Source organism: Apostichopus japonicus, chromosome 9, assembly GCF_037975245.1.
Source record: "Apostichopus japonicus isolate 1M-3 chromosome 9, ASM3797524v1, whole genome shotgun sequence".
In the NCBI taxonomy this organism is placed as follows: Eukaryota; Metazoa; Echinodermata; class Holothuroidea; order Aspidochirotida; family Stichopodidae; genus Apostichopus; species Apostichopus japonicus.
In genome coordinates, this window is record NC_092569.1 from 16017160 (window position 1) to 16137978 (window position 120819).

Below are 120819 nucleotides of genomic sequence, written 5' to 3' on the forward strand. Positions count from 1 at the left end.
GTACAGATTTGTACTTGTACTGAGTTTGCCTGACCGGTACAGATTTGTACTGAGTTTGCCTGACCGGTACAGATTTGTTTGGAGTTTGCCTGACCAGTATAGATTTGTCCTGAGTTTGCCTGACCGGTACAGATTTGTCTGAGTTTGCCTGACCGGTACAGATTTGTACTTGTACTGAGTTTGCCTGACCGGTACAGAATTGTCCTGAGTTTGCCTGACCGGTACAGATTTGTACTTGTACTGAGTTTGCCTGACCGGTACAGATTTGTACTGAGTTTGCCTGACCGGTACAGATTTGTTCGGAGTTTGCCTGACCGGTACAGATTTGTTCTGAGTTTGCCTGACCGGTACAGATTTGTACTGAGTTTGCCTGACCGGTACAGATTTGTTCTGAGTTTGCCTGACCGGTACAGATTTGTCCTGAGTTTGCCTGACCGGTACAGATTTGTCCTGAGTTTGCCTGACCGGTTCAGATTTTTCCTGAGTTTGCCTGACCGGTCCAGATTTGTCCTGAGTTTGCCTGACCGGTACAGATTTGTGCTGAGTTTGCCTGACCGGTACAGATTTGTTCTGAGTTTGCCTGACCGGTACATATTTGTCCTGAGTTTGCCTGACCGGTACATATTTGTCCTGAGTTTGCCTGACCGGTACAGATTTGTCCTGAGTTTGCCTGACCGGTAAAGATTTGTCCTGAGTTTGCCTGACCGGTACAGATTTGTCCTGAGTTTGCCTGACCGGTAAAGATTTGTCCTGAGTTTGCCTGACCGGTACAGATTTGACAGTTTTTCACTATGTCACACATGTCACAATTTGTATGTTTCCTCACATCTTCCACATAAATTGCTGGCACATGTGAAATATGTCATTTCTATGTGTGAAATAGGTTCCATGCATGTTCATGTGTGTTTCCTGTTTGTGTTTATGTGTGCCCACAGGTACGGGTTACAACGGTGTTCCTCTCTCTTGTCATCTTGATCATAACCTTGGGACATGGAACTAATACAGTCGATGACGTACAGCAAAGCAGGTAATAAGCCATATCGCAGAATCCAATATCTCATGATTCAAATGACCTATTCTTATATTCAGCAAAAAATATAAAATAAAAAAAATTCATATCTTTCATGACTAAATCATGAATGTTTGAAGATTTCAAAAGGAGGGGTTCTTGTTACATAGTTGTCTGTGGGGGCCCAAACTTTGGCTACCTGCACCCCTGATCGTCAGGGTCATAGCCTCACAATTTGCAAACTACTTACTTCTTGTCCTGCTTTCTCCTCTGTTTCTCTAGATGTTCGTGGACCGCTACTCGAGACTCTGGGGTGTACGCAGTCTTTTCTTTCCAAAACCTTTAGAAAAAAACGCAGGGAACTTTGTGTGTTAACTATCGAACGGGGGAATAGAGATGACATCTCATTTTCTACTCTTATTGGTGACAACAGCACTTGAGAAATAAATGGAAAATCATAAAGTGAAATTGTATATAAATACTTCTTTCATCTGAACTATTTCATTGATTCCCGGGATTCTATTACCACTTTCCATCAATTGATACTACACAATATGAAATAATTACCAAAAGGCAATGTAACCTCACTGTATTACATACATTGAAAATTATAAAAAAAACACCTTACTCATCATTATCACCATCCTCATCTTTGATTTCCTCTATCCTCTTTGTATCTACATCGGAGTGACTTTCAGTTTTAGAATCCCTGTCAAGAAAAATATGACTTTATTTTTTATGTTTAAACCAATGGTAATAATACTATTTAATAATTCATTCATAATATCAATAAATGTAATGGTACCGCTGACACAGAAGATCGTAATTAATGCAACCTTAACAGTTGAAAACATTTGAAAACATGCATCATTAAAACAAGATGTTCAACGAATCTCTCCCTTCACACATCAGGAAATTCCAAGTTAAGTTTGCACACCAGTCTGTACACACCGTGCCATTGCTAACTTTAAAACTTGTTACAAATCTGTTTTATTATCTAAGTATTCCAAACTATTCCTGTCTTGTTTTTCTAGTTCACTGAAGCGTGGTCTCGTAGAGATGTGTATACATAGTGGGGGTGGACAGGTGGGGTGGAAGGGGTGAGGTAGACAGGGTGGGGTGCCCTTTGATTTCTTTGTTTGTCAATTCCAAATCCTTCTTTTTGCCTGTTTTTATTGCTCTCTGGGGACTTCTGTACACAAGTTTTCTTGTCAAACTTTCTTTAAATGAAGTCACTTCAACATTCAATTATCTATACAGTCATTTCCCACTTATTAACAAACTAGTATATACACTGTACACTTACCCTGCATTTATATCTGTGTACCATCTTCCATTCTCACCATCTCCATCTTGTCTCTCCTTTCCTTTCTCTGCCTCCAACTTTTCCTTTTCCTGATGAAAATAAAACATAAAAATAAAACAAAATAAAAATAACAATAAAACTGTTAGCAAACTGCTTATCCACTAGAGAGCCTGTGTAGGAGAATGTGTGAAAGTAAGTTGGCCTGACGTTTCCATCCTAGCAGGATCTTCTTCAAAGGCTGAATGACAAGTAACAGTAACAGAAGGGACAAAAACATGCACAGAATACAGACAGGTTAACTTTCCACCCAAATCTTCCTCCTCTTCAGCAAGTCACCTCTAATAACCACAACATTCTCCTCACTTCAGATAGAAACCAACATGCCGTCCCTGAAAAACCGATCATCGCCTACAGGCAACCCTGCAACCTATAAGACCTTCTTGTGCGTGCTGCTGTTCCACCTCTAACTTCTAACCCCACACCCATTCAGCATGGTACTTCCAAATGTGATCGTACTTCGAGATGCATCATCGGCAGCCACCACATTGTTGAATCCAATTCCATCACCAGCCACAGCATGCAACTCACACAAGACTAAGGGTCACATCACATGCACAACCACTAATGTCATATATCTGATCTCTTGTAGAGTTTGCGGCATCCAGTATGTTGGCGAAACCAAAACAACCCTCAAGAAGCGATTCTATGGTCACAGATCCACAGTCAACACCATGAAGACTGAGACCCCAGGTGGAGAACACTTTAACCTTCCCAACCATACCATTAACGACAGCTCCCTTCAGGGGATTGAATCCTTAGGTAGCCGTCCTGACCTAGTACGAATCAGCAGAGAGAGGCTGTGGATGCAACGCCTTCGCACCATCCAACCTCATGGGCTCAACATTCAGGAAGGACATGACTAACTTTTCTTCTGTTCCCCCCTCCTTCTCCCCTTGTTCCCCCCCCCCACCATCACTCCTATTCTGATAGCTTTCTTCCACCTTTTTTTCTCCACACCTTTCTGTCTTTGTCCTTCTCCAGTTTATTCCCCACCCCCTTCCCTTAATCCTCTCTTTGTCCCTCCACTGCTTATCTCCTACCTCTCCTCTTCCCCTGTTGGTTTCTTTCTTTCTTCTCTCCATCCCTTGCCTACTAATCCCCTTACATCCATCTCTTTGTGTTCACCATGCTCATTAACTTGTCTGTATTCTGTGCGTGTTTTTGTCCCTTCTGTTACTGTTAATTGTCATTTAGCCTTCGAAGAAGATCCTGCTAGGATCGAAACGTTAGGCCAACTTACGAAAATAAAACATATCTATATATTTTGGTATATATATACTTTACATTAATTACATGTCTATAAAACTTTGTTATCTACTGCATATTTAAATTACACATATCGATATGACTTTGTTATATACTGCACATGTAAATTACATATATGTCTACATAACTTAGAGAGTAAAATACATAAAAAAATTCATAAGATACATCAAAATACATAAGTTTATCACATCAGACCTGACTAGTATCCAAGACTCTATCATTTCAACATGAAAGGCTTGAGATCTTCACCAATCGGAACTGTTATAAAGGACAACTTTTACAACTACCTTCACTAAATACCAAAGTTTACCAAATTATACTCCAGATTAGAAAGTAGACTGTTACTGAAGTGATATCAAATATCCTTGCTGTTTCTTTTTGGTCCATGGTTCTGAGAGGGTGGTATCAAACTTACTCTTTTCTTTCGATACTGTTCTTGCTGTATTATTATCTGTGGTTTTATCTCATGGAGCTCTTGCAGGGCCTTTATTCTCTCAGATTTGTCTATTTCAGCTCCATCTAGCCTCTGACAAAAAAATTAAAACAGAAAACAAAGTTAACCAATCAGCAATCCACTGCTTTATGAGCTCAAGTATGGATACCGTACATTATAATGTTTGTCCATTATAAAACTGTTAATAAAAATAAATATTTAATATAATAATTTGTTATGTACAGTATATTCCTTGATGATGGAGCATTGTCTACGCAGTGTGTGACTTTAAAGAACCAACTTGAATTTACTTTAAAGTAAACGGAAGATGACTTTGAACTACAGACACTCAATGGGAATTCTTTTATTGATTGATTGGTTCATACACAGCCTACTTGAATATATATATATATATATATATATATATATATATATATATATATATATATATATATATATATATATATATATATATATATATGGACTAGTCAGTATGAAACAATCACAAATCTCCTGCAAGCTCACATTTTCCATCATGCATATAAGCTGTGATTTATGCTTCATCACCTTACAGCATTTGTATAATGCTTTTGGTGCTCTATAACTATCACTGTATCGATTGATTGACAGATTGATTAATTGACAAACTGCCTGAATACATAAGAATATTCAGTTTGAAAGATTTAAGTACCTCCAGAAAGCACACCTGTTTCAGGCCTCCCGAAACCTATAATATATAACAGTACCATCAACACCATAGCTTGTCTGAAATGCGAGCTGGACTCTATTAATATCAATGATTAATTGATTGATCAATGGATCGATTGATTGACAATGACCTTTGTTGCAAACTCCTTAGTTTATTTCCATTCATGTTACATTGTGCAGTATGTATGACAAAAACATGGCAGTACATACAAATAGAAAGTAAACAATCTAATTGTTTGAATACTTTGAAACACTTGGTCACCTGATCCTAAACAAAAACATAGGTCTCTGTCTGAAATGTAATTATTACACATGTGTAAGCAACCAAACTGTTGGGATGTTACCACTGTACCTTCATCCACTTCACACAACATGCTCATAATGTGACCAGTCGACATACAAAGGAATCATATTAAGTCAACAGTGCATGACCATCTGTACTCATTCAAAATGAACATTCCCTCAAAAATGTTTCCTCAAGCAAGTACAAACTACACTTAGCTAAGTGACTACAACCAAAATATATAACACCTTCATGAATCATGTAAGTGAAGAATGTTTATTTCTGTACAGTGATTTTATGGATTAGCAGGGGATCAAGTTAAACTTATAGCAAATAGCTACATTCAACAGAACTGATGGTTACGTCATGCATCGTTCTTACCTTTAATCCAGGTAAAGTGGCAATCACATATTTTCGAAAGCCTTCGTATTCAGTGCAAGGATTCCCTGTCAGAAATCTTCCACAAAAAAAAAAAAAAAAAAAAAAAAAAAGCAAAGATGGAAGAAAATAGCATAAACCGAAAAAAGCTCATTGAAATAAGACTACTTAAGTGTAGAACGAGAAATAATTACTCAAAGTATTGTAAATACTTTCAAATTTCGTGGAACGACCCACAAAACAGTAACTAAGTGATTATCAAACAGAAAACCAAAACTGATAATCCGAGAATAATCTAATGTTCTAATTTTGTGCAGCAGTATTGACGGCTCTGAATTTTGTCTCTTGTAGAATACTATGGTTCAGTCGGCTTCGTGATTCCTTAGCTAAGAGCAGTGGTTCTCAAACTTCGACCATCTTAAACTGTCCCAATGCCCCCCTCCCCTCGACTTTGCGATCAGTGACCAGCTCAGGGAATACCCCAAATGACAGGCTACCGGTGGCGCTATGCGCTTTTAAGTTACAAGAGATGTCTCTGCTACAATATAATCCAAATGCGATAGAAATTGGACCTAGGGGTGGAGTTATTGAATTTCTAATACCATTTTTGGATAATTTTGGGTCACAAAATGTATTTCTTTTTGTTCCCAGACCCCCTTGATGCCTTATTGTGCCCTAATTCGATGCAGTGATATGTTGTAATCGCCAGGGACCCCCAAATCAGTGCCAAGGCCCCCCCTACTCCCCGTATACCCTGTAGCGCCCCCTGAGACTTCCCAATGGACCACAGAGGGTGGCAGGGACCACTTTGAGAACCACTGCCCTAAAGGATTCTACATGGAATCACCTAATTGACAGCGCAACTGAGGAAAAATCTGTCCTAAAGTCAAGTTCCAGAACATCAGAAATGAGTTCCAGATAACTTGACCACTGCAAAGCGAATTAGCTTCATTGTTCGAGGCCATCGTTTTTACAAAGTTTTCAGACTTTGACCTCCACAGAACACAACATGATTCTTCTACTCAATAAGGTGCATCCATGCACTACATACAGAGTTAATCCAACTTCTACTTTGTGACTTAACATATTTGCCAGGTCTTCGGTCTTTGACCTCTGTTGACCTCAAATGATGAACAACCTCTACAGAAAGCAATGAGTTCTCTTACTCAATACGGTGCATCCAAATACAGAATATGAAGTTCATCCACCTTACGAACTCCAATGAACTTTGACCTCCGCAGAAAACAACAGGGTTTCTTTTTCTCAATAACGTGCATCTACGTACGATATATGAAGTTCTACCACCATAAAATGTTTGAGTTACAAGCCAAAGCATCACATACTCACACACCCACCTAGATGAGGTTGACATTCAGACCGAGAACGCCATTGTTTTTTTCTTACATTGTTCGAATCCAAGTTCCCTAACCTTAACAAATACCCCTTAATGATAGAAATCTTCTGAAGTTTGTGATTCTCTTCAAAAGACGTCTGAGGACTTGGAAATGTCTATGTTCTAGTCCTCAGTCAGAATACAAGTGTCACAAGTTCACACACACACACAAGCCATCACCATCGTATAGATTCCCTTTGCTTTTGGCAAGGAATTAAAAACCACTGCTAAAACTTCTTCACACTTGTACATATGCACTTGTATATATGCACTTGTATATATGCACTTGTATATATGCACTTCTATATGCACTTATATGCACTTGTACTTATTATTTTAGAATTGCCTTTGATGTTTGAACTGTACAGTATTTTTGTATCACCATAGCTTTAATGTATTTTTTCTATCCTAGTATAGGCTTTATGGTGTATACCTTTCAGGCGACACTTTTCTACTATTTGCTTTTGATTGTTTCCTGTATTTTCAATGTTTCCTGTATATTAATTGTTTCAATTCCAGTAAAGCGCTTCAAGCAGTGCTGCTGATGAATGCACTATTTAACAACTATTTTATTATTTATTATTATATATCAATTTTACCACTTTGCATAGCAGTTTGCAATGCAATCATAGAGGGATGATTCCCTGACGAGGAATAACTGTACACATGTTCTTCTTATATCAGATGCAATATTTTACACAGAGTAATAATCCCTGTGGACTAGGAAGCCAACAGAAGCTTATTTGAAACCTGATGATGATCAAGGATGTACACCAGCTCATATGAAGCTTTCCCTTTTTAATTAGCATTCTGGGAATGTTGAGGCAGGCATGGAATCTCACAGTCCAAGTCTGTTGATTTCTTGATCTACATGAGACACAGCTTTTGAATATGAATTATTCCTGAATACTGTATCAAAGTGCATATTTGCTTGTAAATTTCTTGAAAACAATATGGAATTCGCTGTCAGTCCATCTGCGGGAAATTGATTCACTTGAACAATTCAAAAGTGTTATTAAAACTAACTTATTTTCTAAATGCTACACACATCTGTAAAGCGCTTTGAGCAACCTTTAGGTTGGATTCTGCGCTATTTAAGGCCAATTATTATTATTATTATTATTATTATTATCTTAAATTTGCTGCTTACACTCATCATTTTGAATTCTGTTTGACATCATTGGATAAATCTATATATGAATATTAAATGTAACACGTATCACGAATATATACACCATCGGTAGGTGACATGACCTTGTGGCTAAATCAAGTTTCCTTAAGTTTGTCGTAGTACAAATATCTCGACCATTCGACAACTTACAACTCTTCAAAGTGCACCAAGTCTCGTAGACACTCTATACTTGTCAATTCTCCAATAAAATTAACAGTCAAATCTAACTTCTGGAGAGATTCACATCCTGATAAAAAAAACAAAAAGACAAGCATTAGATCAAAACTTACATTTTATCAATTAGCATGTGTGTGTAAGAAACCAGAAAAACATAAATTACCAGGACAGGTGTTGATCTGTGGACAATGTTAAACTATCTGGAGAGTTTGACATTGACAGTTGTACACTAAACATGCAATTCAAACATAAGAAAGAAAATAACATATGATACATATAAATAAATATATATGTATCAATTGTTCTACCTCTACACCAATACATTTAAACAAAGGCCTACAGTAGGTTGTATATTAGCTAATCGAAGTTTTAGTATAGAAATAATTAAAAAAAAAAAAACAGTGCAGTAACTGTGGGTTACAAACCTTGGCATGGAAATAGTGTGTAAAGTAGCAACCAGTAATTGTAAACATCTATAGTACTGTATATTTAGTCTATCTATTCCTGTTTTTTCCCCCCTTTTTTTTTATCGCCTTTATTGTTTAAATAGTTTTCTTACCTTCTAAGTTTTCAATCCTCTCAATGTTATTCAGCGCCAGGTTTAAATACTCAAGTTTCTTCAGTCTTCCCACATTCTCTGCAAAAGGTATGTCAATCAAAGGACGAAATTGGGAATAATCAAAGGAATGTAAAATTAACTAAACTGTTTCACTAATTCTTTCGCAACCAAATAATCTTTTCATAGCCTGCATGCCAACAATAACTGTATTATGCCCAGTTCACACTTGTAAAATTTAACATACAATTAAATTTGCAATAAGCAAGAATCAAGACGAAGTTTAAATGTTGCTTTACGGTGTGCATACAGACAATGCATGTGTATTGTATATCACAATATTATATACATGCATTGTGGTTCTGGCACAGCGCCACCACTTGGACTTGATTGACTATGAAGCTCTCTCGTATACTGGCAGCCATCTTGTAAGCACATTCTCATTAAACCCAATTACCAAATAGCCTTTCAAGGTAACTCTTATATTGTATACCACCAATGCACATCATCTCTACGAAAGAATTTATCAAAACGAACAAATCATTTGACTACAGTATGAGTTCATACTTTATCTAAAAATAAGCTGCATTCGTAAAGAACTAGAAATGACAGACATGAATGAGAAACCTTTAGGAAGGGTACAGTGAGGGAACAAACTAAACAAAACTATATATATACAACAAACCAAACAGAAGAATCAAGATATTAATGCAGATTTCTGTACAAACCTACTTGAAACACAGCATTTGAGATCCTCTGTGATTTTCTGTACATGTATACTGCATGTGAATGTGTGCATTGCAGATATATTGCTTGTTCCTTTTTTTTTTCTTTTTTTTTAACTACCTACAGTTGTTGGCCTGTTTTAATATGTAAAGCAGATGCAGAAATTATCCGTCACGAGCATTCTAAGAGGAGGTTCAGAGGGATTCGACTGGATTTCATGCCAACAACCAGCAGAGTTTCAAATCTAGCAGCACATTGTTATTAGTATTGCTGTTCTCTAGACAGCTAGACAGCTAAATAGAAACGACCCATATTAAATGGGGAACGAATGAGGCATGCATGTGCACTGCAATCATTACGGAATAGTTTACGCATTACAATGTCCTGCGCTTACTATGTTTTTCAAGGATCTAATTGGCTGGCAGTGAAAGGTAACTCGTGCTGGGTGTAACTCGATGCAAAGGTTGACAAAGAATTGGGCGTAGCAACAAACCCCCAGGTCATCAATAAAAGTATTCTGTTATATAACCATACCTCAACAGTCCACATTGAACTACTCCAAATATAATACTGTACATAGGGATTATTGTAGCATACATGTTACTTGTGTAATAATACTTTATTGAAAGGATGCCCCCTTGAATGAATACAGAATGTCATGGATTCTTCCCTAACATACAAGAACATCTAGACCTATATATATTACAACAACATCTATCACATTATCATGTACAGTATCAGACTAACATTAAAATGCAAGTTCTTGTCATACTGTACATGATCATGACCTGTTAACATGTTATATTATAAATCAGTCATACATTCATCATTTTAACTATTTATCATCTGGGTAAAGTCTATTAAAGTTTGCACTCACCTATTTTGGGTATTAAGTTGCTCTGTAGATAAAGGATTCGTAAATCTCGGCACCATTTATCGATGTGCTCAATTCTGTGAAGAAGATAAACAGTAACGGTGATCATGTAACACCAAACAGACATAGAGTTCTACTTTCAAGAAAAACAACGGAAAGAATTGAATTTCAAGACAGTGGCAAAAGTACTACATCGTTCTCGGTCAGAAGCAAAGTGGAGAGGGGACCATTGTCCCCCAGCCCCACCCCCCCTACATGGGAATCCCATCAACATCTCATTTGTTAAACATTTGATACACTAACAGCCTGACCATCAAAGTTCTTGTTCCTGACAAAATCAGTCAGGGAAAATCTGGAATTTTGCTCCCTCCCCCACCCCCACCCCCCTCCACCTTTGAAATACATGTGCACTTCTAGTGTCATTTTGTACCACTAAAAAGTGATGAAGGTGAGATCAGGTTGCTTATGTATGTCAGGTACAGTAAAAAGGTCTGAAGATCATAGCCATTCTAGAAAAACCTAAACGAAGTAATCTTCTCAAGTCATTGAAAGACCTAAAAAGATAAATGAGAATCCGCTTCGTCTTTACACAAAAAAAGCAAAAAGGTTTACAAAACGCATTTGAAAAAAAGCACTTTTGAAACATTGGCACTTAATCTCGCAACAAGCGGAATTATCCAAACTGTTTCCAAAAGAACCGATTCTAGCCTACAAAAAGGCCCAAAATCTCAAAGATTTACTTGTTAACTCAAGGTTTCGTACTAACGAAGAATCAGCTAACTCTCAAGGTTCACACGAATCTTTTTTAGATGCTCTTATAGTTGCACCATGAGTCCATAAAAACTCATGCACAGAAAATAGATGCATTTTGTGAACGAGACGCTCATGCCGAATATAAAATATTCAAAGGCTTACTACTGATGAAGCTCCCCCTATAAAAGTTGAGAGCAGAAACCGGTCTAGTTGGTCATAAGAACCTACGCTAGTCTTTCTTACTATTAAAAGTACACTCAATTCACCTAATAGGTGCAATTATGTTTCACCATGAGGAGCATGCTATAAGTTCATGTTCTTCGGGCCCTCCCTTAAAAATACTTCAGGTTCTTGGCTACTACGTTGCGTTAGATAGTGTAAAACCGCCTACACCCCCATTTCATATACTGTATGGAGGGAAAAACAAGCCAGAAAAAGAATCTCTTTTAAAGGGAAACATATAAAGTGACTCTCACAAGTTTTTTTTTAAATAGCAATCAAATATTACTGGCTGTGGCAGTCCAACAAGGAGATTCAGACACAAAAATCCTGCGATCAAAATGCCACTTGACTCGCAGTTTCACACAAGAACAGACACAATGGTAGAAATTATACCATGCTTATATTTTGACACAGTTCTTCACAAGACCTCTTTCCTGCTGGTACTGACATTCCAAATTGTTCTTTAACAATTGTGGAGAGAGAAAAGAAATATCCTCGTGATGGAATATGTTTTTTTTTTGGGGAGTAATATTGATAACCTTAGGATTTAATAACTTTAAACAGGAATCTGAAGTTTGATTTAACTTGAACAAAACAAACCATGTCTAGTTTGCTAAATTACAATTGCTGATTAATCCTGTCATGTACAGTACATTTAGACTTTCAAATCAACACAGTCACTAGAAAAAGGTTAAAAGACTACTAAAAGTTTACCCCCCCCCCCCAAAAAAAAAATAATGTGAAATCAGACCTTCTTTCTCTCTCTGTACACACAATGAACTTGGTGATGACACTTCTTACTGGGAAACAATTATTAATGTAAATTATCACCAATTAGATGAAGTAATTAGGACAGCTATTATGCACAATTAGGACAGTGCAATGGTTATTGTAAAGACAAACAGGGAGGTACTGTGCCCCTTGGGACTATTTAATTTATTCAAAAGAATAAAAATGTGTGACCCTTTCAAAAACTGACCTTTCTATATCTTGTTGATGCAGAGACAATTCTTCTAAGGTTGATATTTCCAGGTTATTGTGCTCTGCCCTCTTTCTGATAAGATTCTCCGTGACTTGAAAAATTTAGAGAGAAGATGAATTAGAAAACAATCACTCTGATTAAATGGTTTAGCTTAATTACTATTAGAAGTCTGCTAAGTATAACTTTTAGTTTTTGTAAAATGACCGTTATATCAGACGGCTCATTTACCTATATGAAAGAAGCTGGATTAATAACACCGACAGCTACAGTACTTATGGTAGTCCTGCACCAAACAACACCCACAACTACAGTACTTACGATAGTCCTGCACCAAACAACACCCACAACTACAGTATTTATGGTAGTCCTGCACCAAACAACACCCACAAGTACACTTACTGCAGTACTTATGCTTGTCCTGCACCAAAAAACACCCACAACTACAGTATTTATGGTAGTCCTGCACCAAACAACACCCACGAGTATACTTACTACAGTACTTACGATAGTCCTGCACCAAACAACACCCACAACTACAGTACTTATGGTAGTCCTGAACCAAACAACACCCACAAGTACACTTACTGCAGTACTTATGCTAGTCCTGCACCAAAAAACACCCACAACTACAGTACTTATGGCAGTCCTGCACCAAACAGCACCCACAAGTACACTTATTGCAGTACTTATGGTAGTCCTGCAACACACAACACCCACAACTACAGTACTTATGGTAGTCCTGCACCAAACAACACCCACAACTACAGTACTTATGGTATTCCTGCACCAAACAACACCCACAACTACAGTACCTATGGTAGTCCTGCACCAAACAACACCCACGATTGCACTTACTACAGTACTTATGGTAGTCCTGCACCAAACAACACCCACAACTACAGTACTTACGATAGTCCTGCACCAAACAACACACACCACTACAGTACTTATGATAGTCCTGCATCACAGAAAACCACACCTACAGTACTTATGGCAGTCCTGCACCAAACAGCCAACTACACAATTGATTTTAGCCTTAAAACTTGTGTTTATTTCAGACAAGATCTGCATATTTTAACAGACCTGTGAATTCAGTATCTTGGATACAGGAGTAGATGCATAGTCCTGCACTAAACAGCCAACCCCACAATTAATAACACCTACAACAACTGTACAGTACTTATGGCAGTCCTGCACCAAACAGCCAACTACACAATTGATGTACTCCTTAAAACTTGTGTTTACTTCATACATCATCTGCCTATTTTAACAGACCTGTGAACCTCAGTATCTTGGATGCAGGAGAGTTTTATTTTTGCTCTGGAGAAGATGGTCAGGTTCATTTACTTTCCAATTCATGAACTAAACACATGAATGATTCTCATTCATCAATGATAAATGTAAATTACACAGCTTTATAGCATCTGTGTTAACTAAATATTGTATTATTAAGATCAATCTGCAGTGCTGAATATTATAATCTGGTTAAAGGTTATAAAGCAATATTATGTTTGTCATTTTGTATTTGAAATATCAGTACTCACTTTTCACCATCATGTATTATTATTCTTTACACTAGTGCGCTGCCACACATCTCAGGGTTGACACAAATACCTAATCCTTTAGGATACCTACAGTAGTTTGAAAGAAACAGATGAGAAGTTAACAATCAATATCATTACAATCTGTGGCTTTATCCACTACACATCATGTTGAAATATACTCAAATACAGTACTCACCCTAACTGAAATGTCTTAGATACTTACCTAAGGAAAGCAGTAATTAGTGTCTGTCTTAGAACAAGTAGGACACAACAGATGATTGACAGTATAACAGAACAGGTGAGCCAAACAAATGTATGAACATGGATTTAGGTATGTGTTTCCTCAAAATGTTACATACTGTATGGATTTAAAAATATATAGTTAAAATCACTAAGTATAGAGTAACATACATGCACTGTGCACACATAAATAATGAAATACGGAAATGGTGTTTGAGACTCTGGAACAGATTGGGACTGCTATACTATATATCCTTCAATGGGGAAAATCTATGGCCAAAATGCATTAACAGAAATTGCTACAAAACAAAGAAAGTCTTAAAACTTAGTCACCATTTTCAAAGGTTGCTTGTGGTCAACCTGCTGTACAATAATGTCAGTAGCAGTCATCAAGTTGCCACCAAACAGTTCAACACATTGCATAGAATAGGCCAGGTAAACCTTAGAAACAATGTGTATGGATAGTATTTATTGCCAGCTGTAGTCATAATGTCAACATCCTTACTGAAAATGTGTGGTATGGCTAGTCAACAAATTGTACTAGATAACATGAGGATTGTTATAGCTTAGATTAGGGTATGTTAATGTAATTTGCAAGAGACAACCACATAAGTCAAAATTATAATCACTTTTTTCAATCACAGCTTAATCTACAATGCGTGGAAAAAGCACAACCAAAATTTTCATAGGGAAACACAGCATTATCACTTTTGTATTTTGAGACACCTTTGTGAATTAATCCACTAATTTAACGTTAATATACATAAACTTCGATGAATGTGCAAAGTTAGGGAGAAGTTTTTGTTGCTTTTAACAGGCAGTTTGACTCCCAACCTTAAGAAATAGAATTCTTCCTATTTGTGGTGAAATCTGGTCAACCTATCTATTAATCATGTAGCTGAAAGATAGAACTAAAAACCTCTGCCAGATCGTCATCACAGTTATCTCTTAAAATAACGTTAATGCCCTTACTATAAGAAATTTCCCATATATCATCATGTCTGTGTGCTTAATGGTGGAACTACTGCATATATGATGTCTACACTAAAGCAATCAGGGATTTAAATAAAATTGTCTTTCTTCGATCTCTTCCTCTATATTTAGATCATAGTCACACACGGTATATAACGGTTGTTTGATGGCAGATCTAGCAGACAAAATATCCTGCTCTGATCTACCTGGCAAGCAACATAGCTGACGCCTAGCCTTAGAGTTCAGTTTTTGTTGTAGGCTAGGCCTATGCTGATTTAGTTTATTGTTATGAATTATTATTAACTATTAAAACAGTATTACTATTATAGCCTACCTCTACATTGAAAAAACATGCTGTCTTTAATTACAACAAATCTGACATCAGTTAGTTCCAGCTAACAACTAGAGTTAGTCACCTATCCAAAATAAACCTTTTGTTTTAGTATGTTGGAACTTTTACAGGTTGTCAGCCACACAGGGCTAGGGCCACATTGGACTGTATGCAGCCAGTGGCTTACCCAAGGCTGGGCCTATTGTATTTATTATACTGTACCGATACGCCGATGGCTGGGCCTAGTAACAGTAAGAGATAGTAGCTGTTCCACGAAATAAAGAAAACATTTAAAACTGTTTAAGGTGCCTAAGACAAGCCAAAATATATTAACTGATTTATTGTAACTTGATATACCAGTGCTAATCATGTTTTCTTATATTTTGGAGTAATTATATACCTTCATTTCCGGACTAAGTATTAACTAAAACAGACTTTTCATCAACGTTTTCAGTGGTCTCCACGGAAGCGACGAAATGTACGTTACCAGTGGTCAGGTCGACTTTCAGGCTAAATTAATAGCTGACAAGAGCAGGGTAACGTTACCTTGGTAATTGCCATCAACGATCTTTCACATTACAAAGACTAATGCAATATTTTCTTGCTTTTGTCTCTCTCCTTCCCCTCTTTTTTTTTTTTTCTTTTCTTTTTTTCCTTTTAGCAAGATCAATGGCACTCTCCCGCCAGCGACGTTCCAAACCATCGAAAAAATACATACATAAATGTATGAATACGTCGGAATACGTCGATGCCCAAGAAGGGCAGAGGGCGTTGTCAAATAAGGTTTCTTTGTGTCTTCATGTTTTTTTATATGGTCTCCTATTGGATCCTTGATTGGGACTTGAGTGTCCCTCCTGATACTTTTTTGTCTACTAAACTTAACTAAATTAAGCTCTATCTGTACACTCAATGGCGTAGAGGTGGGGAAGGTGGGCGCAAACAAGAATACTTGTGGGTTACCCTAACCCCAAGAAAGCAATCAGGGAGCCTTAGCCCCATTGTCAGATAAAACATCACAAAAGATCTAGAGCTGTCCAATACTGTAGGGTACATCACCATTTATCATGTACATGTGTCACAAAACACATCAAATACTGGTACAAAATTGTGCATCTAAGCGCCCTTCGTTTTCTCAAAAAAAATTAAAGGGGGAGGAGCCAACTTCCCCTTAGCCCCCTCTCCTTAGACAACAGACCATCTCACCCTCTTTAGGCTTATAGAAATAAGGTGGTTGGCCCTGGGGTCGACACAGAATCAGAATCTGTAGAATGGGGACAGCAGTGTTTATTTGCCCCTCGCACCACGAAGGCTGCCTGCGCTTGCAGATCCGAATGGTAACGCGAGTTGGATCTGTTTTGTTGTAGCTTGCATATAATTTAGTTGTTGAAGAAGATATCTTTTGGAACCGTAATTGTGAAGCTTCGATCAGTCCAACTAATAATTTGTGAACACTTTAATTGTTTTTGTCTACAGCCATTTTTTTTTCGTTCGGCCAAATTGCAAAAGTGGAACCCGCTATGACATATTCGATCACCCAAAACTCATCGTGTAGTGGAATGGATCAAATTTTGACCATTATGGAAATGAAGGATAAAGGCAAAATGATATATTAATTATAAAAACAAATGAAACTCCTCATTTGAAAATAGTTTTCATATATATAATTTATATTATACACGACGATATACAATAAACGTATTAATATCTGTATATCATGCAGCCTTTCATGAAATTTGTTGCATGGCATAATGCAGATGTAGGCCTCATCAGTACGGTACTGCTAGAAAGGAAAGATAATCATTCGAATGAATTACCCATGTCGTACATTTGACCGCTAATATCGGGCACATGCCTGACAGCTTTACAAAAAGATTGACTACATAGGCTATATCCACATGGGCATTTGCACTTTGATGAACTTCCTTATACATTCAGTCGATGAAATAATCCCTGAAAATTTTGTGTTGACAAATGTATGGATATTATGGATATTATGGGTCGACTTATCTCATGAAGAGGCCGTCCCATTTATTCACTCTGTTAGGTAATTATGAAATGAGAATCCACAATTGTTTATGACATAATTTTTTCCAGAGCCCCTCTATGTTTTCAATGGTCCCATGCATAAGTGATCCCATGTCCGGGGTTACATCCTCTGACCCCCACCCCATCTCCTCATACAGGGAACATACCGCGGGAACAGCGAAATTGATTGGGGATCGAGATAGTAGTAGGGGTGGAGACCAATTTCGAGGATCACTAGTGGGCCATGTAACTTTGCATGTGAGAGGATAAATCATAAAGTTACCGCATGTGTGCATTTGTACGATAGATCAATTATTTGATTTTTTTTAAATTCTCAACAAAGCGTAAATTTTAATACATATCTCTTAATTTTGCAACAATGAATTTGATTAATGTTGTGAGAATATGGCGCATTTTTTTAACATCATAACAACACCTTTAAGTTATATAAATGGTAATGTGTTATTTCATTACCGTATTAACAAGTCATATTTAATATGATAAAATTTACTTGTTATCAATGGGTTCTTTTTTCTTTCTTCTTTTTTACAAATTGACTGAATGCTTGTGCCCCATGTAAACCCCCTCCTCTACCTTCTTTGTTTGCAGTTTGACTTACCACCGTTTTTCTTGAAGAATACTTAAATCGTGTAAGTCTGTGTGACGGTCCTTACATCGTTTCCTCACATCTTGCAACAATTTGGGATACATGCACAACCTCATCCATATATACACCGGGGTGATACTTCAGACACCTAACCATTTGGATATCAACTGAATTCACCATCCCCGGCCATTGTAAGCTCTGAGTAGAACATCCACATGCATCATGCCACCTCGCACTGTGGAACAACTTAGCACAGTTACCCGTGAAATTGTCATTATTTCGGTCAAACGTTGTATGTGCAGGGGGTAGGAGGCGGAGGGGGGGGGGGCACTGTCGACACGTGCCCCCCCCCCCCACTTTTTTTTCAAACTAGCAAATATGCCCTTCTGGCAATTAAATAAAATGTGCTACTTTGATGAAGCACTGTCTTGTGGATATCTTGTTAATTTTAATAATTTATTTTTATTATTCACGTGCACCATAATAGTATTAATAGCATACTAACACATCATAAATGGCCGGGGTGTATCGGTTTAGAGCATAGCGAGTGGTGGTTGTGGAATGAGAAAGTTCCCCTCTGTTGTTGCCCCTCTCCTGTAAAGCAAACAAATAAATAAGGTTTCTTAAACCAGCACGTGGAGGTCATCTGATATACCTCACTGGAGGTAGACTAATGAATGACGTATCTGGATATATGAATGAATAAAGCAGTATATACATATGCCTCGTTGAACTACCCATTTTATATAATTAACTGGCCGCTTCGCCGGTCTAAACCGAACAGCCATGGCTTCAGAGGATGAGTGGTTATTTGTGAAGTAAGTAAGTAAGCTATAGTAGTTTGTTTGTATGTTTTCATGATGCTGATCTCTCGTAAATTAATGTGAGTATCTACATGCATGTTTGCGTTTACTGATCTGTCTTGTATCGTAGTATAGGAAGGAAAGAAATCAACTGGAAATCAAGTAAAGCGGTCAGGTCGAAGTTCACATATGTTTTTGGTAGCCGAAGACCCCCCCCCCCAGAAAAACGGCGTAACTAAGTCAATGCCCGGGGCCCGCTGACAAGTAGCGAAAAATATAACCATGCACCGACGCCCTACCGATACCCACCAAAATGGGGAATTCAAGGGATCTATTATCCTCAACAGAGAAAGCCAGACAGTGCCATATCCGGGCATCTAGTGGTGCCAAATATAAAAATAAATGTCCTCCAAACCAAGGATTCGTGCGGTTATGGACTCTGTTTCGGAAGCCTCATTGAATTGCTACACGGCCTCTCCTTTCCAGACAAATTCCCCGGTACCCGGTAAATTCTTTCTGCATGCGGACGCCCATGTTGGGAGCCTAAAATGGATCACCAACTATTAGTGGCAACTTTATATAGGGAGAGGGGGGGGGGGGGTGGAATAAAGGTCAAGTATATTCATCAGCTTTGAACAAAAACGAAACTGAATGCTTCCTGTGTAACAGCTTGTAAATCAGAATATTATATGAACATGTTAATACATATCTTGGCGAACTGAAAAATTTGTCGAGTTGCTGCGTTACGAGTGATAACACTTCTAAAGTACAATGGGCATGTTTGTCAATGATAGACAAGTTACCGTAACTTGAACCAGTTTCAACAAGATGCATGTAACAAAGCAACTCGATCATTTGACAATTCTATCCAAACTATCATATTATTGTAAACCACACATATTGTATTTTCCACGTGTTTTCGTGTTGCACTGCATGGAACAGGAAGTTTGCGACGTTCCTTCGTTACCCCGCCTGTACCCCAGTAGCAGTATCTGTACCCCAGTAGCAAATAAATGATACTTTGTTTTCTTTTCTCAGCTAGCCTCTGGAAAAGATCCTAATAGAATCGAAAACGTCAGGCCTTCAAACTTTTAAATAAATAATCACGCTACAGACCTGTTTACACCCTATTCGATCACGGGACGGGATCATTCAGTGGTTGACCGATGGTTCCAATGAGGGATCAGAGCTTTATAAATGGCTCTGTGAAGGATATTAAGGGAAGAGGGCGCTAGTCAATTTTATTAATCGTCGAGGAAAGAGCCTAACAGGAAATAACCTACCGACCGTACCTAACCATTCATTGTTGTCGCACCAAGAGAACTGAATCACAAGCGAAAACAAACCCAAAATTATGCTGAGGAGTGGAGACACAACCATACATCTTCTAGTATTTTAGATTTTCTAAGACTGGTAGGAACAGATATTCAATACTTGAACGAAAATGATTCCTGTACGGCGAGAAGAACTACCATCATGCTGTTTGTGTCTTGATGTTCGTACAGGTTCCGTGCTAATAGGTGTTTGGCACTTAGTAAGTGTAAAAATAATATGCTTCACTGTACTGTGGTGTAACGTTAGTCATAGGCCCTTTGGTATCGCTACTGACAGTACTGTAGACTGTTTAGCCTAAGACCAATATCTAACCTAGGCCTAATTACGCAGTTGTCTTATAGGCTAGGTTTAAGTTAAGGTAGTCAAGACCAACTGCCGTTTAAGGTATTTAAAGTACGACATGAACAATGTGCCAAATGTTGAAAACACAAACAATATCCAAGTGACGAGTTGATACTGTTCCAATTCTCATAACCTAGTAGTAGTCCTAAGTTACAAGTAGGGCCACTAGTATAATTGAAAATGTTTTCCCCGACTTTTGATTATGACCTAAATACTGACTTTTTTCAATTCCCAACTTATGTTATGTTTTGTTTTATTCGCACTCAATTTGTTCATAATACAAAATATAACAGAGGTGACATTATAGAACGGAACAGATTGAAAGAACAAAAAGAGTAACAGGAGCTAAACACATAAGGCTGACAGAACGTCGACCCAATTCCGCTGGGGCCCAAGAGACACAAAATTGCACTTTCAATGGTAAATTTCAATAAAAGCAATAAATAAACTCTAAATATGCACATATTGCACACATTTTCTCCTGTCCAACATGGAATCGTGGGCCTTGCATAAGTCTGTAGTGAACCACTTTATTTTTTGTAGTTTGAAGCTTCTTTTTTAAGAGTTTTATTGATGCCTGTGTACCAAGAAGAAGACTTATACTTTTGCTAGGGCATATGGTAGGCCAGACTGCAACTCTGGCATATTTTGTATAACATTTTTTACACAGTGCATGAATGATTTAATTGTGAACGTAATTAAAACAGATTTTTGCTAAATTGCAGCATTACTTATAGGTTTTCCAATTTCAGCAAGAAAACTCTTGAGGTCAAAAGTAAAAAGTCCACCCTCTGAGCTACAAGTAATCAATGTTACACATCTTGAAATTAGTGAACAGCTTCCAGGTTAGCCAAAATATTAATCAAAATCATGTTTCCTGCCTCAGATAATATTGCTAAAAAAATTACAGATTCCATTTTTTTTTGGTTCCTCTCTAAGTTTGGCCAGCTATGTGGAATATTCCTGGTTTCACAGATGATCATCAGAGGTGGTGAAAATGACATCATCGAAAACGGCAAACTTGCTGGTTACGAAAGTCAACACTATAAATGTAAGTTTATACTGAGATTGAAAGTCAGGTATGGTAGGCCTACAGTAGATGCAACTTTTCACAATGATTGGCAGTGGCATGCAGAATGCACAGGATACTGTATATGTGGGTATGGTGTGAGGCAGATGGGATAGGGGGCAGACAACTTGCTGAACTACAGAAGTACACATAAAGGTCATCCAGTTTGCTCTGGACACCAATATGGTAGAGAAACAAGATGGTTTATGTACTCATGGTCAATTGCTACACTAGTCTTACAGTATACTCACAAGCACCTTCCCCTCCCCCTCCCTTCCTCCATCCCTCCATCCCTCCCTCCTCTCCCCTTTTTTTAATGATAACATAGATCTCCAGGAAAAGAGGTACTGAACACTTCTCAAAATTCTGTAACATGCTTTCATATAGCATAAGGAGCAATACACATAAACACTAGGGCAGGGGGGGGGGTTGGTAGGGGGAACCAAATAACTCTACGGTAATAGTTAAATCAGAATTTCTGATTCAGAATTTAACAATTTGGTGAATGGCACAGTGTGCTGTCCTTGGTACAGAAACCCACCTTAGATTAGCCAGTCAAGACGTGAGTCGGTGCTTTTACCTGCAGGTGAGGGATTGTATGGTGACGGATGTATGTTTAAATGGAATCGCATTATTTCAACTAAGTTTGGTTTTGTCTCGTTTTACAGCCGACTTCACCGTGGGACTGGTTTTGATTCTTTGTTACTTCATCATCACTATAATAATGATGAAAGGAGCCTTGGAGGTAAGTACAGTAGTTGATCGAAAAATTAATTTGCATATTAATGAGTGGGCAAGGCTTTTATACAGAATTCTGAAAATGCCAATATCTCTTCAACCATATGTCCGATTTAGTTCATACTGGGTATGGTGATGTATCTACATAGTAAATAAATGTTCTTTGCACCAACAATTTTACCTCATTAATATTCATGAGTGGTAGAGGCTTGATGGGAAATCTTTGAAAACAGTTTGTAAACACAATATCTCACAAACAAATTGCATCAATGTCATACTTGGTATATATGGTGGTCATGGTCAGTTGATGGTCCCTTTTGGTTTTGGTTCGCATCTCTTGAATATCAATGAATGGTCAAGAGCTTACCATAAAATTCTTAAAATGTAAAATTCAATATCTCTGCAACTGTATTTCCAATTTAGCTTCTACTTGTTTTGGTGATGTATCGACATATCAGTCTTTGCAGCTAAATATTTTACCTCATTAATATTCACTATGGGTGGGGTTTTTATGGGAAATTGCCAAAAACAGCTTGCAAACATGATATCTCAACAACCACAAGTTGAATCAATGTCAAGTTTAGTTCAGTAGGTAAATCTGATGAGTAGATTGGTTTTGGTTCCCATTCATGAATATTAATGAATGGGCAGGAGTTAACATAACCTTTGGTTCATGCTGTTATGTCGATGTTGGTACAAAATAAGCACATTTTCATGACATTTCCATTTTTATGTCATTAAAATTCATCAAACTGCAAGAAATGGCTTTTAAATACAAGACAAGAACCAAATGTTTCCATTATTTTCATCCTTGAAATATTAGGTTTGTCACACTACATTAATACAAGCAACCTTGTCGTTAATTATGTGCATGTCATGAATATTAATCAGTGAACTTAAAATTCTTCATCAGAACTAATCTCTGAAATACTGTAGCATGTCTAAAATTATCTGTATATTGTCATGTCATCCCCTTGGGTCTTCAAGGTGTCCTCTATTTTGTTGTTACGTCAGAGGCCACCCTGATACTAGCATGGTGTGAGTGACAAAACATGCGTTCATGGTACATGAGAGCCATACTGTGGATTTGATTAAGGAATTAAAGCTACTCTGAAAGTTAACGGTTACGTTCTTTTCTGTTTTGTGTTTATCGTTGCAGTACCGCTCTGGACTCCTCCTGCCATTCTTTTGCCTGCAGTTGTTTGATTTCTTCATAACTCTGTTAACATCGGTTCATCTGATGTCTTACTACCCGCAGTTGGAGTACGAAGAAGGGGTAAGGACTTGAAATGAATAGGTCTAGGTCCACAGGGAGAGTCTACAGACTTAATGCTGTATTGGTGACTACAGTGTGTCTGCCTTGTAAATACCATCTGAATGAATGGGTTTGATGGTAGGGGGGGGGGGTAAGAAAAGAACTGGAGCTGTGTCCAAAGCAGGAAGTTGGAGGATTGTACAGCATCCTGCAGCTATGTTGCTGAACAGTAGAACACAATCCTTAGTGCTGTGCCGTATCACACAATGTGACCTGCAGAGATAATCTTTTTTAGTATAGACTCAGCCGACAGGCTGTTTTGGGCGTGTGGACATTTTTGGGCTGTGTGAGGAGAAGCGTCAAGTTTTGAAGGAGGAAAATAAGGTTCTGTAAATAGGTAGACAAAAGCAGGTAGATTTCTAGTAGTAGCTGATAGTAAGGTTAGCGTCATGTTGCGGATGAGTGTTAGAATGTGTCGTCACCCTTGTTCATGTACTGTGTACAATGGGCATTATTTGCTGATCACAAACGAGGATGCTAAAAACTCTAGACTTCCTTCCAGGTTGCAGACCCTTAAATAAATATTGAATCAGCTGCTGTCAGCGTTTTACTTACTGTAGCTGTAGTACTGGGATAGATTACGTCTACCCTACACGCAGTGTTTACAACCACAGTCAGAAAGCCATCCTGCTGTAGCTGTAGTACTGTAGTAGGGATTACGTCTACCCTACACGCAGTGTTTACAACCACAGTCAGAAAGCCATCCTGCTGACATTTCAGATTCTATTATTTAAACAAAGCCAAGCACTGAAGAAATAGGTTCTGTTTTGACAGGCTCTGTCTGCACAATTAGAATTCTCCCTTCATATCATGTTGATCATTAATACTTAACTTTCATTTTAATAATAACAATAAAATGTGTCAAATTAGGGGGCTCTCCATCCAGGCCGAAAAGTCAACAAAGGCCACCGTCGTATCGTCCCTATTTAGTCCCGCCAAACTGTCCCCAGATTTATATGTGTACCACTGTACCGTCCCCAGTAAATATCCCTTAATTTTGGCAAAATGGCCCTGAATAACTTTTGTGTCATTTTCTTTTGTTCATGACTCACTGATGCAAGGCAACCCATATCATTGCAAAATGTCATTGCCTCGATTTACATGGACTATATCTATTTGTTCTTTATTCACGATCAAAGAGACTTCCATGTTTTTAAAGATGGATTCTTTTTTTTTGTCCTGGACAAAAATACTTGTTTCTAAAAATGTGGTGTTGTAAATTGGTCATTTGTCCATCGTGGTCATCCTAGAGACAACACTCCTTTTACATACAGTGTAGTTAACTAAACCCTTCAATGTTTTAACATTTGGTCATTAACATCTATACTATATGATGTTTCTGGATAACCTGTAATGATACTGTCCCCTTAAATTATCTTCATGTAATAATTACTGTCCCCTTAGATTATCTTCAAGTTATTATTACTGTCCTTAAATTATATTCCTGTTATAATTTACTGTCCCCTTAAAATATTTTACTGTGATAATTACTGTCCCCTTTATCTTTTCTCCTGTAATAATTACTCGTCCTTAAAATTATTTTCCAGTAACAATGACTGCCCCCTGAAATTATTTTCCGGTAATAAATAACTGTCCCCTTAAATTATTTTCAGGTAAAAAATAACTGCCCCCTTAAATTATTTTCCGGTAATAATAACTGTCCTCTTAAATTCGTCGATAGCATCTACTCAATCTTGTTGTTTTGTTTATTTTTATTTCCTTAGATGACTAGGGATAAATTTCCCAATGACCAGGAGTTCATGCACTGGAAGGAGAACCTTGGGATGGTGGACGAGGGCCGTTGGTTTGTCTTCATTGCTCTGGTTATGTTTCTGTGCATCATGACTGTGAAGGTAAGTCGATCATGAATCCGAGCGCAAATCCATACATCAATATTAAACAAAGTCTCTTAAATGACCTATTCTACTGTTTTGCTTTATAACAATTTAAAAGAAAACAAAAAATTGACCTTAAAGGGTGCCCACCAACTGCCATGGTGTCCCTTCGTTCAAGATGGCGTAGGGTACCACCATAGTGACTCGTGGAGCCGATGTTTTGAGAATGTGCTCAGTCAAACGTGGAGACCAAATATTGTTGGGGGAAAAAATACCTTGTGCCCCCCATTCATATTTGGAAAATTGCTTTGGTGTCCTTTTGAAATCTGAAAAATGGTGCCCTGCCATCTCAATGAAATGCCAAGGAAATCTTGAAAAATTTACTTGTCCCTATCATTTCTTTATTGAAACCGTTTTTAATATTATGTACAACAACTTGCATTTTCCTATGCCATTTCTGGGGGGATGGGGGGGGTGGGACCTATAGTGGGCCTCGATCCCAACTTGTGTGGGTTAAGGTAGCCTATTATGTTGGATTGTACTTGCACAGGTGTCTAAATCAGCCGTAATTCTAAGAGCATTGTCTGACTGATAACTTTTAAATGGAAATAAATTGATAAAATAAGAATGTTGTATGGGTGAGCTACATCAACACCGAAACCAGATAGCATATCTTTCTCTGAGGAGAAGAATTGCTTATTTCATCACAGAGCCACAACTCCTTAAATGAAAGAGTAAGTAACAGTACACTCCCGGAACAAATGTTCTATAATCTCACTCTGAATATCACAAAAAGTACAGAGTCAGACTTTCCCATGGTGTGAAGAAGCTTACTTAACAGTCTGATCTGAAAATATTAGATTATTGATTTGGAAACTGTTGGCCAGGGTATTACGTAAAAACCTATTCCAATCTTCAATTGTCAAGGTTATCAAAAACATTAGCCCATTTACGGATAGTGGTAAGTTTCTGACTTTATCCGAACACAGGAAATAAATACATTGGGAAATAGAGTTAGGATGTATGACCTTATCAAGCCAAGTAACATCATGATTCGGGAAATTACAGATTTGACCAGACTCTCGACGCCTCTCCAAAGGAATCGCATGATTTTAATCCTGTATGGAAATGAAACCTTGGGAGATTAAATTTACTACCAAAAATTGTGCAAGGTTAAAGAATGCCAATTTTTTTGTCAAGAAAGGTCACTCATAAATTTGAGATTAGCCTCATTTAAAAATGGATAGATGATAATATTGTCATCGATGTAAATGTAAGAGTTAATCCAGAAGAATTGATTACCGTGAAGATCCGTTATTGGACCACTAAAACAAATTTCACACCAAGCCTGAAGCCAAAGTCTGAAGTCACTCACACTTTTCCTGTGCAGCCGCAAAAGTGTGGAATAACTTACCTCAATCAGTAAGACTTGTTCCAACTTTCATTTATGTAAACTTTTTTCTGCTGTTTCTGCAAAGCGCCGCCATGAGCACCTTCCGTCGGATACTGGCGCTATACAAAGTGTCCATTATTATTAGTCTTATTCTATTTAATTCCTTCCCTTAATGTCTTTGCTCTTTTCGAATATTTGATAGTTTGCCTGTTAATTTCCAACTGTTCTCAAGTTTTAGAAAGGGGGGGGGGGTGGTGAGGGGGGTATTGTCAAATACTGCAGAAATGAAAAAAAAAATGGTCACCATAATTTTTTGCAAGCTCTGTCCAGAAATAATTCTGGTTTTTGCAGATTCATCAGCAGCTAATTTTCCTACCGTATTTTTCTTTTCATTTCATTTATTTTTCTCTTTTAACATGTATCTAGGTTTACTGCATTGTCTGTGTTTGGGCTTGCTATCAACACATCGTCTCTGTGGAGGCGAGAGAGTACCAGGCTTGTATGACCGAGGACCCAGAGGTTAGTCAGTACCCACGGAGGTCAACGTGATAACAAAAATCACAGATAGATCCGTTCAGTTATTTTCCTCTATTTTACGAGGACTACTTTATTAAGCTACAACTGATGGCTGTTTGATTGGTGTTTAATTTTTGTTTTTGCACAAAAGAAATCTAATATTTAGCACAAAAAAAAAAAAAAACTGGATGAATGTGAAACATGCTGCATCGAAAAGGGATGTATATTACTGTAGTTGGTCTATTCCATATTGGAAACTGATCCAGTAATGAGGCAGCTTATCTCATGCACACTGTACACGTTATTATGCAATTCGTCCAAACAGGCTCTGGTTGTGCTCGTCGGGGCTTCGGTTTTAAACCTGTAGCCTTGTACTGTAACCAAGCTTTGCACACCTGTTACATGGCATACATACAGTATTAATTACGTGGCTCAACCTTCACAAATTTAAATATGTAACAACATACTAGTGATACTATCCAGCATGGTGAAAGCACTATGTGTGTAAAATTCAGTATTCCCCAGTGATAGTCACACAAGGAGGAATGAAGCAAATTTGATTGAATTCTGAACATTTTGTTGCCATGACGAACTCAAGGACAATGCAAGAACGGTGTCTTCAATCCATCATAATATTATTATTATTCCCAATTTTGAATTTTTTTTTTTTAAGGTTCACTCATCACCATAGTTTTGGCAATATTCCAAGAATTTGGTGCAAAAACACAAAAAAAGAGGGCCTTTATCAGAATGCAGAAAGCAAACAAGGCATATTACTTGTGCATAATTATCTGTAATTATCTTCCATTCTAACGATCATTGATTTCTTGTCTTTGTCTCTCAGGTAATGGATCCCCTGAAGCCCCCCTGCTACAACGACGCGCTGAAGGACTCCGTGTTCAAGCCTCCACCGCCCCCGTATCTAGACTTTCATTAGTCAAGTATGATCGTTGCATATTACGTGAATGTTTAGTCGTCGTTAGGTGGGAAAACCCGAAGCAGAAAAACGAGTTTGCAATTTCTCTTATGTGGTTGAAACGGAAATAAACCGAGAGACATTAAAAACAAAGCACAATTTCGAAATAGTGTGAGAAAGGTGTCTATGAGTTATTTCTCTTCAAAGGTAGGGTTCTTTTTTTTTGGAAATAATTATAAAATAAATTCAGAATAGATTGATGGTAGGAAGTTTATGAGACTTTAAGGGGTCAAGGGTCAAGGTCATATTCAGTCTCTAATTCCTTTAGGTTCTTCTTCTTCTCCTTCTCACAGAAGTTATTTCAAAACGTACCTATTGTTCGTTTCGACCGTTTTGGATTTTCTATTCGATCTCGTAATGCAAGTTGCGTTTTCATCTTAGTGTAACAATCGTATGCCTGTGAGTAAATCGCAGTTGTCGAAGTTTACGATGTTGTGGTGGAAGAGGAACTTGCTGTAAATACAAATTAGGTCATTGCTAAAGTTGTCTCTCCTTCTATAAGGGGTAGGGTTCACACACTGAATTGAATTGGATTTGTTTGTTGTTGTAGTGTTATTGTTGCCTTTGAATAGGCTTTCCCTCCACAACTAAAACCCTGATATAATGTCCCTTCCAAACATGTTAGGAAAACTTTTGTCAAAGTCAAAGAGATGTTTTGTAGCAATTTTTGGTTATTTGGGTAACAACATCTGCTTCTCTTCAGTTTAAGGCAGTCTAAAGTATGTTACTGTTGTTTAAATATATAAATGTATTAGTTATGAATGATGCGTGGCCTTGCAAGGGGTAGTTAGTCATCATCAGACAGTTTTGAATTCGAACAAAGAAATAATGCAGTCAGCATTTTTGGTCTGTTGTCCTGTACAGCATAAAATTTCTCATTTATTTCACAAACATGAAATCATTTTTATTTTTTCATGTTTTACAAGACATTAAAATAAAACAATCCTTATCTCTCCTTAAATTTAAAGCACAAAGTTGGTTCATATTTTTCAAGACATTCAAATTAAACAATCCTTATCTATCCTTAAATTTAATTTAAAGCACAAAGTTGGTTCTATACAAATGACAAACGCTCTAGCCTCCAATTTCAATTCGACATTCAAGATTTGCTCGCATGCTCAAAGCTGGTCTGGTTATATTTCTTGCTATTTTCAAGGGCAAATTCTACCGTACCCTTGCTTTACATTGCCTTTTTTGTGTTTGTTTCTGTATGTATATTAAAATGCAGTGTGTTTATACTGTGTTGTTGCTAATGTGAGATGTCTAGATGGTCAGGTTACGAGGACCATAGTGATACTTTAGCTAGGGATGATGTTTCGGGCTACCTTGGAAAGTTACAAAAAGGAAAAGAAAGAACTTTTTACAAAAACATGTTATTTTTCCAAGTATCATGACTTAAAATACAGCCCAATATTTAGCTCATTTTTTGGGTGACTTTTTCCTCCCCTTCTGTATTTATTCATGTTTCAGACATATTTTGGAAACACAGAATAACATCCTTCTCTGAACTCCATCATGTGATGTTGATTATCTAAGACCATTGCTTTTTTTTATCATCAAAGGCTGGTTGGTTTTGTTGCTCTTTATTCTTTGCATTACATAATCTTTTTGTGCTTTTTTATTCGCATTCAAAATTCATTTGATATATGGGTGACATGAGAGGGGGGAGGGAGGGGGGGTGAAGGGATGGTGTGGCTGCTGTATTTAATTTCCTTTGTTGTTTGAAAAAGAAAAAGATGTACCATGATGCTAAAATCCTTCCCAGCAAACACAAATATATTGCTATGGGCATAGGCGTAGGAGCCCGCGCGCGTTTAACATGTTAATGTGCATATCATATAGGCATGCATCGGTTATTACATCACATGCCAATAACATACAATCATTTGCCGTGTTATTACCCTTCCATATTGGTTATAAATTGTTTGGGAAGATGTTACAATAATAATGATAATAATAATATCAGTTTAAAAATTATCATCATATTGGCCGAATTTTCACAAAAAAATTGTGGTTGAGGGGGGGGGGGGGGCTGCAGCCCAGCCCTCCGGCTCCTGTGTATTTTATATCTATAGATGCAGAAAATTGTAAACTCGATTGTTAAGTCATTATCTTTATACACTGGAATATATCTTTAAGTTTGACGGTTTACAATATGCCCTGTTTGTATTAGTATTAGTATCAGGTATTCTGGTAACAGAACATAAGGTTAAGCGTTGAATGAGCCGTATTGGTTGATGGACTATGCATCTAAATATGGGGAGTAAATCTTGCGGTTATCACACTGTGTTCATATTTCATGTCAACTGTTTTTCAAAGTGTAAGCAATGTTCATTGTCAGATATCATCATGTTTAAGAAGCCATGCGGAACCTGTTTTATGGATAGGAGGAGGGGGGAGCGCTAGGGGGCATAAAAAATTATTAAAATAGTTATTCATTCTTAAATGAGACCATTTTTACTTTTTTTTTTGGTATTAATTAACTATGTTAATTAAAATACGCAAATGTTCGCTTATTATTACGTTTAGCAAATAAATATCGTCGTGAATTGTATTTTTCAAAAAAAAAATATGACTTTGCTCACAGATTTAAGTTCAATAAACTGCTTAGTCAATAAATTTCTTTGGTGTCTGGTCTTTATAGTGGAAACAAGTACCGTGTCCCGTGGCAATGTGGATCGTCATCATATCACTACGACCCCAACCTCTCCCCCTCTCTATCTCTTTAACCACCTCACCTATTCCTCATCAATTCCCAATTCTTAGGGATTGAGTACTTCATCTTCAAAATAAATCATCGTCAAGGTTGTAGAATTAACAGGGACAAAATAAGAGGAAGCGAACGTAACAGTGACGTCACCAGAATATTTCCGAACCTCTTGTAGCTGCATAAAATCCTGCTAAGTGCCTTCACATACATAGGAAACCACAGTGATAATTCCTGGCAAGTAATGCCTTAACAATGAAAATAACACGATTTACCCAGTCTATATGCTATCTTAGTTTTAGCCGGGAGAATTATGTCATTTTGCGTCAAAATGGATTCGTAGAACTGCATTCCTCAAACTGATTCAGTGAAAACCAATTTTTGTAGAACACTTCTTAATATCTCTCTCCCCCCTCTAAACCCCTTTCATGTCCAATCGTCTTTCACCCAACCAGCGAAAAATACAAATATTTGGTGTGTCTCATATTACATGAGAGAGATATCGTTTCCTTTTGTTAAGAAAAACAAAAAGAGAAAAATACATCCCACGTTTTGAGTTTTTCATTTAACGTCTAGGCTTAAAGGCATTGAAGACTCGCGCACAAAGAAACGTCTCATGCCGGCAATCTGACCTAGTTTCGAATGAGGTGTAACAGAAGTGTTAGACACCACCAGCTTGCTACCGTCGGTAATTAGACACTAGTGTACAGTCAATATATATAGCTACGGTCAATACCCACAACACAGTGTACATAGCAGCGATGGACAACCCAGGTCTAGATAAAAGATAACAAGGTATCACGTTTCATTACTGTCTGCATTTTGCATTTTGTAGCGACAAGAAAAAAACTGCACTAGCAAGAAACGGAAAGTTACCGTAACTTTTTCAGATGGCGGCACGCGGTTCGGGAGAGTCTTCGGCAATGCCTTTAATAGCATATTTCTAATATCTCGACTTCACGTGTTTACTTCCGAAATTTCTGTAACTGAAGTGCAGAGTTCCTGTGTCACACTGTCGTTACTGCAAAGTACGTACACTTCCGAGAAGTGAGCATCCTTTCAAATGTGTCAGCGTGCAGCCGGTGGCGTCGCCAACTGGGGGGGGGGGTCAGCACGTGCCCTCCCAGGAAAAATTCGTGCCACCCCCCCCCCACAGAAGCGATTTGTAGTGTAACAAAAAAATACTCAAACAAAAATTTTATCTGCCTCTATCAAAAACATAAATATCGGACAGACTAACCCCGAAAATTCTTGAACATAAAGTTACTTCAAGTTGCAAAATATAGCACCAGATGCATCTAAGGACCCTTAATTAATAAAACATTTCTCAAGGGGAGGGGACACCCTCTCCCTTTGGACCTCTTCCCCTGGACTGCATTCACAAATAAACATTGTGCCCCCTAATTAAGTGCTGTGCCCCCCCCCCCCAAGATTGGAATGTCTGGCGACGCCACTGTGTGCATGCAGCTAAGCTATGGCATTACACCAGTTTGCTTCAAGTTCACTTTTGGTACGAAACATGTCAACTTCAATGTTGCTTTCCCGAAAACGGTACATAGGAATTGGATTCACATTTCACCATTATGCAAAGAAATTATTGTTATCTTCATTAGTCAAAATAAGTTTTCCTCTGGTCTATCCTTTTTAAGTAATACAATTCCAAATGATAAATCTCGTATATGACTACATATCAACTACCTTCAAAGATCAGCCACGTATCTTGTCGTATGAAAATCAGTCTTTTTCATTTTAATTAATAGAGACAGTCTAGTATATCCGCTATACGGATACTTACAGATCCATTTACATCAGCACAAAATCAGAATGAAAACAATCTGTTAAGAATGAATAGGTTTAAGTTGATATCTGCAGAGTTTACTCGAATTTGATGCACTTATTGTTATCCGTTGTCTCGTTAACAACAATGGAATTGTTTCTAGCCAGCTCTCCCGGCATGTTTTCTTCGAGATGTTATTACGATTTTTAGATTCTACAAGAATGTATCCGCTAATTTTGACTCTTCGAAAAGCGTTCGTTGTTTTGTGCGCGACGAGTTTCGTTTGCACCTCGTCCGAGGAAACGGTGAGTTGTGAATTTCGTCTTTTTTTCCAGATTTTTTTTGTGCTGTTACAATACTCAAATGAATATCGTTTCTAGATTAATCAAAAGTTATTTTTCGTTCATTTATAACGTATGTCCATGATAATATAGGCCAGCTTGCTGCTGCACAAGTTTAAACTGACGTGGAGTTCCGTACCGAATATATATTTAATGCAGCAGTTGTATTTCTTATTATTTTCAATATTCTTTATCTTGTATATCTCTATGTTATATCGTTATATGATTTCTGAATGAAACTATACATGTTTCAAAATTATCACAATTTGTAGGTCACCCAGTGCCCGTTTAGATATAAAATAACCCTGTGAGAAAAATAAATCGTTGCTTTTTTGTTTTCTTGATGAATTCTGTTTAGTATTGATATATATCTACATATTAATACTTCGATGTCGTATTGGTAGCCAAAAATATTATTATCGTCAGCAAAAAGTACAAATCTAATAATAACTTTGATACATTACACACGTCGTTTATATGCAAGATAAATCATTTGAGGCCAAAGTGTAGACCCTTCGGCACACCGCATATACTACATTCAGGAACCCTTACTTAAAATCGCTGATATTAGACATATTGCTTTCTGTTGGATAAATAATTAACTAGCCAGTTATCCAGCATGATTTTTGATGAAGTCGTGAGTTTTCTTAAGATGTGAACTTTTTTATGGAACATAGTCTGAGGGAGGGGCTTGTTCTTGTATCATTAAGAGCGCCTAAATGCAATGTTGTGCTATAGTTTGCAACCATATGAATTTGTGACATTTGACGCAGTTATATAGTGTTAACTTTCCCACAGCACGACAACCCATACTCTAAAAATGACAATGTGAACCCGCCTGATAATAGGGGAGGGTGGCCTGCATATGCATCCGTCGCTTTCCCCCTTTTGAACGGCACTGCAGCAGAGGGTAAATATTCTTCGAAGATAAATAGAAGTTATCGAAGGGAATTAATGTTAAGTAGATCGGGTGAATTTGTTAAACAGATAGAGTGAAAACTAGAAGTAAATAGTTAAATAAAAATGAAATGCTCCATCAAGTTTTAGAGGCATATCTCGGTGGCATACAAGGTGACATTTGCCGTGAAGAAGAAATGTCCTCTTGTTGTAATTGAAAAATCCCATATCAATATCTTTATCCCTTATTCGAGATATGGTTGTTGATTGAGTGTATAACCTATTTCAACTTGCTAAAAACATCCCCTTATATTGTCGGAATTGGACATACAGGTGGTCACTTATGACAGTATATAGCAAATGTTCTTCAAACGCTTTAATTTCATATTATAATCTTCTTTTATACTTAGAATGTAATATTTTCCAGACTCGCTACTCATCTGTTAATACTCTCTGTATTAAAATTGTTATCATCATCATAATTTTTTGTTGTTGTTGGTATAACTGTAAAGAAAGAAAAAAGAAGTTTCGGGCATTTTTTAGCTCAATTGTCGTAATAATGATGACATCATTCACTATAGTTACCAAATGAATTCACAAAATATCAACACATTTGAAGAAACGATATATCCGCCATCATAGTAGATGCTTTGAGGATCTGTTCTTGAGTTAAATATTCAGAAAAAAATCGTAGCGTTTTTTTTTTTCCTTCTGCTTAGTATGCATAACATTCAGCCACTGGAATCTCCGCTTTATGTGATCTCATGTAATAAACAAGATACGTATATACAAAAATACTTTACTTGCAAGGAAACTCTAATTCATTTGAGTAAGTTTTGTTAAAAGTGTTTGAAGTCAAGTATCTAGTCATAATTTTGATAATAACGAATTAAATAACCTATTTGATAGCTCTTTACTGTATGATTTCAAAATACCCAAGACGCACTTTTTTTTGTTGTCAACTGATGCATTGTGAAATGTATTCCTTATACATTTAGGAAACGACCAGATAAATGTAGCATATAAATTATTAGACATTTAATAAAATTACGACATTTATTGCTGAGAAAGAGAGAGAGAGAGAACTTTAAAAGATTGTTTAGCTAATGCCGAAAAGCTATGTAAGTAAAAGTATATAACTAAGATGGCTTGAAGTTTCAGTCATAGCAAGATCTTCTTCAAACTATGGAAAAATGAAACGAAGATAAATTAAGGACAACATTAGACAGATAACAAAAGGCATTTATAACTAAGATGGCTTGAAGTTTCAGTCATAGCAAGATCTTCTTCAAACTATGGAAAAATGAAACGAAGATAAATTAAGGACAACATTAGACAGATAACAAAAGGCATTTATAACTAAGATGGCTTGAAGTTTCAGTCATAGCAAGATCTTCTTCAAACTATGGAAAAATGAAACGAAGATAAATTAAGGACAACATTAGACAGATAACAAAAGGCATTTATAACTAAGATGGCTTAAAGTTTCAGTCATAGCAAGATCTTCTTCAAACTATGGAAAAATGAAACGAAGATAAATTAAGGACAACATTAGACAGATAACAAAAGGCGTTTATAACTAAGATGGCTTGAAGTTTCAGTCATAGCAAGATCTTCTTCAAACTATAGAAAAATGAAACGAAGATAAATTAAGAACAACATTAGACAGATAACAAAAGGCATTTAAAACTAAGATGGCTTGAAGTTTCAGTCATAGCAAGATCTTCTTCAAACTATAGAAAAATGACACGAAGATAAATTAAGGACAACATTAGACAGATAACAAAAGACATTTAAAACTAAGATGGCTTGAAGTTTCAGTCATAGCAAGATCTTCTTCAAACTATGGAAAAATGAAACGAAGATAAATTAAGGACAACATTAGACAGATAACAAAAGGCATTTATAACTAAGATGGCTTGAAGTTTCAGTCATAGCAAGATCTTCTTCAAACTATGGAAAAATGAAACGAAGATAAATTAAGGACAACATTAGACAGATAACAAAAGGCATTTATAACTAAGATGGCTTGAAGTTTCAGTCATAGCAAGATCTTCTTCAAACTATGGAAAAATGAAACGAAGATAAATTAAGGACAACATTAGACAGATAACAAAAGGCATTTATAACTAAGATGGCTTGAAGTTTCAGTCATAGCAAGATCTTCTTCAAACTATAGAAAAATGAAACGAAGATAAATTAAGAACAACATTAGACAGATAACAAAAGGCATTTAAAACTAAGATGGCTTGAAGTTTCAGTCATAGCAAGATCTTCTTCAAACTATAGAAAAATGACACGAAGATAAATTAAGGACAACATTAGACAGATAACAAAAGACATTTAAAACTAAGATGGCTTGAAGTTTCAGTCATAGCAAGATCTTCTTCAAACTATGGAAAAATGAAACGAAGATAAATTAAGGACAACATTAGACAGATAACAAAAGGCATTTATAACTAAGATGGCTTGAAGTTTCAGTCATAGCAAGATCTTCTTCAAACTATGGAAAAATGAAACGAAGATAAATTAAGGACAACATTAGACAGATAACAAAAGGCATTTATAACTAAGATGGCTTGAAGTTTCAGTCATAGCAAGATCTTCTTCAAACTATGGAAAAATGAAACGAAGATAAATTAAGGACAACATTAGACAGATAACAAAAGGCATTTATAACTAAGATGGCTTGAAGTTTCAGTCATAGCAAGATCTTCTTCAAACTATGGAAAAATGAAACGAAGATAAATTAAGGACAACATTAGACAGATAACAAAAGGCATTTATAACTAAGATGGCTTGAAGTTTCAGTCATAGCAAGATCTTCTTCAAACTATAGAAAAATGAAAGGCATTTATTGCTGGTGAATTATTGTGACATTTTGTATTGGTTCAACAGGTAAATCATGAAGGAAGGTTATCGTCACCCGAGGATGTTTTGCAAAGTAGGAAACTTTGTTCTTTATTCTTTCTTGTTTTTGTTTGAATAAAACCAATGTTCCAATCATTTTATGACCAATTTAATTTCTCTCCCTCAGACGTAAATTTAGGTTTAGCTGCATGCATGACGACATCAATATTTTACTTTTCATTTTGATGCGTGACTTGGCTGACAAGTGTTACGCTATGAATTCATCGACAATTTTTTTTTTAAATTAAAGAAAAGGTCTTCTGGACATTTTGTTTTGGATACTCACATTCTTTGTAAATATTCGATTTTATAGTGTCACTCATCATCGAAATAATTTGCTATAGGCTCCATTTTATGTACAATTCGTTTTTGTTTTTGTGGTCCCTTTAGGCTTTCGTTATACCTTTTATCCACGTTCTGAATATCCCAAGGACTGTCGAGATGTTCAACGTCAGTGTTCTACATCCAGTTTCAGTGGAGTATACCTCATCAAACCAGATGGTTATAAAGAACCATTTGAAGTATTCTGCAACAACGATGTAGATACAGGAGGATGGACGGTAGGTTGAGCAACTTTGATTGTGTTTTATAACTGAAATTCGTCAATTTAGTGACCGAAACGTTACCATCCAGCATATAGTGCAGTGGGATTCGATTAATACTTTTGAATTCTTCTGAAGAGCTATAGGCCTACACCCCAAAGCATGTTGCTATAAATTTACGAAAGCCAATTATATTGCCAGACTGAATGTATTTTTCTACATGCACATCCACACCTCTTCACACACATCAAGAAATAAACAACAACAAAATATTGCAATTTCGACATCACACAACATACAAAGTGTATTGCATGACGTATATTTTTAGCCACATATCGGAGCCATCAGCTTGCATAAATGAGACAACAACATTGGCTCATGCAGACTGCAGGTCGGACGGGAGGCAAGTATTGAGGTCGGGAGGTAATCGCTCAGTGGCCCGTGGTTCAGGAAGAGGCCCATGGAAAATGCTTAAGGAAATATTAAGCTTCAAAATAGGAGGTGACATTCTCCTAGCCGAGGCGCGATCTATCGTTATTGAATTAGGGAGACCTCAACATGTCTGTTGTGAAAGAAAATACTGCATATTCGCTTTGGGGAAACATATTTTAAAGCATTCCTATACTACAAGTTCTCGTCTGATTTCCAAGCTGCTTAATTACAGTCTCAACACATATACTCCAGGTATAAGAAATGCTAAACAATTTCACAAGGAACAATATATATATATATATATATATATATATATATATATATATATATATATATATATATATATATATATATATATATATATATAATATATATATATATATATATATATATATATATATATATATATATATATATATATATATATATATTAAACGTCCTTTAATTGAGGCATCTTATATCACAACAAATTGTGGTTTCTTTTGAGGGATATCTATCATAATTTTTAACGGTTTTCAACGGTTTAATGCCCATTTAAATGATGTATGTGAAACGACGTAATGTTAAACTCTACATTTCACAGGTCATTTTTAGACGTCTTGACGGTTCTGTAAATTTTACCAGATCTTGGTCTGAATACAAAGATGGATTTGGATTTCTTTCAACTGAGTTGTGGCTCGGCAATGAAAAATTTTCTCACTTGACGAACTTAGCAACTTACGAACTTCGTTTAGATGTGGAACTTTCTAATGGAGCTTCATTTTATGTACTTTACAATGGATTTCGTGTCAGTGACGAACGGAACGAATATAAAATTACATTTGCTGGTCACTTTGAGAGTAATGCAGGTAAGCTTGCAACATATAATAGTGGAGGATAGGGGGAAACCACAACGGACTCGATGACAGTGTATATAAAGTGCACAGTTACCAGTTTGTCTTATATGTGATTATTTATACTATTCCTACTGAGTATTCATATCATAACCAAGACCTCAAGTTTTTTCATCTCCCAAGACTAGCTATAATGTGGCAAGTTCCATTGCCTCAAGAAGTAAGGAATTGCATGATACTACATGCCGTGATGCAGTATTTCTCGGGTTAGGGTTAACCCTAGGGCTTAACTAACCCTAACCATAGGTTTTCCCGGTCCACATTCATTGGGCTGTGTCATTCATGATGACATTACTGGACATATTAAACTTTGTACAAAACGGTTTTCTTGAGATAAACTGTCACTTGAGGATTGGCTGGTGACTCAATTTAGTAATATATATTCATTTAGAGTCATTTGCCAGTGATTTTCTAAAGTTCGTTACCATCATTTGAAATGGGCAGGTCTAACGAAATAGAGGGGGGGGGGGGCAGAGGGGACTACAGTCTCGGGCCCGGCGGGAGGTCAATAAGTGGACCCAGAGAAAGATGTATTAGTAGGCCTACAAATTATTCTTATTTTCAAATACATAACAATATCAGAGACATCAATTTGTTTTTGGTATGTTTGTTGATCATTTCAGAGAGTTTGATAACTGCTTGCCCTCCGAACATGGTCTACGAGATGTGCAGCTGTCAAACAACGTGTGAAGACCCTAAAGGAGAATCTGGTTGTCATAGTGACTGCATTGGTAGTGAAAGCTGCGTCTGTCCTACAGGGTTCTTAATGCATGGGAGTGACTGTACCAGTGCCAGTGAATGCGGCTGTTTTGTTCCAGAAGTCAATTTCGTTGTACCAGTGAGTATTTCATGTGACTGCCAAAAGAATCCATATGTGTAGAGAAAGTAGTATACATGAGTATGGGTGAGTGTACATGAGTATTGGTGAGTGTACAAGAGTATGAGTTAGTAAACATGAGTATGGGTGAGTGTACATGAGTATTGGCGAGTTTACAAGAGTATGAGTTAGAAACCATGAGTACGGGTGAGTGTACATAAGTATGGGTGGTATAGGTGTATGGGTGGTGTACATGAGTATGTGTGAGTTTACATGAGTATGGGTGAGTATACATGAGTATGGGTGAGTGTACATGAGTATTGGTGAGTATACATGAGTATGGGTGAGTGTACATGAGTATGCGTGAGGATACATGAGTATACATGAGCTGTTATATCCTTCTTCTTTTTCAATTCTTATTAGAATGGTGAGCTCTACATCAACGATCGGTGCACCCAAAAGTGTTCTTGTAACAATAACCAACTGACCTGTGCAGTCTACAGTTGTAGTACCGATGCTGTGTGTAATGTCAAGAATGGAGTACGAAAGTGTTATTGTAATGCGGGATATGAAGGTAACGGTGAAACGTGTACAACGTCATCGACAGACTGTAAAGATGTTTACGACAGCGGACGCAGGCAAGATGGCGTTTACACCATCCTACCTTCTAGATGGCCGGGTTTACCTTTCAACGTAAAATGTAAAATGGACAACGGTGGAGGATGGACGGTAAAGACATTGTTAATTTGGCCTATTGGCTATTCTCTTTTTTCTTCAACTTCTCATATCCTTTTTCTTAAAAACTTGAAATCGACTGAGTTAGGTAGGGGCACGCTGAACCTTAATTGATGGACTGTTGGCGGATCAAAACATTCAAGGATTGGGGAGCCTATAGTGTAGTTGTCAGTGTTTCGTTTTAAGCAACTCTCTATTGTTTGGACATTTTATGTGTCCTCCCAGTTTGTTCCAAACGCAATTTTTATGCTAATAGTCCGAAATGCTTTTGAAATTTTCCACACTGTTTATAGAGTTGGGGCCAACCCCCCTCCTCCCTCCCCACCCCCACCTACCCTTGCTTGTATTCTTGAGGTCACTGACCCGTAATCCAGTGGCTATACGCAATTTATTTTTTTGCTCTTTCACGTAATTTTGCGAACGTTTAATTTGCACAGAATTCAAATATTCATGGCATAATTTATATAGGTTAGGATATTTATGAACTAACGATAGGGTTATAATTGAAGAAAGGCTGCTATTGATTGTTTTCATGACCGTGTTTTCTAGAAAAACGGCTAAATTGTGTAGTTGAGCCGTCACAAAAACTATTGTTCACTGCCTGTAACTATATTATTTCACATTATCTATCCGACGGCGCTCACTTTTTAAATGTGACTGCATTAAATCAGTTTTTCTGCGTTATAATCATGAGGGTTAGGCTATCAAAAATGAATAAATCTGATTTATGTTATGCATGACGTCATGAAAACTCAAAATGTTAACTTACAGTCCGTCCCATTTTTTTTTTTTTAATTTCATTGCATTAACCAGGTTTTCCAACGTCGTAATCACGGCTCGACTAGCTTTCATCGAAACTGGGCTAGTTACAAAAACGGTTTTGGTAATCACAATGAGGACTTCTGGCTTGGAAATGAAAAGTTACATTATCTGACCACTCAGAAAGATTACAAACTTCGCTTTGACGTTATCACTTCAAGAGGATGGCGTAAATATGCTGAATATGCAGAGTTTGAGGTCAGATCTGAGAACGACAAGTACAGGATGAGCAAACTGGGAGCCCACTCTGGAGACACAGGTATGCTATTATAATCGCTTTCACTGGTATCACTATCCGAAACAGGAAGGCCATCGGAAAAAAATGAATGAAGCATTCAGTATTTCACCAATTTAACAATCTAATAGGAATAACCGCATTAAATGTGAAATTAATGAATAACTGTCATATAACATGCTATACGGTACCGTAACGCAGAGGCGGGGATACTAGATGAATGGGGAGAGCGGATTGGGAGGAGGAGGGTGAGGGGTGGGACTTATAAGGGCAGTGAGACATGTGATCATTTTTATTTGAGAAAGCAAATCGCAAAATCCCCGCAAAACGTCTAGACAAAAGTATCTCTCTGTGCAAGAAGGATTTTATTGATTAATTTTCAGGAACAAAAAGGTACCTTTTAAAAGATTTTTCAAGAAAGGGAACTTTCTCATTTTAATTTTTCTAAATTCTGAATACAAAGGTTCATTGACATAACAAAAGTATACCTTTCCATTAGGATTATGGAAAAAGTGTATTCATTAACGAGAAGGGGCACTTCTAAATTTTGTGAAAGGGTCTGCAATTCGTCCTCATGCATGCACTGGGGAAAATGTGTTCTTGTAACAAGTTTAAATAAATTGTTGTCAGTGCAAGAAATGTAAACATTAATGCCTTCCAAGTTAATCCACAAGGGTCTGGCATATTTTACAAGGAGGAGTAAACTATTATATCAGTTTAGAGCTAATAGGCTGCATTTCCTTTGATATTACTGTGTCAATGGCGGATATGTATAATGTAGCTATAGGCACATTCAAAATGGAAGTCATGAATACAAAACAAGAAAATAAAGAAACTGAGTAATTCACGATGATTGTTTCAAAAAGTCAAGGTGGTCCACAAAGATGACTTTGCTATAACTGATATAACAAGGAACATAAGAGAAAATAAAACAATGTACTTTTCATACAATATGTTTTCATACATGCAGCTAATTGTATTAAAGTACAATGATCAGTAAATAAATTTCTAAAAGATAACAATTGGTATTAATTATCATATTGTTTTCATATGATTCCATTAGGCCTATACCTGAGTGGCCCATTTGACTGTTCTTCACTTGAAAACAAACATAACATGATTATCTTTAAGGTCATCAGTGTTGCCTACAAAATATGCTAGAAAATACAATTAATGGTCACCCATGCTCACAACTCAACACGCATTTTATACCCACTCTATAAAAGTAGTAATCCATAGATGTTGAGATATTTAACTATATTAACAATCACCAAATAAACTGGGAAATCTATGACGTGTTCATCGTTTGGACCAATATTAATCACCATTTAGTTCTCTGTTTCCTCTAATTAATTCCTCTTCTTATTTTCCGTCTAACAGGTGATTACCTGGTAGCGCGTAATAGAGGTAAATATTTTAGTACCTACGACCGAGACAATGATGCCTGTGGTAACTTCAACTGCGCGGAGAAACACAGAAGTGGCTGGTGGCATTCCAATACTTATTGTTCCTATTGTTATGGTAGCTATTGTTCTCGTTTCCAGTACAGAAGCAGCTGTCATACCGAATGTACTGCTGACAACTTGAATGGGGACTACAATGGAGGCAACGGAGAGAACATTATGTCTCATCATTCTGGCGATAATTGCTATGTGGGATCTGTTGAGATGAAAATTCGACCACGCCTGTGAGAATATATATTTATTTATATATATATATATATATATATATATATATATATATATATATATATATATATATATATGTATGTATGTATATATATATATATATATATATATATGTATATATATATATATATATATATATATATATATATATGTATATATATATATATATATATATATATATATATATATATATATATATATATATATATATATATATATATATATATATATATATATATATATATATATATATAGTTTTCCGGTTACATTAATCCATAAACTTTACACGACCGTTAAAGTTCGAGTCATGGGCGTGCGCAGAAGGGGGAAAAGGGAACAAGGCTCATATGCACAACCCTTCCCCACTCTATCAAGGTAATAACGGGCGAAAAAACCAAATAGTGCGCCCTCTCGATAAAAATATGGTTAACCAGCTAAATTTTGACGCTTCGGACGATTCATTGCATTAACATTGATCATTGTTTCCCGAGAATGATTAATTTTATAAAATGATGACTTAATTGCCAGTTTCGAAACCGACAACTGAAAATTATTGATTGCCGGTTGTAGCCTACAGCGATATATCTATTAGCAACCTTGACTGAAAGCCTACATACTAAAAGAAGTTCCATACTGTCATGTTATAATATGGATTATATATAACTTTATAATTCAATTCAATTCATTCGGTAAGCTAAACACTTATAAACCCGTTTTGCTTTCTCCAGATGTCCAGATTTTTAGCATCCCTTCAACGGGAAGAATTTATCCAGTTTATTACTCTCAAATATGTAGAACAGAAGTTAAGAAATTGTTTTTTTATATGAACGTTACCCTTCTCATTGGGGGGGGGGGGCAACCCCCAGACTTGTCAGATCTGTAGTTTGAGCTCGAAGATTTAATAACGAATGATTTATTGAAAAAGCCGGCGTAAAGTATACCATTTTCTTGAGTTTGAACTTAAATATATATATATATATATATATATGTATATATGTTTATTTCATTATTCAGAGAATAAATAAATGAATCGCAATAAATAAATAATTTGAATTTTTAATCGTTGATATGAAGTCATGATTCGAGGCAGTAATTATTCAATTTAGTCTATATTTTTTCCCCCGTCAAACCCCTGCACAGCAAGATCCGTATTCGATTTCCGTATAACCCTCTACCCGACGATAGAGAAAGTCCCATCTTGTAATATGACATTACTTGCTGAAAGTTCCAAAATGATGAAGACAATATTCTGAGAAAACGTCCATAAAGACAAACAAAAAATTATACATTTTCTCTACCATGATTAAAAAAAAAATACGATCATATTAGTATACCTTCCACGAAAAGAAAAGAAAACAATTTCGTCCGTCTGAAAATTATATATTATCAGCCGTCTCCTGCATTTTCAAATGTTTAGGAAAGATAATTATATTGTCTATTATAGTGCAAAAGATATTCTCTGAAGCGAAAGTTTGTTTTGTCTCCATATTGTGCAAACAATTAAGATACGCTATATACAACGAAATATATTATTATTATTATTATTACGCCGTTATTTATATAGCGCATAATCCACATGTTATATGCGCTTTACAAATATATGTACTGTACACTGCAAAATAAGTACTTCTCATGGAACGTTTTGTAACTCAGAAGACATATAGCTGTGTGAAGACTCGCGCACAAAGAAACGTCTCATGCCGGTAATCTGAGCTAGTTTCGAATGAGGTGTAACAGAAGTGTTAGACACCACCATCGATCCAAGAAAATACACACACAGCTTGCTATACCGTCGGTAATTAGACACTAATTAAGTGTACATTCAGTACGTACAACTGCGGTCAATACCCACAGCACAGTATACAAACGATACAGCGATGGACATCTCAGGTCCAGATTAAAGATAACAAGGTATCACGTTTCATTATTGTCTGCATTTTGCAGCGACACGAACAAAACGTCACTTGCAAGCAACGGAAAGTTAACTTTCTTCAGATGGCCGCACGCGGTTTGGGGCGAGTCTTTAATGCCTTTAAGCCTCGAACGATATGCCGTTGCATATACAATGACTATAAACTACACACATGTATGAAGGAGTTAACGCGAGTAGAAAACGCGGGCATGAGTCATGGATTGCCAAAGTATATGGTCATTCTGCCCAAGGAGAAGTGGTGAAAGCAAGTGGAGAATATCGATGTAATCAAACACAGGATCTGGTTTTTGGTGGAATTGTAAATTGAATAATAGGAATGATAGTAGCTCCTACACGTCGTGCAATAATTGGGAAACTTGAAACAATTTCCAAGTTCAGCGAAGGATTGTTTTTTTTTGGGGGGGGGAGGGGCGGGATGGGAGGCTGGAGAGTGACTAAAATGTTGGGTTCTCGTAGCTACAAAATCTACATGGTCATTAATACGGGAATACTTGAAGGTGCCATGAATGGTCAACATGTCGGTTATTCAGCGAGGATGTATCAGGGGGAACTTCTTTCACAATAAGGACTTATAGACACCACATTGCTTTGAAATGCTAGTATGTTGCAGTCAATGAGGATTTCAATGGAGTATAGGCATACCATAAACTATTATTGATAGGCTATATTATTCAACTAATGTTTAACGGTCATGGAAATAACATTCTGGAGCCTGCCTAAAATCTTTAATGATAATATCATGAACGCTGATAATAACATTACATACATGATGAACCTTCAAAGGCGATAAAACAAATTTGGTATTGATACCGCACAATAAACCTACAATAACGATACAGAGAAATCATAGGCTTATGAAGAGATAGAATTAGCAGGGAAGAGTTGGCTACGTACTGACTTTTTACATACCGAGGGCGTACTTTCGTTTTAGATAAGCCAAAGGTTTCGTAGTAAAATCAGTTATTCGATCATTGACTAATTATAGGTGTCGCACCACACAATATTAATTGCTCCTATTGACTTACACACTAAACTCGTCACTTTCCAAGACCGAAAGAGCATAGATATGAGTTATATGATAGCCGATGGCTTGGGTTTTCACAGCAGTTTCAATTTTTGCCATCATGACCGTTTAGATTTTCAGCTAGAATTAAGCGCTCAAAGTTTAGCATAGTGCTCCGCAACCCAGCTGTCGTTGCGGAATCAAGTTTCTTTGTTTCACCCAAGATTTTTTAAAATATCTTAAATCACAGTCCTCCAGTTTTCCAGACCATCAGTAGTTATTTCATCCTCTTCAACATCTAAGCATAAATATAACGATGATAATTCAGAAAATGAAGAGAAAAAATTCAATACGTATACAGGTCACTTATAATTTAAAGCTACTTCCGACAATGGTTAACCACTCATGCGGACGTGCACTTCTCTAAAGTTGTGGTACGTACGATACCAAGATACGCAACATTAAATTCGTCATTGTGCCCCATCCCCATTGCACATAAAGCCTATAGGTATGTTCATGTAAATGAGCGATTAATACGATAGGCGTATTCTTGTGTGGGCGTACATGTATATAGTGTAGCGTTAGGCTATGGTGCGCTTGTATCGATGCATCGCTGTTTAATTGCGTACGGAGGTTTTTAAATGTATCGGGCGCGGCGCGCTGATTGTGTTGCGTGCGTGTAACTTGTGTGAGTGTGTGCAGTGGCGGATCCAGGATTTCGCCGAAGGGGGGGGGGCCCAGATGGGAAATGCCTAATCGTCGTCCTGGGGGAGGGGTCTAAGGGGAGTGGGTGCCCCCTCCCCTTTTGGAAAATTTCACAAAATATGGAGGTCCTCGGTGCAATCTGGTGCTACTTTTCGTGAAAGTTTGGAGTAAAATTTATTTCCAATAAATCATGTATTCATGGTTCGCCGGGCATATATTTGCAATTTCGAGCAATGAGCTGGGATTTACGTCTTTGGGGAGTAGGTGGTGATGCAAACTACTTTTTACAAGGCTACTCCAGGCCATTTCATCTTGGATGCCCCCTTCCAGATGGAGACTATTGATGCAGTCAGAGTGCCCCTCTCGCCTTCACTTTATCAGAATGATGGTGTACTCTTTTTGCAAATTTAATTTACAAAAAATTACACGCACAGTGGCGTAGCTAGGATTTTTTGAGTGGGGGGCCATGGGGGGCTGTTCTTTCTTGTGGGGGGGGGGCGGAGTTTACTATCTAAGCGGAGCGCCACCTTGGTTGGCGCGGAGCGTACAGAGAAAATTTGAGATTTCAGCACCCCCCAGATCGCAGGAGATGGCACCTGTGAGGCAAAATAGCAACCAAAAAGATGTGCAACTTTGGTGACAGAAATGCAAAAAAAGTTTTTTTCTCTTTCATGCTGACTGGCCTTGCCAACTCAGCCAGACTTTTAACTTGAGGGAAGTTGGCATCATTTGTCGTTTCAAGCTGTCAAGGCCGTTCTCCCAACTCAAACCCCTGTGGAATACCGGTAGATTTGCAGGATATGCCCACATGTGGACTTGTATAGCATTAGAGGAAGGGGGTGGAAGACTAACACGCATCGATGTTTCGGTAATGGTCCACATTGGTGGCTCGGTGCTTATTAGGCCATTTATTGGGTTTCTTGAGGCAGCTGTCATCAGAATCTGGCTTTTTGTGCCAATCGATGACCGATAACATGTATTGGTATGTAAATTTCTTCTTCATATATCTAGCAACACTCTAAAAACAAATGAGTGGATTTCTTTCCATTGGAGTGATCACTCGGCGCACTTCAAATTAAGAGTAAAATTTAACTCTATTGGAGTTAACCCTCACTCCTAATATGAGTGAATATAACTCTATTAGGAGTTAAGATTTACTCCAATGGAGTGAAAATTCACTCTTATACCGGAATGTGCTCAGTGATCACTCCCATGGAGTGAAATTCACCTATGTTTTTATCAGTACAGTACAGTGCATATCATTATAGACGTACGTACGTACTACGTACGTTCGTATATCAGACGCACTCGATACCCACGATACGATACGGTCCTGGAGAAACTATTTCCACTCATCATTTTTTAAGGCGATACAGTAGTGAGTATTGAACAGGCACAGCCGCATGTTTGCAGGAAATTCAGAATTCCCAATATTTTATATCTCTACCAGTAGTGAAAATCATGTTTCGACAGTTTCGTGAACATAAAAAGTTGTTTTGTGGAATATTCAATGACATATCAGGGGCGGATGCAGGATTTGTGACAGGGGGGGGGGTGGGGTCTGACTGGTCCAGCCGCGCCTGAACGTAAGACTATCTAAGCGGAGCGCCATCATCGGTTGGCGCGGAGCGTACAAGAAAATTTTTGGCTTTACAAACCCCCCAGATGGCCGGAAACGGCACTTCCCGAGTATTCTAAGCAGCATGTACCTAGCCTGAAAATATGGATCTCATGTCTGCAGTTTCAGGCCCCCCGTAGCTACGCCACTGATCACGCATGGGGCACTTTCCCTCGAACGCGGAAAAAAAAAAAAAATCAGGATTTTCAAAAAGGGGGGGCCCGGGCCCCCCGGGCCCCCCTGGATCCGCCCCTGGTGTGCGTGTGGTGTGAGAGAACTTTCTTGTGTTTGAAAATGTTTGGCAGAGCTTATGAATGAGGGAGTGAATACGGATGGTTGACCGGTCAACACTTGTGAGCGAGTGAGTACGTTTGAGTTATATGTGTGTGTGTGTGAAGTGAGCTTGTTGTAAGTAAATGATATTTTATATTTAGTTTGCTTCAGTTAATTGTTATTAAATTAATTAAGTTTACCGTTAATCTTTTGTTCCTGCGTTATCTTTACAACTTCTCTCCCCTGAGTCATCATACTTTTGGGAGGGCACACCAGTACGGAAAACCCCTAAACTTACATTCAGGTTATCCTTCCAACCTCATAATAGCTGATTGCTTGGGCTAGTCATGACAGTTGCAGATAATTTTCACAACATAACCGTTCAGATTGTCAGCTAGAAGATCGAATGATGAGGCATTTTATAAGGATTGCGAACTCCTATGTCCAGCATGTTGTGCTTTGAGTTTCCAAGACTCGCGCAAAAAGAAACGTCTAATGCCGGTAATCTGACATAGTTTCGAATGAGGTGTAACAGAAGTGTTAAACACCACCATCGACCACAGAAAATACACACACAGCTTGCTACCGTCGGTAATTAGACACTAGTGTACAGTCAGTACATACAGCTGCGGTCAATATACCCATAGCACAGTGTACAAGCGACACAGCGATGGACATCTCAGGTCCAGCTAAAGACAACAAGGTAGGCCTATCACGTACGTTCCATTACTGCAGGGGCGGCGATCTGTTTCAAATATTGGAGGGGGGGGGGGGGCATTTGCTTGGATGCAGGCGAATAACTATCAAAGCGGAGCGCCACCATTAGTTGGCGCGCAGCGTACAAGAAAATTTCTGGTTTTGATAGCCCCCAGATCACCAGAAATGGCACTTCTCATGCTTGAAACTGACCAACCAGATGTACACTTTTGCCTGAGAACAAAGTTTTTCCTAATAGTTTTTTTTTCATTCATAACCTTTGATAAGATTGTCACCAGTCACACATCATGTGCGACCTCATTGCATCTCCTGTGGATCATTGCTTTTGTAGGTAATTCTACGTAACGCCCCACAATACCCATCAACCCCACTTTTCAAGGTTTTAAGCCCATTATTTGTTCAGAATTTGAATAATAAATTCACTTCAAAACATACCCATAATGTTGTACAAAATTTCATCTATGGACAACCAATATAGAAAAACCCCCCTCAACCCCTAACAGACCGGTCAAAATTGCACGAGTAGAGGGAAGTATAATGAAGAATGTTGGTCAAGGAATTTTCGAAATTCAGACACAGTTAAATTATTGGTGTACAAATATTAAAAACTTTTATAACGGCTACTATAAAACTTCGATATCATAAAAAATACCCCAAAAATATGCTCGAGGGGGAGGGCGGTCTCCACCCTTCATCCCCCCCCCCTCCCTTGGCTACGCATCTGCGGTTAGAAATCTTGTAGGAAACAGGCCAAATGGAAACCCGGTGAACCCATATCGATGTGGATCATATACGTACTTACACAAGATGCAAACCAAATTTCATTACGGATGCAGTCCGTCTAGCTATTCATTTCGAAAAAAAAGTAAAAACTACTTTCGGTCATATATAGTAACAAATTGTGACACGGTTAGACAGGCGCCTTGCGAGGAATTTGCCACGGGAGGGGCAAAGCTTGTACCCAGACTTTCTAAGCGTAGCGCCCCCATGCATTAGTTGGCGCGAAGCGCAAAAGCAAATTTTGGCCGAAAATGCCTCCCAAATCGCTGGAAATGGCACTTCCAAGGCCTTGTAAGTTGCATCTGCTGTAAGTATTTTCTATTTTTAAATTACTAGCGATGTCATAAAAAAATACAAAACATATGCTTAAAAAAAACTATGCCACCAAATATTGGGGGGGGGGGGTATTATATATCCCCCACCTAAAATATGGGGGGGGGACATGTCCCTCCTGTCCCCCCCCCATGATCGCCGCCTATGCATTACTGTCTGCATTTTGTAGCGACACGAACAAAACGTCACTTGCAAGCAACAGAAAATTAACTTTTTCAGATGGCCGCACCCGGTTTGGGCGAGTCTTCAATGCTCAGAATACGATACTATAGGCCTATAAAAGATTAGGTACTGCATGTCAATGTTCTTTTCAACTCATACATGAACAGTACATAGTAAGTCGCTCACCAACTCATTGAAAAAGATTAAAATATCATTTCCCTCGCCTCCACTAAAAGTACCCCACCCCGGCGCCACCCCCCATCCCTCGAAAATTCTATTCTATACATCCTTTGTGAATGCTTTGAAATTTGTTTTCAGTACCATGTCAGTGGCGGCGGAACCGGGGGGGGGGGCTTGGGGGGGGGGCTCAGCCCCCAATGAAAAAGTTGAGGGGGAAAATGCATGATAAGCCCCCCCCCCCCCAATATTTACCAAGGCTCCGAAACGTGTATCTGCCCATTTTTCAATGCATACTTGTCGATCTCTCCGATGCACACGTATACTATATAGGTGTAATAATTTTAGTAAATGCTGGGGGACCCTCGGCCCGTCCCCTGGCTATAGACCACATTGATTGTCTGTATCATGCCTCATCGAATATTAGTGTTTTAAATAACAGTGTAATAAGCTAAACGCTACACTCATCAAAATTTGCGTTTACACTACGAGTACACGCAAGGCGTGGAACATGGCTCTATGTTTAAACGCAATCAATTATTAAACGAACAAAAACACAATATTAGCATTGCACCTGTAATTTTTGTTGGCAACTGCACATGGTTTTGGAATTACCCATTTGTTGACATTAAGAAATGCTTTCTGTTTTTTCCTATGACATTTATTTAATTATTGCATTTAATTGCAAGTAGTAATTTATACTACACTCAAAAACGTCGCGAGTACACTACGAGTAATAGCTACTCTCTTAAAACACCATCGAATATACAAATTACAATGTTTTTACAGATTTTTACGTGTAATCTGAGAAATTGCAGGCTTGAGACCCATATTTTAGGGCTAGGTATTCGCAGCATAAAACACTCGGGAAGTGCCGTTTCCGGCCATCTAGGGGTTTGAAAAACCCAAAATTTTCTTGTACGCTCCGCGCCAACCGATGGTGGCGCTCCGCTTAGATAGTCTCCACACATTAGCCCCCCCCCCCTCCCCCAATAATTTTCCCGTTCCGCCGCGCCTGTACCATGCGGTGACTCGAGTCAATGACTTGCAGTGAGTCAAGACAAAATTACCATGGTAACCTTATAGGCTTGTTCAAGTTGACATAGAATTACGCGAACCGTAACTCGAACGATGTGCCGCACTCGGAAAAAAAAAAACAAAAAAAACGCCGACAATCAGTCGTGCGCCTTGTCGGTGCGTTGGCAGGCTAGCTGCCAGTAGTCAAGCAATATTGACATAATATCAATTACTAAATTTAACGCTGTAAAAACGTCAACTTCCAAGGTTGTGACGAATAGTGACGTAAATGTGACGTAGCCTTGTTTGTCTTATATTCACTAAGATGATCCCATCAGACCCCAATCAGCTAGATTTGCAGTGAATCTGCAAATGATTTCCGGAATTATTGGTCCCGAAAAGATTGTTCCGGTGGTCGAAATCGTTACATATGTTCTAGCAAATGTTGTAGTATGCAGGTTGACAACCAAATACTAATGTTGTAAATTATCTTGTTGAACGACTGTACTATCTAAATACACGTAGTCCAGGGGTCTGGTTCAGCACGTATCCTATGCAGTTACACAAATCACGGGCCTAAGCTTAACGATACAGTGCCACTCCGTGCACTGCCTATAAATTATTTGTACACGTACAACATTTCGTTGTGGACTGTACTAGCAAGTAACATACTGTAAACTCAGACTCAAACTCCGAGGTGAGTTCGGCAACCCCTGTTCGTGTTATTAATGACTTCGCGGGCTAGAATTTAAACTGTGACATGTTCTTTGCGATAAAGAGAAGAATTGCGTGAATTTTCATGCGTTACCAATTTGCTTGAAAGCGGAATACTGACCGGGCCTACTGTACTGATCAAAGTGAAGGTGCATATTGTTTGCCCAAGTCGAAGTTATACAGTTAGACAGTGCAGAGATTGATTCGGTTAGGCCTTACTGTAGTTCTGTACCGATACCACTTTACTAGGTCCAGGATGGAGGACGTTTCTTCAACTTTCCCGGTTTTGTCCATGCTGGCGGGTGTCTTTGCTATGGTGTGCGTTGTATTTGTGTATGGTGTCCGTTCAGTAACACCACCTGCTTCCCATTTTCAAGCTTTTGATGACAACACGAGTTCCGAGAAGAAAGCGAAGAAACAGCAAAACAAGAAGAAAGTTAGTAGTACTAGTACTAGTAGCCTAGCCCGTCCTAATTTAACGTTTTAAAAGCAAGGTTTATGCCTAGCCTAACCCTATACTATAGTTTGGCTGTAGTGTAAGGCTAACTTTAGGCCAATGATGCATTTGGCGTAGGCAAAGGCTAGGGGTATAGGCCTAGTATTTCTTCAGGGATTCAAAATTTACATATAACTTGCTTAGGCATTAACTAGGGTTATAATTTGTTTAATTAACATTCTTGCAGATAAAGTGATCACTCTACTGTCTAACATTATGATGTAGCCTATAGATGGTTGGTTGAGTTAAGTAGGAAAAAAGAATCCTGAGGAGGGACACCCAAGTCCTCATCAAACCCTATTACTATCACCTTGTGCCGTCGAGTCGTGTCCGACCCCTGGTGATGACCATGACTTTAATCCTCCAATCCTGCCGGCTCCTGGTTGCCCCTCGAAGTCTATCCAGAGTCAACCCAGTCGTCTGCTTGACACCATCCATCCATCGTGCACGTGGCCTGCCCCTCTTTCGTGATCCATCACCCATTCCCACCATTAATGATTTTTCCAGAGAGTCGTCAGCACGCATGATATGACCGAAAAAATTTAGTTGTTGCCTTAGGATCTGTGCTTCCAGTGGAAGTGAGGGTTTTATTTGTTCCAAAATCGAGATGTTTGTTCTATGTGCAGTCCAAGGGACTCTCAATAGCCTGCGCCAGCACCATAATTCAAAACTGTCTATTCTTTCCCTCATTCCCGTTGTTATTGTCCATGATTCACTCCCATAGAGCACAACTGGGAAAACTAGTACTTTCATCAGTTGACTCTTCGTTAATAATGAGATTGCTTTGTCCCTCCAGATCTTGTTTAACCCCGTCACAGCAGCTCTTCCAAGAGCTAACCGTCTCAAAATCTCCCCCTTACAGGTACCATTGTCATCAATTCTAGAACCGAGAAAGTTAAAGTCGTGTACTATTTCAACTTTGTTTCCACCCAAAATAATTTCGTCCAGCTCCTCTGTGCACATAACCTTGGTCTTCTTTAGGTTCAGGTGTAGCCCAGCCTGAGTGCTATGTGCCTGCACAGGTTCCATCAGATTAAGGAGGTCTTCTTTGCTTTCTGCGAGCAGTGTGGTGTCATCAGCATATCTGAGGTTGTTGACTCTTCTGCCACCTATCTTCACCCCTAGCTCTACATTGTCTAGATTGGCTCCTATTACTATAGAAGTAAAAAAAAAAAAAACAGGACACAAACACTCAGACCCAATTACAAAGGTAGATTAGCCTAGGCCTAGGTCTCATAAATGTAGCTGTTAATGCAGTAGGCCAGGCGGATCTAGTGCCATTCTGCCATAGGTACATACTGCCATGTCTTATCGCCATAGGTTACGATCCTTTCCGCCATGACGGAGGGGCTCAAAACCTATGGCGGAAAGGTACATATTAGAAATGGATTTAACACTGGTGTACAGGAATGTATCGGTGAAACTTCCTTTGAATCGTGTGGAAGGATAGGTACACTGTCTTGAAATGTGGCTGTACCCTGGATAGACTGAACTGTAGTTAAGACAACATTGGGGAATTGAGACAGTCTTTAATGTACAGGTTGATTGAATAGTTTAAGTTGTAAGTTTGTCAGAGTCGATATACTGTCTTCAAAATCAAATATATAAAAGTTGGTTGAATAAATCAACTTAAATTAGGTTGATTGTTAATTAAAATGACCGATTCTGATTGTCGATTTACAAGACAGATTTATGGATTTTGGGGGCCTTGGTAGAGTGGAGCGAAGCAATATATACAGTGCATATGGTTTAACATACGAAAAGTGCTTTACCGCCATGGCGGTAACATGGCAGATTGGCACTTTTTCTACATGCAGAAAGAGCACATTTTGTATTGCGGAATGGACAAAATATCAATTTTGTCAGGGAAATGCTGTGCTTTTCAATTGTGGCTTCTTTTTTCTCTTAAATTGTGAACATCAGCTGAAACTTTGTTTCATGTTTTAGAAACTCTGGAAACTAGCACAAAATAACAGTTTTTGTATCTGAACATAAACCATGTAGCATTTTAAATCTTGAGATAAAACTTGAAGTTTCTCATCAATATTTCCAGCACTAAATTATTCCCTGGCCTTTTAATTGTTTTCTCCATCATTGGGAAAGTGTACTTTGTGCATGATTTTTCTGATGATGAGTCACCTAGACGTAAAACCGATTATGAAAACTTGTTCAACTCGCACAGTTTGTGTTGGAACCAATACCAAATTTATAAGTAGTTAAACATTGTTTATACAGGCTGTAGTAGTGTGGATTGTGGAAGGATATAATTCTGCTCATGAGTGATCTGAAGAACATTCCATGCATTTTTCTCAGCATTGTCAAACAGATACATGCATATCAGTACACTAACAATCATGAACACATACATGTGCATGAGTCATAGGGTACTGTATGTTTGAATGTCTTGTTTTGCATTGCTGTACATCTTCACTTTCACATACAGTACAGTTTACTGTAGTGTATACTGTAAGCTACTTGCTGCCTAGACTGTGCCTGCCTTCAGTGTGTATCTGAAGTGAAGCAAGTACAATATACTATCAGGGAGTTGTTATGGAACTCCCTAATACTATACAGCCCTTGACAACTTACACTACCGCTACAATATAGTGAAGTTTGTCAGAGAGGTCTCGGACTACAGAAAATGTTATCCAATTTAACTTACTGACATACTGTAGTATATGTATTTAGGCTTACTGCATACTGTACACGTAGAAAACTGGTAGATTGGAGATGGTTATTAAAATGCAAACCATATTGTACAGTACAGTAAGTTTTGGAATTTCTACGATATTACACCTGTCCAGCAATCTTGCTTCCAAATACTGAGTTTGTAGATTCTGATAAGCGTTAAAGGAGACACAAAATCCAATAGTCATGTTTGGCTTAAAGGCATTGAAGAATCGCCCCAAACCATGTGCGGCCATCTGTTGCTTGCAAGTGACGTTTTGTTTGTGTCCCTATAAAATGCAAACAGTAATGAAACGTGATACCTTGTTATCTTTAGCTGGACCTGAGATGTCCATCGCTGTATCGTTAGTACACTGAGGACTGTGGGTATTGACCGCAGCTGTACAGTGTGTACTGACTGTATTAGTGTCTAGTTACCGACGGTAGCAAGCTGTGTGTGTATTTTCTGGGATCGATGGTGGTGTCTCACACTTCTGTTACACCTCATTCGAAACTAGGTCAAATTTTACCGGCATTAGATGTTTCTTTTTGCGCGAGTCTTCACACCCTTTAAATACATTATCTGTGTGAAGAACAATACCCCCCAATACACAGCTAAGAATTATCATATTCCATGTGGGACAAACCATGCTACAGTAATTAGTTTAAAACTCATATCTGGCAGCTCTGTCATATATTCTAAATTTGTCATAAGGTGAATTCCATGGAATTTATGCATTTTTCACTAAAAATCAACTTTAGGTTGCAGACACTTGAGGGAGATATTTTATATACATGACAGTTAAACTACCCAAAACAGGTTTGACCTGGCTTATAACGTGTTTCTCCTCACTGCAGCATGCATTTTACCGTCAAGTGCTGCATGGAACGAAAAATTAGCAAAATTTCCTAAAATTCAGAGTGCACCTTTAATAGTTGGCATGATTCCAGAAATGACCAACTTTGTACTGAGTATGAAGTCACCTTGAGACCTTTCACCTTCTGCAAAGTTACAGGTGTCTATATGAATATAAGTCTTTGTGTGATTTCTTAAAATAATGAGTGTGGACATGTCCCATCAGTCACAGTTTTTTAACATTTGTTTTAGTCATAAGCCAACAGAATGATTTCAGCTGTTGTTGGGGGTCTATCTATCTAGTACTACTCAGGGCATAACCTGGCATAAGCAGAGATTCTTCAATTGTGTATAGGGTTATGTGCTAGACAACTTGAAACTTCTGTCCCATCAGTCACAGAATTAGGCTGCATGTGTGGTGCAATGCAAAATGGGTAAATCCAGTGCTGAAAGACAGGGAAACAGGAGGGAACGTTTGAAAGCTGAGGGGAAATATGATGCATACAAAAAAACACAATCAGCGTATCGCAAACAGTGGGCCCACAAGAAGAAGTGGGAGATGTCTTCACAACAGAAACAAGAGCGCCGAGAACGTGAACGAAAACGCAAAACAGAATACAGGTACAGTATATTCTTCAAATTAATTTGTTAGACCATGTTATTGAAAGCAGCTTGTGTCACTGACATGATGGTGACATGATGAAGTGTTCATTGACCTGTGACGGTTATCCTGAATCAAGATTGGTATACATGTCAGATCTTTGGATTTTAATGTCCCATCAGTCACAGTGTATGGTTCAGATAGTATAGCCTATATTGGACAGTTTGCAATGCCAAAAAGTATTAGTACAAGAATAGTGTCGTTCCATTCAAAGTTTCAAACCTAATTTCCTAAAAAGAAATGACATAACAACTTTTATCATCTACAGCAGTGGCATTCACAGAGGTTTGTGGAGAAGGCTGGATCACTGCATACAGGCCCTTCTGTCCAAAATTTGAGGAATGCAATGTTCTTGGATCACAGAACAATGAGGCCGAGTTGAAGGAACTGGTGGGTCTATCAGGGGGAAAAAGAACCTGAAGCACTGTACAACACACTCCTGGTTTGCAGTATCACCACAGGAGTGCCCGTCACACAAGTGAATTAGTAACCACAGAACCACTAGGCTGTAACTTCAATGATGTACTGTAAGGTCCAATCCAATCATTGGTAAGGCCAGGTGGACCCTTTTTATAGTATATGTATGCCCCTTTGCCTATTAGTTTTGGCTCTTTCCTTATGGAATATTGACCACTTTAGTATTTTGGGGAAAATGGAGAATATGGCTGAAAAAAATTGTATTAAGACTTTCACTATATGATGGGCAGATTGGACCCTAATCCACAGTTGAAAGTATCTGGGTACTTTTGCTGCCCAGGGTTAAGCTCAGCATATTGTCAAAAGCTCATGTGACTTAAATGACTTCATCAATGTTGTATAATTAGTACTGTATCCTGTTCATTATCAATGGTTGCATGTTTCAAGGCTCAGCTCGTTCTGTTGTTGTTAATAAATAAAATGCAAGTTTCAAATGCATATGGAGTGTGTTTCATTTTTCCAGTTGTCAGTACTTTATACACAGAAGTGGGATGACATGAGTCCCATACATGGGCAACATACCTCACCAAATATGGGCCCAAACAGCTTTCCCAGTGAGGCCCCAACAAATCACACACCCATGACTCAGTCATATGGGGCTATATGAGACAGCAAGTGTGGAATGGAACAGGTTTTCCCATGGGCCTGTGTCTGTTCTACATATGCCAGTTGCTTCTATGGGATGCTCATATGGCAAACCAATGGGGGACCCACACCCCCATGGGCCAACTCCAGTGGGCCCTACCTGTGATGACTATGGGTGGCTAGAGCCCAGATGACCCAAGTTTAATGCTAGTTGGCACCATATGTGGATGCAAACTGAAGTTAGTGCAAAACAAAATTTGCTATAATTTTGGAGGAGATAGCGTCCCATCAGTCACAGAGCTTCTGTCCCATCAGTCACAAGGGAAATGCCACTGTGTGAAATAGTTAATGCCAATATTCTCTCAATGGTGGTGCTCTGATATAGCTACATTAAGTAGCTACCAGGAGGGGTATATACCCAACTCATTCTTTTCATTCTGAGATAGCGCTTACAAGTTAACTAAAGGTACCTAAAAATGGTGGTCCCAAATGTCCCATCAGTCACAGGGCTACTCTAAGTGCTCCCTACTAAAAAGGAACACACTTATGTGAACAGTTCTTTAATGATGGACCAACTGGGGGTAGCCCAAGTGAATGTTGCAATTTATAGCCTTCTGCCCCCTCCCACTTCTCAACAATATAACTTTCTATGTTGGACTTTTCTATCAAATGTCCCATCAGTCACGCTGGAATTCACCATAAATATATCATAGTTCCACAAGGATGTGAAACTTGCACTTTCTCTTTGGTTAAACTGTAATCTTTCTCACTACTGTATTTTCAATGTGTAGAATGTTAATAACAGTTTTGACCCTGAAACAAAGTCCACTTCATTCTATTGTAGGTCATTATATTTTAAGAGCTTCAATATTTTAGACTCTACATTTGTAAAACACTAATTAACAATTACAGAAAAAATAAAAAGTTAATTTAAATTAAACAAAGAAATTTATATTGCAATTGAAGCACTTGTAGCTCAAATGGTGTCATAGTACTGTAAGACTTGATCAAGTCTTTGACCTTGTATGAAGAAAAACTAAATCTGTGTTATCATATTTCCTATATTTATATATCTGTTTGGGAGAAGTTGTTCATGAGAGTTTATCTCAAATACAAGACTACCACATGTATATATCTAGGTCAATAATAATGATTGGGTTCTTTGTCTCCTGTATTTAACGAAAAACATGTTATTTGAAAGTGGCTGAAAATCTGTCGGCCATTTTGAAGTCTCAATTGTGCCACAATTCTGTCTATAGTACTTAACACCCTTCCTCCAATGCTGCAAATAAGTTTTGATGGCTACTGTACAGAATAGTTAAAATATAGTACTAAGTACTTATTATCACAGTGAAGAATTTAGCTGACTAAGGAAGTACTGTAAGTACAGTACTAGTATGATAATCATTAACTTTAACATCTGTCTGTTTCTCATTGATGTTGGATCTGCTCACACAATACTGTTCATATATTGATCTATATTAAATTTAGACACCTATTGTAGGGTATTGTCCCGCCATTCAACAAGTTGATTGTACAGTACCACCTAGCACATTTTTCGTTTATGCATGCAACAGTTGCTCCTTACTGTAGCTTATCATGTTAATTGTGCTATAACTTTAGGTTTTTGTACATGATGTTGTGTTTTGTGTTATTTGGATTGGAGAACCCACTCTTCAACGTACAGTACAGACACAGTAGATACTACGTAGCTACAACATAACATGTACAGTATCAACTGTACAGTGAACATTGATAAATGGCACCTCTGGATGAACAGTTCAGTAACTACTGTACATGCAAAGTAACATACCTGTGCTTCTGTTGTAAATTACATACAGTGCATTAAACTTACAGTGTGTCTTCAGTTGCATGCAATAGAGGCAGTACACTTAGACCTACCATGCAGTACTGTACGTCCTTAACAGTATGTGTCATACAGTACTGTTATCTGTACTGTTTACTGAGCTACTGTACAGGACAATGTTTACAGTACAGTACGTAACAGTGCACTACATTACAGTACGCACAATACAGTACCTGGTTTACAGTAGAGAACGTAACAGAACGCACAGTACAATTTGCATACATTGCAGTACAGTGTGTACAGTGTTTATAATAGTACATAGTAGTACATAACAGGACAGTACAGTCTGCACAGTACAATATGTACAATGTTTACAGTACAGTACTTAAGAGTACATTACAGTATGCACAGTAAAGTACAGTGTTTACAGTAGAGTATGAAACAGTGCATTACAGTATGCACAGTACAATTTGCACAGTACAGTATGTACAGTACATATAACAGTGTTTACAGTACATTACAGTATGCACAGGACAGTACTGTATACATGAGTACAGTGCAGTGTTTATAGAACTTACAGAACATTTAATGTACAGTGCGCACAGTAAATACAGTACAGTACGTATGGTATAGTACAGTATGCACATTGCACAGTCAGTACAGTACAGTTTGTACAGTACAGTACATTAAAGGAATTTATGGAAACCAGATTGATATGAAACAATATTTTTACATTGACAGTACTGTAGTTTTAAAATGCAATACACATATAGTATCCAGGGGTCAAATAATTGCTACTAGTTACTGTAATTTGACTAGAAATAAACATACTGTAGGTATACATGTGTGTTTAGTATCAGCTTTGTTGTTGACACAAGAGGTACAATTAGGGTCAAACTACAATGAAGTTATGTTAAGTAGTTAAGATGTAGTGTTAGCCTTGGATATATTTACATTCTTATACTGTATAACTCAAACTACTTAGATAAAAGGAATTAACAGACAGTTGCTGATGGAACTACTGTACACAGTTAGGCCAATATGATCCAACAGTAAGCAAGGTTTGTATATAACTTAAATGCAGACTTTGCTCATCCGTGACGATGGGAACACAATATTTCAAGTTTAGCACAGATACTGAACAATAGAATAATAGTGGTTGGTAGCACTTTATACAAGTTTATGTATGACTGTTAACTAAATGAATGAACTACTGTAAGTCAAAATAATAATGTCCTGATACTGTGGTGGTATCGTAAACTGTGTGCACAAATGAGTGAGGCAACAGACTGAGTCAAGTTAATTAAATTACCTTTGTGATATTAATTTGCATCATTCTGTATGTACATATATGTAAACATCAAAGCTGCTTCAAAAGTACACAGTTAGTTACTTTACGACATGTCACAGCAGATGTGTACTGAAAACTAAAACAACACAACTTTGAGCATAAAAATACCGTATTTTATTGCCTCTTCAGTTGGATGCAGTAGTTTCATAATATAGTTTTATCCCTGAACTAGGATACATGTGTTTTGTAGAACGGCACAAGAAATATTGAGCGTATTAAAACCTACAAAACTTTGACTGTATATCGACTGTGATGAATCAGTGTGGAAGTGTATAATACTGTTAAAGTTAATAGCACCTGGTTAAAATATGCATCTGTAGAATTGCCTGCATTTCAGGTGGAATTGAAACAAGATTCTCTTTCTCATTGAATTATCTCGTTCAATAAATCTGTCAGTCTTCCTAATTGTTGCTTTATTGACTTAAGTTCCTATCTACTTCCACTCTTTCTATCCTCCCACCCCCCTCCCCAACCTCCTGTTGCTCATAACGAGCCAGATAAAATCACCTCCTCTAATAACCAGTTTTACGACTATAATACAGTAAATTATACTGTATTTGTGTACAGTCCAGTATCGTACAATAAATTATAGCTATATACTACAGTAGTGTGCACAACAAATAAGTACAAACTAACTGAAAATCTTTTACGCTTGAATGAGACCATGTTGTGGGGTCAGCCAGCCATCTGCTTCCATTCAATAAATTATACAGTATATATTTTTTTCGCTTCCTCACTTTCCCGTCTCCCCGACGACTGCACGCTGTCTCACTACTGTGTCTAGAGTGACCGGGTAACCTTTGACACTGATGTCCCATGGCGACCGTTTAGCCTCCTAAGTCTTCTGAATTACCGACATGCATGTACTGTTCTGTACTGTAAATTGTTGCAGACCACAGAAACTAAACGTCTTTCCTTTTTGATTTTTTCACTTGAACCCTGATTTACAGAAGCCAGCCTCGTCACAGAGTGGATCCAACAAAGTAGCTCGTGAAGAAAAACAAAGCACTCCGAAAGTGTCCAACAGCAACAAGGTCACCGACAACAAGAAGCCTGATCAAAACCAGACCAAGAAGAAGAAGACCCCGAAGCAAGGAGAGGGGACATCCAAGTCAAGCAGCTCTTCCAGATCGACGAAGGTGACTGACGAAGACTATGCAGGTGAATAAACTCTCACTGTCAAAATACTTGCAATTGATAAAGGACGAGCTCACGCAGCCTACTGTACAGTACTGTTGAGGTCTAACAGGAAGTGTCTTTCTTGCTCGATTGGCTTGCCATAGACTTATACAGTATATATCTGTGATGTTCCTCCTTTATTTCAGCTGTTACAGGTAGGGTGCATGGCAACAGTGGTGGTAGTACTGGTATGAACAAGGCAATTTGTATCATATTAATTGTGCAAATCATGACAGATATAGGCCTACAGTATATGTAAGCCAGTTTAGTATGCTGCTACTGGGAGGGGGAGGGGGGGGCTGGAGGGGTGGAAACTCACCTTAATTCCAAGAGTAGTCTGAGTTCTGCATATACATGCACAGTATCTCAATACAGTACAGTACCTCATACTGTTTATACTGTACTTCAACTTCGTGTAGTACCACTAAGAATCAACCAATTTTGTTTGACATTCGGCAGTTACAGTGCTCGACCAATCATGAGAAATCGCAGGGCAACTTTTTAAGGATTTTGTCTGGTCTTCCGTTGGACAATTAGGTCTTATTCGATTGTCCAAACAGGTGGCCATTTGGGCCAGTAAACTCCCCTTTGGGAAATCAGCGTTACTATCAGACCTGTTTTGAGGGGAAATTCATCAAAGTTTTTCCAACCATGCAAGTGCTGATGTTTCTGAGATGGCAAATTGCTGTACTGTGCTGTACCTGCGCAGTATTGTATGTTTCCATTTGAAGATTTGACCAATAATTGAGCAATGTACTGTATTGTGCACATTTGTGATTGTGTGTTTGTGATGATTTTCACATTCCTATTGTCTTTTGCTTTTTTTTTTCAGATGAGGGCTGGACCACATTGGTTTCTAAGAGGGACAGGAAGCAGCAGAAGACCCCTAAGACTCCTCCCCAGGAGGATGATCCCAAGGAATCCTCACCAGCAGCTACTGGTGGAAAGAAGGGTGCACCTGCCAAAGCAGCGAAAAAGAGTGAATCTACATCATCAGTAGCCAAAGATGAGTCTGGCGGTAAAGGTCAAGGGAAGATTGATTCTGCCAACCCAGTGACCAGTGATGCCTCTGCTGTTAGTCCAGGAGATGCGTCTAAGAAGGAGAAGAAGACCAAGGCTAAAGAAGAGACGAAGCAAGAGCAACAGTCGAGAGAGAGCAGTCCACAGAAGAACAAAGCTCCAGGGAAGAAGAAAGAGAGTCCAAAAGTGACAGCATCGGGAGATTCTGAGGAAAAGCAGCCCGGCTCTGCCACAAAGGACGGAAACAAGCCCGTCCCCGGGGGCAAAGATGACAACGACGGCTGGATCGAGGTGAAGGGGTCGTCCAGTCCCGCATCATCAAAGAAGAAGCAAAATAAAGCCAGTAGTGCGAAGAAAGATGATGGGGATGTGTCCTCCTCCAAAGCCAGAGAATCACCCGTGCCTTCCCAGGAGCCTCAGCTGTCTGCGGTTAAAGAGACCACTCTCGAATCTCTCCCATCGCCGGTACAAGGAGAGGAAACCCAGGGTTCTGCTAAGAGCAAATCAAAGAAGAAGAAACAAAAGGTAAGTCTGGAGCCCATTGTTTTATATGAAACTTGGCAGCAGGTACCTTTCGTTATATAAACAGCACTTCAAGAACAGTTACTTGGCATCCACGATCACAAACATGCCAAAATACTAGATCTCTTTGTTTTAACAGTGTGGTTATGATTGGGTATTAGAAAGAGGGGGAGAAAAAACTTGCGTTCACTATTTTGTCCTCTGATTACACTGTCTGCAACAGTGACAGATTATGAAATATCTAATACTTGTTCAGATGAAGGTGAGGTAGGTGGTCGAGCGGGAGATAAAATCTGGAAGTACAGATGATTTGTGATACCAGAAAAGACGAGCAAAGGTACAGCTGTGAATTTGTGATACCAAAATCAGAGGGCTACGAAATGCAACAAAACCCAATGTTAGCGCTTGAAAAGTGCTGTAAAATTGCTTTCATGGTACAGTGTAGGCCTCTTGGAACATTTGATCAAAGTTTAATCTACCTAATAATATACCTTTTAGACACAAATGTAACAGAATTGAACACATGGTGAAGGTTTTCATTGTCAATTTTCAATTTCAATTATAGCATGTCCTTAAAATGGCAATTTAAGCTAAACCATCTTCCCATAAAGTGGACATAAATTTTCATGCAAGCATTGCGGCTATATGAAAGATGTATTTGCACGCATGTACATGTTCAAGCCCTTGTGAGGCAGGCAGGATTGGAAATGTCACCATTAACGTTTGAAAGTGACAGCCAAGGCCTACTGTACCTGACACAGTCCTTCATTTAGAACTACAGTAACCCATATTATGGTCGTTTCATAGAGGCTATTTTACAGTGCACGGGTAGTGTAATCACAACCATTAAAAGTTATACAATTATGCTGGTCCTTGAAACCAAGTATCACATACAGTACAGCCACGTATGCTATAAACACTACAGTCTTCTGCTGTGCAAAGTCACCCTGTCTTCCATGCATCGTTCATCAAGGAAACAGGATGCAATACGTAGAATTTAAAACGAAATAAATAAATAAACAGCGAGACAGTTGTTCGCCAGAATAAATGTTAACTCCTATACTGTACTTTCAAGTCATTAACTTTAATCCCACTCAGCTGCAAATTATTTTTTGGACGATAAAAAATTGACTAGAATTCTAGACTATTGATACAGTGGTTTAAAGCCAAGCAGAAAATTGATAGTGGACTGGGCACAATTCTCAAATTGTGTTATTGTCATAAAGTGTGCCTGTCTGTCTGTTTCGGTCAGGAAAATGTTTGTTTTTCTCGGAAATAGGCGGAGGGAGTCTGTCAATCCATTTTTTTTTGGGGGGGGGGGATTTTAATTTTTTAATTAAAAAAAAAAAAAATTGATATGGGAGGGGTGGGGGAAGATTTCATGAAGTTAGATGTTCATACATCTATATGTCCGTACCGGGATTTTGAACACATATAGTACATACAGTGCAGTACACATGGTCAACCATTGTGACCAATATGCACAATACACACTGTGCAACATATGCAGCACTAACGCAACCATTTCACAGTTAGATACACATAGCATATCACATAGATGAACAAATCTACTTCTTTCCGTAGTGAATATATGCATTTAACTCTGGCTTTGTCAGAGCTATGCAAACTTTTACGTATGACATGTCATGGAATGAACTGTGTTAATTATAATGCTTAAATCGAAGGGTGTTTTATCAGATATTTAAGCTGCTGTGTTCGAAGTTACTGCTCTGCATTAATTAGTGCCTCAGTTGTATTTTAAATTGCTTTCTTTGGTTGCACAGAATTTAATAATTAATCTTGGATTGCTCACAGTATCTTATCAAACATCGTATTCTAAATAAATATAGTGTGATAGTAAACAGTTGGCACAGAAGTAATCAAATGTAGTATATAATTTACAATGTATAATAGGAACGAAAGCTCAATCTGTATGGAAGAGTTTAAACTTTTGTCAAGTACTGTATGGCAGAAATGTATAAAATAACAACATTCTCCTTTGATGGAATGATGAAATGCTCACAATACTTGTAAGTTACCTCCACGCAGTGCTGTCCAGTACACCTGCAGGCTCCATGTACAGTAATCAGTTACTGTACGTGTACACTGTCCTTTATGCGACTCTGCAAACATATACATGTACAGCATACGATTATCGTACAATTCAATACCGATATTTGCAACAGTACTAAGTTACCTGTACCCAGTGCAGTCCAGTACACCTGCACACTTCAGTAATCAGTTACTGTACGAGTGTACTGTCCTTTTTGCGACACTGCAGAAGATGCATGTACAGCGTACAATTATTGTTAAGTAATATACAGTAGTACTGTAGCTGGTTTTCCTCTCTGTGCAAATGTCAGAGTTGATGATTGGAAAAAACATGGACTAAAATTTATTGGTAAACAGAAGTTACTTTATTTTTTAGTGTTACACTCAAAGCAAACTTTATTACTGTGACAATTTTTTCACAACATGTGGAACACGATTTATATGCTTCGCGATCACATCTTACTCCCTAGGGTATCCTTGTCAAACATCATTTATTGCATAGAGTATGATACTGTATCAACAGTGATGGCTTAGAAATCCAGTTATGTTCCAGACAGTTTCAGACTTTCAGTTACATACAGATTATTGCCAATGAAGTGCGTTAATTATTCTGTCTCCTCATTTTTTCTTCTCTTCTCTCGCCATCTGTAGAACAATTCGTCCTCTGAGAGCAAAGATGCTTCCCCCAATGTCCAAGCAAACATTCCATCGAAAGAAAGTAGCCCCAAGCAGGTAAGTTGAGATGAAGCCAAGACTGAGACAAAGACCAAAAAAAAACATATTTAAAAATCATGGATCCATTGTATCATATCACTAAATTTCTCCCATGATAACGTCATCATGTAGTATTGATAAATTATTTCATTAATTCATTTCAGTCTCTCGTAAGTATAATTTTTAAACAGGTCCTCCTTATGTATTTTGATGAAATCTTTTGTTCGAAAGGAAAAGCAGAAAACAGAAAAGAAAGTGACCAAAACACCACCCGCAGAAGCAGTAGTTGCAGCTGAGACCGAGGAAGGAAGCAAGAAAAACAAGAAGAAACAGACGAAGGAACCAACTCCAGAATCTCCAAAGACTAATGCAGCTGCCTCTCCTGCAACAAAGACCAAACAATCATCTCCAACTACTCCTAAGAAAAAGGAGCCAGCCACTTCGCCTGCATCTAAGCCAAAATCGCCCACTTCGCCTGCATCTAACTCCAAATCACCTGCTCCACCAGCATCTAAGCCAAAATCACCAGGTATGAAGCTCTGTCTTGAATGGCATCTTGGTTTTCATACTCACACTACAGTATATCTCACAGAGTGAAGGGAGTTAGATTGTGGTGGGAGAGTGAGGGAGGGAGGGGGAAGGGGAGGGCTTGCTTACCTACAGAAAGATTTGCACTTGATTTCTACATATACAACAACATACATTTCTCCTTATCTGGATTAACTAGAGGTTTGGTTACATCCAGTGGTTAACACCTAAAGGTGAAATGTTGATTATGTGTTGGCTATTTGTGGCTTTGAATAAAAACCTAATTGCATTCTACCTTGTTATGATTAGTTTAGTCAGGAGTGAGAGGTGCCTCTTTGGGAGTGGCTCCTGCCTCTTGTCGGGGAAGAAGCATACATGTACACATCCTCTGTTCGCAGAACATTGAATACATTCACATTACACACTGAATGATCCCCCAGGTGGAATGCTCTGGAAATTCATAGTAACTACATGAACAGACCCCTCTTCTTTGTTGGGATAAACGTTTAATCTAGCTTCCTTATTGACTCATTCAGAGGAATATTTGGTTAAGAGGTATTCTACTAACAATTCTCAAGAGTTTGAGCTATCGTGATGTTTGGGGGAGATAATATGACAAATAGTAAAGCCAAATAGCTTAATATCACAACACCTTGTGATAACAATACATGATGTAGTACCAATGAACAAGTCCTCGTAAGATTTCATATGCCAACATCATATAGAGTTTGGCCTGCTAAGTTTGTGATGTTTCTTATCTGTGTAATTTAATCTCTGTTTGATGTACAGAGTATGAACTACTCTTAATCATATAATGGCTAACACAGCTGTTTCTTTCACACTATCAGTGTCGCCTTCAAGTAGGAAGTGATTAGCCAGTGAAATTGGCACAGAATTTTTTCTATCAGTTAAAGCTGCCAATATAATGCAGTTACAAATAAAATTGTTTGATAAAGCATACATGTACACTTAGGTTATATAAACTTAAAAAAAACCAATCATTTTTTGCACCTCTTCTGTCAAATCAAAAGCCAATCAAGTTATTACAGACTTCCTGACCTGTGTTTGCTTAATAATGGAATGAGTGGAAACTCTACACAGAGAAAAAACAGTTATGAAGGTTGATGTTCCTGTGAATGTGTTGATACTAGATGAGATAAACAAATAAAGAAAGAAATATGACAACAAAAGATGAAACGTACAAATTAAAATACATTTAGAGGATATATATGTTTTCTTTGTTCATGTATACATGCACAGTCTATTGAGTCACATTTAGGAGAACCCACTCACTGTATGTGTCACTATTTGACACATGGTTTGGTCTATGCGTGAAAGTAAGTGGGCCTGACATTTCGATCCTTGCAGGATCTTCTTCAGAGACTAAATGACAAGTAACAGAAACTATTTCTGGCCATTGTAGTCTCTGATACATGTCTTTCAGCCTCTGAAGAAGATCCTGCTAGGATCGAAACGTCTCGCCCACTTACATTTACACATTCTCTTACACAGGAGTCTTTAGTAGATAAGCAGTTTGCCAACAGTTTTTGTTTGATTCTGATTTTGTCTAATATAAAAATGTCAGGATCCAGCAGCTTTAAGCAGAATGTTACGTCTCTCATTTTTTGTTTCTCCATGCCCGATAGCTCAGTGTATTAACTTATGGGCACGGTTGGTGATTTGCTTTCTGTATGCACATTCTACAGTGTTTACTCACATTGACTAAAACATGTCAAGATTGTGTATGGTTTTGACAATTTATCCTTCACTGACTTTTTCATGTTTGCTAATAGTAGTTGTACTAGAGGTCATTGTCTTAAACTCCAAAAGTTACAAAGTAGGATCAATATTCAGCATAATTTTTCTTCTAATAGGGTTGTGAATGAGTGGAACAGTTTGCCTGAGAAAGTTGTTCTTGCAAGTATAATGTGAATGGGTTTAAGAATGCTTTGGACAAGCACTGCAAGCATTGTATTCAGGTTGGTTTTTTTTGTGTCTTCAGTCTTTCTTCTCTCCCTTAGGGTCCTTGAGTGTCCCTCCTGATCCTTTTTTTCCTACTAAACAATACTAAACTAAACTATGTAAGCTGCGATCTTTCTTTGTTTCTTGTTCTGTGGACCATTAACTCATTGTTCAATTCATGTTCAATTTTTGTAATACATGTCCACAGTCCTGCAGACTGCTGTCTTCCCTGTATGAGATTTAATATTCCAATTTTATTTTCTCTCTCATCAGCTAAGGAGAGCAAAGAATCTCCCGAGAAAACTGAGACGAAACCAACCGTCCCCGAAACTGCCGCGAAAGAAAACAAACAGATTGAAAATGGAACGGAAAAAGCAGAAGGATCCGCAGGTAAGAAAACGTGACGACCGATCTGGCATCGATAACTTGAAGTTCAATCTAGCGTTACCTTGCGATTAACCATTCTGGTGGTACCTGGCTGGGTATTAAATCTGTCGTTTGACGGATTTTTATTATGGATTTATACTTGTACTAACATTGCAAGAGTCTAGACGGCATACTTAGTCCAAGATTGAGTACTCTTCATCTGGCTTAATAATAATAATATTTGATTTTTATATAGCGCTTTACACCAGCGATAGGTCTCAAAGCGCTTTGCAGACGTTATATTACCCCTGGTCAATGATAACCTGTCCCAGAGACAATCCCTCCAGTCGGCAGCAGTTATATACTGCGCCCAATGACAAGTTACCTCACAGGTACCCATTTTACCCCTGGGTTGAGAGAGGCAAGTGATATAAAGCATCTTGCCCAAGGACACAACGCAATGATCTAGGCAGGAATCGAACCAGCAATCCTTGGATCACAAGTCTGACAACTTAGCCAATTGGCCACCACGTTCTCTTAGAGAGAGGCTTATAGCCTTGTGCTCATATGGAGGGGAATGCTACCTGTACTCATGCTGTTGTACACATACTACAGCAGACTCTTGCTTGACAGTCTGCTTGCCCCCTCGATCCTTCGAATATTCAAACCGCATTCACCAGTGGTACCTAAATGCTAAGAAATGTTTGCATGAAGAGATAGCATTGGAAAAATTGTCAGTGTACTGTTTTCTGTCACAGTGCACTACAATGTATGACGGGAGGAACAGAAATTGCATTACCTTAAAGGCCTTCAGACAACTAGGTGCACTTGAAGCTCTGAATTACATTTGTTTTGATTTTCTGAATCTAATCTAAGACATAAGGCAGGAATGTCGAAAAACGTTCAAACAGTGGTGAAATGTTTTTTTTTTAATTTATTTAATTTTTTTGCTCCCTCTGTTTTTATCGCAGATAATTGGCAAGAAGCCAAACCAGTCAAGAAGAGGAAGAAAGTACGAAGAGATGTCTAAACTCACGTCGGAGGTCAAGTTTTACATGGTACCCGCCTACGTACCAGAGACAGCCGGTAGCCTGCACCATAGCTGTCGATGCAGTCTCCCCCTCTGGCAGCAGATGGGAGTAACCGTGGTCATGGTAAAAAAACTTGGGCCGGATCCTGATAGTCATGAATTGTGTCATGTCAAATATCATGGACATGGCAGGCTCAGGTTCCCAGAGTCTGTTGGTTGTTCTGTCTGTCACTGTTAATGCGGATATACATTTTGTGCACGTGGAAGTATCCGGTGTGTTCGCATAATTGATGCTGTCCTTTGCCAATGGTGCCCCCTTTTATATCTGGGTTGGAATTCGGCCGTCGCTTCTTCTCTTTTTTCTTTTGATCGCAATCTTTTTAAGTATTCTAACAGTCCTTTTCCTTCCGTAGAACAGATGAAGTAAAGCTCATAGTCTAATTTCTAATTTCTATTTGTTCGTTTGTCTGTGCCATACTCAGCGGTCTCTGTTCGGTGAACAGATGTTGTACCAGTTTGTATAGTGTTAGTATCCCCCTCTCCATGAGAAAGTTTGTAAACCTTGCATGTAATTGTCTCGATATCCTTAAAGAATACATGGGATGGTGTCTTTGTATTTGACATAAAAAATTTCTTGTGGATGAGGTGGTCATGTGACAATGGCTCAAAGAAAGCACAATAGTTAAGTGGTGGGAAGCAGACCTCTGATAAACTTTCATACATGGGCCTAAATTTTGTCCCTTTATTCAATTCTGTTAGTGTGACGATGAAAGTATGAAACTTTCCCCGCCCATATATGACTCTGTCTTATACTGAAAGGTAACTTTGCTGGGACATAAAGGAGGAACATGACGTACCCATTTGACAAATGGACATGACACATGTATGTCCATACCAACTCTGATAGCTGTGTGCTCTGTGATATTCTTTACAGTGTAATGTCTTGCTGTACCGTACATGAGTAGTGCTTGTCCTATAGATTAAACACTTCCATTGCTGTCATGACATACTAGAGGTCTGGTATTAATTTGTGTTGGTGTCGTCATGCTTTTTGAAAGTGAAGCTTCTTGGGAGAAACTCTAACTTTATCTTACTTGCTTCCCTCCTTCCAAGTTTCTGCTTGGATGGATCAGAAGTAAAACACTGTTGAGGTCAGTAGGTGTAATTCATTTCACCTAGATCAGTCTTGGTGTCTGACATAGCCTTCCCCTCCCTCCTCTCCCATCCCCACTTCCCCACCCATCCCCACCCATTCCTTAAGGACTGGATATCTCAGTTGGTAGACCATCACTACTTATAAAATGGAGTGTGGGGTGGGGGTTTGCAGCAACTTCTTGGAACTTCTTTTGTCCAAAGTGTACAAGTTTTGATGTATTCTCTGCGGTGATTGTAATTTCCTTTCTACAAATTCATCCGCTTTAGTGATAGGTGTCAGCATACAGAGTAACAGTTGTTAGTCCTGCCGTAGGTAGCACAACATCCAGAGTCCTCAGTAGTGTGGCCGCTTCAAAGTAAACTGTAAGACAATGTTTTTGGTCTTGAAAAAGTCTGGAAACTTGATTGGTCTCGTGGATAATGCAGCTGGTATTTTAATCATTGAGAAATACACTACAGAGAAGCAAGGACTGCCGGTTACCATTAAAGATACTTGGTTACCCTCAAGTTTGAAAATTTGGGCTTAATTTACACCGAGACAGCAGTGAATAAATGTTTGTTTTAGACCCAAAATTATGACAATGTTGCTTTGGTCATGTCAGCAGAAGTTGGCAGATAATGTGTTTAAGAGATAAGGTTCCTAACTAGTACTTCAGAAACATATCTTCTTCCAAATTTGAGAAGAAAAAAACGGCTCGAAAACCAGTCCCATTCTTGGAACTTATATCACAGATGTAATATTCCCTCAGACTTGATCAAGAATAAACATGACATCATAGAGCCCACAAATGTGCTTCAGCCTCTTTATGTTTCTTTTTATTTATTACACTGTTCGTTTTCTGTAAATGGAGATGGATTTAGCAATATGTTGAATCTAAAGTCTGGCCACTGGTTTCAGGGTTAACACTGTAACCATTGAGAAATACACCACAGAGAAGCAAGGATGGCCGTTTATGATTTAAGGTACTTGGTTACCCTCGAGTTGAATATTTGGGCTTTATTTGCACCTAGACTGCAGTGAATAAATGGTTGTTTTAGCCATCCTACCTTGAACATACTTAAAAGAGAAACAAGGAGAACATGTACGATTGCAGAACCTAGTGACATTATAAAATTATTACATCACATTAACAAAATGACAGTTCCCCGACACGATTCTTAAACTAGGACGTCTCTCGAATGAACAAGATTATTCTTAGCTGGTTTGGGAGAGTTTGTCCTTCAGAGAGATCTCTGTCATGTAAGCTAGAAATGATGGTTGGCTGTGTGTCCCTATCATTGTAAATGGCACTTTCAAAGGCAAGTGGATGTCTGTCATTCTATCTATATTTTATCAAGTGCACATTAAAACTGCAACTTGGATGGAAGGTTTGGATAAGCTTCTTTTCTTTCATTCCCCCCCCCCCCCCCCCCACAGACTAGATAAAATATAAATAAATCATTTGTTTGTTTGTCAAATCTTGGAGGTTTTGTATCAACTGTCTTCATCTAGATTTCTTATTAACTTAAAAAGTAGGACCCAGGTCTTTGCTCTATCGAGATATTCTTGCATTTTTTACATTGTTTCAGAATTGTCATCGTCTCGTTTTCAACTTCTAAAGTTTGCCGTCTGGTATTAATAAATTAGCCGTTATGGTATTTTGTTTGTCCTGGTTGATTAGTTGAAGATAGTCTCTTAAAATATAGAATATGTTAATCTTGCCAAAGTAAAAGGTATTTCCATTGTCATAAGTATTTCTATCATATTTAGTGGGGGGGGGAGGCTCTTTTCTGTGTTTTTTTTTTTTTGCCCCTTTTGGTGGTAAAAGTATTTTTTTAGTTTATCAAAACAAAGGTCATGAAAAATTGTAGCGACTTAAAATTGATGGTATCTCATACTGAGAACCATGAAGTCAAATATTTCAAATTATTGATGTATGTCTTTTGTGCTTCATCCCACAGGGCTATATCATTATTACACCGAATGCTGATTACAATGCCCAGTATTATCTCTTAGTTCAATATTACATAGTATCACTAGTAGCCTCATAAAGTCTGTGCCATTTGAACAAACACAAAACAGTGGACGTTAAAGGGAGTCTAATAGAACTACTCTTTTCCTCTGTTGCTTCTCGGCCTTTTGGCTAAGATCATCTGTAGTATCTGTTCCCTTTCGAGGGGAATGGTGATGCACACCCGACGATGATCACACAGTCACAGTCCCGATGCAAGGGGACTGGGGTTGAGGGGTCAGTCGTTCGGTAGTTTGGTTTTCGTGCCCAGGTTCTTTCCAGGGCGACGTTTTCTTAAAAAGTACTCTTTTCCTCTGTTCCATCGGAAGATGTTTCCTTTCGTCAGCAAAAATGTTTCTCTTTTGTTCACACAGGGGAAGGTGAGGGGTTGGTTGTTGCTTGCAGGGATGGTTGGATAGATGCCCGTGTGGTGGGGAAGGGGTGGGGATTTGATTGTAGTGGGTGAGGTGCTGGTCCCTCCATCTTCATCTGACTTCTTCTTTCCAGGTCACAATAGATTTACTGTACTTTTGACTGTGTAGACATTAATGGTCCATTTCTTCACCACAGTTCATGAAAATGTACCATTCTAAATGTTCCATTTTGGAGTCAACCTCTTTAATTCTTTTAAACTTCTTAAACTGTGCCTAGGATGATAACGGATCACAAAATTTGAGAGAAGATGATGTTTCTTAATTTTTTAAAATTATTTTACCCATGAATGTACCAAACCAAAAACGGACTCTTGTTTGGTAAAAGTAAATATTATCGAAGGTTTTCAAGAAATTTAATGGCCCCATTTCAGCGATATGTTATCTTTCCTGCTTTGTACTTCATCATTGTTATGTTTCTTTCAAATTTCTTAGCGTCGTTTTTCCTTTGCCAGACTGTACTTCGTACTTGAGACTCTTTTGAGCTATTTTATTTTCAACTTATTATTTTATCATTGTTGGTGAAAGATTTCAATATCTATATTTACTGGTGATTAGGATTGAATTTTGTTTTCTCTTAAACTCTCTTTTCAATTTTTGGCATCATTTTATTACTTTCACCTCTTCATGAGATGACATGTCCTTATTTTCAATGTAAGACTTCATTTAATAATTTACACATACTTTGCTCTTAGTCTTTGAGAGGTAAAAGAAATAGTCCCAGAGGTTTTTTCGTCAAAAATTTCTTTTGAATCAGAGGTAAGTTACAAAGTCAGTGATGCAAATATATATTATACTAGTAGTTGCATATTCAAACTTGCTATGAATGGGGGTACCTCATGCAAGCAGACTTATTTGACCTCACCCCCCCCCCCCCCTCCTCTCAAAGAATACCAAGATATGATGAAGCAGAGATTTGAAGCACTGTAAATAAGAACATGTTATCAGTCGTACTTTATATATTCCATCTTACAAAATTCATTCCAGCGGTGTGACTTGTGTAGAATTTTGACCAACCAGATCGGATTCCCTTTCCGACTTTTGAAACATTCCCGGTATATTTTTTATTTTGCTCGAGTTATTAAAATGTGTAGGAGTAGAAGACGTCATTTAACGCAGATGTGACAAATATACGTTTGTGTTTTTTTTTTAATTACGTTTCATAGGTTCGTAATACGTATGTGTGGTTAACATAAGACAAATGCAGTAACAAACAATCTTTATGATTCCACCCTCATTAGGCATTCAGCTCGGTCAGAAGGAGCTCCGTTGAATTTAGTTTGTATTCGTGTCAGAAATTCTGATACAAATGTATCGTTTATGAGTTTAGCTGGGCGTAAAGCATACAGATCCTGTTGGTGTGACTGAGTGGCAATGCCACAACCACTCACTGTTAGTATCTCATGTGGACTTTTTGTTTTGTTTAAACTTATTGTAGCTTGGTTTTAGAAAAACGTAAGATACTTTTACCTCACTTTGAAGGCATGTTATATCTAAAAAAAAAGGAGTACTTGCTTTGAAATTACGAGTGCCTTGATGAAAGCTAATCTTCCGTAAAGCGAAGAGAGTTTAGAGAGCTTCATTTCAGAAGACCAAGAGAAATACTGAATTGTTTAGGACAAAAAGAAGAAAACAGATGGAATAGTTTTCAATGCAGATAAATATTTATGCATAGCCTAATTTACATAACTAGCATGCTGCTGGTTGAAGTCGGTATTTGTCAACAAAACAGGCAGACTGGTATCAACTCACACGCACATTCTAGAGTAGATATCTACAGTGATATTTGCACCTTGTGGGTTTCTTTTCGAAAATTTCTGAAATTTTTGAAAGTTACAAATGTTCTACTTGGCTAAAGATGTTTACCAGACTGTGTTAAAAATTTGCAAGAACTGGTTGTCCTTTGATTGAATAGAGTGATATGGTTATTGTGGAGTAGTTCATAACCAAAGATGCTCTAAATATGTATTATTTTATTTTCATGACACAAGTAGGATTTATGTTAAGAAAGATGTGAACTTTTGAAACTGCAGAGAAGTAGGTTTTCAGAAATATCTTAAATAATTATTAATAATGAGAATGTGTAAATGCAGTTCAACATTACAAGATTTGCAAGGAAAATTTATAGCAGCATATATATATATATATCAAATTGAACTATATTATGATATATATATATATATAGATAAATATATATATATATAAATATATATGTATATATATATATATATTTATATATCTATTATATATCTATCTATATATATCTATATATATATATATATATATGTGACATCATATATTTAAATTTGAAATGATCTGGTGAATTGAGTATATAAAGGGTACACCATATTTATATTCTTTTCAAAGTAATCTTTAGTACATAGCAAAAGATTGGCTATAATAAGGGGAAATATTTAATCGGAAGAATTAACGGAAAGTAAAATGAAGATATTTTTTTTTTTCAGTTTACTCATTGCTTTGGTGAAGCACTGAACAGGGAAGAAATATTACCAATTGGGGAATTGTAATTCACATGCAATGACTGTTTTTTGCCATCAAACAAATAGGGAAAGTGTGGGTAGCTGTTATATGATATGCTACTCTAGCAGTAAATCATGTTTACCTGTTTGAAATAGTCTCCTGGTACATATTTTTTTTTTTTTGGGGGGGGGGGGAGGGGGGACATTTGTGATGGTGTTATAAACATTTATGGTTCACATTAGAAGTAGTCATGGCAGGAATAGATTTTGTATGAAAAGCATGGTTCCATATGACCGTGCCTGTCAGTGGTTGTTGAGTTTTGTTTACTAATTGTGATTGGAAACAAAACTCAATGTAAGCTTATTAGCATAGTGGACCCCCTCCCCTCCCACCACATTCCTGGTGCACACATGTTGTTCAACAAGTGTAACCTTTATTGTTTGATACAGGTGACAAACGCCTAAAGTGGAACTACGACCTTCCTTACCGGTTTCGAACCTCTGGACATGCAATCAGCGTCCATAGCATAGTGGTTAGGGTGTCCACAGCTAAAGCTGGAGGCCCGTGTTCGAATCCCGGTGGAGTCTAGAAATTGTTTACTGTTCTGGATTTTCCAACTCACTACAATTTCAAGTATATATATATAGGCCTTGATATACCTTGAAAGAGCTTGAATTTCATTCCAGCAATATTGCCTTGAAGACATTCTCAATCAATGTGAAATAATATTTTGCCAATTTTTTGTTTTGTTTTTATAAGCTCCTGGATTGAGGTTGTTGTCATTGCATGTCTTTGTATTTTGGTCATATCTCAAATCATGTCCTTTTTCTTTGCCAGAGAAGAGAAAGGGGGAGGAGTAGTGGTTAGGGCATATATTTGCAATGTTCTATTTTTTGATGTCAATTTAATTATCAGTTGACTGAAATGAGCTATGATGTGTAGTAAGACTTTGGATTTATGATTGAAAATGGATACTACTTGTCAATTAACTGCAAATTATTAAAAAAAATCATCTCAGATAGTTGGAAAAGGTCTATCCTTCTCGGCCCAAAACAATATTTTACTATTAACCACTTATTTTCTCTTTTCTTCAGTTGACAAGTCGTTCTCAATCCCATGAACAGTAATTCGTGAATATGTGGGGGTTATTTTTGCTAATTCTGTTCTAATATTTATCATTTACTGGCACGTTATTTGACTATATGCTAGCAAACTTGTCAGCAATGATAGGCTAGGGTTAATATAAAACCACTTTAAAAAAAAAAGTCATTTTCAAACAGAGGCATCTTCTCATTCAAAGCAGCTGAACAATCATGTGTAATGCTGTTGTTTACAGGCAATGTGCAGTGTTTACATTCCTTACAAGTCGCTGGGTGTAGTTGTGGGTGATGATGGAATTTCATTGTTTTATGAAGAAGGTCGTTTGATATATTGGGATATATGTTTATGCCAGTGGGGGTATAAATGAAGTCTTCTTAATGAGAATTAAACATGTATTTACTTATTCAACCTCTCGATATGTAGTTTAAAAGGAAGAGAGTTTAATGTCTTCCAAATGAAAATGGTGGTTTACTCTTTATTATTTCATGCTTTAATCAAAATAAAGTTTCGTCCTTTATGAAGTATTGAACTTCAATGGAAAATAAAAAGCAAGACAATTACAATTTGAATAGATCTTCGTTTGGCTGTTTATTTTGTAGTTTAAACTATCGTTGTTATTATCGCACAGACTTACACCATGTGTGTCTGTATGACCCATATCGATTACTTTAGTATGGACGTACACACTGTGTGCATGTGTGCATATCTATTACTTTAGTATGGACTTAAATGCTGTGTGTATGACCCATATCTATTACTTTAGTATGGACTTAAATGCTGTCTGTATGACCCATATCTATTACTTGAGTATGGACGTACACGTTGTGTGCAGGTGTGCATATCAATTACTTTAGTATGGACTTGCATGTTGTGTGTATGACCCATGTCTATAAGTTTAGTATGGAAGTATTCGCTTTGTACATGTGTGCATATTAATTACTTTAGTATGGACTTACACGCTGTGTGTATGACCCATATCTATTACTTTAGCATGAGGTGCAGGTCTTGGTGCATATCCACTAATTCTGAAGCTGTGGGGGGGGGGTAGGGGAAGGTGAGGGGTTGGTGGTAGGCACTTACAATTTAATGAAGGGCACAATATGTCATGTAACTTGTGAAGATGTGTTAGCTCAGTGGTTAACGCCGGTGCCTTTCAATCATAAGGTCCCCGGTTCGAGTCACTCCCAGATTAGTGTATGTCGTCCGGTTAGAGAGTTGTTGACAATTAACAATTCATAATTATGGACGTTAAATATGAATGTAAGAGACTGGCTTCGGTCAGCTTGCGGCTTTGATAAGCCAATGAGGCTTCTTCGCGAGTTCCTGCTTACAGAAGGATCTAATATACATACATACATAAATACGTACATACATACAAGATATCGCTGCTATATCGTTATGCGTACGCTAAAACAAATCGAAATGGTGTGTTGCCATTACCAAACTATAAAATCTGCTATATAAAAGGCTATAGGAAATGTGACTGCTGTACCTGTATAATAGTAACAAAGACATTATTGGGCAGCACAATTATATAGGCAGTGTTAGTAAAAAAGGTTACACACTAGTCGGACGTGGAGGCAGGGGAGGGGGTGGGGGAGGGGGTGGGGTCGGCCCTCCCCGTACAGCATGCATACTGGCGTGTGCCATTATTAGCTGTATTGATGAGTGCTGACTAGTGTCAGTGGTGGAGGGGGGGGGGGGATATCACTTATATTTACTAAACGTTTTTCTTGACCTACTTTTGGATAATGGTCATCAGTATTTCCCCCAAATGTCCTAATGGTCACCCATGTTCAAATGGTAGGGTCAAAATATTGAGATTGGGTCTTCGACTATCCGTGCGGAATATTTACCGTCCCTTTAGGTAGCCGAAGTGTTACATATTGTATGTCCGTAACATGGAAAAGTCGTAGAAATGACATAAAAAATTCCTGTAAACTAACAAAATATCTTCAGTCAAGTAGATACAACTTTCGTCTGAATAATTGAACTAAACTAATTGAAAATAAATCAAAGTGTTGACAATCTCTAAATGTCTATATATGTTCTGAAAAACTCTGCTTAATATAAAATACATAACTGGAGTGAGCCCAGTCATGTGTCCAGTAGTTATGATGATCGTTTGTAAATGGGTTCTATCCTTGAAACACACCCTGGTCTACATAAGCGCAAGTTGCGCAATGCGCTGAGTTTACTTCTCTCCTAACGCTTATAACCAACAAACCCGGAAGTGACTGTACTTCGATAGACGATATCCGAAAGCATTTACCTGTTCGGAGTGAAGGCAGCTATTTGAAGTCGTGTTACAAAATTGTTGCTCTTAAAATGCTTTCTACATCTCGCCAGGTGATTGTCTCAAACGTTTTATGACTATTGTTACCATGACAATGACATGAAGTAAACAAGTTATCTCCAATTCGCTAGTTGTGGCATCGGTTATCGTCATAGCATTCCCGGTGTGTGTGGCTGTTTGTGTTGTCGCGTATCGTCATACTTTTCCCGGCGTGTGTGGTTGTTTGTGGCGCCGCGGTTATCGTTATAACTCTCCCGGTGTGTGGCTGTTTGTGGCATCGATTATCGTCATACTATTCCCGGTTTGTGTGGCTGTTTGTTGCGTCGCGGTAATCGTCATACCGCTGTGTGGCATCGGTTATCGTCATACCATTCCCGGTGTGTTTGGCTGTTTGTGGCGTCGCGGTTATCGTCATACCATTCCCGGTGTGTTTGGCTGTTTAAGCGTCGGTTATCGTCATACAATTACCGGTGTGTGCGGCTGTTTGTGGCATCGGTTATCGTCATACCATTCCCGGTGTGTTTGGCTGTTTAAGCGTCGGTTATCGTCATACAATTACCGGTGTGTGCGGCTGTTTGTGGCATCAGTTATCGTCATACCATTCCTGGTGTGTGTGACTGTTTGTGGCGTCGCGGTTATAGTCATACCATTCCCGGTGTGTGTGGTCTGTGATCATCCATATCTTCGTATTTTGATTTGTTGTATCTCTCCATGTTGATGTGGGACTGAAATGAATATATACAGTTAAAAGATGTATCATATAAACATGTATTATGCACTTGTCAACATATCAGGAATATATAAATAAAATGAATAAATAAGGCAAATATTTTAATTATGTTAATGACAAAGACAATAGTGACAACAAAGCTGTATCAGTACGGTATCCTCATATTAATTACGGTATCCCTTGTTTTGAAAACTTAATCAGACTAGTAATAATGTTCTGTCACGTGATGTTAAACGTCCTATGCGGGAACTGAACCAAGACCCTCATACTTGGTATCATGTCAAAATCAATACTGAAAAATGAACTTCGTTAACCTTGCTCGAAGAATAGGTAAAGTTATCAAGTAAATTCTAGAAAGATGCTAACAACAATGGCGTGTTGCAGCAGCTACAGTATAATATAATAAAAGAAGGATCGCTCGCTCGCTTTCGCCATGTTTTTAAGGCAGATTTCCATCGCTTAGTACCTGTGTGACTATTCGGTGAAATGGCAAACGAAAGGGAAATGCTGGCAGAGGGGGAACGGGAAAGGGGAATTAAGGGTTAAGGGAAACACGGAAGGAAGGAAATGGATAGTGGAAACTGATTAGCAGATGAATGGAAAAGTAACATATAAGGTGCTACGGGGAGAAGGAGGAATCGGGATGGGAATGGGAGAGGATTGGATTGGGGACGAGGTGGTGGGGGTGGGGAGGCGGGAAGGGTTAAGATTGGACTAGAAGCAGTTGAGGCTTACCTTTCCTTGATTCATGAGTCGTTCCAGTCTCAGACAGAGGCTCTTAAAGGCGGGTCGTTTCTGTGGCTCTTCTTGCCAGCAATCGTGCATTACTGAATACCTGTGAAGTGATTTCAAACTGGTTAATTGGTTTGACGCGGTTACATGTATTCGGTGCCATCTTGTGCTGACAAACCAATTTCAATTCCCATCAGACCCGGTAGACAAACCCAGGCTATAACACTATCATCTTAAATTTAATACATATATAAAGTAGCGGCATATAGGCTTAGGTAACTTATCAGAATATTTCCAAACTGACATTCCATAAGTCATACTTATGATTATGATTATGATCATCTTTATTTTTATTTTTATTTTTATTATGATGTTATTTGATGTTTAACTGTGTGAAACTTACAATTCGGGTGAAGAATGTGGTGGCTTAGCCATTCTGAAACCGAACTGTAATCTTCTCTTGACTGTTTCCGTCGGTATACCAGGATAGGGTGTTGCACCTGCCAAAGACAAAGATATATACAACATTGATCTATAGTTTCTCTACAAATTCACAAATATGTGTAATTTGTCGTGAAAAATAAAACAAAATTTGTCCATCGACGATCCACATTCAGTCCGACTTCATGCCCCCCCCCCTTCCCCCGTATGAATCCAACATATGAATCCACTAACAAAACCCACCCTCCACCGGCCCCCTTGGAATACCAACAACGCAATTAACTCAGTTACAGATGCATTGTGAAGACTCGCGCAAAAGGAAACGTCTAATGTCGGTATTCTGACCTAGTTTCGAATGAGGTGTAACAGAAGTGTTAGACACACCATCGATCCCAGAAAATACACACACAGCTTGCTACCGTGGTAAGAAGACACTAGTGTACAGTCAGTAGATACAGCTGCGGTCAATACCCACAGCACAGTGTATAAACGATACAGCGATGGACATCTCAGGTCCAGCTAAAGATAACAAGGTATCACGTTTCCTTACTGTTTGCATTTTGTAGCGACACGAACAAAACGTCACTTGCAAGCAACAGAAAGTGACAATGATGACAATGAAACTGTTTATTTCCAACACAAAAGATAAGTACATTTTAAACAAGAATTCAATACAAATAATCAAATAATCATGGTATTACATTTATTTCAATGAAAACTACCAAAGATCTAATGTGTGGAAAAGGAGAAAAACTGAAGTGCAATACTTATGAATCGTTTTCCTCCAAAAAAGTTAACTTTTTAAGATGGCCGCACGCCGTTTGGGGCGAGTCTTCAATGCCTTTAACGACAATTTAGTAGATATATAAACCACGAACATATAGGTCCCACATAATTTCCGAAATGATAAAAAAAAGAAAAGTTAACACCAGATTTATTTCAATACTGCAGTGTAGGTATACTAACCAAATACGGATATCTCCCACAGGAGAATGCCAAATGACCAAACATCACTCATTGGTGTGTATGCACTAGCCGTAATAGACTCAGGACTCATCCAACGAAGGGCCAGGCGTGCCTGTCAGTGAATAGTAAAAGGTAATTAAGGAACCACGAAATCCTGGGAACTGCATTGGCATATGATGGACCCTAGTGTAGCAGCAACTACTCCGCGATCCTCAGCGGGGAATTAGATGACCCGCGATGGATCGATTGTGAACCCATTTAAAGACGCTTTTTTTCCAGGTCACAGAAGAAAGAAACACTGTTAAAACGTTTGTTCATAATATCCGCAGCATATGAACAAAGTGACATGAAATGGGAGGATTAGAGAAAGAAACTCCACACCACCACAACACCCCCCCCCCCGCCCACTTTACCCCAACCACACTTTGCAAGGTGATGCATATAATTGACCTAATAATAATCGCGACGACATGTATCTGTTTCATTACATTAAAAGTTTAATATTACAGGAGAAAAAAAAACTGATATAATGATAACACATTTAAAAGATGAGATTTTCTGCATAATACAATATTGTACGGCATATGTTCTTAGGATAGAGTAAATCACCCTTACCTCTGCAACGTTCTCCACCACGTTTCTAACGCGTGCTACATTTGAAATTTTACAAGTCAATGTTTCTGTGAGTAAAATATTGCGACAGGTTAAATCACCATGTACAATCTGTAAGAAAAATGTAAAGAAGGTTGTCAACTACTAATTAGTAAATTGCAATAACTCAATTAAAACATGTAGTACTTGTATCTTTATATTAAGAACATAGAACCATTGGATGACGGTTCGGCCCAGTTGGGACAATTGTTTTCTATACTGTAGTGTTATGTCCCGCTTCAGAGCACTCGTACTGTCAGTATGAGCAGTATGAATATCATGTTTCTAACAGATCAAGGTTAGAAACTGTCTGTTCTGTCAATACCAGTGCTTTGAGACCATGATATGGGAGTACAGTTTAGAGTGGTATTAGCATTAGGAAATTGTCCCAACTTGCTGGAAAGTTTACGCCATTTAGTCCTCGACAAATTTGCAATCCATTGTAAACATGTCATCTGAAGCTATTCAAATCGTATGTTTTCCAATTGAGTTTGTGTTGCATCTGATGAACTGAATTTAGTCTGTGTGTTTAGAATAATCGAGTAGCTTTAGGTGCTTAACCTTATCGGTCAACTCAAAGAAATAAAAATGGTCACAAAATACAGTGTGGAATGGTATTATTGTTTTATTTTAAAACGGGTCGGGTTTCCAACATATCAAATTTGTTTTTGTCACCATAAAGTCACTACCTTTAAAATGTCACCCATTTTGACCCCATCTTATAGCTTAACTCCTCGAAGTATTTTAACCACAGGTTTTGCTGGGTTTCAGTCCTTTCGAAATTATTTTCTTTCGAAAAACTCCTTTCGAAAAACTCTGAAGAGACATGAAATGGCCAAGGTCTTGTCAGCTATCCGGTGAATGGGTGGCATTTAACTAATGAAACTTTTGTAAGAGTTGAGTAGACCACATTGGTTCCACGATTTAGTGTGTGAATGAGAAATTAAATGGCGTCTCATGTAGGATACTCTGAACTTATCACCCATATTGAAGTTAATAATCCGTGATTGTCGGTAAAACGATCAGCCCAATGAGAGTCTTAAATCATACTCAGTTATAACGACATATAGTGAACTATTGATAATTAATTAGCTGTCCTTAATTAAAACGACTTCCATTCACGATTGCTTCCTGACAAGAACCGATTTTTTTCAAAAATCATTCGGATCGATCTTAATTTTAATTAAACTTTGTAAATAATATATCATTTTTTTTAATATATATTTAAAACGTTGGTGTTAATCATGAAACTATCATGAAATGTAGTTCAATCATATTGATCCTAACACGAGCATGAAAATAAATTTCAGTTTGTGTATTTTATAATATATATAAATTTCATGAACATCAGTGAAAATAACATTTACCCACTTATTTAAAAAGGAAGAACAACATGAATTATGTTATGATGTTGTCTATATTTGATGTAATTGGGTGAATGCTACTATTCTTACCTGCTTGCAAGATATATGAGCCATTCCATTTGCAATCTGAGATGCAAATCGTACAAGTTCATTTGGTTTGGGAGTTTGTCCAGCCGGTGAACCAGGACGGTTCCTTCTCAAAAACTCTTGAAGACATCCTTTGGATGCGTACTCAATCACCATGTAGAAAGGATCTAAAAATGTCAAAGGTCACAGCAGTTGTTTGATTGGATAACAGTACTATAGGCCTATAAATGAGGGCGTTGTGGTCAAGTGGTTAAGGCAGTGGACTTGTGATTTAAGGATTACAGGTTCGAGCCCTGGCCAGATCATTGCGTTGTGTCCTTGGGCAAGGCACTTTATCTCCATTGTCTCCCTTCGCACAGGTCAGTGTGTAAATGGGGACATGCGATGTGACTGGTAAATATAGTTGCATGCGCCGGTTGACGGCTGCACCCTATGGGAAGTCCCCCAGGGGACACGTGGCTGTGGTGCCCCAGGAGAGATTGTTTGAATTGTGCACACTTTCGTGTGTAGGTGTGACAAGTTACCGATGACCAGGGCTAAGTACAGCGCGGCGAGACTTTATTGTACGTTGCGCTATATAAGAACTATTATTATATAGTAATATATATTAAATATTATATTATTATATATTAAATTATTATATATTATTTTTTATATTAAATATTTTTTATATTAAATATTTTTATATTTATATATTCAATTATTATATATTAAATTATTATTATATATTAAGTTATTATATATTAAAAATTAATAAATGTAGTTACACAATACATGGAGGTACACTGAACTACGGAGAAACTATGTCACTCTGCATACAGCTATATCAACTTCATTTACCACTTCAGGGAGTTATAAACTCCTTCTGTATATTTACTCCCTCAACATATTAAACTCCCTCTACATAATTAACTCCCTCTATATATTAAACCTCCTCTATGTATTAAACCCACTCTATATATTAACCCCCTCTATGTATTAAACCCCTCTATACATATTACTCCCTCCATATAGTACACCGGTTGCGAGTCTGTCAACGGTGAAACCAATTTTGCTCCTGGTATAAACATAATACTTAGGCAATAGCCAATTCATGTATGAGTTTGCAATTAGCTTACCGACTACCGTACAACAAGCCACTAGAGATACAACATTCGGATGGCGATCCAACTTTTTCATCTCGTCCAGTTCCCTAAGGAACGCCGCTCGGGCCATACTACCCTTCTTACCTTTAGCGAAGAGAAATGTGTCATGAATCAGAATGGTTGAAATTGATTAAATTGACGTAGTTAAGTTTAAAGTTAACTTCCTTACATATGCAAATTCACTTAAATATCCACTCTTATACCCTATTTCATTTTCTTTGCTTCCTTACTTTGAACTGAGTTCTTAAATTAGCGAACTGTTTCAAAGGTGGTTGACTCTTGAACTTACCCGAATTTCAACCCAAATATCTCCAATATCGGATATCATGCTGCATGTTCACACGAGTATAATTATACTGGTTTAACGATTTAAGAACAAATACGTATATACCGATGGTTTGGCAGGTATAGCTTAGCCATAATAGCAAATGAGAAATCCCCCGCCCCCCACCCCTCACCAATTATAGGTCACTTCATGTCATACTTAAGGTTAACACTGCCATATCGAAAACACTTAGTATTTCTTGTCCCCCCTTCTCCACCCGCAAATTGTTGATTTGGGCAGAAGAGAGAGAGAGAGAGGGAAGTGGATAGAGAGAATGAGAAAAGGTCGCCTCTTACATCTACCAAAGTTCATCCCAAATATACTATGTCAAGTTAGGATCCGTTTTTTCAGAAGTTCCATAATCTGCCGTCCGTTTGACCTCATCCGTTTGACCTCATCCGTTTGATCTATTTTAAACATTTGTAATAAACATTATGACTATATTGCAGTCTGATATAACTGATCCGATATACCTTTTAAGACTATTATAATTATTCTCTCACCTTCAAGTGTTTTTATTGCAACGAGATATGCTCCCGGTCGTTTACCAACATCCCAAGCTTTCCCGCGCCAGATAGGCCCATATGTTCCATGCGCTATGGTCGTTATAAGTTCTACGCTTTCACGCGGTATCTCCCAGAAGTTCTTTCCGATTTCATCCACTTCCGTCTACGGGAAAGGAACCATGCATTTTTTTTTACAAATTTTAAACATATGCATGTTATTGAACGTCATTCGGTGCGGCTGTTATCAACAACCTAATATTGCATGTTAGCGTTGGCACACTATCGATATCTTTCATATAAATTTTAAAATATCTTTACATATTTGTAATCTTACCGCTTCTCATCCTTTTGGTTAATATTATAGATCCTAACAGAACATTAACTTAACCATCATAATGCTCTATATAAATTAACTAAAATTGGCATATAGGGCATGATGATCCCATAAATCGGTAAGTCTTGAGTTACTTTTGTGGTTTGCTCCCTTAAACAGAGTCACATAATCCACCCCTCCCCTCGAAGCTTGTGCGCCCCCCTCACCACCACCTTCCCCTACCCCATTATTCAGAGTGAAGCCTCATCCGCATCCCCTCCTTACTATACTTAACGTAGACAGTAAACATCATATAACTTACATTGCGATTCGGCACTGCGACACTTTGCCTCCTGTTGACTACACCAGTCGTTTTCTTCATTAATCTCGGGCTAGCATTCCCATAAGATATAGCAGGTTGGGAGTCCCTACGTGTCTTGGAGTCCAATGCTTGTTGAAGTGATATCCCTACACCTGTGGCTCCTGGCGCTTGTACTTGCAAATGGCGTTTATTCGATTTAGCAGCCATAGCTTCATTTAGGGACATTGCCATGTCGTCTGCTCCAGCGGTCCTTTGTTGCGTCTTTCCCGCCATTGCCTGGGATAAGTTCATTGCCAAATTCCCCTTCTGCTTACTCATATCCATTGGCTGTTCCGTGTGTTGTCGAGATTTATTATGCATTGCGGATTCCAAGTTTGGTATTACACCTAATACACAAATACACAGCATCAAATAATAGTAACATTGTCTCACAGTTTTGTTGAAATCTCAACTCACCTATTCATATATCATTGTTTAAAGCCTAAATACATTTAACTTTTTAAATTATGATAACAACCATATTTCATTTACTCCTACATTGAAATAGCTGAAACACGATAAGCGAACACATATGTTGATAAATGGTTTTACTGTTTACTATATAAAAGTTGTTCATTCCATTTCGTATGTAAATTAATGTATATTAATTTACACTACATTAAAAATAATTATTAAACATGAAACATGGTAAAGTGTAAATACATTACATTAATACAAGACCAAACAATGTATGAATTACTCTCCAATTATCGACATCTGTTTATTTACAGACTGGTGTAGCAGATTTTTAAAATTATTTACTATTCTATAGATATCTTATAATATCATCCATATGTTGTAGTCCTGCATAATAACATCGCCAGAGTTCGTAAGATTCATTTCGACCGGAATAAAGGCTGAGGGAGAACTTACCGCTGGGAGGAGCAGTGGCGGCAGATGCCATTTTCGACCTCATTGCGGCATCTAGATCGCTCAGGGCGGTACCTATCGCAAGCAAAGAGATTAATATAATATTATAATTACTTTGGTAAAGTTTATTTGTTTTGCTTTCTTTCCTGGATGTTGTGACAGTGTTTAGTCGTGATGTGTTTTTTTTTTTTTTGTATTACCAGATTTCTTTGACAAGATGTCAGATATTAGTTATGAAATTAAGACCGTTTCAAAGAAACAGTATAAGGCTGTCAGCTAATTTCGTTACTTTCGGAAACGCAAAATCATAAATAGAAATATCGTTTTGGGAAGGATGGGGTGGTGGGGGGGGGGGAATCCTCTATCATCTTAGTTGCATTTCGTCCCCCTCCCATCGTATTATCGGGTTTGGAGCCTATACTGGAAGGTCGGTCACTTAACGTCCCACCACCTCTCTCTCTTTCTTTTAATCCCGTGTTTGGTGTTTAAAAACCTCTTTCATTCACAATTATCTCAACAGAGACAAGTAAAAAGGGTTCACACTTGTTTAAGTACTTGGTTCAATATGCATTTACAGAGTTTTGAAAGCCTCTTCACGGGGCGTAGAAAACGTATTCGGGTACCTCAATAGTCTCCCCTGTGCTAATACCAATCCTCACAGATGGAACTCATTTATTACCCATATCATTTATAATGTCCAACCCCAAGCTCTACACAGTTAGAGGCAAATAGAGGTTCATGAATGGAAGTACAGCACGATGTGTTATGATGAATTATATATGCTTACCCTTTTGTTGTTGTTGTTGTTGATTGGTTGATTTTTCTCCTTTCTTCGACCCCATTGCAGCTTCCAAGTTTGGAAGAACGGCAGAGGCTGGCTCTGGAATGGATAGTTCGTGTATTAGGTAAGATTTGTTATTTCATCGAAGAATTACAACAATTGAGCAGTAATGTTGAGATCTAAGCTGAGTTACTTCGGACAATAACACCCCTGCCCCCTCCCCCTTACCTCCCTTTCCCCTCCTCTTGATGTTTTAGTTTTCTTGTATATTAGGGGAATTTTATCTAAGAAAATAAGGTACATATTTAATAGGAAAACATAATTCTCCATCCCATATGTCCCGATTCCTTATTTGACCGAAAGGTCCCGTACTGTAACCACTCTTACCCCTTCCCCTATCGCCAAGCCTGTCAACAACTCAAAAAGGGAGAAAAGTTGGACATCAGTGCTAGCAAGAAAAAAGAGAGTAAATTGATAAAATACACGATCAATGACGCAGTAGGCTGTATAAAATCAATGTCTACAAGATGGAATAAATAATACGATTTACTGTACATTAAAAAAATTTTCAAGTAATTATTTTTTTACCTTTCCCTTTTCCCAATGGTCGTGCCCCGGTCTGTTGTAGCAAGGCACCAGCATTTGGATCAAGGAGTTGAGATATTCCTGCAAAGTCCAGACCGGAACCATCTGTTGGATTGTGGGATGCCATTTCTCTTAACTGAGCATCAAGCTTTGTAAATAAAATGAATTACCAGGCGCGATGAAATCACAGGACATTAATATATATATATGACAGTGCACGCTTTGCTACTGTAATGTGCATTATATGATAACTGGATTAAAAGATCTAATTAAATAGTGAGGTTGGGAAGTATACGTATGACCTACAATTAGCCACTACCAACGAACATCGTATTATATTCCTTTGGGTGATAAGAACAACACTTACGAGTGAGCTGAAACTAGATTCAAATTATCAATTATCTGAACAAACCCCAAATCCGTATTTCACTAATAGGTTAAGGTTTCCATATCGAAAGAGATCTTAATTGTTTATGTGTACCATCTTGTATAAATTTAGTGATTCCCACTTATCTTATTGGGGTGATATTAGAGTAAATTGCCACAAGAAGCCTAGCAAATAAATCACTTTAGTCATAATTCTTTTGTTTGAGGTTGGGGGGGGGGGGGGTAGAGGGCGTGGGATTAGTTAGAGAGAAGAGGAGAAATAAAAATAGGGTGAGGTGCTGGAGGATTGAGGGGGGAGGGGAGGGGGAGTGGGTGTCTGTTGCTTACCTGTTGCAATCCTTGCATCATCTGAGGGGTATCGACCCTCATCTTAGAGTCTGGTCTTATACTTTCCGGTCTTGGGGTCTCCATGAGTCTTAATCGCCCCTTTGCGTCAATGACTGCCAATGACTCCGGTCCAGGAGTTTTTGATATGAATTCCGTGTACTCCCGTGAAAATGACGTATCGGAGCGAAACTGAGTATTCTCACGAGACAAAAATGACTCTTCCCTACTGAGGGCGGTGTCACTTCTTAGGTTTGTATTTTCACGTGAAAGTGACGAATCAACGTTATGGATGTCTACGTCAATTTTCGTTTCCAATGCTGCAGTAGAATCTGTTTCTCGTTTGGCGGAACCAGGTCTCGAACCCGCGGAATCAGGTCTCGAACCAGCAGAACCAGGTCTCGAACCCGCGGAACCAGATCTCGAGGATGAACCGGGTCGAGAGTAAGACGAGCTAGGCCGCAGTCTTACAGCAGTTCTTGGACGGGATAAAGTTGTTCCAGATCGTGAGAGAGAAGAAAACGGCCTGTCATCAATTTCCATCTGGAAAAAGGATTTTTTTTCAACAAATCGTAAAACAGTGTTTTATAACTATTACATGCTTGGTGTCATATTGACTCTTTACAAGAAAATATTAAAGTTGTATTTTCTTGAAATAGTTTGTTAACATTAACTACTCTATATTTTATAGACTATTGATTATATTTAATATTTGGATATAACCAGGATTTTTTGTACGGTTGTCCTTAATATTACAAAGTTTTCATGGACTGTTCTTGAGCAATTTTGCAACGCCTTTTGTCTGTTATTAAGATACTGTTTAGTTATTTGTAAGAAATATTAAAAAAAAATGCCAAAAACAGGCTAGAACAACCTCGCCCCCCCCCCCCTCACCACCACCATCGTGCATTTTATGTATGCAGTGACTCTTTTTTCTTTAAGTTTCGAAAACACTTTTGGATTTCCATTTCATATTTGTTTCAGTTCATAAAGAGATACCAATGACACAAAAATCACAAAGAGTCGCAAAAAATGTTAATCAAACGTTTCTTCATTTTATTACTATTTTTTAACTGTTAACCGATATGTCTTTCTTGTTTAAGTAACTAAGCCTATATCCTTAGCATTAAGTTGTGATCTCTCTGGCAGTAAAAACATACTTACATTATTAGCGCCATATTATGATTTATCTTATGGTATCTCATGCCATATAATACTTCCTACCCCTCGTTTTGACGTGCTTGTATCAATTTTAATTCATTTTTTTCCTTAAATTTCCATACTGTCAACTCGGGATATCGTCAAACTAAGTTTTCAGTTTCGGTTAACACTACTGATTTAACGCTAAAATTACATCATAAAAGATATTTGAATATTATATAACAACCCAACCCGTTATGAAAACGAAGTCGCAACTTTCAAGCATTAAACTACATTACAAAAGAAATTCAACTGTAACTTACACAACTCTCAGAAAGAAAATTAATTTGTCCCAATTTCTTCTTATTGATACTATTTCAACATATATATATATATATATATATATAGTATATATACACTATATATATATATATTTATATATATACACTATATATACACTATATATATATATACATATATATATATATATAAAACACATAACATAACACACATATTTCGTTCTCTTTTATCTGTACGAATAAAAGGTAATAAAAAAGAGTGCACACTAAATTCAACAACAATAATTTGATGAAAGTTTACCCTCAAATTAACTTAGGTCTCTTTCATGTTCTCATTTGGCACTTTTTAGAGGTTTTTTACTATTAGACGGACACACACACAGGTTGATCACCAGATTAAATTTTGTTGAATCATTTACAGTGTACGATACTGATTTTTAAGTCAGTCTTGTTTCTTTTCATTTTTATTGATATCATTCTCGTAATGACTGATTGCATCATCATATTCTCTACCCAGTCTGTTATATAAGGTTACACCCACCCCATCTTCGTCTAATAGTGGCATCTCCTCGTTCACCATTCTGCCGTTTTTCTTAAGTCTCGATTTCAACTGCTGACGACGTAACCTGGCGGCGGCGCTCTTCTTTCCCTCCTATAACGAAATAATAAACAAATTACCAGAAAATATAGTCATTTCGGTCGATTATAAAACAATTGCACAAGTTTATTTAAACAAACTTATAAGAAACCAAAAGTTCCCATTTTGACTATTACGATGTATCTTTCTTTCTTGACACATTAAACAGGTGTAAAGTAATGATCATTGAGATGAATGGTAATGAAGATGAAGATGAAGATGAAGATGATGATGATGATGATGATGATGATGATGATGATGATGATGATGATGATGATGATGATGATGATGATGATGATGATGATGATGATGATGATGATGATGATGATGATGATCATGATGATGATGATCATGATCATGATCATGATCATGATCATGATGATGATGATGATGATGATGATGATGATGATGATGATCATGATCATGATGATGATGATGATCATGATGATCATGATGATGATGATGATCATGACCATGATCATGATGATGATGATCATGATGATCATGATCATGATCATGATGATGATGATGATGATCATGATCATGATCATGATGTTGATGATCATGATGATCATGATCATGATGTGATTGTAAGTTAATAAAACAATTTACTTACAGGGATGATGCTCATTTCGGCAGCATCCTTATACAATTTCGACTTTTCACGTTCTTCCTGTTGGACAAACGAAAGAGAATAACATCAGTAATGTTCAAAATAATAGAACTCTTTGTGAACGCTTTGGTTTACGAACAGAGTAGCGACAAGCAGAAAATCACTCTTATTGAAGAATGTCTTTAGGCCAGCGCCGCATGAATACCCAATCCAACCCTATATCATATGGGCACTATTATGTCTGCTCCCCCCCCCCATCCCTCTACCTTTATGATGTGTTCGACGGTGAGGGGGTGGTAGGCAAGTGCCTTATTTGAATATTGAATAATTTATCACTTTTTAACCGGGTGAATAAGAATCAATGTTTCCATATAAATGCAACCTCATAAAAAAAGTTATGTAACACACTTTTCACCATTGTCCTGTTTCGCGTTCCATGTAGACTCTGCCTTACTCTTGCGCCTCTTATACAGATACGTCAGTCAACAAATAAACACACATGATGCATGTGTTATAGCTTCCACTTTGATTCAATATGTTGCACATACGATCAATAAAAGATAAATAGGCGAACTAACTCACCACTAACTCATCTCGTTTCCTCTTTAGCTGTGATTTTCTCACCGAGAACGCAATTAACAAGAGAAAAGTAAAGGCGCCCATAATTCCGAAAACGATGCTAAGAATCAATCCAAAGTTGATGTTGTATTTATTCTTTACAACTTTTCGTATAAAATTAGGATCAACTGTGAAGGGAAAAAAAAACCAGACAGTGAAAGAAATGTAGGCGTGAAAGATGTACTTTAAATAATAATCTTCAAATTGCCTTTTACAACATGTCAAGTCATAATTACATATATCAAGGTAAATCATACAAAAAGCCGCCATTACATGAAAGTCATAAAATGCAATAAGAATTGGAATAAAGAGGGGAATAACTGACATTTTTGATATGATAACTTCCGAACGAGCTACAATAACTTGAAAGTATATTTAAAAAAAAAAACATTCACTGTCAGTTGGTGACAATGATAAGCAGCTTCTGGTAAAATATGTGAAGGCCACTACAAGTAGAACTATTGATTAAAGTAGTTAGCAACTTAATTAATCTAACGTTATTTCTTAGAGCATGCATTATGATTTAAAAATGTAAAACAAAAATCTACGGGCACCTATGAACAACATTGTCCTTATCACTCTAATAGGCTTTAGCAATCATGAAAACAGCTGCCACTCCCATCAAAATCCATCAAAGATTGACAATTTTACAAGTCTTTTTCAATTCTAGTTTTATTTATGAATAAACATTTATTAGCTAATTGTGCACATTGATGATGATGTACAGGAAGTGACTGCTCTAGTGTTCTCTTATGTTATCCCAGTTTGCTTTCACAACCTTCGTTTCAATGACACTGAACAAAAGGTTTTTGGGCCTAAGGCGATGTTTTGAAATATTTTATTGTCCTCTTTGAAAAGGGGGAACATCACATTATTCAAATGATACACGTGGGCTTGTAATTAGGGGTTAACTTATTAAGGGATAAAATAAGAAATTTTGATGAGAGCAATACTCCACGTCATAGTTTGCACATAATATTTGAGGGGCAATATACTTTGTAAGCAAATAATGCCTTCTACTATAGTAAATACAGAATGACATTTCCAGCGCAATTGACCATGCAGAACTAACCTGGACATGTCTGTTTGAAGCAGTTTCTCTCCATCTGGTCTATATCTTCTGTAGGACAATCTTTTCCACCGTTTCTAGGGGCTGGATTATCACATAACCGATGACGTGACTCAACACCTCGTGCGCATGTGCGAGAACAATCACTCCACGAGCTCCAATGACCCCAGTGACCTAAAAGTGGAAACGGTTGTTGTGTAAAACAATGCTCTTAATTTTCAAATAAGTCAATCTTATAACACTTGCCTTCATTTCCATACGCTGCTTAATTAAATGGAACAAACAGGTAATTTGAGGTTTATGAGATTTGAAAATGATAAAATAAAGAACTCTTCGAATTCTGTAGAGAAGAGTATGAGAAATGTAAACCATATGCTATACCGATTTCTTTGCATCGCATACTACATTCCTAAACTCCCACTCCCCACCCCACCCCATCCCACCCACTGCCCCCACCCCCCCCCCTAAAAAAAGGAGGAAAAATCTTAAAAGTGTCTATCCTGGTTCAGTCAGTTATTGAAACATACTTGCAACTTACCATTCCGCACACACTGAAAACCTGTACAAGAGCCGTATTTTTCAACACTTGGTCCTTCACAGTTCTTTCCGCCTCTCCTTGGCGGTGGATTATCACACGTTCTGCTTTTGAATCCTCTGCAAGTAGAATCGCAATTGTGTTCCGTCCATTCTGACCATTGGCCATCCACTGATGCAACAAGAACGACAAATAACAAAAAAGAAAGAATCTTTATACTGCAGGACACATGTTGAGCTACGTATAGGTTACACTAGAGGTGGGTACGAAATGAGCCTGTACCCCGTCATCGGGCTACAACACTTAAAGCGGTATAGATACTCCCGTAAATTAGGTATAACGCATGATATGATATAATATGTAATAACAAGTTTTAAGTTGTACACGCGCATTTCCATATGTTTATGTTGATTAATGCTACACAAACACCATCAAAGTGTACATTACTTCAGATTTTGTCCTTGTCATGAAGTGCTGCGGTCCGCAAGATCAGGGTTTTGAAAACTTTCTCGCGAGCCGCAGAAATCTTGCCCGAGGGTCGCACATTTGTCCGCGATCCGTATACTTGCCCCACTTGTGGGCTGACACAAAAATAGAAATAATCGGTTCCTAAATGTTTTTGAAAAAGTGGGAGTTGCCAAATGTGGCGTGCATCTCCTCAACGTATCAGTTTGCGTATCGAGCCACCAATTAATGAATATTCATTGAGTCCACATAATTTTCTCTCAAACCACCAGCTCCTTTTATGAGCTCTGTTGAGTCATTCAATATATATCTACATTAGATACATGACTATTCTTATGGTATGACCTACGTTCTCTTCTTAATGGTACATATAGAAACAATATAACACTGTTTTTACTTACATGGACAGACCAGCAAGCTACATATCTCAAGGTCACGCACAGGTCCTTCACAGTCTTGTCCATCATATTGTGGAGCAGGTTCTGTACATGACCGATAGCGGTATTTTTCGCAGTCAGAATTACAGTCTGTCCATGAACTCCAGCTGGTGAATCCACCGTCAACTACAAGAATAACAAATTTATGAAATTTTACGGACTTTGTGATATGCGTTTCTGTTTTGTTTGGACAATTTGAGACGATTTAAACACATGCTTGGTTGTCATCATTTACAGCATCTTAAATAAGCCTATACTTATATATTTTGACCAGTTTATTGTATAACTAGACGTTGTGGTCCGTCCAATCAATGATATTAGTACAGTAGGCTATATAAACTGTATTCTGTACACAGAAATATATGTTACACGTTCACGCCTTACATTATACAGTTACGACTCAATCACACTACCACAACGCTCTATATCCCACTCCACCTTCGCCCCACCCCCTTTAATAAAATGAAATAAATTGATATTATTTCTGCTGATGTCCTATGCTTTGCAAAAATAATTGATATATTTAACTATAGACCAGATCGTAATTTGTAGAAAGGGCGAATATTAAATCTTTGACATAATGCGGACAATATCAGTATGAGAAATAATGACACACATAAACACATACACAATGATCAAGAGAGTAATACACATAAACACAGGCGCACATACATTGGATAGAACGAAAGAATATATGCCTAAGGTTTCTATAAATTGTTGAAATATTAAGAGTCTGAATAAACATAATACATGGGAAGAGGAAGTGGAATTGAAAGAATGTGGGAGTTGGGATGGGGGTGGGTGGGGGAGGGGTCGCTCTTTCATTTCAATGAGGGAATACAAGTCAGAACGTGTCCCAAACTTGATAACCACACTCGATCGAGGTCGAGTGTTGTGTTTGTTAAGTTGTGTAACTCTTATCCACAGACACATTAAAATCAATAAAAGCAAACATTTCAGTTCAAAACAATCTTTAAAAACTTACTTGGACAAGACAAGTTTTGACAAGATCTGCTCTCCGTGGCATCTCCAGTACAGTTGTCCCCTCCCCACGCCGGCGGTGGATTTGTACAATTCCGCATCCGAAGTTGCACCCCGCCTCCACAGGACACGGTACAGACACTCCACTCACTAAAAGAGGTCCATCCTCCATCGACTGCCAGAAGAGAGAATATATAAAGTATAGTCCTATTTAATCCCGACGTTTCAATAAACTGATATAATTGCTACACGGTTTCCAGATTACTATGCTAGAGATTTAAAAGTCTACGATAAAACTAATACTTTATACATTTAGAAGTGTACGATAAAACTAATACATGCACAGCGAGGAAAGTTGATTTACGGAGGCACTAAACTGCTGGTTCAGTTTTGTTAACGGATGACCATTATTTCACGGTTTAACAAATTTTCGGGCCATTATTGAAGAGAGTTACGCAGCAAAGATTCTTAAAACACATCAGAGAGATTGCGTAATCTGTTAGGTTTAAGGGTTATTCAATGTCGGACAAAGTACCAAAAGATCTTAAACAAAAATGATTCTGCCAAAAAATATATACCAGCCAGGTGATGACTATGATATAACTCAATAGTCAATGACTGCTGTGCTTAATGGAGTGTCATAAAGTTTCTGTATATTTAATCCTTACGTATATACTGTAGCCTATTATATATATTTGTACATTTTTCTTTTCTTGTCTCCCAGGGAGTCTCCTACCTTGTTAAGTCTTTTTAAGACTTTATAGGAGACTTCCTTTCCCATTGTACACAATTGGCGATAAAACAAATAAATAAATAAATATATGAATTCATAAGCTAGCTGACTTCAATGGACCGCACTTTGGACAATGTCTAATTAATTAAACTGAAATTTTATAACTATTTAAAATACAACACACAAAACTTGAATACAGACAGGCTAGTAACGTATACAGCGATGTTGAGGCTTAGTGTATACCGAAAAGCCTCGAAATTATTAAATCGACTGATTAAAAGCTTAATTGAACAGACCTGAGCTAGGAGTGTTAGCTAGGAGTGTTAGCTCAGTGGTTAACGCCGGTGCCTTTCAATCATAATGTCCCGAGTTCGAGTCACTCCTAGATTAATGTATGTCGTCCAGTTACAGAGTTGTTGACAATTGACAATTCATAATCATGGACGTTAATATGAATGTAAGAGACTGACTTCGGTCAGCTTACGGCTTTGATAAGCCAATGAGGCTTCATCGCGAGTTCCTGCTTGCAGGAGGATCTAAATATTAATACATACACACATACAGACCTGGACACGGGTCGGTGTTACATGCGACAGTTTCCATCTCCTCACCGGTACAATTTGTACCTCCACCAGACGGAGTTGGGTTATTACAAGTTCTGAAGCGAGCTGTTGCCCCTCCCATGCAGGACTTTGGACAGGGTAGCCATTCACCCCAGTCTGACCAACCACCGTCAACTATAAATATTGGGAGATAACACACAGATTTTCTTTGTATAGTTTCGATTGTTTATGGTAAGACAATCTACGCAGTAAAGTACTAAACAAAAAGCACATATACAAACACTGATAAATCTGAAACATAATACTTCACAAAATATCAACAATAATATTTAATAATTTTAAACAACAATATACAGTAGCAAAGTTATAAGAACGGTTCAAGGGCTGAAGTGTATAAATCATTGTAAAATAACCCCCTTTTTTAGTTAAAGAAAATAATTCAAACAATGTTTCTTGTGATAGCATTTCATTACTTCCCTCATTACTCCCCTTTCGGTTATTCGAATGAATCTTCCTCAAAGGAAAAACACCTAGATCACGTGACCTCATGTTACTGATTACCTTGCCCTTTCTCTCTTGGAAGTTAAGTATTAAGTATTATAGTGCACTCAGAGGTCGGTACAGTGACACTTGAATAGAGGGCGGAAAACGCCAACAGCTAAACAAATACACCCGTATTATTCACCTTGACCTTTCCTAATAAGTACAGTGTATATACGGATCGCCTAAATCTGTATGTAGAGACATGTACATACTTTAACTGGTGGGGATGGGTGACGGTGGGGGGGGGGGTGCGTGGCCAGGCGACCAAAGCACGCTTCCTGCAGGGTATACGTGTGTGCTTCATTACTCATAACTGTATATAAACCTACCTTGGGCTTGAACAGTTGGCGATAGTGATAGAAGCTAAAATATAGGAATGAAAAGAAAACAAGCAGGTAGGTAGGTGTAGGCTAACTGTTAATAAGTTCGTTGTGACAAAACAGTCATGGAGCTTGTGTCAAACTTCTGTTGTGACATGAAGGTAATTTGAGTTGACTCGAATATGCCAGAAAATCCAATTAATGGTCACTCATGCTCAAACTATCACGTGAACATTATTGGGTATGGCTCTGCAAAGTATTTTTGTTATTTCTTTGGTTTTAATCGAGAGAATCATTTGTCGATACACTTTAATATTCAACAATCTGTGCAAATAATATCCTATATGGATGATGGAGGAGAAATCCTATAAAAGAGTGTGGGTATTTGTTTGATAGGTTACATCTTTGTAATTTGGTCCAAAATTGATCATCTTTATATATAGTGCTAGCTAGATTAATGTCCGTGTGAAAATATTTGTTTGGCAGGTGTAAGGGGTTACCGACCCTAACTAGATGCCTTTTACCAACCTTGTGAAATAATGTGTGATTTAGAAAGTGCAGTCTCTTATACATTATAGGCCTACATATATATTATTTCATTGATGTTATTGTACAGACATTACTATTGATAGAGTACAGTAGGCAGACATATGGCCATTGTTCTGATAACTAAGTTTCTAAAGAACTTTACTCGTAAACTAGTCTTGACAAAACTCTTTCCAGTCCTACGACACGTCCATTCTTGTAACATTAACATTAACAAACTCTTTGCAGTTCTATGACACTTTCATTCTTACTTTCAGGTGTAACATGTTTTCTTAACATTCTCCGAAAGCTTACAAAACATGGAAACGAAAGTGTACATTTAGGAAAAAATAGGAACTAAAACTTTAGAAGATATAGATATCAACGAAAATAACATTTGTCGCTTTGCCCTACCCTAATTCTATAATTTATTTCTCGTCACAAGAAACTAATCGTGTTTATAATCCTCATTCCTTGGTAACATAAGTGAGAACAAAAACATTCAAGAAATAATTTCTGCATACCAGAGAAGTACGAATATCAATAATTAGATACATACCAAAGTGAATGTGGCAAGGCACGGTATGAATAAAGAAAACTTCTTCATAATCAAAGACACTTCCGTTAGTTATTTGGTAATTTAAAACGACTAATGTCAATGATCAAAATCATGTTTTTTGAACAACACTGCTGTTAGATTTATCTGTTTTCTTCATCATTATTTTCGAGTAGCTGTCTAGTACGTCTGTTATATGCAATTTAAAACACTATGTAATCACCATACATAACACTGAGTGAGAAACAACCCTCAGGCAAAAAGAAAATCGTAATCAATATTATCGATCTTTGAATGGGTGTTATAAGAACCTGTGGGTACACCTGCCTTGACCAATAATCGATTGGCGAGGACCCTTTTAGGTAGTCCCACACCCTCCTACAGTTGTAGTCTAATGATTTATTCAGTTAGGGCCGCGGTATAAGCTTTAATATATCCATTCGGACTAAGTCTACAAATGACATACAATGAGAGCAGTGTGTACTTCCGCCTGAAACGTAAACCAAGTTGTCGGGGAAAAATAGTCGTAAATCTACCTACGTAGGCGGGTAGTATTTGATTCGTCAACGGTCCATTCGTTTTCAATCTTGGGTGTTGAAGAGGGTGAGTGAGTTAAACTATTGCGGATGGTCTAACTAAAGATCCAAAGGATTGAAAGTGATTTAACTGAGGCATTTTAGAAAATCTCTAGGGACACAAAATGATTCCTCAAACCAGAGCTAGCAGACATCGGCGTATAGGCTACATTAACCCGGACCAACTACGTCAGTGGGGGCGGGGGGGGGGCTTACATAAAACGTAACAACCATGGAGTGTCACGTGACGTGCTGCCTTGTAGCACTCAACTCTTATAGTACTCCTTTAATGTATATCCTAAAATAACTAATAGCATGATCTAATAGCTAACACATTCCTTGTGAAGCTACGCGAACTAATCTAGCTAAGTGGTACATATTTCCAATATTTACCGCAATTTTCAATCTCAAAAGTGCTATTTTGAGTATTTTCTCTAAAAATTTCGAATTGCAGCTGGAACGGCACGCACATTATCAGGACTGTTCACACATGTACACACCGGAGCAGACGACAGGATTTGTTGCTCCTTAGGAACACACGGCCGTTTTTTTCGCGCCTAAACAAGCGTGTATAACCATGGAGGTAAATACTTCCAGGTATAACCATGGAGCTATCATCTGTTTATAGCTCCATGGTATAACTGACGTAAGGAACCTTATGAAATCAAGTGGGCCCCACTGTTCTTTCCTATTGTTAAAATCCAAGTACCCTAACCATAACAATACCCCAAACAATAGATTTCTTAAGAGGACATGTGGATTCTTTTGAAATATGCATCTGAGGCATGAGAATTCCTTTGTTCAAGTCCTCAGTCAGAATAAAAAACAATTTGAACCGACAAACACACTGAATGAGCAAAGGTAGAGATAAATATCGTTCACAAACAGCAAAATTGAAAGTGACAAAGTTATACCTGTCTTTATTTCAAGTTTATGGTAGTATGAATATGCCTCTGCATGAATTAACCAGTGTGAGATTTGAATACAAGACGGTACTACATAGCGCAGACTGTTGAACTTATGAAGGATTCATTATATATTTTGCAAGCATTTCCCTCTTAATTTTCTCTCGATTAAATACATTCATCTTAAAAGCTTCCTTAAAAATGATCATATTCGACGATTTACCAAATTAAAATGCAACGCATGTGTATTGTCATGATGAGAGAAGGTAAAATCGGTTCCCATTGATTATTCTGAGAAAGATTGCAGGAAAAACAGCTTAATCTTTTCCTTTTGTTTTTGTATCTTTATATTTGATCATCAAGAACTAACCAATCAAAACAGTGCACGTAGAAATTAATTTAATTGTGAAAACCAGCAAATTTAACCTCTCTTTCAACTGAATTTGATGTGCTAGGTCTATCACTATTGTCAAATATAACACAGTCTATAGTACCTTAATGTTTGAACTCATGTTGTGAGAAGGATAAAAAACTTTCATGCATTTCTTGAATATAAAATACTAAGTTTTGGCAAATATTTGACTAACTTAAGTTTAAATGATGGTATACAAAAAGCGACATTTTTATTAACATGATATTAAGAACATTATATAGTTAAATCATGTACACTGCGATAGTTGATTTAAGCTTCGGTATTCAAACTGAGGTTCGAGACCCACCTCATTGTTGTCAAGTTATTTTGAAGGATCGTTTAAAATTTGGAAGAACATGCAACATTGCCAGTATTTGTGGCACAAAAATGTGGAAAATCTTGAATATAAATTTCCTTCATACGTTGCAAACTACACCTTTACAATGTTACAATTATAGAAACACCATTCATTGTATAAAATATAATTCTCAAATTTGAAAGAGATACCTCCTCTCCGAAGTTGACTTTGTTCAGACTAAACATTTTCCACTGGAGGGTCGCCAAGATGAAATTTGGGGTCACCAAGAAAAATATTGGACTAACAGGGGTGTAATGCATATCAATAACATGATGAGGAGGATTAGTAAGTGATATATGCAAAGTCAAATTCTTACAAATGCGAAGGTGTTTACATCTGTAACGGCAAACATATATATTGTGTTGAGAATGCATGTTCGTTTAAACTTAATAAGCTGGACAAGATTTTTTTTTTTTAAAAGCGTTTTAGTGAATGTTAGATTAAGCCGTGCGTAAATTTGATTGATTAAAGTGATTCTGATGCAAAAATGCTCATGAATTATTCATGACACGAGTAATCTATTCTGGATCTCCGTCTCCCTTGATCAAACCCAACAAGAGACTTTTGTAATCTCCTCCACAATCTTCATCAACGAATGAAGCAAGACCGGTTTCATACTTGGTGTAGAATGCTGCCCTCACTCGAAGAAGGTCGATCTGTAAACAATAACAAATGAAAAACTTAATAAAAAAATATATAAATAAAAAAATAAAAAAAATAAAACGGATTACGGGCTGTCACAACGCCAAATGACGTCACTTTGTGATTTTACCGTATATTATGAATCCACTAAAAATTATGAAGATTGGAATAGTTTGTCACATTTCAATCATTTTCACGTTGCCTCCTGAACTTTATTCCACTCAAGTCATCTATCACTAAAATACGGGATGTTCAGGCGTGTTGTCCATTACGTTAGTTATTGAAATGTTTGGTTGTTTACTCTTTAGATTAAATATGTATACATTATGAGACAACGGAAAACTGACCAGGATATTATAAAACAATAAAAAAGAAAAATAATAAGTTTTTGCTAGAAAGGGATTCGAAGCAGTGACCTCATCAGTGCATCTAAGGTCAAAGGTTCGAATCCCGTTCTATAGCCAACAGAAACTATATTGGTTCTTTTCCATAGAATAATATTACGTAAGTTTGAGAGAAACATAAGCTTGCATATTTTACAAAGTTGTTTTCAACGACAAGATTATTACGTAACAATCTCTTTCTTTTCTCTTGAATGTTATATAAATTAATATATTCAATGTCAGAATTACCCTATTAAACTTAACAGTAAAAATAACAATATAAATCAAGACAATGGTAACTTTGTTATTTACGATTCCATATTCGCCGTATCGAAACTAACACAAAAAGAACTCAACATCTGTGTCAGAACATAATTCGTTCGTTTATATCATAGTACTATTGCATGTTCTTTGTCTCAAATAATAATATAGTTACTCAGAATAGTTAATATTTTGCAAGGAATAATAAACGAGCACACAAATTGTTTACTCAAGGCGATATTAGTTTCCATAAAAAGATACCACAATATAGTTTATTATTTTTTCTTATATAATATTACCTCACTCCTGCTTACGATGACTCTTATGAGCTGCTGATCCTTGGTCCCAATTCCCTTCAATGCGTTGTAAGCACGGTCGGCAAAATATTCTCCTGGTCGGCGTGCGAATTGAACTGTAGCAGGAACAAACAGAGAAATTATAGAACTAGATAAGAAATGATCATCAGTTAGTCAGCCAAGATGATACCGGCATAAGAGCGTTTAATATAAACACAGACAAATTGTTGTATAGATTAATGTCTTTATATTGTTAATGTTTAACTGTCTACTCCGTTGCTGAAAAAATATCACTTGTTAGGTAATTGATATCATTGATAACCTTGTTTACATATGATTCACGAATCATTTTAGCGTTCTTGTACTATAAGCCCTTTTGGTAAGAGGATAGCAAAGAGCTTAGAGGAGAAGGGCGGAGAATGGGATGATATTTTGAAATACATTTAAAGCTTCAATTCAACACCCACTAACATTTTTATTATTTGGCAAAAATGAATTATTATTTGGGATGTCTAATTTATTTTCTCATTGGAAACCCCGTCAGAAAATTAGAATAGAGAAGATCAGTTATTGCTCTCGAATGTAAGCGTCGGTGATAGAAAATAATTTTTATCTTAGAAGATTCTAAAAGCCGAAGGAATTCCCAGGTTTATGCATGGACCTTTAATTTTAAACCACAAAAACATCTCCGTCTGCGATGAGTTGATTTGTTTTAACAATGTGGTCTTATGTGATGATGAGTGGCCAATGTTTGAATTGACAAGTTGTTAGTAGGGTGTGTGTGTGTTGGGGGAAGGGGTTGGGGATAAGGAGAGGGGTGTGGATGGTGGATGGGCGTGGGGAGGGGGTGGTAATGGGGACTTCTAGGATCAACAGAACAATAATGGATTCAAATACACGATTACATTTGTACATATCAACCTTAACGTATATAATAGTCAATATCGATATTACCACGGCTACATGCATGATCAGATTATGTACAAGAAATTTCGGTTTGATCCTTACCAAGTGCTAAGTATCCATCCTGGAGATCACCCCGACACTCGTCTCTAATGGCGTTCTCAATATCATCGCCTGCAATCTAAATGTTAGGAGCAGTAAGAAACAAATAGAGAGAACAAGTTGTACATTTTAAGGTTTATAATATTGCTCTTGACAGAGTTTTATCGATGATTTAAACGAAATCAGAGACAATTGTTAGATATTCTACAGAAAAAAAAGAAAAAAAGTTGCAGTATACGAAGCTACTCTATTCTCATCATATTTTTTTGTCATCCGCTTGCTCTTTTTATTACGGCAAGAAAGATTTGTCTTTTGAATTAAAGCTATATCATTATAATACATACATCATTGTATTTATCAAAGATGGCTCGAAGCTGGGGATAATTTCTCGTGACCAGTATGCGATTGAAGGTACTCTCGTCTGTTCCCCATCGATCTTCTCCTGCCTGGAATATAAAGTTATTATTATGAAATATAAAATATGAAAATTCTTAACTTGGCGGGGGATTTCTGCAGCAGATGTCCTCTTTTTCTCCCAATGAAATTAAATGCAGCCTTACAAAGAGTGTGAATTATTATTATTTTCATTTTTTACTTTCTAAGCTAAATGTCCCATCCCTTACTAGATATATGCTACTGAATTTTCAAATGAATTATTAAATATACCTTAAATGAAGAAGCAAATTGGATTTGATATACTGTACAGAATTCTCCAACAACAATAAATGAAGAATTTTATCCGAATTTTTTAACAATTTCTTGGTACAAGAACCATCGCTCTGTATGTGTCTCACTATATTTGACGAATGCGTATTTGATTAATTGTGTCAATATCCCATCTCAGGATCTTACGCTTAACGTAACTGCTAAATGGAGGTTTAAGTCATTATAAAAAAAAAATGTTATTGCAGTTTGGAAAGGTTTTACAAGACAGACAGATAGCAAAGCCTATAAATGACACGCCATCGTTTCAGGAGGAGTAACAAGAAGCTGTGGTTCTCGCGCACACTGAATACATCTATGTTCATTAGTCTGAACAGACCTTGGTTATGAGCGCACCGGTCAAGGAATAACTTGCAGCCGTGTAGGACGCGGGCGGGGGGGGGGGGTGGTGTCACCCAGTTGGAAGAACACAAAATGTATATGCTTTATGCGTTAAGTTATTCAACTTTTAGCGAACATTTATTCACAGTATTAAGCTTTTCTCGTATTCAAAAAATATAGTATTTTCATTCAACTGTCGACATCCTGGTTTAATATTTATATATAGGCTTTAACTAGAAAATTTAAATCACTCTGATTACTGCTTACATCAAAGAGTTCCTGGGCGTCGGCTTCTGCGGCGTCCTCGTCAACTTCGTCACTCTCGTCACGCCCTGCCTAACAAAATAATAATAATAATAAAAATAAATGGTCGATAAAATCATTTTTTTTTGTGTGGGTATAAACAATAAAGAAACAATTGATCATTAAAATTGTTCTAAATTTCTTTGGGTATATATGTAAGTGGTATAAGTAATAACCGTGGAGTAGCAGACACTGATAGAGCTGTGTGGTACGGGGTGGAGTGTGATTGTGGGGTGGGGTAGGGTGGGATGGGATGGGGGTGCAAAAGTATAGTCAGGAGCTCTTGGGCAAAGCAAGAACCGGATAATAAGAAACTGCATAATTGAGTTAGGAGAGAGAGAACATGAACCCTCTGAGGTATTTTTTCATCTCATTATTCTCGTTTCGTATCACAGAAATGCAGGACATTGAAATGTGACAAGATGCCATCCAAACTTACTGCACAAAGTGAGACCAAAAGATACTTGAAGTTTCCAGAGGTTTCGCTCTCCAGATCCTCAGTCAAATCTCTTTCGAACTCTGGCGGAAAATGATTGGTGAACACATTGATACAGAATTATAAAATGTTGAATTATGTTATCAGTCAGTTGTATGTGTCAACGTGTACATGTTCAATTGCACCAGTCTGTGTAAAGACTGTATAATTAATTAGTCTTACATGATATAGATATTTTAGTAATTTAGTGACAACATATAGCTTTTCATAACTTTGTGACCATGCTATGAATTATCTTCTGAAACTAATCAAACAGGTTATCGGTAGAAAAAGTTCCAGAAAGCACAGGTGTCACCATTAGTAGTTGGAATTAATAAACATATACAATTTTAATGACAAAAGAATATCATATTTTTAATTCATTTACCCGCAGCATAAGCTTCCTTGATGGCTTCTATTTCCTGTAAAATAAAAATATAAAACAGTTGGAAACGGTCTTAATTGTTGAAATGAACTACACTGAATAAGTGGACGAAATGGCAAACAAATTTAAAACTTTAAACTTACAACTTAAAAGAAAACAGTTAATATATATATATATATATATATATATATATATATATTAACTGTGGCATTACACTTCATGGAAATATTACAAATAATGGAAACTCAAAAACGTGACTGTAAATTCGATTGATTGTCGTATTAAGTTTTAACATTTCGATGACTATGAGTTATGATATACTGTAGACATATCAGACGGCCATATATAGATAAATTATTTCCATCGTCTAGGTTAATATGAATATAATACTGCGTAAACGTTTTGTAGGCAAACTCAATATATATTTATTTCAGATTAGTAGTCAGCTAAGAAATTATAAGGGATCATAAGAGATTGAATATGTGAGAGGCTGGATCCGTGGATATCAATGTGGATATCACATCTATTGGTTATAAACATATATACCGTTGTACAAATGTTACGTAATCACATGGACTACACAGCCTTATTTGTTGAACGACAAACGTCTGATTTCGGATTTAAAAATCTAGTCAAATCAAGTACAATATAAGTGTAGAACGGTATTTGATAGTTCTCTCATATTTTTTTTCCAATTCCCTTTAATTTTTGTTTGATTTTTGTTTTGTTTTGTTTTGATTGTCGAGAAAGAAAGAAGTAGAGTCAGAGAATGAGCTGAGATTTTCGGATATTTGTTGTTGTTCAAGATTAATTCATCAAAATATCCTATTTATTTGGCCATATAAGTCATGTCACTTATTGATCTACTTCTAGACAGACCGAAGAACTGACCCAAGGTGTGACGCACGCACCACCCATGCACATAACAGTCTTTCTCGTTATGAGTTTGTATTTGAAAGCATAGCATGATTGAACATGCGGTTCATCGAGAGGCGTGGTAGATACAGCATTAACTCGTGTACACATATACACCACCTATGCACATAACAGTCTTTCTCGTTATGAGTTGGTATTTGTACAAAACATTGCATATTTAACATGCGGTTCATCAAGCACGTGGCGTGTTATATAATTAAATCATTAACTCGTGTACACATATACACCACCCATGCACATAACAGTCTTTCTCGTTATGAGTTGGTATTTGTACAAAGCATTACATATTTAACATGCGGTTCATCAAGTACGTGGCGTGTTATATAATTACATCATTAACTCGTGTACACATAGACCACCCATGCACATAACAGTCTTTCTCGTTATGAGTTGGTATTTGTACAAAGCATTGCATATTCTAACATGCGGTTCATCAAGAGGCGTGATATGTACTTACATCATTAACTCGTGTACACATAGACCACCCATGCACACGACAGTCTTTCTCGACATGAGTTGGCATTTGTACAAAGCATTACATATTTAACATGCGGTTCATCAAGTACGTGGCGTGTTATATAATTACATCTTTAACTCGTGTACACATAGACCACCCATGCACATAACAGTCTTTCTCGTTATGAGTTGGTATTTGTACAAAGCATTGCATATTCTAACGTGCGGTTCATCAAGAGGCGTGATATGTACTTACAGCATTGACTCGTGTACACATAATCTCGATAATGACATCTTCTTCGGTACCACCACCCTACAAAAGAGCAAGAAGAAGAAAAACGGAACAAAATAGGTTATAAAAATCAACAAAATGATTTATTTTTCTCGCATCATGAATGTCATTATTTTAAATATTTTAAGCAGCTGTAACAATTCAAATTTTCTTTAATTAAAAAAGTCTAAGATTACGAAGAAGTAAACAAAAGTTCAAATAAAACAAAAACTAATTCAATACGTATGTATCTTCAGACTTTCTTAATTAGAGATATTAGAATTTGAAAACAACGGATTGAATATTCTGTTATATCTATATTGTTCATTAATTCAACTCAAACTCACCACCTCATTCCCCCTTAACCCTTGACCCATCACGTTACTAGATATTTACTTAGGAAACAAACACATTCTTAATGTAACTTTAAGGGAAGAACTGATAGGATGAATTAATTAATTATTAAAATATTAATTATTGAATACGTTAATCATTACAATCCTCATTGTCCTGAAAATATTCAAGTGTCGGATAAGGCTTTGAAGAAGAATTTTTTGAGTATGACAAATTAAGACTATCATTTAGCTTGTAGCCATCCTTCAAATATTCTTATCTTTACAAATGATTAAAAAATAATGGCCCAACATGCATTCAAACTTACTTCCATGGCTTTTCTGAGCTCCTTTGCATCAAAGACGGGTGGAGGATCTAAAACTGCCTCTAGGGCCTCTTCAAAATTACCGCGAGTTTCTCTCTTCAGACGTTTGGTAAGATCCTACCATTTCAAAGTAAATAAAAAAAAAAAAAAAAAAAAAAAATGATCTCTGTTTGTGGCTCACTCTGCATTATGTCTTGAGAGAAAACAATAACCATATCCATTGTGCAGTTGCCAATATTAACTTAATTTTCTAACTCATTTATAACTTTATATATGAAGTGTGCATATATATAATAGTGACCAATGTATTATAATTAGGCGGTATGCTCACCTTTCCAAAACAGGCTTCATACTTGTCTTTGATCTCCTGACGTTGCTCATTATTTCTGTTGGTCAAGACCTCAACAATCTTCTCCTCGTCCGTACCTTTTAGGAAATGCAGTCAGAATTTGTCACGTGGTTTTACAATATATATACATATATATATATATATATATATATATATATATATATATATATATATATATATATATATATATATATATATATTACGTTTTCATTTATATATATGCATTTGCCTTTGTCGTTTGCCTCCGTTCCATTAACATAAAGTTTGTTCAAAGTATCTCTTTCGAGATCCGGCTTTAGGAATCACAAATGATTTTCGAGTTGGTTAGCATCATGTTAGATCTCTGGAATAAGGCACAATATGTCACCAAAAACAGAACTAGTATTGTTCGATACAGGTGTCAAACGCCTACAGTGAAATTACGACCTTCCTTACCGGGTTCGAACTTCTGGACATACAATCAGCGTCCATAGCCTAGTTGTTTAGGGTGTCCGCGTACAAAGCGGGAGGCCCGGGTTCGAATCCCGGTGGAGGCTGGAAGTTTTTCCACTGTTCTGGATTTTCCTTCCATTACGCTTTCATTTATATATATATATATATATATATATATATATATATATATATATATATATATATATATATATATATATATATATATATATATATATATATATATATATATATATATATATATATATTTCACTATCGAGAATGTGTATCTAAGTTAAGCTTGTCTTTGATTCTTATTAAATGTGTAATATGACTGAACAACAGGCGAGTTGGTTGAATTTTAATCAGTTTTATAATGTAAACTATTTAGGACTTACCAGCACCATCCATTGCCTCGTCAAGGGCCACGGCGTCAGCTTCCGCATCAAAATCATCGAAGGCAAGAATGGTTGCCTGGAATGAATTATCAAATTTGGTCAATTTTGTCAAACTTGTTAAGTATATAGATACATAATAGTCGACTTTATATCGTCGTCATGCATCGCCATCTTTGTTTTGTGTTTTAGTTTTAATATTTTCCCTGACCAAGCTATGATGTATTCATAGATAACTATCAATGGAGTTGTTATTGCCCTTGTTCCATCTATATTAGATCTAAATGTTTGGTTACAATTACTCGTTGCTACTACATAGTTAAGGAAGTGATATTTCTACAAATGCAATGCCGACAACTTCATTAGGCTCAAAGCCCTCAAGTCCCTTGACCGTGGGGACCTAGACCTTGCGGCTCCCTACCCCTGGGGCAGTAGACCTTGCGGCTTCTTACCCCTGGGGCCCTATACATTTCGGCTCCTTACCCCTGGGGCACATTGGCACATGTTTCATCTGCCGATTAGATATTCGGCACTTTCAAAAGTTTATTCAACCCACTTTGAAGACATCGTTTATATATAACAACTTTTGCTGCCAAAGTGATTACTTTTCACTCGAGAATTGTTTGAATTTGGTCAAATTTACTATAAGGAAAGGACATCTTAAACAATATGATGACGGGAAAGTCGATGAAAGTATATCGAAACTCGTTAGAATGAAATTTCTTAAAATCGAGAGATTTTCTCTTTACAGACTGCAGAAATAGTACAATGATCAGCAAACCTTAGTTAAATATTTTCCATTGGCAAAAAACATATTACTTAATCGATTTCGTAAAGGGGGGTGTCCCATTTTACTAATCGGTTAGCTCTTAACTTTGCAAAGTGTTTCCTTATTTGCCTACAAAGATGTAATTTCAGATTATATTTAAATCATGTGTGGGAATTGACTTATTAATGAATAAACAATATGTCACATTAATTCTTCTAAATTACTCACCGCTAAGTCCATAGCAGCCCTTGCCATCCTGTATTTAATGATGAACTGAAAAAAGACGTAAATATAACAATTCGTGTAATCAAATTTCCAAAGCAAAAAAACAACAAAATCACTAAATAGAAGGATAAATATGGTTCTCAGTCAAGATACAACATATGCAAAGGAAACAGAAAAACAAAGAAAATTAATTAGGGGTTTGAATATGGTAATGAATTCAAATTCTTTCCGATGATCGATGATCGATGTTTTGTATTATGAATAATCAAACAAGTTAGTGATGAGTGCAAGGCGACAGAAAGGAAACATTACTACCTGAGGAGGAAGGGGGGGGGGGGAGCTCGTGCCCCAAACCCTGGTTAGTTAACGACACTGGTATAGGAAGAATGGCAGAATGACCTATCCCTAGGGCAAACTGTTTTGTTTGCTGTCGCCCCCTCCCTCCGATTTTTGTTTCAAGCCCAATGTATGGTGATTACCCAATGACGACTATTTTTATTTGTTTGTAAATGTCCAGGTTTTGTCCTGCTCTATCATTCGATCTATAGAGAGTCAAATTAAGTTTGTAGAACAAAACACGCTTTTGATTGGCTTAATTCTTGAACATCTCATTAGTAGGGCTTTGAAATCCTTCTGTGCACGTATAGAGCTCATCAAACTTACTCAGTCACGAACCGCAGTTTCTGCACCTGAATGTGCTAAGATCTATACATAATGACTGCACTACAATGTTTTCTCCCCCACCCCACCCACTCACTTTGCCCACTTTTGAACAAAAAATCGACGAATACGGAATATAAGTATATACTCTCTTGAATCTTGCTAACATTTTGATGGTTGCTCATGAAGTTATTATTATTTCATCTGGTATACTAGTACCACCGTATATGTTGTTACTTTATCCATTGTCGCTGTGTGTTAGTTCTCACATATCTTTTCAAGGAAAAACAAACGCAAGCATATCACAGTGTCGAGATGAATCTATCAACCTATAAGTTCTTGACAATGTCTGCAAATTTGACTCATGTAACAAGTGACAACACGAACCATACAGAGCTTTATCTTAAAGAACAGAAAACATCCCCATTTTAAATTTAATCATTGAAAATACCAGCCGTCTCCTGGCGACACATTCATTAATGAGTAACATTTAAGGAATAGATATCTACTCTTGTATATGTATGTGTGTATATATATATATATATATATATATATATATATATATATATATATATATACGCATAGCAGCAGACTACACCTTAGATAATTACACCAGTAAACAACTTCGTTAGTGCCCTTGAACTTTGACCAACTGTGCTTGGCCAATTATTTACTTTAGTAAGTGCGCTAATGACTGAGAGTGGGTGAGGGAAGAGTATTTCCTTTTCAAATAGCGAACGTCGAATGATTAATTACTTAATTACTTAAGTAAGTCATTAATTTGGTAGTTACAGTGATACTTAACCACCGACGTTAAAGTATTAGAATTCACACAATCATGGGTAGCCCATGTCAATAATACCTTATCTGCATTAAAAAAAAAAAAAGCAAATGAAAAAAATATATATATATATGTATATATATATATATTAATACATATATATAATATATATATATATACATATATATATATTAATACATATATATAAATATATATATATATATATATTATACCCACGTGTTGCATATGCATATGTGTAACTAAATGAATGCATACTGTGCTATTCACTTCCTTAAGTAGGATAACATACCATTGTGTGAAGAGAAAACATATTATAAATGACTATTCAAAATACATATATAATTCAAAATAACGTATAATGATGTCAATTACAAATGCAGAGATAAACGAACGAATTTTTGTTTGTATAAACGTATATGCTACTTTTGATTCTTGTGTGAAGTTACATTGTGAGAATATCAACACATGTTTAACTTTATGCAAACTTGATAGTAGGCCTATACTCCCCTCCATAAAGCTATGATAACGATTCACTATGTGAACTAAAGTGATTTTTTACAACAGTGTAACACTTATAAAATGAGATAGAGATCTGTAATTTTCGATACTGAATATAAAGTAGATGTAAATATATAAATATATGGATATTCATACCTCTGCGACTTCGCCCATTGTAATTGAATATCAAAACTGGTTAGAAAATTCTTGGATTCACGCACAATCTTGTCAAGGAACACCTCGTGATTAGTGATCGTATTGTAGAGTGTGGTCTATATAAAGGTTACACCTTGTCCAAACGTGCATACGTGTAACAGAAACTAGTTTTTTAAATACTAAAAGTCCAAAAGTTCACATTTGTGAACCGAGATAAGCAATTAACTATAGTTTGCTAATTAAGCCTCGTGGGCGTCCTATGTGTTAACGGTTAACAGATTATCGAAAGGACATAGTGATTGTGAAGTTAATATTTGTAAATGATTTACTTTGTGGTGCGATCCTGCTAATGAGATGAGAGTTCAAAGAACTTATCTCAATTGAAATCTCTTGAACAAATGACTGCAGGGGCGGAAACTATGACACTTAATTCCCATTGTATTATTTGAAATAAAATTAATCAAGGGAAAAACTGTGAAAACAAAATGTGGGAGACATATTTTGCTTTTGGGTGCGCATTGACCAAAGATAAATAGTTATGGATATCAGGTCGCTGCTGTTTAACAAATCTAATATTCACTTACTGCCGAATCTGCTGTATGAACGAAAATAGTTGGCGCTAGACCAATTTTACATCATCATCCCACCGTGTCCCTCCGCCCAGTCTCGACTCCGTTGTCACCGCCACCCACTCGTATATGGCAAGCCGTGTGGGACAAACACCGCATAATATATCCGCGTATTAATTCGAATATATACGCGTATTAATTCGAAAATATATGTGTTGTACATGTGTAAAGTTCCGCTTTATGAAGCGATCTCGCGAGCCCGCCAAGACATTTATCGTTGGTATATGTACACAGCAAGAGCGGAATTGTTTTTTCGTGTATATTCTAATTAATCCGTGCATATATTGGATTTAATCTCGATATGTATTTTATTTAATACGTGTATATTTTCGAATTAATACGTGTATATTTTCGAATTAATACGTGTATATATTCGAATTATTACGTGGATATATTCGAATTAATACGCGGATATATATTTACACCATATGATTGGCTCATAATATATACGCGTATATATTCCAATTAATACGCGTATAAATTCCAATTAATACGCGGATATATTATGCAGTGTTTGTCCCACATGGCTTGCCATACTCGTAGTGCACAAGACTGAGTCTTAAAGAAGGCTATATCATCAAGCCTCTTATCTGCTATAATTTTCAACTGTTTCGCGTTTCTTGATTATATTAAAGAAAAATTTTGTAATAGAGATTTGGTTTAGTAATAATGCTTCTGAACAAACTATTGAAAAGCTTAACATCTCAGTTTCACAATTACACATAAGGACAAATAAGAAGTACAATACCCTGTCCCTGTTACATAATATAATCCCCTGGGGGCATATCTACCTCTCTACGCCTCGGATTAAGAGTGAACATTGCTTGCAGTCACCAAAATGAATTTGGATTAAAATGATTATTGACAGGATGATGACGTCTTATGAAGGCACAATGGAAGCCTCGAGACAGAAATGAAACCATTATATTTCCGAAACGGAAATAGAGGTATTTCGTGGGAGTTATTCATCAGAAAGTTGCTTTTCCCCTCTTCTTTTTCATCCAAAAGTTGCTGCTCCGTTAATAGAAAACGTCAATGCAATTTGATGGTCTTATATATCTTTGAGAAAAAGATACAAACTATTAGTATTTTCTGAAAGTCTAATATGAACACTTTCTCGCCCCGACATCGCAAAAGCCTGCTCTGTCAATGAAATTACAAACTAGCGCTGAGTGTCCCGTGGTTTTCACCCCCCCCCCCCTCTCCAGGCCAGGAAAGATAAAAAGCAGCCCTTTTGAAAATTTTGAGATATTGTTGGAAAAGCTATTTTAAGAATGATTGAAGACACAACATTAATTTTGATATGTTGTAGACCGTTAATAAACACTTTTAATGTTTGACGAATTACCCTTTAAATATCAGAGTCTGGTCAGTTACAGTGACGTCACTATACTGTACTAAGTTTAAGATAAGTATAACCTCCATTTTAGCTCAATACTCAAAACGAGAATATAAGACTTTGATAACGACAGTAACAAATAAAATGTTCGCACTTTTGCAGTGCGTTACCGTATTTGCCAAAGCCAAGTTGTGTTGAAAGTCATTTTATATGTTCGTAAAAGCTTGACTTATTAGTATTTATAAAACTGAGGATTTATATGAACATTTACGCTTGCACCGAGGAGGCATCGTCACCATCAATTGAGCCTTAAAGGAGCAGTCCGGAATTTTATGATATAATTTACAGATGACTCTCTTAACATATAGAATAGCTAGATAGAAATTTTACTGACACGCCACTGTTTCTTCTTTCTTTGACTACGACATGACGTCAATACATAACTGGTGCCTACAGTCATCCTTAAACAGGTGGGGTTCATCAGTGGCTGAACTAGATATTGTGATGCCGTTGTCATCATATCTGTCGCCCTCTATATAGAGAGTCTACATATCACTGATTTTAGCAACACGTGCTTTCCATGTGGACAGTGACGTAAGTATTAGAGGTCACATGACGTCTGCTCACCAGCTCAGCTGAACCAAATCTCGAGACTTACGGTGGATCAGTCTTCGCTCCCGTTCCGAATCGTTCGGTTCGGTAGTAGCCCTGGCTGTATCTGTTTTGTATTCGTCTTTTATACACTTTCTACGTATCGTTTTAGGACTCTACTTCGGTATTGAGACCTCGTTTTGTGATCATTTTATAGTTAACGTGCATTTTGTTCTATTTATCATTGGCTGATTGTATTATTATAGATTACGAAATCTACTCAGCGTTCGTTCTTTACTCGTTTATCTATATGTGTTATATTCATTGCATGTAATAGCGAGGTTCAAGGCTCGTCGCTACTATATAACACACCACCATCCAAGACGAATTTGTTTCCATACCACCATCAGTCCTCAGTAGGGAATATTTGCCCCCCCCCTCCCCCACCCGGAATCTTAGACCGATTGAGCGTTACAATATCATACAGAGTTCATTAGCCCATCTCCACACATGCATAGAGCACAAATTAAATGGGAAAATGTCTTTCTTATGTCTTCAAATGCCACATCATGTTCTTCTAACTTCACATGTAAAAGAGATCACTGTTGGAGGACTCTCAACACTGTTTGTAAACTTGTTAACCTTTATATGTATATTGATGTTCTATTTCATTGGTTACAACAAAATATTAATTAACGGCAACGGCGCGTGCAACATAAGTGATGGCGCTCTTTCAAATTGTTATATTGTTTGATGACAATGTTTACCGTACGTCTGAACGAACCAACCAAGCCTAGCACCGTAGTATGTCATTGACAATTGTTGTTATCGGACAGCCTGTATGTCTTGTCTTTCTATATGATCTTGCCTGAGCACAGGACTGTTAGTACCTACTGCAAGTATAACATAAACACTGTAATGGTGTCATCCGGTTTGTTATGATATATCCTGTAGTATTGTTAGTTTGGGGAAAAAACTGGGACCAATGCTTCCCCTCAATATACCACGTTTCACGCCGTCGTATGCCTTACCGTGACGTCCTGGCAGCTTAGAAATGTGACCTTTAACCTCAGGTCAACGCTGAACCAGCAGTAGGCAGTGATGGGAGAGAACTGACAACCTGGGACGGTCAAGATCTCAGAATTGTTTCTCAGTTGAAAAGGACAGGTTTTGATTTTGTAATATCAAGATCCTACGCAGATTTAACGTAAGACTTAAAAAACAGTATTGCTTAAAGTATTATAAGCAAAACGGAAAGGCGCCATGTGTTCAGCTTGGGATGTATACCGGTTGCTTCAATTAAATGCTATTATGAACTCAGTGCTAAGCCACACATGCAGGCTTGATTCAAGTTGACGTCAATCGGGTAGTTTTATAACGTACAGTTGGTTGTTATAGTTACACAGGAAATCCTAAGAAACTGACTATCATGTAATCTACGATAAAAATAGATCCAGAATCCCATCCAAGAAATGACATTACTAATTTGTAACATCTCAACCAGAGAATGACTAGGAAAAAAAAAACAGTGAGTCGTTTAAGGCCTATAGCAACTACTCCTTGCTCAAATTTATAGTTGACCTGGACACGAAACCTCGAGTGAGTACTGAACCAGTCCACAACATTGCATATACGCTTCATATCCACGCTCTCTCTATATGTAAATATATATATATATATATATATATATATATATATATATATATATATCATTACGATTACGTGTGATAATTTGTTTTAGTAACAGCGAATTTTTAGAATCCAAATATTTAAACATCTACAGGTCAATTGTGCCACAATGACGCTAAAGCATGAAACGTATACGAAACGATTTGTCTTCAACGCTTACGTGTTAGCGTATAGACTAAATAACATTAAGATATTTCAACTTGTAAAATGTGACATAACTTGTTATATTTAATAATTCTATTATATTAAAGCTGTTCTGCCTTTTATGGTTGAACTTGTAGCCAATATAACCATTTAAATCCGGAAGTAAAGACCTTTCGGAAGAGCGAATCACTCAGTTGGGAGCTAAATGGGGGGGGGGGGGTGACAATGTCAAGTAAATTATAAATCGAGTCGCTCCTGATAATAAGGGGTGGGGTGAGGGGGGGGGGGTGTTGGATGGCGAATGTCGTGGTGAAAGAGCTTTAAAATCACGTGTCGATGGAAGACAAATGTACGTACATGAGAAAACATTCGACACTGTATGTGTTATTCCTAACTCAAGATGTTATGGTTAACTGATTAGCCTATGTAACCTATACCTTGACTTGTCAAACCCTTCATTCTTATAGAGAGTCATTGATCACAGTGTAGGCCTATGTGATATATGTGATGTCATCACGGTAGGGACTCAGTTTTCAAGAGCTTTATTTTCCGCTATTTTAAATCAATTTCTTGACTTATCTTTGAAATGTGATACCTTTTGAGCGGTTCTCTTACCAACCAATATTCTTTCATTTTTTTTCGTCAAAATAGAATTTTGTTATTGTAGAAATATGATTTTCCTCATTGAATAAGTGAGTTAAATAGATTATTAAGAATCACACACAAAAGCTGAATTACATTGATGACATCATTCTCTCCGCTGTCCCCAGATGCATTAAAAAAAATATCACCAGATTTGAACAAGAATTATCATATATTCGTCATACAGAATGCTCTGCCAGGATCCAGTTTTGACATACTGATACATATATACGGAGTGCAGAAGAGTCCGAGCACTTTCCTGAAGTACCGGGACTATTCCCTTTAAATTGTTTTGACTAAATTTGCATGTCTGTTATGCTGCGAGGCTTATAAATAAAGCTATTGTTCCATGAATAGCTAGACTCTGGCATGCTCTAGAAGGGATAGGCCTATTTATGATACAAAGAGGGTTTAAAGAACAGAATCATTGATGTGTGACACTGTGTAAATGAATTTGCCCGTTCATAGATACTTTTCAAGCAAAGTCACACAGGAAAGAACCTGGGCACGAAAAATACGAAACAACCGAACGACTGATCCGCTCTCTAGCCCCAGTCCCCTTGCATCGAGACTGGACGTAACTGTGTGATCATCGTCAGATGTGTATCACGATGCCCCTATAGAAGGGGAACATAATGCTATACAAGATCGTAGCTATAAGAGCCGAGAATAAGCGATCCCCTTTCATGTACACCAAAACTTTTTCACTATCAAACTCAATAACAAAACTTCATTCAATGTTACACAAAGCTAAAAATAGAAACTACGGATAAATATATCTGCCATGATTGTTTATATTTGTGACAATTAAGCAGCAGTTGTAGTCTTGACTTTTTTATATCAAGAAATTTGAGTAATCCTTCCCAGGAACCGATGCTATAAAATGTACAAGTAACATATCGATTCCCGGATATGACATTTATGTTGTAACCCCACTGGGCTTGCTCCACTTGAACAAAGGTAAAACTATCCTGCTTAACACAGTCGTTCATTAGACCTTATTTTTACTTAGCAAATGTTACAGGGAGGGGTTAAACGCTGCAGATAGGATGTTTTCAACGCAAACTACACACGAGTAGATAAGCAAATAAACATAAATATATATTAAAAATAATATATAGAATATATAATATCATATATATATGTATACAAATATATAATATTATAACAAAAAATAATGATAGTCGATATGGACTTCCACCACCGTTTTAATCAGGAAATATTTACCTAACTCGAAAACATTT

The 120819-nt window shown here is 37.4% G+C and overlaps 6 protein-coding genes across 7 annotated transcripts in view; 3 read left to right on the top strand and 3 right to left on the bottom strand.

Annotated features, from left to right (window-relative positions):
- The window catches only part of LOC139973337 (dynein axonemal assembly factor 11-like), a 23736-nt gene extending 7684 nt beyond the window's left edge, over positions 1-16052 (bottom strand). Inside the window, exons 1-11 of one of the 2 annotated variants that reach the window (XM_071979951.1) lie at positions 15931-16052; positions 13842-13928; positions 12295-12388; positions 10344-10417; positions 8744-8821; positions 8158-8254; positions 5447-5522; positions 4057-4167; positions 2316-2404; positions 1638-1718; positions 1260-1349 (exon numbers count right to left, since the gene is read on the bottom strand). In XM_071979951.1, coding sequence (XP_071836052.1) covers positions 1260-1349; positions 1638-1718; positions 2316-2404; positions 4057-4167; positions 5447-5522; positions 8158-8254; positions 8744-8821; positions 10344-10417; positions 12295-12388; positions 13842-13854 — 803 coding nt within the window. In that variant the 5' untranslated portion in view covers positions 13855-13928; positions 15931-16052. The other variant, XM_071979950.1, reaches the window with a different exon arrangement.
- A 4043-nt stretch (positions 16053-20095) lies between these two features.
- LOC139974092 (lysosomal-associated transmembrane protein 4B-like) lies at positions 20096-30957 on the top strand. Its single transcript, XM_071981010.1, has 7 exons — positions 20096-20353; positions 21436-21547; positions 22234-22310; positions 23463-23579; positions 25343-25471; positions 27273-27365; positions 28207-30957. The coding sequence occupies exons 1-7, from the start codon at positions 20264-20266 to the stop codon at positions 28297-28299; spliced, it is 711 nt and encodes a 236-aa protein (XP_071837111.1). The 5' UTR covers positions 20096-20263; the 3' UTR covers positions 28300-30957.
- A 2050-nt stretch (positions 30958-33007) lies between these two features.
- LOC139974093 (uncharacterized) lies at positions 33008-43201 on the top strand. Its single transcript, XM_071981012.1, has 8 exons — positions 33008-33127; positions 36959-37004; positions 37361-37530; positions 38528-38792; positions 39461-39675; positions 40078-40383; positions 41203-41467; positions 42824-43201. Exons 1-8 carry the CDS (start codon positions 33014-33016, stop codon positions 43132-43134), a joined length of 1692 nt encoding a protein of 563 aa, XP_071837113.1. The 5' UTR covers positions 33008-33013; the 3' UTR covers positions 43135-43201.
- Positions 43202-52219: 9018 nt separating this feature from the next.
- LOC139974094 (uncharacterized) lies at positions 52220-78564 on the top strand. Its single transcript, XM_071981013.1, has 7 exons — positions 52220-52999; positions 62414-62624; positions 63475-64187; positions 66888-66968; positions 67182-67479; positions 69714-69830; positions 70778-78564. The coding sequence occupies exons 1-7, from the start codon at positions 52820-52822 to the stop codon at positions 70834-70836; spliced, it is 1659 nt and encodes a 552-aa protein (XP_071837114.1). The 5' UTR covers positions 52220-52819; the 3' UTR covers positions 70837-78564.
- A 1115-nt stretch (positions 78565-79679) lies between these two features.
- On the bottom strand, positions 79680-101127 carry LOC139974095 (uncharacterized). Its single transcript, XM_071981014.1, has 24 exons — positions 100897-101127; positions 99822-99855; positions 98953-99123; positions 97658-97828; positions 96637-96798; positions 95774-95941; positions 95239-95409; positions 94131-94294; positions 93552-93608; positions 92840-92950; positions 90863-91402; positions 90152-90296; positions 89570-89662; positions 88786-88857; positions 87874-88259; positions 87236-87401; positions 86381-86491; positions 85266-85429; positions 83776-83883; positions 83161-83272; positions 82157-82253; positions 81757-81856; positions 80932-81016; positions 79680-80701 (listed from the first exon to the last, which is right to left on the bottom strand). The coding sequence occupies exons 1-23, from the start codon at positions 100942-100944 to the stop codon at positions 80933-80935; spliced, it is 3435 nt and encodes a 1144-aa protein (XP_071837115.1). The 5' UTR covers positions 100945-101127; the 3' UTR covers positions 79680-80701; position 80932.
- Positions 101128-102340: 1213 nt separating this feature from the next.
- LOC139974096 (annexin A13-like) lies at positions 102341-114689 on the bottom strand. The gene is made up of 13 exons (XM_071981015.1): positions 114542-114689; positions 112429-112473; positions 111435-111510; positions 110590-110684; positions 110262-110375; positions 109586-109642; positions 107941-107974; positions 107517-107596; positions 107042-107110; positions 106075-106176; positions 105734-105809; positions 104729-104841; positions 102341-103799 (listed from the first exon to the last, which is right to left on the bottom strand). Exons 1-13 carry the CDS (start codon positions 114557-114559, stop codon positions 103662-103664), a joined length of 1017 nt encoding a protein of 338 aa, XP_071837116.1. The 5' UTR covers positions 114560-114689; the 3' UTR covers positions 102341-103661.
- Between the last annotated feature and the right edge of the window lie 6130 nt (positions 114690-120819).

Excerpts from the sequence above, each read along its gene's own strand:
- LOC139974094 (XM_071981013.1), top strand. The coding sequence starts at position 52,820 with ATGGAGGACGTTTCTTCAACTTTCCCGGTTTTGTCCATGCTGGCGGGT. Across the intron at positions 64,188-66,887 it reads CAAAGAAGAAGAAACAAAAG|AACAATTCGTCCTCTGAGAG; the intron begins GTAAGTCTGGAG and ends CGCCATCTGTAG. Across the intron at positions 69,831-70,777 it reads AAAAGCAGAAGGATCCGCAG|ATAATTGGCAAGAAGCCAAA; the intron begins GTAAGAAAACGT and ends TTTTTATCGCAG.
- LOC139974096 (XM_071981015.1), bottom strand. Across the intron at positions 105,810-106,074 it reads TCTTTGATAAATACAATGAT|ATTGCAGGCGATGATATTGA; the intron begins GTATGTATTATA and ends CCTAACATTTAG. Across the intron at positions 103,800-104,728 it reads TCATCGTAAGCAGGAGTGAG|ATCGACCTTCTTCGAGTGAG; the intron begins GTAATATTATAT and ends TATTGTTTACAG.
- LOC139974095 (XM_071981014.1), bottom strand. The coding sequence starts at position 100,944 with ATGAAGAAGTTTTCTTTATTCATACCGTGCCTTGCCACATTCACTTTG. Across the intron at positions 99,856-100,896 it reads GCCTTGCCACATTCACTTTG|CTTCTATCACTATCGCCAAC; the intron begins GTATGTATCTAA and ends CCTATATTTTAG. Across the intron at positions 83,884-85,265 it reads CTCATATATCTTGCAAGCAG|ATTGTACATGGTGATTTAAC; the intron begins GTAAGAATAGTA and ends TTTTTCTTACAG.
- LOC139974092 (XM_071981010.1), top strand. The coding sequence starts at position 20,264 with ATGATTCCTGTACGGCGAGAAGAACTACCATCATGCTGTTTGTGTCTT. Across the intron at positions 20,354-21,435 it reads TAATAGGTGTTTGGCACTTA|TTTGGCCAGCTATGTGGAAT; the intron begins GTAAGTGTAAAA and ends TTCCTCTCTAAG. Across the intron at positions 27,366-28,206 it reads GTATGACCGAGGACCCAGAG|GTAATGGATCCCCTGAAGCC; the intron begins GTTAGTCAGTAC and ends TTTGTCTCTCAG.
- LOC139974093 (XM_071981012.1), top strand. The coding sequence starts at position 33,014 with ATGTTATTACGATTTTTAGATTCTACAAGAATGTATCCGCTAATTTTG. Across the intron at positions 37,005-37,360 it reads ACCCGAGGATGTTTTGCAAA|GCTTTCGTTATACCTTTTAT; the intron begins GTAGGAAACTTT and ends TGGTCCCTTTAG. Across the intron at positions 41,468-42,823 it reads AGCCCACTCTGGAGACACAG|GTGATTACCTGGTAGCGCGT; the intron begins GTATGCTATTAT and ends TCCGTCTAACAG.